General features: G+C 42.5%; 2 protein-coding genes across 2 annotated transcripts; both read right to left on the bottom strand.

Moving 5' to 3' along the window:
- Positions 1 to 8483: 8483 nt before the first annotated feature.
- Positions 8484 to 11429, bottom strand: LOC143187424 (uncharacterized). Its single transcript, XM_076391650.1, has 3 exons — positions 10935 to 11429; positions 9696 to 9815; positions 8484 to 8987 (listed from the first exon to the last, which is right to left on the bottom strand). The coding sequence occupies exons 1-3, from the start codon at positions 10993 to 10995 to the stop codon at positions 8863 to 8865; spliced, it is 306 nt and encodes a 101-aa protein (XP_076247765.1). The 5' UTR covers positions 10996 to 11429; the 3' UTR covers positions 8484 to 8862.
- Positions 11430 to 15472: 4043 nt separating this feature from the next.
- Positions 15473 to 118950, bottom strand: LOC143187410 (discoidin domain-containing receptor 2). Its single transcript, XM_076391648.1, has 17 exons — positions 118555 to 118950; positions 72343 to 72477; positions 42648 to 42750; positions 38534 to 38765; positions 35076 to 35223; positions 28897 to 29061; positions 27917 to 28050; positions 26182 to 26389; positions 24930 to 25025; positions 20477 to 20652; positions 19794 to 19965; positions 18947 to 19209; positions 18451 to 18588; positions 16901 to 17205; positions 16185 to 16419; positions 15931 to 16080; positions 15473 to 15622 (listed from the first exon to the last, which is right to left on the bottom strand). The coding sequence occupies exons 2-17, from the start codon at positions 72431 to 72433 to the stop codon at positions 15473 to 15475; spliced, it is 2766 nt and encodes a 921-aa protein (XP_076247763.1). The 5' UTR covers positions 72434 to 72477; positions 118555 to 118950.
- Positions 118951 to 119179: the final 229 nt, after the last annotated feature.

Genomic DNA, 119179 nt, shown 5'->3' with positions numbered 1-119179 from the left:
AGTGGATACAGTCGTCCATTATACGGACAGACGTCGTTATTCCTCTTCCACTTCTGAGTCTCTTCAATGCAGCCTATCTTCATAAAATTAACTAATGATAATTATTAGAAATCGAGAATCGTCTGTTTTGACCAAAACTAATTTAGTTCTTAATATAATAGGTACATTATTTATTGATTTATTATGATTATTTTTGGTCTGTCATGTAGAGTATGTTTCTACTCGTAATATATTCAATTAATACTTAGAACATTTTGTAACAAGGTAATTTTAGTACTTATGTTTATTGTAAGGGATTGTTATATTTTATGAAGATGACTGAAAAGGAAAAATTAATCTGTTATTATGGAAATTAAGTCATTCTTTATGTTATTAATCTAATAGTGTTTCTATTTAATCTAACATAATCTAGTTTTCCAACGAAGTGTCAATATTCTAAGTGGGTTCACGTTAATTCGATCAATATGATCTAATCAAGTTATCTACTTGATCGCATGAGTGGAATCGATGTTAACAAGTGCAGACGCGTGATTGGTGTTATCTTCTGTTTTGAGATCCTCGTCTTCTGATAAGCTGATCTTGTTCGCGATTATGGGAGTGTTGGTGGAAAGTGGAAGCAATTTGGCAGAGAAAGAGCAAAAGGGGGTTAATTCTGATGATGTAAGCGTAGAACGTTCTACCCTACTTTTAAATGTAAATTAATGGATGTTGGACATTTTTACTCGCAGGAGAATGCGCTTCGATAATTTTGTTCCATTCGAATCCGAAATTATCAAAAACAACTGGCATGGAAAATGCGATAATTTCACCGATGCTGGCGCAGTGAAATGCATAATGCGGATTGCGCATTCACGGGTGTCTTCACGCAAATTGCAAAAATGAATTGAAATTCAAACGAGGTGTGCTTGCACTCGAGTTTGTAGGTTCTTCTAAAACAGTCTACTTCTCAATTATTTAACATCATCCCTTAAGATTATCCCTGCCCTCTTAAACACAATATTTCTGAATCACTCACAGTTTATGATTACTCTTTAACCAGGAAAAACCTAGATTAATTTCACGAGTCCCACAAAATTCAATCCCAAAACCTCCCCTTCAACAACCATTCAAAAAATTCCCAAGATAATTCGAAATAAAATCCCAGGTTCGAAATTTCACCTTTTCGAAATTTCGAAATTTAGCCCCGTGACAGTGTCCCTTCTATCGCGATCAAGAGCACCGCGGAACGCAAAGGAGGAGAGATGAAGAAACGAAGGATGCAGGAGGCGGTGGAGAGGTTGCAGGATGGCGGTCGAGGAAGCGTTGCTGAAGCAGCCCGTTCCCTTTTCTTCCGTCCGTGAAGTCTGCTTATAGGCAGTCGAGACCTGGGGCGACTCGTGAAGATCGTGAAGATCGAGCGAGACGGTGATACACGATGGAGGCGCTGGCCCGTGTTGGCTCGCGGGGGCGTTCGAGCGCTTCGAAGCGGCTGCACACGTCGCGAGAGGGAACGATAGAGGGAAAGGGACGAAGGATCACGGTGGCCTGGGGATGGGACAGAGACGGAGACAAGGAGGAAGGTGAACGTGGAGTGGTGATCCACGAAGCTTCGCGGAGGAACGGAGAAAGAGCGTTCTGGGGCGCTCGGAGCGTTGCTCAGAAGAGCGGGTAGAATCTCCTCTCTTTCCTCTCCTCCTCTCCCCTTAACTCTCTCTTTCTCCGGGCGTCGTGACCACCCCCCTCTCTCCTTCCAGCTTCGTTTGCCTCTCACTGCAATTAGGGAATTGCCCCGGGTATCTCGCATTCATCGCAATGCAACCACGCTGACATGAACCGCCGTGGTAAAAGTGTGCAATGGGTTATTTTCATACATTGTTCGCGAAACCGCGGCCTCGCTGAATTAGCTCGATGCTCGCGTCGAGATCTCCTGGCTCGCCGTGTATCCTGGTTCGCGTGGGGCTTGGAGGAACGTTTCCAGGTGTTGAAGGTCTTGTACGCCCTCAGACTGGTCTTGTTTCCCTTCGGTGCCCAGGAGGAACTTCGGGGTTTCTCCTTGCGCTCATTTCTGGTAGCTAAGTAGTTCCTCTTAGGCTGTCATGGTGGTGCCTGTGTCCGCGGATTGGACTTGCCTGATGAGGAATGATTTTTTAAACTTCTGTTGTGGCTTTCGGGGGATACCTTGAGCTATCCTTTTTAGACGTCGTTGGTTGCGGTTTGTGGAGATAGGAAATGGTAGAGACTACTTTAGGTAGAAGAACTTGCTATGGAAAATTATATTTCTGTTGGTCTCACCTTACCCCAAATTAATTTTTCCTCTATATCAAAAAAATTATTTCTTTCATTTTGAACAAATTAGGTACTGAAAATGCATCTTGCTAGCCCTCACACAAATGTATCTATCCCTAATCCTAAATTTCAGCTACTTTTTCATATCAACAGCCCCATAACAATAGTCACAATGAACTACAAAAGATTCCTCAGTAGTCTCAGCATTGATATCAGAACGAAATAAAATTCAGTCTCTACTTTTCAATTCGACCTCAAACAATTCAGTGACACCAGCAACGTTGTATATCCTCTAGTTAACTTAATAAACCTTCTATCATGCTAGACCCTGGCTCCTTCGATCCCTCCTGTCTGTAGCAATTTGTTCAAAGGCGTGGCGAACAACGCCAGCAACGGTTTACCACCGACGGCGTCGAGCTGAAATTTTTCGTTCCGCTTAGAAAGCCAGTTGTCGATCGTTAATTACGAGCTAAACGCTTCGCGTGCAAAAACGTGACCGACGTGTTCGTGATTGACGTTCCGCCGCGCGACGACTCGGTAGGCGCTCGAATGATATATCGCGATCGATTAACCCTTTCACAAGCGATCCACGTTCTCCTTGACGAATCCATACCAGTTTCTATCTATACATCTCCGAGTAATTGCGGGAAGGATAAGAAACGATCGGAGGAAAAAGCGCTGTCTCCTCTACCCTCGAACAACGTTTGTCGATCAACGTCAGTTGTCATCCGCGCATGGCTACGATCCATCAATGGAAGGAATTTGTCCAAGAGTCTGCCTGAAACTTCTGTCACAGTTCTATTAGAATACTGTCAGATGAGTATTATACTACTTTCATTAATGTTGAGAGTTAAATTTGTTCTTATTTGAAATTTTTGTTACATAAATAGAAATTTCTCGGGAATCGAATTGAAAATGGAAGATGGAAAAAGGTTGCAGAAAGTAATAGCACTTGTTGTGAAGTAAATTAATCTCCAGCGACAGTATTTATAGGATACTCTAATATCAATGCTAAACGAGTAAGTTACACCTACTTTAAGACTACTTAAAACTGGCTCTCGTTTTTACTATTCTATGATCAGATTTAATACCTACTCACATCTTATCCTGAACCATTAAAACAAAGTAGTCGCCAACCGCCAGACTATGTAACAAGAAAACTGCATGACTGATAACTACCTTGTACCTTATCTCCGCTACAAGCTTCAAAAACGCGATTTGATCCCGTTAACTAAACAGCGCCAGTAGAAACCAGTTGAGCCTGATTTCCACCTACTTTTAACCACCGCATGAATTAATCACGCTATCACTATTAAGTAATCGACCAAGCCAAAGCAAACGTCATATTTATCTGCGACGAAAATCGCATCGTGGAAAGCGTTCATCTAACCAAGTCCTCACTCTCCGCCGATGGCGAGCAAAAATCCGTCCAGGTCATCAATTATTTTTATCTGAAACGAAACACTTTCGTCGGCGGTTTCGCCCACCTCCCCAACCCCCCTCGACCATTTTCTATTTCGCTGTCGACGATGATCCCCCCTCCCCCTCGTCTCTCCACCCCTTGAGCTCCACCGTCGACCCGGGCGACTTTTTCTTCGACACCCGAGGCGTCGGTGGTGAGACGCCCGCGAAAAATGGTCGCGCGCTCAGGTACTTCATTAATATTTCATTTCGTTGCTTATCGTTACCGCGGAGCCGCGCCGCGGAGGCGCGCCCCAGGGCATCGTTACTCCCTCCAAGCGAGCACACAAGGCGGACGAAAAGGTGGAGAGCGAGAAAGGGCGAGGGCCGTGGAAAAGAAGGGAGGACAAATATAGCGCGAGCGCCGCGCAACCAAGAGGAGCTACGACCGTGCCATAGTGCACTTTATTACATCGAAAGACGGAGAGAGAGCGAGAGAAGGGGCGAACGAGAAACAAGGGCAAACTTTCCGCGCTCGTAATCGGAATCCTTGTTACAGACTACCGCGAAATGACGAACTCGGCCCTTTAGCTGCTTTCTACATGCAAACACCGCCCTTTCCAACCCTCTCATAGATCTTTTGGAAGAAAACCGTGGCGAACACTGAGAGAACACTGCGCAGGATTTCCTGTTATTTTCTGAGGGATTTCGCGTTTAGATAGTCTCATTTCTCAGAGGATTCGTAAAGGGTTTTGAGAAGTGATGGGATGCTACGCAGGTGCAGCAGAGTATTCCAGAGCTTCAGATTTTTAACCCACGATTGCCTGGTATACTGGAATATCCGATCATTTCCAGTTCACTTTATTTCACCCTTGTGTACCGTTCAGGTCAATTTCACGCGAAACTTAACCCTAATCTTTAAAGAAGCTTTCCTAAAAATATTCGACCAAAACTCATCCACATCCTACTTTCTCTTAATAGACAAGTGACTTGATACTCACCTAGGGGGTTGAACAAATCTCCAAACCTTCCCAAACCTTTCCCTTCATCCCATCGCAATCACCGTCTCCAAGTCCCAAGGAGCTCCCACCCCGAGCGTCCAGAAGCAAGGGTGCAGACGGTGGTCGAGGAAAGGGCTGAACGTGTGATACGGGGGAGGGGGCCAGGGAGCCAGAAGGGACGAGGCGTAGAAGCTCCGCTCCGCTGCGAGGGAACAGCGAGGAGAGAAGCGAGCACGGTCCGTCGTGGAGTCGCCCGAGGGCTCACGGAGCGTATTGTCTCGCTGGATGTCCGCGGGGCACCGTGGCTCCCTCCCTCCGCCCCTCGTGCCCTTCGCCGTCTCTCGCGGTGAGCTCGAGGGAGGAGGTGGCGGGGGTTGCAGAGGACGCACGGAGCTCGCCGCTATCTCCTCTCGTTTCCGTGCCCGCAGCGGAACGACCGTTGCTCCGCCGCGCTCGGTGGTGGGGTGCACCTCCGCGTCTGCCCCCGGGGGCAACTTCCACACAACGACAGGGGCCAGGGGCGGCGGGGGAACGGGGTCTCCTTCTTCTTCTACGCTGCATGATTCCGCGCCTCCGCCCCCGGGGCTAACCGAAACGGCTCTTACGTGTGTATATGTAAGTACACGTACTGGCATCTGCCTGCAGCGCCCCGGGCAAGGTGTGCATCTTCTTCATCATCGTCCTCCTCTTCGTCGTCTTCTTCCTCGCTGTCGTGCTTCCCTTCCTCCTGATAATTCTACCCCCTCCCATCGTTTCCCTAGACTATTCTTCTACTTGCTGGTTCTGATCCACTTTGGACTGTCGCGTGGGAAGACGATGTTAGGTGCTTGATTGGGCTCGGTGCTCGAGACTGAGATACAAGCAGTTTTTATTCGTCATCTGTTGGAGAGAGTTATGAGTGGACTAGGGATTTTTATGAAATTCAACATTTTGATAAACTTTATTTTTCGTGTTTTATATATTTTTGAATATTTTACGCATTCTGTAGTATTGTTTGTATTTATAACTTTAATAAATATATAAAATCTGTGGTCTAGCCATGAGTATTGACGTGGGTCAGTGATTTCTAGTTTTCTTTCTTGTTGAAGGTGGCATCTCTTCTTTCTCTTTGAGGTCCGATAAGTAGAAAATGTCTGTTATGTTCAGCCATGGGTTCGACGGCGTATCTACGTTCAGTGTCGCGGATTTCTTCTGTACTGCCACAGGGAGAATGTATCTCTTTCTTATCTTTTCTTCTTGGTTGCTCGTTTTTCTTTTTCTCCGAGGTAATCTTTTTGTTTTCACAGTTTCGTCTTCTTCTACTTTTTCTCTGTGATTACCTTGCCCATTGCTTCATAATTTCGTTTTCTTTTTGTAATTCTTGTCTTGTATTTCACGATATTAAAATATCACCCTGTTCCAGCTCTTGTCTTCCATAATTCCGTCCCCTTTACGTCGTTACGTTATGATCCTCGTCCTGGCAGAGGAGCTGTCGATGGGTAGGTCTGACGATCTTCAATAGTGCTATTGAAACTTCACTCAGGAGTGAAGCGGTCTTCCTTCGCTTGGCCTGTACATGATAACATGAAGGTACATGAATGCTGCTTCGTATAGTCAGAGTATATAGATTGACAACGCACTAGGTATTACATCTACATAGTTCATAGTTACAGAAGTCATGTAGAAGGGACTGGAATATTGGCCCATAGTAGTGTCTACGATTGGGAACCTTCACACATTTACATAGCAAAGTAAACCTTTAATAGTATATATTGTTAGTACTGCAGTACTACTTATAGATCCATTAAAAGTAAACGAATTATACTTAACTATACTATAGTACCCCTAATAGGACCAATGTAGAATTCCATGCAAATGAGTTGAAGAAAAATGCATTGTAGCTATCACTAAGAAAAATGCTATGTAGCTATCACTAAGTATCTTAGTGAAAGAGTACTTTATAAATGACAGTTGTCTACGAGTGCCTCGCGGATTTTCATTTGCTCCCAGGCAAGTGACTGGATCTTTGGAATGTATTTACAGTATGATGAAGCATCGATGGGGATTCCAAGTTGCGAAATTATTTCGAAGACGTATAGTCTATGTACTCAGAGCTGTAGCTACTTTTTGAATTTTTATTGAAGTGTCGATTTTTGATAAATAAATAGTAATAGAAACTTTTGTTTAAAATCGAGCTTACACGAAGAACTGTGAATAAGAATGAATTCATTCTGGAATCTCAGACTTGTATTGTACATTTTTGATTCCAGTGAGTAAACAGTGCTTACTTCGTCGCTTTTCAGAGGCTAGTTAGTATCTATAGCTCTAGCGTGTTTCTATATTTAGTGTCACATGTTTCGCGTGTATCGCCGCGAGCAAGGTATCTCTTCTTCCTCGTTTCTTTATTTCTTCCTCGGTCACGGTTCAAGTAAGGAACGGTTTCAGCGTTTCAACCAGCACGAAATATTTGTCTCTGTTGCTCATTGTACACATCGATCGTTTATCATAGTAACTCCCATCGATAATAAATGCGCCACTGTCTTTCCGTTCCTTATCTTACGTTCGAATGGTCGACGATAGAAGACCCTGGGGCTGTTCCCTTCTACGCGCACACGATTCTGCGAGTGGCACCTCGAGGTCTAACTAACACTGTTCCAAACCCTAGAGTCCGTGTGTCTGTTTAAAACCGAGACATTTCTATGCGTAGTTAAGGGCAACTTTGTGCCCCTTCCATGTCTTTCAGATTTCTTTACATTATTTTTACTTTTTGGGAAGATTACATATTCCTCTTTCGAGTTCTCTCTATTTATTATTATATATATTATTATAATGTCCTTTTTTTTATTATATATTAAATTCCTATATAATACCTGAATGGGCAAGTACCTAAATGGGCAAGTGCCTGAATGGGCGAGTACCTGAATGGGCAAGTACCTAAATGGGAGAGTACCTAAATGGGCGAGTACCTGAATGGGCAAGTACCTAAATGGGAGAGTACCTGAATGGGCAAGTGCCTGAATGGGCAAGTACCTGAATGGGCAAGTACCTGAATGGGCAAGTACCTAAATAGGCGAGTACCTGAATGGGCGAGTACCTGAATGGGCAAGTACCTGAATGTGCGAGTATCTGAAAGGGAGAGTATCTGAAAGGGCAAGTACCTGAAAGGGGGAATATCTGAATGGGGGAGTACCTGAATGGGAGAGTACCTGAAAGGGTAGAGGGTACCTTAAAGAAAAGGGTTCCCGTAAATATGTATATCTGAGAGTAGGTATATCTGAAGCTAAAGTATCTGAGAGTAGGAGTACCGGTAAATGGAGTACCTGAAAGCTTGATTACAAAGGGTACAGTATTCAAAAGTATGGAAATCAAAAGAGAGGTAATTAGTAGAGGGGTACTTGAGAATAGGGAGTACGGTATAAGGAGTAGGGAGCCCTAGGGAGGGGTTTGGGGTGGGGTGAACATGGGGTCGCGATCAAATCCCTCGTGACCCCTACATGAACTTACCTGAATACCACCGGGAGAGGTCCGTCCGCGACGGAGGCCCGAGGGCAACTGAGGATCTCAAGATGCCTCGGGTCTATTTATACCTTTTGGTCATTACAGGGTAAACACAATCGATGATTGCTCAAAATTCTAATTTATCTGTCAACTTTCCAGTATGCTCTAATCTTCAATGTTAGTTCTAACTTGTCACAATCATATTTATCTTAATCATCAGAAAATACGCTCATTACCATAATAAGTTTTATTGTATCCTTCTAAAGTTGAGGTCAAGAACTTTTATTCTGAAATCGCGAAATTTACTCGATGGAAAAATGAATAAACTTCAAATTATGCATCAAACACACAATATTTTATTATAAATAAACGTTACACTAAATATATCATAGAAAACACTTTATGGAAACACGAAAGCATTCACATTTTGCGATATTTAAATGGCGATCCGTCCTAATTTGTAACAAGTCTTCGCAGTCTGACACTCACCTCAGAGTGAGTTGCAATTTTTCATTCACCATGTAACTTATCTCGCCAATCATGTACCGTTTCAATTTTGTAGAACCAATTACATCGCTTTTCCACACGCAACGTTCACAAACCTACATAGGCTACATGCCAGTGTCGTAATTAATCGCTTACATTAACGCTACCGTTCTCAAATCAGCTTTCTTTGCGCAGGCAAAGGCGAGAGGAATAAAAGAAGTCTTATTGGTCTTTAGACCAACGTGCAACAGACTTGGTCGGTTGGACAATCCACTACCGAATGCTGTAGACTCTGACCGCAGGTGCTCATGCATTCGCCACCAAAGTGACGACAGTGTGTTCTGTACTCTGACTTCACTGCAAACAGAAATTGAGTATTTTTAAAGCCTTAAGAATAGATCAATATACTAATAGTGTTAATGCATTAATCAACTGCTTAGTATTTATTATTATTATCCAAGTATTCATTGAGTGTTTCTAACTCAAGTTTGCTTAATTTATTGAGGTTTAAAAGGTCCTTTCTTAATTTTTTTAAGTAAATGAATTTCATTTGTAATCAGGTTGTGACGTTTTCGAGCAACTGTTCAATTATTAATTTTTACTGTACGCTGGAGGAACAGAATCGACGCGACGTGGGAGTGTAGCGACTCGTTCCGTGAAAGTGTAGACAGTGACGCATGAATTAGCTCGTCAGCGGTTCGTTCGAAATTCACCGCGCGCAAAAGTGAATCTCGAGAGTATTCGATTTGGCACAGTAGAAATTATGGTGTTGCGTGCGTGCCGTACCGCCGCGAAATTGCTATATCCAGCAGCGACGAACGGTTACGTTATCGTTGTTGCTTGATAATTACCATTGACGTTGTGCGTTTTGCAACGCGACATGAATAAACGAAGGCTACGACGCTTCGACGCAATTTCGTAGAGGTCAATAACAAACTGTACCGTTAATAAATTATAAATTTTAGAGCATTAATTAATTTTAGAGCAATCACATCATCTCACACTCAGTTATAGTGAATCGAATACTTTGAATATATGTTGTGTTTTAGTGTTGGCGAGACTCACCTACACTGCAGCACGTGTCACTTGATTGTGGACACGTTCCACCAACTATGAGGTCTTCACATTTTTCCCAAGAATCAAAGCAGTTCTCTTGTGGGCAGATATTATTCGCAGTCACGTACTCTAAGAACAAAATTTCATGTGAGCACTTTTTCAAAAAATTTGAACAATTTTTTATGAACATAAAATACTTATTAAGTTTCTCTTAAAAATCAACTACTCATTCAACATTACGATTTAATTAAATTTTGTCTGTATTTTAAATGTACAGTTTAAATGAAAATTTAAGCGTGATACAGATTGAAATCGTAACTTTCATCGCAGAGCTGAATTTTGCACGATTACTGCGGGGGTTTCTAAGGAACACAGGGCTACTGGAGCGAACCGAGTAACGCTGATGAAAAAAGGATCGAAGCAAATTCACTGGAGCGCATATTTCAATTTACCATATCGTTGCTGTGTCGTGTTGAAGAAAAGTCAGTCAATGTTCGAGCGATCAGAAGGGAACAGCTAGAGGTAATTATGCCTGTTTTTGCACAATCGAGGCTAAAGATCGAATAACAGAGATCGCGAGGGTAACACGAGAAGTTGCACTTTGTGAAATAGAAGCTTTGATAAAGTGGAGTTCGATTGTGTCTCATTACCTGCTGCGGGTAATGTGAGTGGATCTACATTTCCTCGTGATTTAACAGCTCTCTACTAGAGCTCAGATTCAAATTCAAAGAACTACATGCTTAATAAATACTTCAAGAAATAAACATATTTTATAAAAGTATACGATGTAACTAGTATTCAGTTTTGTAACTATTAAAATTTTGTAACTTGTCTAAAACTTATTCGAAAAATTCAATTAATGCTAGGCTAGATCTCTGTTTCAAGTTTTGCCCGTGATGGGACCACATGTTTTTAAAATAGCGGATTACGTAAATGAAGCTGATCATAACTTTCAGGGTCAGACTCTTGAACTCTTCTTCTACTTCAGATCTGAGATTCTCGAGTTTTTCATAGACACAATTATATCTTCAAACACGAGAGCATTGCCAATTTCTTAAAAGTTGCATTTAATAAATTCTTACCACATTTTTCTACTACTATATGCTTTGGTGTAATAATTTTTAGACAATTTTTTCCTCGAAAATACTACTTTCTCCAAGACAGAGTTTATTCTAATTCCACTATATAATAAGTACGCTCAAGTGAATGAAATTGATCCTCAGATCACTATCGCTTGCTACCACTTACCTGTCGAAGGCAGCAGGGTGGCCAAGAGGGCACCGAGAACAACAGGTAGGCAGAACTTCATGTTGTCGTTGACGTTCGAGGATCGCGTGTCTCTTTGACAGTCGACGATTCAATGGTCTCACTTTCCCGGCTCTGGCATTATATAAACGTAAGCGACCAACGTTATGCTACACTAACACGTGCTTGTTCATGTGTGCGCGCGCGTTCACCGTTTCGTCGTCATGCATTTCATTATCTCTGGGACCAACGTGCGAGTACATTGTTGGCTCTGGGTCTTTACGCGTTTCCACCGAACGGGCGGTGATTTCCGGAGTAAAGAACGTCTTCGTGCTTCCCCTCGAGAGTAAACAATTGACGTCTTTGTTAACACGTTAAATTCATTAAGAATTCTATCACCGTGACAGTGATTCTATCTTAAAAAGAAGTATTTTTCACTTGTTTTCATGTTTAGTCTATGGTGCACATTTTCATCTAGTAGTCACATATAATTCTTTATTAATATTATTCATAATTGTCTCTAAGTCAATGTCGTTCATGAGCATGTAAGAATTGTTACCTATATATGGGCACAGTAATCAGAGTGTTGATGGCTGGATTATTGTTTAATCTGCCTCACCTGAGTACCAATGTTATTCTAATATTTAATCTCGTTTTTTGTGAGGTATTAAGAGGGATTAAATAACCTTGTTCTTGAGATAAAAAAGATACATACAGTTTAGTTAATTCAATTTAATTTAGGTATTGTAGTATTAAATTTGTTGTAATAAGATTTTGGAGGTGAAGAAGGCAATCTAGACTCCTACGCTTTCCTAAATATAGATTTATAATTTTGTATCATTAGTTCGTGTTCGATAATCTGAGGGAACATTGATTTATTTAAATATTTTTAATCATAGTATTTTTCATTTTTGCTTATTCTGAAAAATCCACTGACGAGTCAGGATCACTTTATCATCGCGTAAATTCAAAAACCATGTACTACAACAATAACAAGCACACAATAACATGAAGTGATCCTAGTACTATCTCATTTATCAACCCACATAAATGGGCAATTACCTCAACATCCTCTCTCCCAATCTTTCCAGACAATCGAAATTCCCTCCCTCGGCCCTCTTTCATCGAAACTCTTAACGTGCTAAAATTCTCATTTAAAGTCTTCGAAGTTGCTCCAGAACAGAAGCCCTGGCGCTCACGCCCCCTCCCATATCATAAAATAGCCATCAATTTTCCAGCCGTGTCTCCATGATCGAACCGGATCCATGCACTTCGCTAGGAAAAGATTAATGTGCCCTCGTCTCGACGCGAAGCAATGTTATCCGAATTGTGCCGATAAAAGGTTTACCAGTGATTTATGAGCAGCCCACGGTTTAATGGAACCACCTCCAGGGAGAGTTGGTCATCGCCTGGCCTAAGGAACGATTGTTCTGCCAGCCTTTTAAGATATCGCGACCGTCGAGGTAGCACGAGACTTAGCTTCAAGCAGACCACTTTGCAGCGATTGAACGCCAAATGCTCGGGTATCGTTCGAATACCCAGTACGTTTAAGTGACTTCGGCCATTCGAGGTTGACACCTCAGGCTGATGGAAACGTTGCTTATCGAGGATCGTCGAACATCCTCCAGCTCCTGTTAATGGTACTCGGCAATAAGTATGGGTATGGAAATCCTCCTCACTTGAAATTCTATGAAGCAGATTTCTTGGGATCGTTTCTGTTATTTTTCGTATTTTTTTTTATTGAAGTTTGTAAAGCTTCTTCCTTTGAGATTTGTTAATGGTTTTTGGCAATAAGGTGAGATGCGTGGCTCGGGAGTTCCTCTTGCTGGTTCTACGAAACGGCTCACGTGGTTATCTTACTCTTTACTTAGTAGGTCAATATTTTTTCTGTGAGATAAACGGTCAATGTCTGTGATGGAGGAAAAGTTTAATATACGTAGCTTTATCTGAATCTTGTTCATGTTTAATCACAGAGAACTTTCTTAGAAGGACATTTTTTTTCTAATATGCAGCGTTTGGCAAATAAATCTCGATGTCTTCGAAGTGCAGTTTTTCCCTGGGTTCTAAGAAACTGTTGCATCAAAGTGTGATAATAAAACGCCTAAAAATATGCATCTGTTAATATTTTAAAATGACTGAAGATATTATATCTCTTTTCTTTAAGAGTTGTAAAATCGATGTTAATTCTAATTTGCGGCACATTTTTTTGACCAAAGGGTATATACGTATTTTAAACAGATAATAGATATCAAGACCATTCCAATTTTAGGTCAGCATTGAAAAAGTGCATGCACCCCAGTGAAATAACCAAAGGAAATGCATATCAAAGAGCAATTTGCCTAAATCGCTCAGGAAGTAACCAGTTCAACCTGTACTCATCAGCCGAACGATAACGATAAACCTTTCTATTAATATTATCGCCAGCGTTTAATAGTCGCTCAAAAGATTACCATTTCTTGAACAAAACTTGTACCAATTATCTAAAATTATTTCCACTGAACCGGTTCCCTCGGTGCAGCTCCACAAATACTGACGCAAGCTCACACACATCCGCATGTTCCCCAAGAAAAATGCAGCCAGAGTCAGAAAGGAATACTCAGTACTTTATTGTTAATCATTTCAACGTATACTTGAATTCATTTGGAGAATTACAGAAAGGTGCGTGCAGAGGGGAACGTTTGAACGCCTGACTCTGTTTGGCACTTTACCAACAGCGAACTGTTCTAAACACTTCTCCCTAACTTCCATGGACACCCCAGCCCTGTTTCGATTCGACGTTCGATTATCAGTCGAAGACACAATCGAAACCTGAGAGGAAAGAAAGATATAAAGAAAATATTTCTTTATTCCGACCTATTTCTTTCGAGGATAATTCGCGCAAGATCACTTCTATTAATTTATTAAACTTAAATTTGTACAGTACTGATATGTGTATCTATGAACACACTACTTCCATCGCTGCTAGTAATTAACTCTCTCAGTTCTTTTACAGATTTTCTTGTAGTTATCCATTGAAACAAGGCTGAACTTGTGAAGAAACCATCATATTGATCCTGCACAAATTGTCCTCAGAAGAAGTCGCAAATGTTCTCTCTATATCTTTCTTTTTTCTAAGATCGAAACTCATCCCCACTGCGTCCAATGATAATCATTGATCGCGTATCGCGTTCAAACGTTCGTTCGCGGTCTTGGAGGTCGAGTTACGCAGCCTAAAAACTTGCATCGATTCCTCTCGAAGCGTGACGGTTTATTTCGCTACATCTCCATGGATGATCCTCGCCTCTGTTCTCGACCCATGGATCATGGACAGAGGCGTGGATACGCGATCGACGGGCTCGTCCAGGGCTCTCCAGTTTTATTGCCCGTCGAAGATAGTGAGATCTCTTTCGAACGGAAAAGGGATGCAATGGAACGATATAAGTACTTTGCTACTGACGGGCACCGGAATGTACAAGATACTCCGAAGTTCCTTCGAGGTGCTGGAACTGTGGATCTAAGTCAGCTGAATCGAGGCGTTCATTCAAAATTAAATTGCAATTTGGTGAATCACGTTTGATCACTCATCGATTCAGCGAGGAGCCAAGTTGAGGAGTTATGCACACTTGGAGAATTGGGTTCCATAGAATAGGATTGATTTTTGAGCTCTTTCTAGGACTGCTCAGTTTGTTGAAAGAGTAATATAGTGAAGCTTTTTGGAATAGAATTTTTTGAGAGAATATTGAAAAATATAGAAGCTTTCTTCGATAACCCTTAGTACTATCCAAGTGACATAAAATTAAATATCATGTCTTTATATTTCAGTGTCTTAAGGTACAATGAAGTCTCTGTAGAATGACAGAAGTAGTAACTCAGTGCTTTCTAAACTTGTTAACTTTCTCGGAATTCTACGTCTCTAGATTACAAGAGTTTCAACAATCTCAAGCCTAAGAGCTCCTACAGAACATGTTAAAATGAATTCTTGCGTAGCTTTCAGGCATACCTAACTCCTCAACCATCCTCCAGCATCCTTGCAGCCTCAGCCACCGCGAGGGACTCCGTTCGCGTTTACCTAGCGTCGACGATCTAGATTTATATGTACAAGTGGATAGACTTATCAGTGCTTAGCATCGTCAGTGTTCGGAATACTGTACACGATAGCACTCGCGTAGGAATTGAAGGACCGAGCTGACTAGAAAATACCGAGACGGCGGTCTTTCGCCGTGCGTCCAGGCGGAGAGGCTTTAGATTCTGCTGGGCCGATAATTTTCTTATCTTGTTCTCGCCTGGACCCGACGAGTCGCAGATAGAGATCGAGAACGAAAGAGCTTGTCAAGGTTCCACCTTCTCTGGTTAGGAGCGAGCCACGCGAGACTTCCTCTCGATCCTCCTCGGCGATCGAGATACGCTCGTCGTGGTTCGGTTCTCCAGAACGCATGCACTAAACAGCTAACGATTGTACACCTCCATTAGAGTTCGACTAGTCGATCGATCGACTTCGTTCTGCCATTTCTTTCTCTCTGCTTATTTCTTCTTTTATCACAGTTAACTGGGATCGTGCGCGCTTATGCACCGGGCCGATAGTCCTTGATTATGTGCTTCAGGAACGTGTAAATGTCTTTGAACGTCGGCCTCGAGGTCTCGTCCCTTCGCCAGCATGAGCACATCATCCTGTAGACGTCGTTGGGGCACATCCTGGGGATTGGTAGGTACACCTGAAACAAGGAGACTTGTTAGTGGAAGGTGATCATTTATTGGTAACTTGGATGAGATTCTTTTTTCTTTATTCTGATACTTGAGAGTTATGAAGTGAATTATAGAACCTTTTTGCTTTTTATTTTCTGTGATTTTTTTTCTCTCTATTTTTTCTCATTTTTTCTTTAATATAGTCTATAATGCAGTCAGCACTATTCATAAAATAAAATGAGATCATTAGGATTTCTAATAAATCCAGGTTCTTCTGCTGCCCAAAGAAGGGCCAAACCTCAACAAACGATACCACCCCAATTTCCAATTCAAATACCTGCAACTCTGCTCCATAGTACATGTCCTCCGCGTTCTGTATCACTTGATTGTCGGTCAGATGCTGGAAAGGCTTCTCTCTGGCCAGGCTCATCACCTCCCAAAGCGTGACAGCGAAGGACCAAACGCTGCTCGAGCAAGTGTATCTATCCTGAAAATGAAAGAGCCAAATTTCCATTAATATATGATCGTGCGTACGATTAATTTGGAATGCTCGTTAAAGGGAAAATTCTAGAGAAAATCATTTAGCCTCACCAGCAGAATGCTTTCCCACGGCAGCCACCTGATCGGCGCCGGCGGTCTGCCGCCTATGTCACTGTAATCCTTCTTGTAAAGGTCACTGCACATCGCTATATCGGTCACTTTCACGGTGTAAGATCGGCCCAGTAGACAGTTCCTGGCTGCCAGGTCCTTATGCACCAGATTCTTCGACTCGAGGAACCTCATGCCCGATGCTATCTGCATCCCCATGTACAGCAGGCAGCTTTGACTGGCGGAACGCAACGTTATCTTTTAGCTTGTTGACATTCGTTAACTCTACCTGCTCAATTACCTCGTGATCGTTTCATTTCGATTTATATCGACACTGATCCCGGAACGTGTCTCTTTTATGATACATCAATCAGCAGAAATTGACAGTAGCAATAATCTCTAATCGAAATTCGGTGGTAGCTTTCACAATTGTACTCTTTAATTGTCTAAATTATTAATCCTTCATGATATCAATTATTCATTCTATAAAATGGGAACGGTAACATTACTAATTTATGTCGCTCCTGTAATCCCATTGGAAATCATTCATAATCCATGTAACTATATTCGATTAAATAATTGATAACTAGTGTGGAATCATTCACAAACGAATTGCTTCAAATTCTACTATTATCCAACGTTTTCGTTTTGTATTGCTCAAAGGTGTTCCCAGATGGCTGATCGTTTTAGGATCACTGACGTAAACAGCACTGCCTTACCTAAGGGTTTTCAAATTGCAGCTCGACCTAAGCGTTCCCGTAAGTGGCACACTGTATTGGAGGTAATGGGCGAGGTCACCCAGTTCCGTGTACTCGATGATGGTCCACGGGACTGGATCTACTGCGCACACTCCTAGGATCCGTGCCACGTTTGGGTCGGACAAACTGGACAGAAATCGGACTTCCCTCATCTGATCCGTATTACCGGCTCTAATGTCACCAGTGCAGGCTGGCACGCGAGCCACCACCAGTCTGGGAGCGTCAGGAACCACGTCTTCCAAGCCCACTGGTTCGCAAACTATCGCCTGTGAATGAGGGAAAAGGATTAGTGAGACGAAATAGGAAGTATGAGTGTGATTAAAGCTTCTATTTCTTGGTCATCAGAGGGAAATATTTTTTGTATATTCTGTTTTGGACTACTGCTTTTAAATTTTAGCAATTTTTTGATGAGATGTGTAGTACAAGTGCCGAACCATTTGTCTTTCGAGTAAAGTTGTAATGTTCTTATAGAGAAGAATGACACCTTTTTATTCCCTTCTATAAAGACACTTCTACTTTCTTTTACAGAGGGTAGAGGTGCCTCTTACTTTTAGGTATAATAGAAGAAGGTTATAAATTCTCAAGAATTATGAATATAGTAGTTTCCCGCACAATAAAGGATTTATCATATGCAGGTTGTTTGAAAATTGGGTCCATAAATTTACCCATTTAGGTGAAGCTCTGATAAAGAAGTAGCTATCTAATTTATTACTAGAGATCGATTCTTACTATTCCTGAGTTTCCCTACATAGTCTTCCTACGTTTATCTCGATCATGTTCCACGAATCAATTGAAATAACTTAGCACAACGATCCTTCGATTTTCCATTTCTTGGACCTAGTTCGCTTTCACGAAACAACGTTCTATGTCGTTCGACGAGCCATCGTTCCCAATGGCCATGTAAACCGACGAATCGGCCAGGTATATCGATACGGAAATCTGCGTCTGCACATCTCGTATGCACGTAATGTACACAGTAAGTGCATTATCGTCTCGAACCGCCGTTGTCGTTCCTCTTCGATGCTCTGCGAGCAAAGTTTCCGTGTAGTTTGCAGACGCTCGTATTATGGCGTATTGTCGAGTGGTAATAGCACCGTGTTACACAGCCACCGATATCGTCGGGTTCATCGATTACGCGATTGTGTCGTGAACTTTCCACCAACTACGACTAATCTCGTGTCAGCCTGTTGGTTACAACTACCTCCATTTGTAGAAAAACATATCTCGAATTTGATTATCCTTCATTTTCTATTCACCTACTATGTATTTTACTTGTCCTTTTTTGTGAATCTTTTCATAACAATAGGATTGTTTCTAAAGCTTCCAGGAGATATAGAAAAATTGTGGGATTGAGTAATCTGTGATTATTGATCACATAACGAGGGGGAATGTAGTAAACGAGAATCGAGTTTCGTCATCGATTGCGTTTTCGAATCAATCACACAGGAAGCGCATCTGCGTGCACCTGCACGTAGCAGAGTGCATTATTTCCCAATCGCTTTTATACGTACCTCACCGATGCTCCTCGAGCCAAGTTTCTCTGTTGTACGTAGGCACTGTCGTGGTATGTTGGTGGGCTCCAATTCCTTGCACTTGTACGGTTTGTTCATGCTGGGCGCGATGTTCCAGCTGACGACTGGCGCTGGTATCTGTGAACGTGACACAAGTCGTCAAGAGTCGACGATGAGTCGACTAACGAAAGTAACGAAATTGGGGAATATTCAATATTAATTATACCAGTTTCGCATTAATTATTTCAAAACATTTGATATTAATTATACAACATATTAGTTACACTCAAATTCCACTAACCAGCATCATTTGCAAATTATGAAGCCCCAAAATCAAGTAATTCTCTTTCAAATGAAAATCATGAATAACCAATCCCTTATGAACCGCTAACAGTTAGTAGTATCTACCTCAAGCATGTTACCAAAGGGACTTTTCTAATACCAAGTGATCAGCGCCTGAGCTGCTAGACGCAAACTGAGGCGGTCGTTAACTAACCTTGTGCTTCTCTTTGGGAGCTGTGTGCCAGCGCTTCGAGTGGATCTGGTCGAGGTCCCGTTGGTGATTAGACGCTGCCGCGATATTGAGTTTCGCAGTCGGACTGGTGTAACTTTGGAGGGTCCTGTAGTGCTGAGAAAGCCGTGCTGGGGAATTGGTCGGCGACGAAGAACAGCTAGGCGGGCCAATGGTGGATTCTGGTCTCGTATCCAGTCGAACGCTCTCTTCCGGGACGTTCACGTCCTTCAAGTCTTTCGGGGATTCTTCGGCGATATCGATTTTTATGAACTTTTGGTAACAGGATATATACAAGCGGGAGAACCAAAAAGTTACCAGATGAGGTTCGTTGCTTTTCAAATTCCCCTGTATTTATTGAAGGGCGGGGAGATCACTGCAGAATTCGAGATTCAATTTATCGGTGATCCCAATTTCCTATTTCTACCTCGCTTTATTTTGGGAACTTTTTGATTTATTGAAACATCGTTCTAACGAAGCTAGTGGCAGGATATAGTTTGAAGTCTTTATAGAGGTCTTGAGCAACAGTTAATATTATTTAATATTATAAAAGTAACTAGGACTACTAAATTATTTCCTCAAGTTCAATTGTCTACTTTGAACGCTGAATAAAAATTCGGAAATAAGTTTATATTTCCATTATTTTATTTTTACTTTAAGGTTACTTTCGCTTTAAAATTTCCTCAGGTTTTCAAGTTTTCTTAGATCGATTGCACACATTCCAGCCAGAAGGTTTATAGGGTTCTAAGGATTTATGGGTCCAAGGATTCTATATTCTTCTTCTGGCTTGCTTGTAATAAGAAACAGAGAGATTTCACGGTTAAAAACTCACCGGAAGTGGCCACTATCGCGTACGTGGATTTATACTGCGGGCTGACAAGGGGTGAATTGAATTGTTCCATTGTTAAAGATTCGTGCATGCTCCCGTCCTCGGGCATGTCCGGCGAAACGTGATTGGCAGTCTCTGTCAGCATCCCGCCCGGTGTTAAATTTAGTAGGAGCCCCTGTCGAGTGTAGAATCGTTCGTTTTAATTGAAAACGCATTGAAAAAATATCAACTCTATCCTGTATAATATTTTGATAATCCCTTAGTAATTGGAATTAAGAGTAATCTTGGAAGAAACTAAGAGAAGAGAGTTCGTCGAGTCTCTAAACTAGAAGGTCTTAAAAATATTTATGAGAAACAAAAAATAATTTTAAGATAAATGTATCGAAGTGAATAACAAAAAGGTGAATATTTTAATATAGGAAATGTACGATAGATGAACTCGAAGAATTTCTTGCAATTTTTTACGTAAAGGTTCACTGGTGAGTCTTTTCAGGATTAACGATTTCGTGACGACAGGAAGCAGAAGGAATCCTTAATGCATTCTCGAGGTTCGTTTTTCGCAGGACGTGTTCGCAGTCGATTCGTGTCATCCGTGAATGACGAAGTTCGCGGACTTTTAATGACGAATTAAGGTCCGTTCTGTCGGACCCAGAAAAGTTTCAGCATACTTATGAGCTGGCTCTTACCTTCATGTTTATGGCGAATCCAAATGGATTTTTCAGCACTGTCGGCGAGCTCTGGAGTTTTTGCCGTCGGTTCAGAAGCAGAATAATGACGAACACCAACAGAAGAAGTAGGATAATGGCAGTTAGAACACCTATTAGTACCTCTAAATATTCCTGACCCTCTCCGGCCGCTGCAACTATGCCAAACGGTTCACATTAATGCAAAACAGTTCCTAATCATACCGCACCCTTATTTCTGTTTGACGTGGGCAAATGGAAACTTAAGTCAAACGTAGGCGTAGTGAGTTCCTTTTTCTGTGAAACGAGGTTATGGAAAGGGGTGACAAGTAATTTAACTCGGAAATCGAAGTGTTCTTTACACGTTCTATATTTTAGAGTCTAGAGGGAAAATTCTTGGAGCCGATGCTATCTTATGAATTATTGATTACATATCATTTGTGAGTCAGAGAGGGCACGAGACAGTGCCAGTCCAAATTGATTAATGATTTAATAACTTTTTTATGGAACACATGGTTCAAGTTAAGCTAAGTTAAGTTAAGCGATCTAACATAAAGGCACTGAATTAATTTCCACACTTAATACTTAATAATTCCAATTCTTACTCTCCGAATTTCCTACAGATAGAGACTTGCAACACTGACGAAGCTACACACACCACAATCTTACCCATATTTTCTCCTCCTCTGCTCCATCGTAACCAAACAAATAATTCACGACTCAGGAGGCCCCCAAAAAACTAATTCAAAAAATGAACACACATATTCCTCCAACACAATTTACCCATTGACTCGGACATTCTCCTCCACTCTCCCACCCGCAGCACTCGAGCATCAATCATCTCAGGAAAACCGTCCTATCCTCGATTCGAATCATCCTTGGAAATCGATTCCCAGCTAGGACACCTTCCCCAGCTTTATCACATCGTAACCGACGCAACGACCTACGAATGCCTCAGTTAACCCCCTTCCCCTTTTCGCTTAGAAACACCGTAACGTTTTATCGCGACGGGTGAAAAGGCTAATCGGCCATTCTCTCTCGGGGCAGCGGCGAGAAGAAAAGGGGACGTCGGAGGAAGACGAAACGCGCGGAGCTCGATAAAGGCGACTTTACAATGCGCCGTTACATTCTTCCAATTTTTCATGTCGGCCCAGTCGGCTGGTTTATCGGCAGGGGGTTGGGACAGGGGAGGGGGGGCAGAGCAGAGCCGAAACGGAAGCGGCGTCACGACGCGGGTTTTACGAGTGAAATAAATAAGCTGGAGTGGCCTCGCGTGGCGATCAAGATCTCGAACGACCCAGAGACTCGGAGACCGATTTCCTTCGATCGAGCTCGGCGTTCGAGCGGAAAAGGAGGTGGTGAGGGGGGGATGGGGAGGGAGGGCGGGCCGACGCCGTCGCCCCGGGTGTCCTGGCAATTTCGCCTTTAATTCGCGCGGAGCTCCCCCAGGACGCGACGGGGCGCGAGTCGAACCGGAAAATCTGCCCTTTAAATCACGCTCTTTTCCATGGATCCGAAAAGAGGAAATGGACACGGGATACGCCGGAAGGCCTTTAATTCCTTCCGTCCCCGACATCCTGCGCCACTTTTTTTGTGCTCCTGTTACCTCGTCCCCGACGTTCCTTCCTCTGCTTCCTCCCTCTCCTGCTCAGTCCTTTCGTTCTGTTCCACTAGGAGAGCCACCCAACGATAATATCAACAGGCATAAACAGCACTCAGTTCGTATTGTTTCGCTACGAGCTGCCTTTCTGCTCCGCTGGCTTTTCTTTCTTGTTTCCTTGTTTTCTTGTTTTTCATCCCCCTCCTATCTGGCCTCTTACGTCGCCTTTTTCCCTCCACGCGCTCACCTGTTTTAGCTACTCCCGTGTGTAGCCACTGTATCGTTTCTAGCCCTCTTCGCTTCTTTTTTCGTATTTTTTGCTGTTGCACTCTGCGAGGCTGTATTCGTGCGTTCGATTTTCGGTTTATTCGCTGCGATTGCGGAGTGGGGGTGGAACGTGGGGGGAGAGGATTTGTAGGGCTGGTGCGTGGAAAGGGATGTTGATTACCAGAGAGGAGGTCGCCGTCTAATTAAGCTGTTTTGATCGCGCTTTAACCGAGCCTGTTGTGTTTTTTTTCTAATCTCGCACCCCTCGTACGATTAACTATTTATTCTGCGCTGCTGCTGGAGGTTCCTCTGGTTTTCTTGTTAATCCTGCTTTCTATCCAGCCGTTAAACAGCGCAGATTTTCTGTGGTTCGTTTTCTTTTTAGTTTTATGGGGAACACTGGGGGTGAATGTGGTTCTGAAGGAGAGTGTTCGTTGAGGAGTGTTTGAAATGAATCGCGGGAGTGAAGTGTAAGTGCAGTGTGTAGGTGATGGAATTTGTGTAGGAAGATGGTAAGTAATTTTAAGTATTTTTCCCCTTTTGATATTGTTTGATATTACTTCCTCCTTTTGGTCTTTTTGTTACAAGAAAAATCTTTGAAAAAATTGCTAAACAATTTTTATAATTAGCTTCTAAGTAATTTTTCTATTAATTTTAATAATTCAAGTATTCAATAGAAAAATAATTTAGTGAGCAGCTACTAATCACAAGTTTCTATTTATCTGGAGAGTAAGCTGTCGCAGAGTCCCTTGGTTAAACACACAATTACTTAACTAATTTCTCTAATAAAAAAGTTACAAAACAGCAGCTGTATTCAAAATTAAATTCTCTGCGCATATTCTGATAAATTTCCCCCAGAATACAACATACCAGGCAGAATTTTAAACTGCTCGAAAATGTATGCCAAAAAATTCTACTCTAATGGTAGCCATCTCGGCCATGATTGCACACATGCATTACAACCATCTAAATATACCTCAGTCCCACAAATTCTACCATAAAATATATTCAAAATTACAAGAACATACATTTCACTGAAATGTACCTCAGACTGTCATTCCCGCAAACCGCTAACTTTTTCCTCTTCCCTAGTTCCTCATCAAATTTTTGCACCCTCCTCGTTATAATTTCGTTGAATGCGCTTCGCGAAAAGCTAGATATATTTCTGCCTTTTCGCCAGCTCCGCGGTACCTTTCAGGTAATCGGGAACCGTGCACGCTAGCTGGAAACGCGCTTTCGAACTCGTCTAAACGCGGGAAGCGTGCATGCGTTTCCGGTTGTCCCTTTTTCTCCCCCTACCAGGTATCTTTCCGCTCGTTTGCTCCGTGAAACGCTCAAAACCGAGCTTTCATACGCACACATCCCTCGTTACAGCTCTGTCTAACGACGCAGTGCTTTATTTTCACGAGCGGATAATCGCGACCGAGGAACTGCTCGTTTATCCGTGACGCCTCGGAGGAAGCGTTTAGGGTCAAGTTTATGGACACAGGGAATAGGGGATGACGTGGTGTCATTGTTGCGCGATCGAATTGCAACGTGTAATTATGCCTGTGTTATTTGTAGCCTTTGTTCTCTTCCCCTTTGACCTTTCCTTTCTTTCATTCTTTATCGTGCTTACGTTAATCAGGGCTTTCTCGTTTTTTGGATATCTTGAGTTCTCGTGTTTCTTTGGGGAAAAATTGTGTGTTGAAAGTACTGCATTTATAGCTTATAAAGTTAATTATATATATATATTATTTCGTAATTCATAGTGTTGAACATAGTAGTTGTAGAAGGCTGCGTTTTTCTGCCACATTTTCTCTTTTTTTTAATAAGAGCATTGATTTTCAGTGTATGAATTGACTGACTTGAATTATTGATTTGTACTACTGGATTTAGTCAAAATCGATTCGAGCAGTGCAATAAGATCGACATGAATCCTGTCGACTTTCTCTTCTCGCTTCTTCCAGCGAGCAGCCTCTTAATCTGACTAACTGTTTACGTTACGACGAAGTTACTACGTGAATTATAAACTATCTCAAGTTGCTCTCATTGCTCGTCGCGTCTCCTAATCGTATCCCCGTCTTGGCAAAGAATGGCGGCCTGGTTTCGCTAATGAAGTTATTCCGTCGGACAAACCTTACGTACTACCCAAGTGGAAGAGGACGATGAAAACTCGGCCGCTTATTTCGTCGTATAATCGCCGCGAGAAAATTTGAGGAACATAATTTCGTGAGCAAATATCCTCGGGTCGAAAAAATTTGGATATTAAAATAGAGTTATCGAATATCGAATCGATATTCTTTTTTGATACTTCCTCGGTGTTTGTCAAGATGGGAATCTTTGTTAAAATTGATGAGAATAACGTGACAGTCACAGCGTCGAACTGTTTCGTACACGATACAGTTCTTCCTTGACCGAAAATAAATTGCTTCACGATCAAACAGCGAAATCGTTGGTCATGATTACTTAAGTTCAAGTTCCCCCACCCTCTGTGCCTCAGCGACCCGCTAAATAAGAAAGATAAGGAAAGTTTCGAGTGCTCCGGGTGTAATTAACTCGAGATTGATACGAATTAAATGCCGCCACCGACGGCATCGAGTCACTTACTTGTTTGCAAGTTAAGATCCACCTCAGGGTTTATTGGAATTTCTCGGTTGCTGAACTCGGACGCTGACTCTTCTGTGGTATTTTCATAGGGATTCGCTGAAATAAGGAAACGTATCTCAGTAACTGGATTACTGGATGCTTCACTTAACCTGTCTGATTACAAATTGCTTTCCTCAATTCACGCCAGAAATGCGTGTAACTTCTTTAAATAGTAATGAATATGATTACTGCAAAAAATTTATGGAATCTGTATGAGGCTTGAATTTTATGAATATCTTTCTAATCTTTGGAGTAATAGTGAACTAATTCAACTTTAAGAAAATTGTCAAGGAATGGTCAAATTCAATTCGAACTTATCTAATTATCAACAAAAAATTTAGTTCCTATTACGACATTGAAAAAAGTTAAAAAGAATGATGTTTTGTAATTAGAAAACTTTATTAAGTTTGCTGGCAGGAATCAAGTTTTTAATTGATACAATTTTCATTTCTTTTCTGAAGGAGTAGCTGTTTCCCTTTGGACAGCTCCCACGAATATGCAAGGGATAAGTCTAAGAAGCAGCAGATCGATAATCGCCTCGTTAATTTAAACCGTCATTAGGATCACGCGATGAAATTGGAAAGATAAAAGGGCAGATACCCCAGACAAAGACGTGATGGGTGTTAAAAGCTACGGGGTCGTCTTTGGACGTGTACAGAGGAAGATAATGCACCTGTCATTACAACTCTGTTCATTAACGTCTTAACAAGATCCCCGAGTCGTCACTATCTAGGGATGGTAATTAAGCAATCGATCAAAAGTCAGCGTAAGTTTTATAAACTGTGGCTCAACGTTTATATGAAGTTGTCTCTAATTATGTGAAGCCATGTTGGAAAAAGTTCACAGAGATGCGAACTTTGAAGGGTCAGTTAATGCATTGTCCGAATACACTTGATAACAGGTGTCAGAAATTTTAAAGAATGATCCTGCATGCCACAATAAGAGGAAAAGTAAGAAAAATAAAATTGTGTGACTTCGTTTCTGAGTTATTAATTGTAAAGAATAATAGTGTCTGACTTGGGACTTATTCTACTGTCAACGTACACTAGCCACGTCAGACGCTGCGATATCAGTAGAATGAGTTCTCTACTCAGACACATTTCACTTGGATTTTAGGTGCCTTTTAACAACTAATAACTTGGAAACGAAGCCTCAAAATATCTGACACCTGTTGTCGGGCACTCTACGAAGTGCAAAGACGATGAAGACTCACTTCCATCAAATGTCACCTCACTGATCATGATCCATCGACCAGCGAAGTAGAGATGTATCTTCACGAATTTTCCACGACGTTCGTGCAGACCTATAGAAACGTTCCTTGCGTTCTCAAGAACGATATCTGGTATGTAAGAATACGAGAGTGGTTCCTCCTCGTAGGTGATGCCATCGAGGCTGAACCAAACATCCGCCTTGGAGAACACCTAGTGCATAGAGTAATATATGTGAATGTTATGAAATTTTGATAATATTCAGGTGAGGCATAACTTGGGGAGTGAATTGGGAGCACGAAAGTCATAAATGATTCGTATAAACGTTTGTTCTACTTGACCCTGTTTCGGAGATAGACAATTCTGTACTCCAATAATTATTTAAAGTTAAAGGCCATGTTAAATTTTTTATTAGCTTCGTGTTGCACCCTGAATTTACGGCTGGCTCTTTTTTTCATTTTTAAGAGAATGTTTCTAGTAGGATACCTTTTCGTGGACTTTACTTTTACTCAATAACCAATTCTTTATTATCTAAGTACCTTATATTAACAATATTGTTAATCAATAGGCGATGGATTAGCAGCCTAAATCTCAGTCACTGAAAAGAATCCCCATGATGCCCCAATCGATTCCAATAACGCGATTACTCACAAGAGTGACTGTACCGTGTTCTAGACAACGATAATCGCTAATTAAACGGCGCATTAATTACCAGCAAGATAACACTTCTCGTAATTCAAGAACTTCGGTGACAACGTGCATGTGGATAGTAAGGAACACGAGGCTCTCTCCGCATCAGTAGTTCGGGGCCAGTTCAAATACCATTTGATTAAAGATGTTATTCATGTTAATCGCTGCGTAATAATATAACAATGCATTATTTCGTCCAGAGAAGCAATGTGTTTTTCGCTGGGGCAATAGAGAAGAAAGATGTATAAGGCTTAATAGGCGCTAGTTGATGGGACTACTCGCTCAGCTCACTGGTGTAACCAATAACCGGTACTTAAGGCCGACTCACTTTTAATAGCGCGGCCTTTCATTCAGATGAAAAGAGATACGAGCGATCCATCCGGTGTGTATCGCATTGACATATCATGCGTATGGACTGCTCTGCGTATCGAGCAGAGTTCAGGATTGGATTCCTGAATTTCTGCTTTGTCTCGGTTGATCTGAACTTTGAGTGTCTGATCGGCTGCTAGAAAATTTCTGATATCTATTTATTTGAGATATTCGAGGGTTTGTATATACTATATGAACATTTATATGGTAATTCTGGTGTTGCGGGTTTGCTGGTATTTCTCTAAGTAAATTCTTCTTTCTGAATACAGAATGGTTCTATTTAAGTAAAGCTACCTAAATATCTCTTCTCCTAATTACGATGACACATAAAATAATTATATCATCTCAATTGGATACTGAATTCACAATAAGATATTATTCAGCACCTGAGTACATATCTATACCTCAAACCAAAGAGATCAGACGTTCAATAGTCAAGATGACCGCAAGAGACAGCGGATCACGGTCGTTTTCCCCAGAATATTTTTAATCGCTATTAAAATCGTTTAATCAAAACGACCTCGTAATCTCACTCTGTTAGAAAATATCACGGCGTCTAAACGACGTAATGGGTCATTAAAAGTTTTATCTTCGGCGTCGAAGCGGTTTATGAGGTTTGTGGGAGACGTCGCGGGTGCAGGCTCGCCTGGAATGGTCACTGGAATGCATTGAAAAGATTACCTGAACGTCTCGGGAGAAATAATTATTGGTGTAAATGTGCACCGCCTCGAAGATCCAGGTTACCTCGAACTCGAACACCAGCTCCACGTAATCGTCCTCGAAACTGTCGCGCATCCAGGCGACCCAGCCAGTGCCTGTGAACAACGAAAAAGTATCGATTTCGCGGGGGATTGATTCGCAGCCCGTCGTGGACAACTTCGTTAGCGTGGATCGAAGAGCCAAAGCTCGAGGAACCGATTGATCTATTGTTTCACGCCGTTAATTGAATTGATTCCATCGCTGGGGTGGAGGAAATCCTTCTGGGTGCAAGAAGTTAGCTCTGTCGGTTCCTCCTATGTTTTGTAAAGTGTCGTGTAATCTATCGTTTCGTACACTTGCAGCTGCGAGACACTGATAACGACACCTCGTTGCCTATTTAAGAGCGTCTGTTGTACAGGGTCTGAGTTTCGGGGTCCTTATAATTTTAGAAATAAAATTGTGTCATAGAGCAAGACATACAGATGTTAAGGTTCCTAAGGTAATTTTGAGGGTAGGTTTTGTTGAACCAATGATTTATCTTTTGAATATTCAATTATTCGGAGGGGCATGATAGAATATTCATTTCCCTGGCGAAACTTCTTTGATAAGTAGGCGGATGTGTTGTAGGTGAGAACAATTTCAAAATTTGGGAACTTGAATACTGAAAAATTTCCACATTAAAGAATTCTAATATACATGGACTCCTATCTAAAAATTAGAGAATTTGACGTAAAAAAATTTCAGAATCTTCTCATCTAGTAGTGTTAGTCTAAAATGAGCACGTCCTAAAATAATAGTAACTACATCCCCATGCATTTGTCAAGTCAGAATCAAATGAGCCGTCTGTTCACTATTCTACACAGCGCTTGGGTGCACCCCAAGAGGTTCACCACATATCTTCCACCCTCTGTACCCTCGATTTCGGCACTCAGCACCCCACCGCGAACCCACCCACCGATTACCTCTTCCATCTCCCATGTCCAGCCTGTAATTATCCGCGCCGACCTCGCCATCGGTCAGCCGGCCAAGACCATCGGTCAACAAGTTGTCCTGCCTTTTGCCATCGTAGGAAACATCGCCCAGCTCCACCGTCGGCGAGTCTGGTATGGTGTAACTGGCGACACCACCTGAAAAACAGAGCAAAGTTTCGCCTAACAAGCATCCAGAATAATACTTCTCTTTTTAAAAGCGAACCCCTTCAGCTATGTCCGCAACTTTCGTGCTCGTTCCTTTTTTTTTTATTGTTGTTTCGCTCTGTGTCAAGGGAAAGCGGAAGAAAATTGGGAGAGATAGAATTATCGTGCGTCGTTTGGTATTGTTTCGTTGGGTAACTGGTTTACCTTCCCGAAACGACAACGCTTGCTTTGGAATATCAAAGCGCTCGCTGACTGACTGTGTAATCTTCTCTTCCTTTGACTTCCTTTGTTTCACGGTTTTACGTTTCTGGATTTGCACACGGTTTCGGTCATTTTTAATTGTGTCAGCCTTTGGGCTCGGGGTGGATGAATGAGTCAGGGTAGAACGTTTGATAGGATAAAAATAGGAGAACTTGGACGCAGTTGCGGATATCTCCGAGGTTGTAGGTAAGAGGGAATTAGACACTGGAAGTAATTGCAGAGTATACAGGTATTTGTAAGTGAAAATTGAGGTGGACTGTAGTGTTCAGTTATTCTACAAGTTAAATCTAGTCGTACATAAATCACAGATAAATCTTATACCTCCACGGGGTGCAATTCTACAAGAAAATTTCAGAGGAGTGAATTGGTAGAACTGTATCACTCTGAAAGGTTTCTGAACCCCTGAAAAGTATACAGAGTCTCTAAACACTGGTTTATTACATAAAATAGAATCTAGTTAGAGTGATTATACAAGAGATTTCAAAACACAGTACAACTTCCAGAGCATAAGACTAATAAAAAGATTTCTCACACATTTAGAATCGATAACGAATCCTGTCAATCTACTCGACACTCCCATATGAGGAGACCAGGCAGCTGATCGCAGTCGTTCATATCTAAAAGGTTAACGAGCCAACTTCGACAGCGACAGTATCAATCAGAGAAAATCTAAACCGTGGCTAACGCGAACGCTTGGAAAAGTAAAAATTCGAAGAATTATTGAGCTGCCCCGCGGTGGGGAATCGTCAAACGGGTCATGGATATTACTGTTTGCGTCGTATGTCCTGAGCGTGTCGAGGGGTCGAGCGCTCGCGGCGAGAAAATTAATAATGAACGGCAAAAACGTCGGCGCGGCCACTTCGTCGTGTCGTGCTCGGAATCGCCTAACTACTCTCGATATTTCACGGTGCATACGTCCGCGACCGGTCAACCGTGTCACGCGATGCAGTCGAGCGAGTTTCGGACAAGTCTACGTTGCCTGTCGAGCGTGGGGAACTTTGGGATCGTAACTTGCGCTGGAAAAAAGGCTACTGTCTAATTAAAAATAATCTTGGATATTTTGCATTGAAATTCTTGTTTTAGAAACTCCAAATACTGAAGGATTTCTTAGGGAAGAAGAGATTAGTCGCGTTTGAGAATTAATTTGGGTGGTTTGCTTTTTTATTGCACGTGTGACAGAGTGCAGTCAAATGTGCATATACGTTTAATATTTAATATTGATGTTTATCTGGTTTATTGGCCTGTAGGAGTGTCCAATTAGGTACAGCTGCAGACACTCTGCTGTTTAAATATATTTAAATTTTAAATATTTCACTCACTGGACATTCAAATATGTAGATGTTAACATTTCCAGATATTCAAGCATTCTAATATTTAAGTCTTCGAATATTCCCACACGTATGTTTAACTACGTAGATATTTAAATTACCTAATATTTGGATCGTCAAAATCTTTATAGTTATTCCAGTTTCCCTTTTATCACCGTACCACTTTTTATCTCAGGAATGACAATCTCCAAACTTAGATCTGACACTTTCCTCCAACTACTTTAGCGACAGTCAATCCTATTAACTTTTCTTCGCTATTTCCAAACCTGGAATTTCTTCTTATTCCTGAATTATCGAAATTTTGTTCACTCACATTTTCTTCAATCTCCATTAAAGCGATGCTGTGTATAAAAAGGTTATTTAAAGTATCCTATATTGACTGCACTCAACTTCTCTCATCAATTTCAGCATACACAGAGGACCCTCCATCGATACCCTATCAATTTTCGCAGCGCACGTATCGAACACAGTTCCTCAGGGGATGGGAAGTCCCATACGGCAACTTTACCACGACTTCACCCTGTAATCCAGCAATCCGCTAATCTAATCCACGCCACGGTTCCTCCGCCCTCGCTCCTCGCGCCCAAATTATTACGAAGTTCCATTGAGTGTCGTTACAACAATTTCCAGGGAAGCTGCTCTCAAAGGCGAAGAGTGCACTCGTAACAAGTTTCGAAATCAATCCACCCCTTCGCCTCGTCCGTGGCCTGGGTCATTTTCAAAAGCCACTTTTGCCTGTGCTGGACAGTAACAAGCACGAGCCTGGTCCCGTCGCCTCCCAGTTTCTTTCCACGCTCCACCTGCTCGCCTATGGGAATCAATGCAATCTTCGAGCGACAATTCGGCTGCTGAGCACTCTCGCGACTCCCCCACCCCTGGATCTAATCCTCTTCGATCCATTCCCTGGATTCTTTGCTCGATCTCAGCGTTTTTCGAGTCTGGTTTCTGTCAACGAGCTCGTCGATTATGGGTCGAACGAGTCGAGTCGTCGAAAATAGCGAAAATCAGAGCGCGTCGATGTCGACGAGGGTGCGAACTCGATTTCTGCGGCTAGGGGTGTGATCGTGCTAGCCTCGTTTCAGGGGTAATCGTTCGTGTTCACCGAGCTGGGGTGGCGTTGTTTTAACCAGATGTCGTGCACGGCCTCCATAAATCCGACATCCCCGCCCACTAGAGTCCAGATCTCACACTCGCTGAATGTTTCTTACAGAAACCCCTATCGTCGTTTGATTCCCACTTACCCCCTTCGCTGGGTTACTCGTCTTTTATTTGGCTCTCTTTAACTTCATCAGGGATCGTTCCATGAGGTTGGAAGTTTTGGAAAATCACTTATGCAAATTCTATTCACGGGGATAATGTTAATGTAATATCAACCCTTTACAAATTTTAAATTCATGTTTTAATAGTAGGTGTATTTTATTTCTAACGATTAGACTGATTTAAGTTCCTTAAATTTTTAATTTTTGTACATTCTGAGCTATAGTAACTGAATCATTATCGACAGATACAGTGTTTTATGCTACAGCTGTTGAATAAAAATGAGAAATCTGGTATATACTGAATAATGAATTATTCTCTTCTCAATTCACAAATCCATTTTCAAATTCCGCGATAAAAGGAAACCACACTTATCAATTTTTAAACATCCATTAGAACTTCCTCCGGAAACCCGTGTTTCCTCTGGAACCGTTTCTTAAAGCACATCAGCGAAGTAGACCTCGATCGTTCTACCCTTTGAGCCGGCAAGAAGCAAGTACGTGTCGGGAATACACATTAAAAGAGCTTCGCGTAGAATGGTCGAGATTTTTACGGTAGCCAGACAAAAATATAGGAACCTCAGCAAATTTGTTCTTCGAGTTTCCTGTGTATCTTCCAGCACGCTCTGTCCGTTGTTAAACTTCATGTCACGACAGGGCCAGTGTTCTTCGTCGTTTCGAACCCCTCTCTGTCGAATCGGAACAAAAAGTTTTTGGTAAAAGTTCCCCTTTTGCTGTGGCTGTTGGAGCCACGGTGGAGTCCAGTTACATTATAACAAAAACAATTAACGATCTCGCGATAGAAATTCCTCGGTTCTCCCACGGGCAGAGTCCCGATTAGATTATGATTATGATTATAGGGGTGTGGGAAAACGCGTGGGAAGGATACAAGAGAAAAAGTGGAGGGTTGAAAGCAGGAGCGTGGAAGGGTTTCATTTTGTTCAGCCTTTCACTTCGACAAATTACAAACGAAGAGGTCGGGAAATTAATTTAATTCTGAACGTCGCTGCGTAAAGGTACATGTAAATACATGTCGTCGCGCGCACCTGTTCATGCGAGCGAAATTATAGAACCACCGCAGCTCCGTGATTATCTTTTGTTAGATTGAAATGTCAGAAATAGCCTCCAGAAAAATTCCATCTAGCTTCGAGGTATGTTACGTTATAAATACACCCAGGTGGAATGTCATTCGAGGATCGTCTGAGGAAAAGCTCGAAGGGTTAATTTCGCGCGACGGGGATGATGGCGAACGCTCTGAAAACCCTTCTACTTTTGTTTCGAGAGCAGGCAAGTATTCGTCGCTGCAGTACTGAAGAGAAGTTATATCTGAAGGCGATGAATATTGATGCACATATATAATATATATGTATGTGTTTATTATAACTTTGGTCTGATTAATCTTCGATTCTCTGGGGGTTATTGTTTTAAATGCATTCTGCTGTAGTGCAGAGGATTCAATGTATATGCTTTTCAATATAATTTTGCAATTTTATAATATTTAATCTGGAAATCGTGAATCGCAATTGTTAAGTGATTGGATTTATGTGGGTTTATTTTCCTGAGCGCTTAATTCCCTCTTTTGGTCGATAGTTGGTGAAACATTGGAATGAAAGGCTCCAGTCACAATCAGCAAGGAGACTTTGTACATGTAGATACGCAATGGAGACTCACTCACAAGTTTATAACGAAGGATATGCTTCTTAGATCAACACATATATAGACCATTATAGCTAATATATGTAATTCATAGAACTCTTCAATTCTTCTAGGTAGTTTTAGTTTCACTAAAGACACAAACATGCCACCTATGAAACTGATCTATATCCACCACAAACTGTACCCAAATAATTCAATTTTTCCAGATGTCTGACTTAAACCACTTCCACAACTCCCAGCAGAAATGCTAGAAAATCTGTCCTTATACCTCGTTGCACCCTCTTCATCCTCCTCTCCAACTTAAAACTCATCCGCTAACCTACTCTAGCGTAGACCCCAGTTTCCCAACAGATCTCGATCCGGACGCTCGAAAGTTCCTCGAGTTGTCGACACGTTGTTGCTGCGTGGCACCAGGATATCCGAGGAGCTGCGTATCGGTGACAGAGGCGGTTGTGCTCCCGTACACGTTTCGCGGCGCGGAGCACAATGTTCCCTCGCGCATCGATTCCATTAGGCGCGTTCAAGTAGCAGAAGTAGGTCGAAAACAAATGTACAGGCTGGTTGCTGGCGAGCAACAGAGGGGGAAGGGGACAAGGGAAGATGGGGAGTAAGCCAATGAGCTAGGTCTCGTTGTAACGCTGTTACGAGCGTTAATGGGATCCAGCGTCGCAGTCGGACTCCACGGCGGCCTGGATTCTCTCTGGTCGCCGTCTCAGCGGCGGCTCGCCAAATTGAATGAAATTGCAATTTGGAAATTAATCGCCGCCTGTCCACCCAGCCATTCCCGACGTACGTTCCACCGTGGAATTGCGAATTTACGTGGCCGCGTTTCTTAGCCAGGAGCCACATATTTGGCAACGCTTGAACTTATGCTCTTTGAATTTCTGCTGGTTTGCATAGTTTCAGATTTTTCTTCTGAAGAGCGAGAACTGTGATGTTCATTTTTATGAGAAAAATTGGGGTGCTTTGGGGAAACTCCTGAATGTGATTTGGGATCTGAAAATTTGCAGATTGTATATAGGTACTGACTTTGGAGAGTTCTGTGGTTTGGTAAGTGTTCTGTTGAATGTGGAGTTTGAAGTGTTGTGATTGGTAAGTTAGGGTAACATTTTTATGTTCCTTGGTTTGGAAAGAGAATTATTGTACTTGTATTCACACCATAAAGGATTAGAATTTTACTCTCTGTGGGTATTGGACACTTCTCAAGCCAAACATTGCTGAGAGATAGCGAAAAGCATTTTCTTCTCTTTACGTGTCTTAATTGCATCGATCACAAATTCATCAATCACTTTCATACTTATACTTAGTTCATACTGTACCCTCCTGTACCTTGTTCAAATATTCTCATCCATTTAACAAATACCTAAATACGTCATGTGCACCTTCATATCTGTACCACAGAGCCAGAATCTACTAAATCCTTTTTATTTCTATATGACTCAATACCTACACTCTAGTGTCCAGACACAATGTTCCCCAAGTAAGAACCATCGTAAACACTCACCCACATCTTGGCAGCCCCTCAGCTCGATTCGAAGGCAAACGGTGCGCCTGTGCTCGGAGTGGGGCAGAATCCTGATCTGGCTGGCGAAGATCGGCGGGACCAATCGATGGGACACCACCGTCGAGGTGTCGCTGTTTCCAGTCAGTACCTGAAAAACGAGAGCGTATCAGTGGCCGTGATCCCACCACCGACAGGAGCAGAAGTATCGTTTAACCAGCGTTTAACATCGGTGGCTAATTAATAGCGGCTGGTTTCGGGGGCGAATCAAAGCGATCCATTAATCGCGAACGATTTCAACGAGATAAATGGCCGGGAAACCGATCCTTGCGATAAAATGTATTTAACCCGATGAATCGTAAGCAAATTTGTGGCGGGGACGCGTATCGTCGATGTATTGCTAGTAGCATATAATTATCGAGTTAATTGCGATAATTTAACTGATTCAATTACAGGTCGTCCGATTAATGGCCCTGCCTCGGGTACCGGCGACTCGAGTAACGGTTTCCGCAAGAGGCACCGTGTCGACTGTTTTATCATCGACGCGAATGATTCTGCTGTTTGGCGGTAATAGAGCTGTCCACTTGCTTGAAATATTCGAGCGGCTCGGATACGGGGCCAATAAAATTTAGCGGCTCTGATTCCTACCGAGCGGTTGATTATTTAAATATAGGTGGGCCTCGAATAACACAGGGAATTCCGTATTATTGCAAAGCCTGTCACATGAAGTTTAGAATTAATAGCTGTTGTCACTGTGCGTACCTACATACCTGCGAAATTTTAGTTGAGATATTCCGCGCGATGTGCAAGTGACGTCGAGGGTAAACAATAATACTCGACTCTGAATTATCTTGGAAAACAATTTTTAGAGACATTTTGTAATATGTGTAACCCTGTTTTTTTATGGTTACATACGCTACACAAATTATCCTTTGGAGTATGACATCTGCCACAGGTCTGTTTCAGACAATTTTTCTAAATATACTTGCAATTATTAGAAAATATGCTTATAATATTGAATCTAGAAAATCGAAGCTTCCTGATCACGAAATTTTCATCTCCAAAATATGTTCTATTTTTGAAGGATTAAAAATAATTCTATTCATCTTAATGATTTATGTAGGTGCTCGGAAAGCTAGAATTTATTTGCATTTATAAGCGTTTGTATTCAGACAAATGGGTCAATTTTCTGGAATTATTGGCAAGATAATCCGATTTGCTTTTTTTCATTTGTCTGGATACCTCTAATAGTAGTTGTCAAAGTGTTGGTGATCGCGAGCGCGTGATTCGCAAACGGCGAGCGTGATGCACGACCGGCACCCCGTCAAATCGACGTCAATATTAATCAACTTACCCTGAAATCTCGGTATATAGGCACACGCCGTTTAGACATAGATCATGATTGCGTCGGTTCGAAGGTAATGCCACGGTTAATGCACCGTCTACTCCGAAATGCGTAAATTATCACTCGGATAAACTACGAGGTCGCTCGTTGTGAGCGAGCTTGGTAATATATCGGGTCGATCATTTAATCAAATATGAACTAACCGTACAGGCTACTCTGTTTTAATCCTTTCATGTCATTATCTCCGAATACAGTGGTTGCTTTCGAAAATATTTTCTAAAATAGAATAGACTTAATTTGAAATATTTTAGAAAATACTGATAGAAGACTCTTGCATTGGTTATTAGAAAAATGTCCATTTGTAATTTCTTCTCTTTCTCTATTTTAAACTGAATAAAAGTGTCAGCATTTGTCCACAAATAACCACATCCTGGCAAAGAGCGAAAACGTGGAGCAGCAACGTTTAAATATTTATCAAATGTAAATTTTCGATGTTGCCTGGTAAAATAGAAAATATTAATATTTAATATCCTGCAGATTTAAAAAACTTCATTCTCGGTACACTCTCGTCCCCTGAAACGCGAATGCATTACTTGCCATGCTGGGAAGTCATAAATCAGAGTTCCTTGGAATGCGTGTCGCAGTCCAATCACAACAAGCTGAAATTACTTAATTGGACCATTCGTGAGAAACTGCACTCTGTTATTCGACATTACAAACAGTCGATGCGAAATTTACCCCCAATCTCGAAATGCAGGCGAGAAACATCGTGTTTGGAATTATACGATTAGGAAATTGATAACAGGCTATTGCGCGTGACAACAACAGAGATAGAGTGAGATTGTTACGAGTCTGGGGACGACTTTGTTCGAGATTACGCCTGCGACTGATAACGCGAACCGAACCCGCGAGACCTTCGCGGAAACTATGATTTCCTGGAGAGTGAGGGGGTTGAAAAGTTCCTCGAAGATTTTAACTCTTTATCAGGAGAACGCCATTTCCGGTATACATGTAGTTATAGATAGTTCCTTTTCTCTTTCGGCGGTGCAATCTCTGGAAACAGTTAAGAGTGGCTGGAAGTTGAAAGCAGGAGTTCGCGGCTACCGTGACTCGAATCGAGTCGGAATTCGTCGACACTGACGGAATCACAATAAGGAGATCGAAAGATTCGAGTTGGACGCTGAGGATTTTTCGAAATAATTTGCTTGTTTGCTTGCGTAATTGGGAGCATGTTTATCCTGCATCTAATGAGGATTATATTCAGCTTGATACATGGGAAAAAACTGTGAAGAATGGGAGGATATGAATTTCTGCGAAATTTAAACAGAAAAATTAGGAGGAAACTGTTTCGAGTAATTTCGTGATAAATATTCTCATTAAAAAATTTTCTTCGAAAGCAGTGCTTCTAAATATCCATGAGTGAGTCAATAGTTCACTAAAGGGAGAGGTTGCAAATGAAAAAGTTCCTGCTGTTATTTTTGTTTCTCAATATATTTTCCCTGAATTTCAATCCACCCGTAGTTATATCCAACAGTAAGCTTTTTTAAACGTCCCAAAAAATATAAATTTCATTTACATTTAATTCCCTCCTCTTTACGCCCCTTATTACGCAAACATATTGACCTACTTTCATATTCTGCAGCCTGAAATTAACATCCCTTGTACCTTCTTCCAAATCCAAATGAAATCCCTCGTCCAAGGTATCACTATTAAATTCTCCCAATGACGATATTCCTTTTACCTAACGCGATGGAATTTACACGTGACGAGTTAATTCGTCTTCCCTCTCTCAACAGGTTAATCCCTATCACCGCAGCGCCTCGCCATCGCCATCGAATTAAAATATTAACAGCTCTGCATAAACCCTATTTACTCCGAAAACTGGATAGCAATTTCAGGCTGATGGAAATTTCAGGAGAATCTTTTCGTCCCTCCCAGCACGGTCAATTTGCGCGAGCCTCTCTCCTGTATCGCGAACGAGCCGCCGACTAATTCGCGAGAGGAATATTAAGGGGGACGCTTGATTGTGGCCACGTTATTCAGGACCGTCCGACTTAACTTACTTCTCCCCCACTGTCAACACACATACACGGGCAGACGAAGCTTCTACACGTACCTCCTTGTTATCCCAGCGTTTGTATCGCCGCCACTCGGTGAACCCCGGACGTCGATACTCGAGGGTGTACTCTTCGACGTATTCCTGGCCACGACCATGATCGTAACGACCCTGACTCTGTACACCCGTGATCACGTGAGGCCCTGGCAGATCCACTTGCAGCCACTCGCGAATCCCTCGCTCTATCTGGCTCTTCGGGCACCAGGCACCGCCCGCGGTCTCCTTCCGCAGCCTGTTTTTGGCAGAAGTTCGTTAACGTTAGTCATCGATCGTTTCTGTTATGCTTCGTTTATAAGTTTCACTGTTTTCAGATGTTTCTATTCGTGTAGAGTTGTGTATAATGGGGGAGGTTTACAGTGATCGTAATTTAAATTGAAAACGTGAGCTAATAGTGAGTGAGGTATTTTTATTATTTCAAATTTAGGTATTTGATTTTCATTGATTACATCTGATGTTCGTTACGTTTTTTAATTTAGGAGCTGAGACAAGCGAAATTTGATAATTTGAAATTCTGAAATTTTTAATATTTGAAAATTTGAAGATTTGAATATTTAAATATTTGAAAATTTGAAAATTTGAAAATTTGAATATTTAAATATTTGAAGATTTGAAATTTTAATACAGGAAATCTTGGAGTTTTAAAAAGTTGAAAATTCGAAAATTATTTAATTGAAACCGTGAATTTCTGTAATTTAGATAACTGCATTTGGTCAAACAGAATTTTAATTAAAGTGAATTATGCAACAATTTCGCGGAAAAGCATATTCGAATTTTTATTTCGTCTCTCTTACGATCCCTACTAAATCGTTAACCACACGCCACAAACATTCCTTTTATATTTAATACTGTATGTGACCCAGAAAGCGTTTAACAAAATGTCCTGGAATATTCGTTCAATTAACATCAAAAATTAAAATTGCAGAAACCGTGGAGCCGCTCAAAAGGGAATACAAAATCAATTTCCATTTCCATCGAAAATTCACCGTGTCCAGGAGAACGGATGAAATCGCACTGAATAACAATCCCACCGAAAATGTACGGACGTCAAAATCGTTCGTGTTCAATTCACGGATCGTTTCACTGTATATTCCTGGTTACAATGAGCCGGATGGCAATTTTTCATTCGAAATGGACAGACATAATTAATTGATATTATATTTCCGTCTAGCAGCGTTCCGGGCGACGCGCCCTGTAAATGTTGAGAGAGCTCTAAGCGGGACGAACTGTTTTAAGTACTCAGCTCGAATAATGCTCATTTCGACTGGTTAATTAATTGGATCGCGACGTTCCTCAGCGAATGTTTGCCGTCTGGACGAGATATCTAACGAAAATATCGCGATTGGTCGTCGAAGCGAAATTCAACGCAGATGGTCAACTTTATCGACATCACAATTTTGTCCACACGATAAACAAAATTAAAATTATGCAATAAGAATAAACCATCTAGGGAGACAGCTAGAGAAGTGTTCAAACTGAGAGATCACGAGGGCTTTTAGTTACTAATTAAATCGTTGGTAACTTTCTCCATTTATTCACTAAAAAGCTGTACCAATATTATCATATTTTTTAACAGATCTTACCACTCTTCTTAAACGTCTCGAACAGTGCAAGATCAACGAGTGAACCGTAGGATTCAACTGAGCGCGAAGTTAATGTTTCAATGACTCCTCGGGCGAGTACCTTAGGCGCAATTATAGCCCTCCGGGCGTTATACAATCGTTCGAACAAAGAAGAACAATTCACAGGGCCATTCGACGGGCTTCAAGAACTTCCACGGCTCCGAGGGAGGTGTACTTAAACAGCGAATCTGGGATTCAGTTCTTCTTTCCGTGTCTCTCTTTTCTGTTTGCCTCTCGCTTCGCTGCCACTCCACTCCGCCGATGCTCCGCGTCCATTTTCGAATCAACTCGATGGAATTTCGCGGAACTTTCACCATCTGACGATTTAGCTGTTACTCGGGACTGATAACGAAGTTATTTCGACGGCTGATTAAAGGATCTCGCACGTTTCTGGGGAATACAGTGCGAGGACTACCAATTTCGCTTTGGGAGATCTAGTTGCTGTAATACTCGTACAATAGGTGAATGTCTGAAGAGAATCTATTACTGTAGTCTTCGTTTTTAGTATGAGCATTGTGATATTAAGAGGCAATAATATTTCCTCTTTGTATAATAGATAAATTAGAAGATGTATTATTAGCTTACAATTGAATAAATAATTTGGTAAATTGAGAATTTGCAGAAAATCGATGTGAAGCCAGAAAATTGAAAAAGTTAGAGATTCGAGAGAAGTGATGAAGGTAAATAATTTGTCAAGTTTTCTATTTTTCTACGTCTGGAAACTAGAGTTTCAAATTGTCTAGAAGTCGAGACAGGGTTACTGTACTTGCGCTACCTTCTCAACAATTCACCATTTACGGCATTTTGTACAGCGACATATGAAGAATATAAAAGAACTCAGGAAGGTAATCTCTTAAAGGCATTAAATGCGTTAGGCGTTTCTTTGAGGGTTTTCAGTATGGTAGATCTTTCTAAATGCGATTCTTTGAAAAGGGTGGAACGTTTCTGAGAACCTCCACGAAGGTTCTATTCTAGAAAAATGTCTGGCGTATCCCTCAGAGATGGCAATGCGAAGTGTTCAGACCGTCTGCACGATGCTCGTTTGTAAGGGTCTTTGATGTCTGACCAGTACCCGTTTACTACTACTGAACGCTGGCAGGAAAGATGTGCAAGTAAAAACAGTCTCTCACAAGTAGACCTCTAGAGTGAAGAAACAAGTAAGTAACGTTTTAAATTTTATCGTGTATCCTTTAGTTGCAGAATGGAAATAAACGAGGCGAATAAAAAATTTTTCATCGTCTTCGAAACGTAATAGACACTGTTTAAATTACCGTAACTAAAGAATTGGCTTTTGATTCTATCGTAGTTAAGCTTTATCCATTAATTCTTGAAATGCAATACATGTACAGTGGAATCTTATTATCATCTTATTCGTCGGATCGTCAGATCATCAGAAAACGCCAAAAATTCAGTGTAAGCACAGCCTTAATGATTTCAGCGCTACGCTTTTCCTTTTCGCTATTCAGTAGAATAACCGCGTGATGGTCAGACAGCGAGTAGATTCCAAACAATCTCAGTTCCTACTAAAAAAACAGCAGATCGTTACCAAGTCCTAGGTATCTAATTCAGGAGTGCTTATAAGAAATCTATTACCTCATTTTTCCATACAGAATCGTCTAATTGTCCCCCAAAAAATCATTAAAAAATTCATACCCAACTAGAAGCCTCTAAGTAACAATATCAATACCAGTTCTCGCAACGAAAATACATTAAATTACCCCTCAAAGTACTATACAAGAAACCTCCACCCAAAAAATCCCCTCGCTCCTACATCCCCCACCCCAAACCTACGTCCCCCATCACAGAAATTCTATTTCCCCCGAACAGGCCGCAAAAAGGCCACGCTCAGCTATCGAGGAGCAGCTCCTTGCCCCGTGCAGACGTCGAGCTCGATACTCGATCACGCGAATTGCTTTCGGCCGGCGCCTTCACCCAATAACAACGCAATTACTGCTGGATAATATTTTCCCCACGGAAACTGCCGATGCCGCGCGTAACTTCGCCGCGCCCCTGGCTGGCCCCTTCCTTCGGCCGCCGTATTTTCGCGGACGTCGCGAGAAAAACGAGCGCTATTGCGATCTGCCTCGATTAATTTCGTCGCGTCGACCAGGACGCTCTGCTCGGCCTGATTAAAAGTAGAGCTTCGCTCGCGAAAGTGCCGTGACGCTTTTGGGGGTAGGAAGGTCAGGGAGGAACAGGGGGGATGGTTAAATTACAGACAAGTCGAGGGGACGAGGTCGTGGGGGGTAGAATAGCAGAAACAGCAGAGGTTTGTGGAACAGGGGCGCGAGTCTGCGTTCGAGGCAGACGCTAATGCGCAAAGCATGTCTGTCGCGGGACGGTTTGATCTGTCCTCTTGGAGGCAGCATTAAAAAGGCAGCTGTGGTACCGTTTATCGCGATTGTGGACGCTGGACGAGGGGCGGTCGAGGGGAGGAGGGATTCTCTGTGCACGTGTCTGCCAGTGTGTGGGTGTGGTAAAAGTAATGCGCTCACCGGCCATTTCGTGGACCGACGTTCGTCACATACGACGAGGACGCCGTAATGGCTGAATCCGGTATGTCGCCGGACTCCATCCCCAAGGATTGGTTGCACGATCCTGAAACATGCCATTTAGCTTTATTACGCGAGCGTATACATGTCTCGCTATTAGCGTGTTGGGGATCTAGGAATTGGGAGTGTGTATTTACGTGGTTGCTTGGAGTACTCATTTATTTGCAAATAATTAAGAGGAGGACTGTTGGAATAAGGAGGTGGGAATATGGAAAAGGGAGAAGGGAAGTAAAGCTTAGGCTTAGGGGAAAGAAGTAATTCAGAAGAGTGTAGTGAAGAAAAATTAATTGAAAATTGACTCAAGATTAAAATTTGTTTTCCTATCTTAATTCTCTAAATTCATAAATCCTGGTTTAATTCTACTACACTCTTATTATTAGCACATTCATACATTGAATAATTGATCGTGTGAGTTAAAGGTCGAGTCTAATTAATCAAGGTTCTACTGTATCAAGTATCTATCAAAAGGTGAACAAAATTAGTAAAGGATTTCTAAAAGGAATTAAAAGTTAAAAAGTGTGAAAAGCAATGGTGAAACGTTTTGTAAATGATATTCTAAGAATAATCTGTGGTCAGTTTGAACAACCTCGAAATAAAGCGCGAGTCCAATCGTGCAACAATTTTCCCAGAAAATGACAATCGGCGTTTTATTGAATTCGTAATTTGTACAGCGTTCCCGAGGATTTGAATTGAGAATTTTCACCACAATAGTGCAACGAATCCTGTTCGTCGATTACATTTCACGTTTCCGGTGCACAAATGTTCGACGCGATCGCGGAAATGTGAATTGAAAGGTTAATAAGGCTCGCGGGATTAAAAGGGGGACTTTAATCTTCTGGCGATCGTTATTCTTTGCCAGTCGATGCTATTCACTCTCTGTAGTACTAGCACATGGCAATTATTGTGAATACCGCTGTGAGATATTCGTAATGTGGATTTAAAAATCCTGGGAGAATACTTTTGTTACTTTCTACAATACTGTAGTCATTTTAACGACTCCATTGCTTCGTGAAATATTTTGACATACTATTGCGTATCATTCCAGCGAATCTTTTCTCGAATCATTTTCTGTATTTCCTCCCAGCGATAAACTTCAACTTCAAATTGCTTGAATACGTCTTTGTATTGCGATATCGTGAAACTGTCTTATCGCAAGTTCTCCCGGAAATTGTTACGATAAACATGAGTTAGGGAATGCATTTAAAGTATTACTAGATATAACATTCTCCAGCTTGCAACAGACATGATTTCTTGTCCTTCCTTTTATCTGAAACCATTCGTTAAATTTTACGTTATAATCTAACAGAAATCGAGCAAAACATTTCGAAAGCGCAAAAGCGCTCCAAAGCGGAGCACATTAGAGAAAAACCTTCATTTACAATTTTTGCAGCACTGCCAACCACTGTGCATTTATTTTGTACTTTTACCATTATTCCGCATGCTTCCGTATTTAACGTATTTTAATTAATGTACGTGAAATAACCACCAAAACGTTCTCGTCTTTGTTGCAGTTCCCCGACATTACAGGACGAAAATATTAAATTTGAAAAAGCGCACGCTTCTTTGAATTCGGGCTCGTTTGAAAGGCGGCAAAGTGGAAATGGGTCGAAACGACGCCGATGCAAGAGGGCTCTTTCAGGAAAGGTGCAACGACTCAAGCGAGAATCACGAACGTAAACAGCAATTACGGGGAAGACGGGGAACCATCGTTGGTCAGGTCCCGATAAATGGCGAACTTCACCGAGAACCATCTAAGTCTTTGCGCGGTATTATCCGATCGCTATGCTTATTAGCTCAGATGGCTCCTTCCATTCACGTTTTAATTTGCCTCGAGTTTACTGCTGCGTTCCAGTGTAATCTTTCCATTAAAGTTTTCGTTGGACGTTAAAAATCCGTGCAAGTTCGATCGATCAGTCGAGATTCATGGAAAGGAGCGAGATTAATCGGTGAGAATAAATTTACATTATCGAGATGAGGAGGATGAATGTACGATTGCTTCTTTAGGAAGACGTATTCTGGGACTCTTATTGATTATGGAAAGGAAGAAAATACGGAATTTTTCTTCTTAATTAGTGCTAGTATTGAATGAAGTGTCTGTTCTTTATAAAATCCATGTTTTAAAGTATCGTTTTTTACTTTGAAGCTTCTTCGACTTTATTATTGCAGTTAAATATTCAAAGGCTCAATTTTGCATTTTATTAGAAGAAAATTATGACTGTCACTTGATAACAGAAAATGGTATTCGAAGTGGTAGTATCTAGGAAACATTTATATTGAGTTTCACTACTGGTCTGTCTGGTGACGGAGATGTTCTACTTAAAATTATGATTTTCTCATTCCTGAAGATTTTAAGACACAACATTACGTACCGATTATTTTCAGGGAACTATTTCAATATCTAAAACCGACTTCTATAACCTAGAAAAATTTATGTAGTTTTTATTACTCGATCTTAAATAATCTCGTATTTGCTCATTGAACACGGAACTGCGAAGACGGAAGAATATTTATGTACCAGGTTCTGTATTTGATAAAAAAATTCTCTATTTACTATCAAATACTTCTCTGGAAATCGAAGGGAGTGGATCTTGTACGTGCTGTTATTGGCTTCAGCAGTTATACGATCGTGAGCCTGCTTCCGCTGGATTAAACTTTTCCCCCCTCTGTTCCCTTTCATCAACCCTCTTAGGGAAATCCCTTCGAAGTAAACTGTGCTGGCCTGGGTTAAATCGAGCCAACGCTCCTCCTTTTCGCGGGAATGGAGCAAAGAATCCTGGCAATAAACATTGCGTTCATCGTCGTCCTGAAGAGGACCAATGAGAACGAGAATCCTCCAGCAGGAACAACCGTTTGAGAAACCGTAGGAAAATCTTTACGAAAGAATTGGAAGGATTCAGAAAGAAGGATTCAGTAGTTGACATTGCAAGCTTGGCCAGAAATCGAATGGTAAAATCAAAATAGGAGTACCATTATGAAAACCTCAGTTGAGGAACTCTGTATCGTACAACTGTTGCATAATCTGGTCAATTCTGAATGTCATTTCCTACAATTAAATTAGAATTGTAGAATAAATTAGGCTACTAAATTAAATCTCTGTTTCATGGTTAAAGTGTTCTAGCCTGTAGTAAAATGGAAAATAAAAAAAAGTAGAAATGTAGGTGATTCTTATTCCAATTCGCTTGCAAAATACCAGAAACGTAAAAAACAGGCGGAGGTAATGCCACATCGCGTAAAAAGTTGAACAACCCTCGACCAGAAATTTGAAAGGCTTCGGAAAATGCAGGAACACGGATGCAATTTGCTCTGAAACGACGTTTCTTTCGCTGTTTAAATGCCTGCGTCGGTTGCCAAACAAGTCCGCCCGTAATTCAGGGAAAATGTGCTCGCTTCGCCGAGAGCTAGAACGGTCCTCAATGAAATATTCAGGCCCGACTCCTCAATGGCATTCATGCGTTCGCGCGGGCCTATCGACGTCGCGCACCTTTGTGCGTGGGATATAAGTACCGATGTCAGAGCATGCTTCACGATCCGCGCTTCTTTCACTGTGCTCGATTTAAAGCGTCTAGGAGATCCTCCTGCATCACCAAGTATGATATTCAGGAATGCTGGAGCGGTTCGCGACAGTAGCGGAATCTCGTGCACGCGTTGATGGCCATATTTGCCAGGAGATGAATTCAATCTCCTTATTAAATTGCGTGCTATTTTTCTGGAGCACTAGACCTCCTGTATGTGTCTGGATGAGCTGGCTGGAAAACATGGGTCATCAGTTTGCAAGTGCGGTGAAGAGAGGACTGTTGATGTGGAAATGTTTGCTCATATACGTTCTTATTCTACTGGTTGGTACGTCTAATTATACACCACTTGATTCTATGTGGCTGCATGTCTGAACACATACGATCTTATCCTACTGATTGGCATGTCTGGTCGTAGACGACTTTATTCTACTGGTTCGTATGTCTGATCATATTCGACCTTACTCTACTGGTTAGTATGTCTGAGCATGGACGACCTTATTCTACTGATTTGTATCTCTGAGGCCTTTGATTGATATTAGAGATGTAAGGAGGGTACTATGTTTATTGGAGCTATTAATTCACTCTGCTTGTTATACTGATTTGGTTAAGCTCCTTTCGGTAATCTCTGTTATCAGGTTCGGGAAAAATGTTATTGTCTTCCAAGGAGTTATGGTTATTTACTTAGGATCAGTATTTTACTTCACGTATTTTTACGATATTTTCTTTACACACAGTTTATTATATTGATTACCAATATTGCTATGGTGATTGCACCGTAGAAACAATGTTATCAAATAAAGGGAAAACAGAAATAAATATCGTAGTCTACCAATAAGGAACCAAGACACAAGACTGACAACATATGAAGTCAATTCACCAATCCCCAGTAAATGACGCACAAATACTCTCCATACCAGAACCTAAAACGTAAGTCAATATAATTACCCTCGCATCACCCAAGGGATAAATAACCCTCAAAACAATTCCCCAAAATCCCTGACACAATAATCCCCCCATCGCCAACCCCCACACATAGTCGACCGTACAAAAGCACACATTCCATCCCCCCGGCAGCCCGAGCGGAACAGGTTGCACGTCGCCAGTCGTCGCGCCGAGGGAGGGGGCGCAAACTACCCCCACCGCCGTCTCGGGGACACATGCAAATCGCACAGGCGTTTGAACTTCCAAACGTATTCATAGAACAGCACTCTAACTCGCAAGTCGTCTCGCCCTGTGTTCGTTGCTTCTGCCCTCGTGTTTCGTTCGACGCCTGCCAGTCGATGGAAGCCAGGGGGACGGGGAGGGGCGAGCGAGGGCGCGCGAGTCACAAGCGACATGAAATAACGCGAGCCCCGGGGGACGTGGCCACGCTCCTGACGGGTTCGTTCGCGTCGATTCTCGCGTACGTGGCTCCGCGCCCTACGAGCAAAAAGCAAGACCGCCGCGGCTGGAGGGGGCTGAAAGAAGAGAAATGGGTGGATGGCACGAGCGCGCGACAATCGCGAGCGCTGCTGGCCTCCGTGCTTTAAAATCGCGCGCTTTTGTGTACTGGGGAAATTTCCTCCTACGTTCGGGCAAATTGCGCAAAAGTGAGCATGCTTTTTCCGTATCATTCCCCTTTCCCTCGATGTCCACTCCTGTGCCTTTTCTACTTTCTCTGTCTTTCTTCGCTTGCTGGCTTCTGGCGCCGCGTCATGCTACTGCTCCCTTCCTCGTTCTCACTCGATCTCTTTCTCTCTCCTCTGACGCGATTCTTGAGAGAGGGGATGACCGAGCACCTTTCGGCATTATATTTCTCGTAGTGAATTAGAGCGCTCTCAAAATGCCTTTCTCTAGTCGCCAGCGGAAGCGCGCTCGCCACGCGTGTCCGCGATTCCTTGCCTATTTACGGTGCATTATGCTCGTCGAGTAATTCGTTGGAATTATCCATTGTGCTGGCTTTGAAGAGCTTAGGCGCGGTGTCCAGTTTTAGAGGTAACACTTTAGAGTATTCTATCGTACATTATGTGTACTATATTTCAGACGTATGTAGAGTAAGTATATTGTATTTGTGACGCATGGCCTCTTAAATTTCTATAACAGAAAATGTCTCCTAGTCTACTAGAAGACTTTAAAGTCTCGTATAGGTAAATTCTGCTTTGAATGGCTGAGTATTCGTGAATAACAAATAGTTCTTTATTCCAACTTTGGCTTTAAAAATCAGACCCTCACTGTAAGCTCGTCAGCGAGTCATAAGTCTATAACGAAAACACTAGGTGGTAGAAGGCGTATCTGATTGGTGCCACTTTAATCGCCTTCGAACGACTTCTTCTCCTGTTTTTTGACGATGATTCCCTTTCCAAAATACGATTCCTCTTGTTCCAATGGTTAAGCTTCGTGAAAATGAGGACACGGTTAAGCACCTTCGAATGATTTACCTTCTTCTTTGGATTATAGCGTTCTTATGTTCTCGACGGGGTTTCACCTACATACGTCCCTTCGCTAGCACTTGTTTGTAAGAAATTTATGGGAAGAGTATTTGTCGTTGTTCGTTATCGATTCAGAGAAATTGGGGCGGCCAGCTACTGTGCTTTTTAACTTCAAATTTGCCCCTAACGTATGTACTCTTTATAAATATTTCAAGATAATTAGTCGCAAATAGCTTTAAAATTTTATTTTAGAAAGTTTTGCTGCAATTTAGATTATAAACTTTGTGGAACTGACAGTATTAATTTAAACACTCATTAATACATACTACATATCTATTTTTAACATAAAACTTCTTTTATTAAGCATCATTGTACATAGTGTTATATCAAGTTTCAGGATTCAGTAGAATAGGTCAGGTTATGGTCAGACCACAAGTGGATCTCAATAGATTCTCAGGAAATACCAAAAATGCAGCGAATATATTTCATTTTCCAAACAGTTAATTATCATTTACTAGGGAAATGTATATTCTGTCATCGTCTTCATTCAAAGTCATACCTGAATAACGACAGAAATTAAATTTTAGAATAATTATAATACTCGAATAAAATATCTCTTTGCGGAGCAAGTGAGCAGATTAAAATCCAAGGATTAAATTGACCTTTATTTCTACGAGCTCATTCTGACGCATGTTACTTTTCCCATTCCCAACTGCTGACTGCAAGGAGCCCAAATGAACTAATATAAACCCAGAGCTGACGTTCTTCGTCGAATATCCCCCCACCAAAGTTCCTGCCATTTTCTGTAATTCAGTTTGCGAGCGTTGGAATGCCACGTCTCTCGCACGTCTACCACGTTGCTCCTAAGTAACAGTTCTCGTGCTATTGTTGGAATAGAGGAGAATCCCAGTGCGTGGTTCGCGGTGTCTGAGAGACGCTTCGCGGATTCACCGCGACGCATTCCACGTCGAACTATTTGTCTTGCGAGGTGGCGTGCAATTTGGCTGCGTCGAGGATACGACAACCGGAAATCCGAATGCGTTGGTCACAGCTGGATCCACGTACGCATCTACTTTGCGTGTGAGAAAAGGAAAAAGGAGGAATACTGTTTTTATTCGATGCAGAATCATAATTTGATGAGGGTAAATCAAAATTATTTGTGAAGCTTTAAAGACAAGGTCTGTAGATATATCGTAATGAGTAATAGACTAATGAACTTATTTCGAGGGAATATTATATTATATTTACTGTAGGGAATAGAAAGATATTGGTACCTAGGTGGAAGATTTATGTATCACATCTTTTCTTTTATAATAACTTATCTTCAGATTACTTTCTTCTGTATTTCAACTTTATGGCAAAAGTCCTTGTAATACTAATGAAAGCTACTCCATCACGATTGGCTTAAGAAGCTTCAAAAGTTAAATGAAACTGGGTTGCATGGAATCGGAAGAGCAAACTAGAATTCCAAAGGGTCGAAAATCCTTACTCCCCAAACCCCTGACGAATACACCATTTCTTTTCTTATGAAAAATTTCAGGTCCACGGATGGAAACCCCAGGAATTAGCGAGCAGTTTAACCAGTGAATTGATGCAGAATAATATTCCCTTCCCATAATGAGTGCCCTAACGTGCATCACGAAAAATAGAGCGAATACTCTATTGAAAAAACAGACGGGGAGAATAGTCGACGGAAATTACGCGGTCGTTCGGATTTAAAGGAGGGCGAGAGCGAGGAGGGGGAACGAGTTTTTGCGACACGATGTTTAAAATCACAATTCCGCCCCGTCCTCTCGACGAGTTCTCCAAGAAGATTGCATTCGACGAATGCTTTCATTCTGTTCCAATGCGATTTCTCGTCCCTCCTCCCGCTGTTACTTTTCCCTCTAAAAGAAGTTTATCGAGGCGACTATTTCCCGCGCATCGGGTCCCCAGCGCGCGCGAGCGTTCGCGCTTAAGGTTGCATTTTCTTAAAACTTCTCTAATATTTCCGTTGGGCCTCCGCCGTGCACCTCGTTAAATTCCTTTTTCCATCGGCCCGACGCCGCGTTTCCTCCTCTCGTTTCGCATGTTGACGAAACACTTGGCCCCCAGGAACGCCATTAAAAGTTTTCATGTACGTCTATATTCGCCACGTACATACGTATGTACGATATACGAGGGGCTGGAGGGGGAATTGGAAAAGTGAGGAACTCGTTTCTGCGCTGGAGAGCTTCCTTTAAACATTTCCGATGAACGTTCGAAGCGCTTTGCCACTTGGAGATCGCGACGGTGTTATGACCCCTCTATTTTACCCTGATTCTTTTGACGTCTTTTGGTATTTAGGGAGGGAAATTGGATTGGAGATGGAAAAGATAATTAATTCCCACGAATTGGGTATTATAACTTGTTGTGGTTCTTTAGAATGTGATTACTAGGTGCTTCTTGGTAAATTTCATTATTGTATTTCCTATTGGTTATTGTTAGGTATACTGTATTTTTGTAGGTATCGTTAGTCCTGACTTTGAAATGCTTTTCAGAGCTAGTAGTAACTTTGAATTTACTTAATCAAATAAATATCAAAGTTCCTTCAAAGTTGACAGGAGTTTCTAACGTTGGTGTAGATCAAGATTTTCAACGAATTTCCTAGAGTTAGTGCTTGGATTTCAATTCAAAGAAGATCTGAGAAATGATCTCCTCGAAAGATGACTTCTGCGAACCAAGTGTTTTCGAGGGAAAACACTGTGCAAGAACAACTGACCAAAAGTTTGAAGAGATAGTTTCGAAACGTGTTGTGCAGGTCCACTTCGGTAAGCGTTACTAATGAATGAAAATCCGGATTGGAAACTTCCCTGTCACCCGTGCCACTCCCCAATAATCGGCTTTGTCCGTTTCTCAGGTACGAGGAGACGATGGACGCGGCGTCCTCGTTTTTGCTTCCATCGCCTCTCCATCCACTTTCCCCTTGATCAAAATAAAAGTGTCTGTCTTAGCGGGCACATGGATGTTCGCGCGAGCTGATATACAAGGTGTCTCGTCAAATACCTGACAAATTCATGGAATTACTCTGAATCAACCAAATACACAGCAAGTAATATCAAAACGCAACTTTTACATTCATTTTTCCCTTGAATATACCTCCATTTTATAATTACTCTGCTTCCTTTCTGCCAATGAATGCGGATCAATGACTGTGCTGAAATACCACTCACACACCTTTCCCACTAGTGAAATGTAATTTCTATTCGGTGATATTAAATGGATTGAATATTTTCAGCGCCAGAAGGGTATGTTTCTCTACATCCCTTTTGAAATCGATCTCCAATGTAAAATAAAGGGCGACTATTTCATATCAGTTGACACCCAACACGATTGCCTCGGCCAAAGAAAGAAATAAAATTATACGTTCATCTCTCAGAGAAACGAAAGGAGCCAAGAACTAGACACCATTTATCTCAAAGGGAAACGTTTGACCTTTCCGATTCAGAACGAGCTGGCACGTCGAAAAGGTTCTGTCGGTCAACCCCCTATATCTATATACTCGCCCCGTTTTACGGTAAGTTTTCGCCCCCCTCTGTTTCACTTTTCCACCTTTCCATTCCACGCCTCTTTATTTCGTTTGCTTATATCGGTTTCCCTCCCTTTGAAGCGATGGGAGCGCCGTCAGGTGTCCCGGCTATAATCCTGCGAACTGAACTCGAACGGGACTGCAGGGATGACCCAAGGGGTCGTGGCCAATGGCGTAGGAACGATTCCCCGAACCGCACTTGACTGGCTCTTTTATTTTCACGAATTCCCTGGATCTAACGATTCGCTAAACCGTGCACGACGGGATTGCCCGTACGGACAATGTGGAGGAAATTCTCTAGATTTTAGTTGCGTCGTTGCATCTGCCCATTCTACGCCCGTTCTCATCGTCGAATTATTCTGGGGTCGCCTAAATAAATCCCCTGGACTATCGGTGAGTTTCTGCAGAGGTGAACTGGAAAGTCGTTTATGGAAGTTTCAGAAAAATCGGGATGCTGCATTCGACTTCTGGGGAAGTTTTTTCGCTCTGTAGTAGCGTACCTATTTTGTATCTGTTTTGTATCTGTGGATACTTATGTCCACTTATGTCGTTTAGGTCGAAAAGTTACATACATGTAGGACTTACATATGTGGAATATATGTTCACATTTTTTACTTATTTTAGCGTGTAGATGCAGTTCCTGAAGTATTGACATGTGTTTCTGAAGCACCCTGTATTAATAGTACGCTTTGAGAAGACGTTGATATAGTAAGTTAGTTTTTCATTTCAGTCACACGATCTCGCGTGAAAGATTAATATTTAGTGTTACCCACGAACTCATCCAAAGTTGTGGTGTGCTCACTTCCGCAGTTCCGTGTTTGTCCTTGCCAAGTTCCAAAATGCTCTTTTCTATTCTGACTCGAGTTACTCTAGTGAATTGTTCTTTTACTAAGCGTCGGGAACTTCTGAATTATTCTGGGTTTAGTTTTTGGTGTAACTTCCAGGACAAACTGACATGCTTCTAAAGTGTCCTTCAAATGCTACAGACGTACAGGGAGGCATGTAGGAACTAATACAGGCTTGTGACAGTCTCTTTAATACTTTATGCTTAGAAAACTCTGGTTCATTAAGAACACAGATATCTTCGTACAGAAGGTAATCTAAAAAAATATATTTCCAACATTACATAATTCTTCTATCTGACTCTAACAAAATAAAAATTAAAAGATATTCTCAGTCAAATGAACTTAACTTCCAAGGTCCTCAACGTAACCCAGATTTTTGTCCATTTCACAGAATCTCTAAAATCCAACAAGGTGTAATATTTTTCAGACAGGAATAATATTCAAAGGAACTCTGTAAGTAGGCCACCATTTGAGCCAATTGAAGGCGTGCATTAAAGTGAACGTCTATGCTCATTTACTCTATTTCCTCGACACGTTGTGACAATGTTCGACGATGGCGCTGGGAAGCGCACGAAAGAAGTCGATGAGGATCGTTTAAAGACGGAACTGAGTCGCTCGGAGACGTTAACGCGAGCACGTTGACGAGGGATGACGAGGCGAACACGTTCGCTCTTCCTCGCTATGCCACGAGGGGTAATTCAACGAGAGACGGGGACAGGCACTGGGTAGCACAGGAACATTTTAAAGACGTCGAAGCGTTTACATATGGAAACACAGTGCATGCATATGTAGGGTACGTTCGCGCGACTTCGTGCAGCGTCGTCGCTGGGGAGCCATCATGCCAGTAATTTTCCCTCGTAAATGGGTGTATGCCTGTGCAGGAGTTCCTTCGTTGCCGTCGACTGTCGATATTCGCGTGGATATCGATGAATGGGCCACTGAATACGACGTCTATCCGCGTATCTATAGCTGCCAGAGATTTTTACTCTTCTTCTTTGCTACCTGCGTCCATGTTTATCGATTTTCCTTCGTATCTCTTTAAACGCTTTCTTCACGCGCCCACGCGTCTCGAAGAAGCATATTTCCGCGGAAATACCGTATGAAATCTATTCAGGCGGAACGTGGCGCACTGGCTACAAGGGTGAGAGTTGAATTTTCATGCTGGAGAAAGAGAAATGTAAAACTGAGCTGTTGATGAACGTGACATGCTGGGGAAATTGAATATCAAATATTGATGCTGAATACTAGGGAATTTCGGAGAAACTCATTTGGGAAGAAATGTAGGTAGTAAAGGAAACATTTTTCAGAGTCTTCAATTTGTAGTTGTTGAGTGGTTTTATTTTTTAGATTTTCTGTCTTCTGAATATTCTTGGATACCTTATGATTCATTTTTGATAATAATATCTACATAATTTTTTTAAGAAGTTCGTTATTACTTTTTCTCTTGAGAGATTTTTTCGTGTTAAGATAATATATAATAAAATTCCTTCTGTAAATGAAATTTGAAACATGTAGATACGAATTTAAATTCGATGTATCGTACAAAAGGAGTCCTGTAGCTATCAGATGTTCAAATGACAGGGGGAATAAGTGAATGAGCGTTGAATATTTCAGGACGCCAAATATCGTGTTATCGCGTCAAGTTAATCGAAGGAAACTCATCCAAGACCTATAAATTAATCAGTGATCGCTCGATCGGCCTAATTGCTGTTCCTGAGGACACTTCTGCATCCACTGCCGGAAATGAATCGATTTCAGGTCGCGCTAGCAAGACCTAATTAGCGATTCAACGACATGCAACAGGAACGTCGAAAGTTCGCGTTCCCTCGAAAAGCCTGAATCGATGACCCACCACTCTCATTATTATTTATGAGAAGGGGTTTGCTGTTAGACCGCAGCACCTTGAGGTTTCAAAGATGGACCCGAGATACTTGAGTTTGGATTGGGTATTATTGTAGGGAAATTTTGACGAGGGATTGATCTAAATTGACTCAATTGGGCGTTTGGAGCTACATAACACTGTAATATTATGTTTGTTAATTTATTTTTTTACACTTAAAACACTGGAGGAGAACTAGTTTTTTGTTTGAATGTAGGAAATAACTTGATTTGACGTTTTCAAGTGAGTTTTACAGATACACTATAATTCTATATTCCAGTACCTAATTAGTTCCTAATTTAGTAAATTAGAATTTTCTTTTTTCCACCTTATTCTCAATATGTCCAAAATATTCTCATTTCCAACTTAAAACCCTTATCAAACCTCTCACCACATCACAGAAACTCCAAGCCTCACAAACCCCCTCAGCCCTCCAAACTGTTTCATTTCTTGCAACACCAAGGCACCGAGTCACCCTGAGCCACCCTCTCATCCGAGTCTCCCACGCTCGCGTTCAAATATTTGCCGCCACAATCCTCGACCTCTCGAATTCGCGACTCGCCAGAGACATCTCCCCAGCGTCTCCTCGCGGAGGCTCCCTTAATAAGAGTTCGAGGCGGGCCGCGGTAATTGTTCCCAGCCACTTTGGCCGAATATTAAAACCGGTGTCGGTGACTTTTCGACCGTCCATCGCGACGGCGTGTTTATTGTAACGAGCGAGTCGGAAGGACGTCGTAAAGTTAAAGAGCAGAGGGCCAGCGCAGCTCGTGGGCGGCTGGATGGGCGGCTGGATGGGCGGCTGCTCTCTATTACACCAGGGAGAAGCTGGTACAATGGAATTCCAGCCGCGAAGCCTCGGCGAAGCAATTTCGAAGCAGTTTTCGTCGGGGCAGTTAAATTTAAACAGGCCGCGGGTCTATTTTACGTGGGGTTATTAACGTTATTCGCGGTTAATTCCGCGCTCTTTCATAGAGAACGAACACGCGCGCAGAGACGTCGCGACGGTAACCGGCTCAGTTGATGGAAAATCACGGACGAAGGAGCATCGGGGCTGAAATTTATTGTCGTTACGTTAACGAACGAGTTTCATCCCCGTGTCGAGGACACACCTCCTCACGCCCACTGTCTCTAATGACGAATGAATATTTAGCGTAGGTATATTTGAAGCGCAAGCTAGGCTCCCGTCCTTTGTCGCGGAAAGGTGCAGCTTGCAGAGCTGGAGCAGTCGTGGAAACGGGGTTTCAATGGGAACGCGCGCCGCGGGAAAAAAAAATCGCACACGGTCGGGGTGTTAAGTCTGTCGCGCGGCATTTCCCGCGGACGTTGAAATGTGCAAACGTGGAATATCTCTGACGCGAGATGCGAGTACCTCGGGTAATCCCCATTATGCAAGGCTCCTCTAAGTCGATCTATGCGTCGCGTTTATTACGGGGGTGAAGTAGAATCGTGGTTTTTCTGCGTGGTTTTTCTTCTACTCGCTGTTAGTGCTCCTTAGTTTTGAAGTCTACAAAGTTTTGTTGTATTATTCTTTACGTACCATGGGGGTGTGTATTTTGATTCCGTATTGTTCCTCTTAAAACTATTTTCTTCAATAATTTAGATTCCTTAATGGTGTAATGGATTCCCCAGGTAATGACAAAGAGGTAATAAGGAGGGAGGTTGGAAGTTTATCTAGGGAGGCTAGAATCGATAGTTCTCCAGGGATTGCGGAGTATCTGCCACCCCTGAGTTTTTCAAAGTCTGAATAATCTTAAAAGCAGGTAATTTTGAATATGTTATAGGCTTAAAGTAATGTAAAATAATGTACGCTGTTTTTAAAGAATTCATATTTCTATTTCTGAATCTTATTGTGAAACTAACCCTTTCGATTCTGGGTCTCATATCACCCTCTTTTTTCTTATCACTTAAACCAAGTAAATAATTTCCAGTAGATCCCTTTAGATCCTCTTAAAGTCCTCTATAATAGTCTTCTAAATAACTCAATTCTAGTTTCCCCTCTTAGCCCCCTTCCCAGCCATCCTTAGTAATCTTTTCAGTCACCCAACACAATTAATCCTCCTGACACAATGACTTCTCCGAAAATAGCCAAGACACTAAGAAGCCTAAAAGATCACAAAAAGGTTAGCTGACAAAGGTCACTAACATCTCCCCTCCCTTAACTCCCTCTCGAATGCCTTGGCATTTCCTCGAGTCCCGCAGTCTTCCGCTAATTCCAAAAATCCCGCGAGGAGGCCCGACAAAGAACGCGGGGCTAAGGTAAACAGGAGATTACAAGTCATAAAGCAAACAGCGTAAATTGAATTTCGCAAGGTTGCAGGTGGAATTGGGACACGGTCGGTGCAGGTCGGTAAACAGAAATCGTAGCTAGGGACGAGGGGGACCTTTTCGCTTGGCTGGCGCCGCGATCGATCATCGACGTCGTTAAAAAGGAAAAGAAGGTGGCGGAATAAAATGATCCGACTGCGACTAATATTTCCCCCGTCCCTGCGATCCATAATGCAATTTTCTGGCGTGGTTTGTTTGCGTGCACACTAGGTTGGGTTCGTCGAACATCTCCCAATCTCGCGGCATGTTTTCCCAGCGCGAATTTACACGGCTCGTAAATCGTGGACTCGCGAAACGGACGCGGCAGTTGGCCATGAGGGAAACTGGGGCGGACCAGTTTCGCGTCATTGTCGGGGACACGAATTTTTAAAAGCTTCCACTCTCGGCCGATCATCGGTCTGAATGCTGCCATTAAACCATTTTCGCGTGCGTCGACCGAAAAACGCGCAGGGAATTTTCTCTCTTTTTTGTTCCGCTTGCGAGGCCCTTCGCGGTTACTTTTTCCTGTTCTTTTGCATGTACTTTTCGGAGGTTGCGCGAGGCTCCTCCAAGCACGTCCGAGCGCAGTTCAGGAGCTAATGGATGCGACTACGAATCGTCGTGGATGAATCTAGTAACGTTCGGAAGGGACACTGTGGCTGTGTCAGCTCGGATGGAACGCGTTACTCGAAATCGGGGACGCATTTATTTCGGACGTGAATTTTTCACGTGAAACCGCTGCAACGATGAATGTTTTACGTGGCGATTATGGTATACTCTCCTGAGATTTTGTTGGGACTTTGCAGTTATTTTACGGATTTTTGGATATTTTTTTCCTTGTCGTATTTTGTAGCTTTTAGAAAGAGTAGGTCCTTTTTCGAAATAGTGGACGTTGCTTTTTTTATTTTTATGTCTTTTTTGATGCAGTGTGGACAGAATGGGAGGATTTACTTTGTGATTAATTTTTTACAGACTGAGAAATTTAATGGAATTTTTTAAGAGTACTCGTATCTAGTAATTTATCTATTAAAGCTTTGAATTCGTCCTTCGAAAGATTGGAATTTTTTATTATACTCTTAATATATCTTTTACTAATTTGTTTCTTTTATACTAAATTTTTCATTTCAAAATTTGTATTAAATCTAAATTAAATTGCCTTCGAATGTTCTACAAAATTTACTCACACGTGCCTACCTCCATTGCAATATCTCCTTCAATTTCACGCAATAAGGATGATTAATTACATCTTAAACAAGACAATTACTCTTCTTGCGCAACTTTGGTTCAAATATTCATATTTCACAAAGATTTAGTTAATTCCGCCCACTTAGCCTTCGTGGCGCTATTAATCATCAGGGTCGTCCCGGGACGATACTTATCGTGTTTAAGCAGCTACCGTTTCCAGCAAATTTTTATTCACAGCAAACTGGGGGTCAAGGTGTGCTGTAAATTAATTCTAAGCGATATCTTTTCAAATTCTCCCAGACACCCAGCAATTCAGCAGTGTATTATGCTTGAGCACGCACGCGACACGTATAAGCTTCCCCTACCCCACAATTTTTAGTGAAATATTCTCGAATACATCGTTCGAGGAGTAGCGAAAGGGAATTTTTTATCGACGAACATAGCCCCCCCCTCGAACGCTGACTAAATCTTGAGAAAATCCCCGCAATCTGTGCATCAGCAGTCCTATTAGACGTGGCGCATAAACCTACAGCAGGAACGGCCTAAACCACCCCCACGCTTGGTATCTGTGTCAGTGTGGATCGTAAAAAGATCGTTCTCCGTTTTATTTATAAGTGTGCTCGTTTTCGTTCTTTCCGTTTTTCCACTCAGATTACTGTCTCCTGTTTGTTATTACTTTTCCAGAGGAAATTCTATCACGTTTGTCAATTTTATTTTTCGGTATCACAGCTGAGGTGATGGAATATTTCGCTTCACACGAGTGGAAATTCGCTGTCTGAAGACCGATAATTAATCCGTGGATTTCTTGGCAGAGTACTCAATTATTACTCGAATATCTGAGGAGGTGTGCGAGCGGTTGAAGTCTAGGGGACATTTAAGTAGAATTAGCATGTCGAGTGGATATGTATCATTAACAGTCGTGAAATGTAAAGTACCAGGGCTCATTATCGTCTCATAAGGTGAATATTCCGCGGCTAATAATCTCTCGTCGCGCCAGGAACTGTTTTTAGTCTGTGCTCCTTTTTTCCAGCCCCAGACAGGTATCGTTTTCAATATTCGCCGACTGTCAAGCCGAAAGCTCGCTGCTACATTGAAAGCACTGCCATGGGGGGAGTGACAGACCTCAGACACTTTAATTAGAACCCCGTATTTGCAGGTGGAGTCAGTAGTCAGGATAATAATGGTCGGCGAGAGGACACATCCAGTCTGACGACTAATAGGCACCTCCGCGCGTTGATTACGAAGTTGGAAGGAGCAGATGAACAAAGTGACAGGAAACGACATGCAGGGAAGCCCAGTGAATGTAAAAGGTCGATCGATAATATCGGGTTCAAATTTTTTTCGGGGGGAGTCGCGTCGTAACGCTACGCGTCGCTGATTTCTACGTCTCTGGTGAATGAAAGGTGGGGACGATGAAAAATGGGGGTAACTTTGTGATTGAGACATGAAACAGCGTAGGGTGGTGTAAGGAGGTCCACAGGGAGTATATTTTTCTGATTAAAATAGGATTTTGGTGTACTGATGCGTTGAATAGGGGGAACTAATATTTACGGCTGAGGGTCGTTTATGATTGACCTGTTTCACTTGCAGTGAAATTCTTAGGAAGGCTCTATCTGCAAAGAGTTTTAGATATGATTAAGAGTTTTGCAAATAAATAACTTTACTTTAAGGGAACGACTATGGTTGACTTGTACTACTTACAGTAGTTTAATAGTCTGTATAGATATAATTTCGATTGTACGACAAAACGATGCAGATCACATGTATCTATTTTAGAGATATTAAATTTAATACCATTTTAAACTCTCTCTTTTTTAAAAGAAAAGTGCTTTTAATCTAATCTGTTCAGACATGAAATAAAATTGTTGAAATATTTGACTTATGTGGTTTTGTAGGCACGTATATTTCATAAAGATTCATAAACAGCAGTGAAGTTCCAGAGAGTGAAAATACTGAACAGCTAGATCCTGTACTTTAGAATGCGTTAGTCTTTATGGTTGACTCGTATCCCTTTCAGTACGCCACTCTCCTTAACGAAACTATTTTTCTTCAAGCATCATGCGCGTCAGCGATAGCGCAAAATGTGAGAAAATAAGGCACGAGACACTTTTCTCAGAACGAATATAACTACCCCTTCGCCGTGCAAGTAGAAGAATAATAATGGTGGTTGCCATGCAACAGAAGTCTCCCGTTACGTGAATCCTTCAAATTTACCTCATCTCTTTCCTCATATTTTTCAAACTTCCTTCTCCATATTTCCACTCTTTCCTCACCCTCTTCAACTGTGCATAAGCATGCACGCAAACGGTGATTAGCGTTATTCGTTACAAGTAAACGGTTCAAGACGTTCCCTAAGCATTTCCAAGCGAGGAGACTATTGAATCCTCGTTTTCGCGATGCCTTCCACCCACGCTCTGCGTATCTCCTCGTTGCTTTATTGTTTACACTATGACAGACAGGGTGTACCTAGATGACAGCGCGTATACGTGGCGCCGTATGCATCAGGGCTCGGTATACATAGGCGCCCGTTGAAGATGAATATTCTGTAGAAGCACGAGGGGGAAAGAAGAGGACGTGATATGACGAGGCTTGATGCGAGCGACGAGAGGCGAATTTGGCTCGTTCTCCAATAAGAAGAAACAAGCATTACTGAGCGGTGCATGATACTGTCGAGAATTTAAATTTTCTAGGCGTTCGACAAACACGGTTAGTTGATGATATTATTGAAAAGGGTTCGGAAAAATTCGTGAGTTTGGAAATATTTAGAAAATTCGTTGTTTTTCATTGTGGAAGATTTTACGTTTTTTGACAGTACTTAGACTACTAAAGTGGTTGAACTATTTTATACAATTATTTATTTGTATGTGTAACTCTAAAGTAAAACGATACAAGTTATATTTTCAAAAAATTAAGTTTATGATTTAGGTAAAGCCTACAGGGTATAGTATTGTTGTTTTCTACAGAAGAAGATTGAATTAAACAAGCTTTGTCTTCACAGAACGACATAACAATTAGACATAAGGTGCTTTACATCATTCAACGAATCCTTTCCTCTTCAAAACCAAGCGATAAGTCCCATCCCCCGATTCATCTCACGACAAATCACGCCATTCCTCTCTCTCCAGCACCTTTAAAGAACAATACCACCCCAGCACCCGCTTATGCCAATTAGTCAACGCCGATTCCCCTCCAACCCCCAAAGACGCCATTGTTTACAACACGTTTGCTCGCCTTTATACATAATATCACAGTTGTCTGGTCGCTTAAGACCAGTGAAAGAGGATCAAGTCGATGGACAAGCACAAGATAAAACACACAGAAAGTGAGGGCAGGGTCGAAGACGAGGCACGAGGACGGAACAGAATGCAATAAGACGAGACTTAGCGTGCACTACGCGTCGTAGAATTGACGTGCTCCTTATAAAGCTGAAGGGCGAGCTAGACAGGGGGTGGCAAAAGGGGACTAGGCGAGGGCGGGGAAGCAGAAGGCAGAGGGGAGGGAAGGTTGACGAGCGGGCCAGAGATAGCAGAGAGAAGGTAGAAAGGCACGTCGTGGCTCCTGCGCGCCGTGGAAACCCGATTGTTCTCTGCAACCGACTGTGTCTCATTACTTCGAATTGGCTGGCCGTAGACAATGCCAGCGGGTAATACGGTTATCCGGAAGATGGTTTTCAGCGGCCTCCTCTTCGTTTCAGCGCCCACCCCCTCCCTGCCCCTTCAACCGCCGCGACGCCCTTTTACGCTTTCCCCTCCCCTCACCTCGAGCTGCCACGCCGACGACGTATAAACCCTTTTCCCTCGGTCACGTTAAGAGGTTACCCGGCTCTGTCGCGCGTACCTGGCTCGGGTGACCGAGGAGAGGGGGGGCAGAGGTGGGGAGCCGAAAGAAAAATGCTGACCGAGAAGACAATGGAACATCGCGAGCTGGGACACGCTGGCTGCTCGGGCCAGCGCGGAGATAAGGATCGAAGATTAAACCGCGATACGAGAGCAGGAGAGTGGGATGACCTGGCTATGGTCGCCTGAGGGGGGCCAAGATGCTGGATAACTTGGCTGTTAATCGATGCTTTCGCTGGGTTATGTGACCGAGGCGGTAGTTCTTTTTTATTTTCTGGTACGAGGGGAGTGAATGAGGGACTGTCTGGGGTGTTTGGGTACGATGGATTCTGGTGACTGCGAGAGTGGTGGAGGATGTTGATAAGAGTTTGGAGAATTTCGGTGTTATGGACTTGTGAATGTTCTTATTTGTTTAATGTAGAGTGAATTCATTTTGGAGATTTTTAATGAATTTTATTAAGTTTAATGAAGGTAGGTATTCTGATTACTAACTTTTGAACTGTGTCAGATGCTGTACTTGTCCATTTTCTTTGAGAACTCTGAATTTTTTAAAATTATCTGGAAGTATCAGAATAAAATACAGTGGGAAACTTCTATAAATATTTAATACCTTTCGAGGATTCAAATATCTAATTAAATTATTCACAGAGTAAGTACACTAGACATATATTTTCAATAGAATTTAAAAACAAGCGGTTGAATAATTTTATTACTGATTATTCATATTACAAAGCAAAACTTCCACAGCTATATTAAATGGGACTCGTGATCTTGTGTTATATCGAGCACAGTTGTGCTTTGTTAACCACAACGAAGTTCTATGGGCTTTTGTCACGTCTGTTTCTGCCGTATCGGTTATAACAGAATCTTACCAAGTTCTACCACGTCTGTCGGCATCTACCAAATATCTACACGTACCTACCAGTATTCCTTATGCATGGATTACCCTACTTGCATCCAAGTTCCTCCGAGTTCGGCGCAAAGGTATCAGGCACTGAATTTAGTCATCTTAGTGATCTGAATTTGTGAAAAGCATCAAAATTCCTGGGACTCTAACTTTTATACTTGATCGGAATTTAATACATCAAATTCCTCTTCCTTACACCACGATATACAGGAACTTACAAATTTATTCGCAAAGGATATTCAAATTCTTAAAAGAAATTTAATTTACCTATTCAAATTAAGAAGCCTAGCTAAGCTAGAAATAAAGCAACTAAAAGAAAAAGAATAGACCACACTAGTTTTACAATTAGCTAATATTCTGAACATCTGTGAACGTGAATTTGTAAGTCCTTCTATATCAAAAGAAAGAAAAATGAGTCTCCTGTGCTCCATTCACTTTGCACGAATTCTAGTCCCTCCAAACCGCCTTTTATAACGACCTTTATTCCAAATCAATCGTGTGCTGAAAATAATGTACCAGGGGAGAGTTTAATAAGCGATAGAAAAAATTCGTTGGAGGAAGAGGAATCGAGCGTCCCAGCAGGAAGGAGTTCCTTTCATCCCGGAAGAAGATGGGAATCGAAGATTAACCGACGACACGACTTCGGATCGGACAAGACGACGATTCCAGGCTCTGGCCCGGGGTTTCCGAGCTGAGGGAAACTGCTCTGCATTTCAAATCCGCGAAAAGCCGGGAAGCTTTTCGTCACGGACGGTCGATTCTGTTGGCTGAGAAGAAACGGCTCGGGCAAGGGGAATGGGCTTGCTTGGACGGCCATGGAATCACGCTTCCCTGGGACTCTGCTGTACAGTAAGACAGAACTTAATTTTTCAGATGTAAATCCGTCGACTAATGCTTGGAATATTTAATCACGTTTTACTGGGAAAATAAAAATTCAAGGAATCGTTTATCCTAAGACTCTCTTTTGTTAAGACAAATTTTCTTTATCTCTAGAAATATTTCAGCAACTGTTCTTTCATGACGATTTTTGAACAATATATTTTCCTTTTTGTTCTTGTAATAGCGATCTTGGAATACTAATATTCATTCTTCAGACGATCCATCATTGTAACCATAGAGAATAATATAAAACTATCATAAGATACCAGAAGCAGAACTGCGAACTCGACATCCAGAAGTTCAACGTGGGAGTTGCTCACTGGAGAATAGAAAGAGGGTCGAGATCAACGAGGAATGGAAGGAAAAGAATTTTATTGAAGTCGTTAAGGCCATGGGTGGCTCGAAGACCGATTCCTCCATAGCTACTGATGACCATGTTGGTCGAAGAATCGAAGTTTAATCGAACTCGAACGCCAAATAGCGGAAAAAATATATCGAAACATTATCCTCCATTGTTTCTCGCTAACGTGAATACAATGCCTGTATAATTGCAGTACTGCTCGTCCCTTGTGCATATTCAATTTATTCTTGCACACTTGGCTCGGCTGTTCACCGATTATATTCCGTACACGGTTTCTATTATGAATTGGTTGACGTTAGAATAGGCGGTCGACGGGGCGTCGTGTATACCAATGGGTTCATTCAAAATGAAACGCCTTCGTGTCCAATATAACAACGATGCCATAGTTTTTGAACAACTTTGATAATAAATGGAGGATGTTTCATGTTATATACCTATTGACACGTTTCTGCCCATCCTACTTATTTATCAATCGAGTTTCCATTTATTCTTAGTCCAAGATCGTTCTTTTCTTTACTGGTACACGTCGAGATTAATTAGGGATTCGGTATTTTAAGTTCCCAGTTTGATAAAAAGACGTGTACGCCCGTGTTTTACTCGAGTGGGCAATTTGTTATCGGCCGAGATAGGAGGAGACGCGTAGAAATCTTTTCTCTCTGATTAATTTGCCCCAGTTACCAAACTTGGAACATTGTTAAACGTCCCGACGCGACTTACGAGAACTCGACCTGAACAGCGTGTATAGATCACCTCTGAACGGACCCCACGTATATGGAAATGGTCGCTGAGAATAATAAAAGACTTCCCTTCGAGTTCCTTCGAAGAAGGTTTATGCCATCCTCTTGCTGGTATATCGGCCGAATATTAAATCAGGAGTAGGGTGTGGAATAAAGAATTTTCACTAGATATTTACGTTCGGGTTTATGTGGGGTGTAGCATAATATGCGGTTCGATAGAAAAGAATACAATCCTTTATGCTAGAATGAATCGAGATTGTGGAGCAGACATCTTGCTCTGATCTTACTTTCTGAGGAAACTACGTTTCAAGGTTCAAATACTGAAGGGTAGAATATTGTGATGTGGGGGCTTTTTGAATCGTAGAGGGCTTGAGATAGATTGAAGAGTTCGAAGTGGTTCGAGGGTTATGAGAATTTTGGTATTTTGAGGATCTGAGGAAAGGTATCCAGATTGTACTGAGTATTTTCGAGTTTCTGAAAAATTTGGAGGGTTTTTAAGAGGCTGAGTATTCTTAAGTACTACTCAGTATTTCGAGTACTTCAAGTATTTCAAGAATATCGAATATTCTAAGTATTTGGAACATTTTGAGCATTTTAAACACTTTTGACATATTAAGTATCTTAAGTATCTGCAATATTTGAAGTGTATGAAGAGCCTCAAGAATTTTTCTTACATCTAGTACCTCCCTTGACTATTATGAGCTCCTACAAATACTATTTCCTTCACCTTAAACATAATGAATTCCCAAAGTACTCCGACGTAACGTAGTAGCTTCACTATTTGACTCCAGAACTCCACACAAAGGTAACAATCCACTAGCATTTGTACTTCAGTTCGCCTCGCCAAAGTCAAAGAGCCCCAAAAATCCCTGAGCCAGTTCGTCCGTTCTCCTCATCGAACTAACTCCATCCGAATATTTGCACGCTCTCCTATCTAACGATCATCCCGAGCCACGAGCTACAAGGCAACAAGCCGCTAGCCCGCCGCTGGCAGCAAGTTTAAGGATTAACGCGGGAACGATGGATCCTCGCGTCGATCCCCGACCACCCCCAGCACCCGCGTCCCTTCTATTCAGACACGCGAGCTCAAATATGATACATTAACCACCTATCTCTCCCCTTTGTCATTGAAATCGGTTAACTCGAGGGCACACGTCTGACTCTGTCCCAGACGACGTCCCTCGTATGGCCCCGCCGAGTGTGCACGAAGTAATCATTTTCCCTTGGAACAATGGCCGCCCTTATGCATGTTTCAGCAGTCACCGGGTGTGCCCAGTCGGACACCTTTCGGAAGATCAGCGCTGCGAGAGGTCCGCGGAAACGGCTGGCAGACAGACAAAGAGAAAGGCCAGAAACTCCTCGAAAGCGTCTCGAGATGGTAGCCGAGCGCGTCCCCCGTGCTTGCACTTATCTTCGCGCGACTGTTTGTCCAACCACCAAGACAGACCATTTACCATAACGAGGGAAACGGAAGCTTCGAGCAGAACTCCTTGGCGCCCGGCGAAAGCTCGCAACAATGGTTGTCCGCCGTGAACTCGCCCACCTCCGCTGTCGACCTTTTCCACCGTTCTTCCTCCTGTCCCTCCCCTTCCTCTGCTCCCCTTTCTTTTCTTGCTCCAGCCTCGACTCCGCACTTTGTTTTCCCTCTGTTTTCCGCGATCCCTTCGCTGCCCCACCCCGTTAGCTCGTCACCCTGCTAAGCTGTTGCAACGTGGAAGCCAGCGAGAGTAATTGTGCCAACGTTACGCGCGCCTCGAGAACGACGCTGACAGTCCCTGCACGTTTTCCAAGGGAGGACAAACTGTTTCCTCTGTCGAGTACACCGTGTTTAGCGAGAGGATAATCGGTTGGCTTGGAGATCGGACGCGCGCCAGTGGTCGTGTCCAAATCTCGGGGAATAATTTTCTCCCGGGCAAATCTTTGTTCTGTTGATTGTCTTTCGCGAACGTTTCGTGGCTTGTTGTTTAGGTAAACCGCGCCCTGGACTGCTGCTGATTGTTTCCCGGCTTCCGCTAGGGATATGCATTCCATTGAATTGGGATTCGCGTGCAGTTGTGTGTGGGCTTCTTGGTGCACGTTCGTGTCTTCGAGGAAGGTGGGTGGAAAGTAATTCTGAGGGTAGAAGGGTTAGTAGACGTGGGGAAATTTAATTTGTAGAAATAATGGGTTGAGAAATTATGGTAATTAAAGTGCAGCGAAATACAATAGTAGGTGTTGAAGGGATGATAGGGGCACTCGTATACTTGGCAGTAGATTCGTAAAATCACTGGTCAGACAAACCCTCATTTTTACTTTGTGGAGTTCTGAAGTGTCAAAATGTTTTTCTACACATTCAGTATCACAAAATTTGATTCTATATCTCTGACTTATTCAATGCTTGACTTATTCATGACTTTTTTCATTTTTTTACATTGGAAGATTTCTCTCAAAAATTTATCTCCCATTTACCAATAATTCTACACTTTCGCGATATGTCTTCCGACACTTCCCTACATATGTATAAATGAATAACAATATCTGTACAAAACTTCTAATTCTACCACCGCCAAGAACTCAAAAGCTGAGTCCACTGACGTCAGAGATTCGAGTATTCTACAATCCGTCCGATCGATTCTATTGGTTCCTGAAGAGTGCCTTCAGCATTCCTGCCGGTCGAAAATCAATAGGATCAGAATGGGCTTTATCGTGAGCAACGAGCTTCAAATCACGCGAAACGAAAGAAGCTATTACGAAGTCGAGGATTTTATCGTCAGTAGCGTTTCTTCAATGAAAACCATTCTCTCGAACTTCGCTGGGATCGATGTAACAAAGATACATGGATGAAAGGAACCGAAACTTCGATATTTCTTTCCCCCTGGAAAAGTTTAATACATTGATTCTTGCTATTTATTCCGTTTGCTTTCTTTAAAGCAACTTTCCTTCGTCGTCGTTTTGCGTTTCTCGCAATTAGGTCGGTCAAAGCGGAAGTCACGTTGCTGGTGGATGGAGAGCGGAACGCATTGTTACGCCAAACACGAGCGTCGTTTGAAAAACTTACCCCCACTGAAGGGGAGAATGCATTCTGCACCGAGGACGTGCGTTCTGCACAAAAGGAAATTTTTAAATGTTCCTTGAATCGCGTGGCCTTCTTCAATTTTCTTGCCTCTTGTTTCCTTTAACATTCCACGTTAAAAGACAGAAGGAATAATTGTACATATTTTATAAATAATTTTATCTGTTTCCTACGAGTCATTCCACGTGAATTGGATAATTTTTTACTTTGATTTTACATAAAATAAAAAAGACAAATAGCTTGAATATTTTCTAGAAATCTAGATTTTCGAAGGTGGCAATTTTTATGTATAAGAATGTTGCCTCGTATTATAAATGAATGACGTTGTAGGAGAAGAAAATTCTCCAGAGAAGTCTAGTCTTTACCATTAAAGGCAGAGACGAAGAAAATGCGTACGTTCCCAATTAAGAAGATATAGGTTCATTTCTAAATCCAGATTCCTCGAAAGTTGGTAGAAACAGTTAGCCTTAAGGGTCTGTACTTTCTTCTTCGCCAGCCACGTTTTCTTTCCCCTCAGCGCGAGGCCAGATTAAGAAGAAAATATTTCCTTCGAAAGCACTCCGATTTTCTCCTGCTCCCATTCCCCTTATCCCACAATCTGCCGCGTCAGTTTGCAAATTAAAATTAAAATCTTAATGCGGCATATTTGTTCAGAGAATGCACCATCTCGGGGCTTCTGTTTGGCCGAGCGTCAATCTCAGAAATTACGCCGTTCCCTGCAGCAACGTATTTGTCCTCGCGTTAATAAAAAATACACACAGGGGAGAAACGCGCGAGGCAGGTTCCAGGGGGAGGAAAGGTTGTAAAATTTTCAAATCACCATTCCAGAGGTATTCCTCGTTCCCCGTTTTCATTCGGTCGATCCACTTCCACCTCTGTTTTCCCTCGACCGCTAATTCTTTCCTTTTCAGCGCAACTCCTTTCCTCGACTCTTGCGTAATCGAGTCGATCCTCTGCTAAGGGAACAACTAGCCAGATTTTTCAGGGAGGTCAAACAGTGTCTCTTCCCCCTTTCCTTCTCCCTGCAGGAGGACGTTTGCCTTCGTGAGGCGAAAGTCGGAACGAGGCATTGTCGCGGCCGCGTCAGGGGTTTCGAGCACGTATAAGAAGTCTATTTTATCTGTGACGAGGTGGTGGGCGGCGCAGAAAAGTTTCGAAGGTTCCAGGGTGAGCACACGCGGAATTCCTACGATATTTATAGAGGAGAGACGGTATGCCAGGTATGCGACGAGAGGCGGAGACAGAGGAAGAGGCTTCGTTACCACGCCACCGAGGTAACATCGATAATCCTGAAAAGTTCTAAGTACTTTGGACGATTCATAGGGAACCCCGCTGCTTTTTAAACTGGTAATCGCCTGCCCGGGGAAAAAGGCTCCTTCCAGGTAATCTAAGGAGATTTCTTGCGAAAGAAGCGCCCTGGGATGGTAAAGGATAACGCTATGAGCGGTTGCCAGCGAAGATATTATTCGGGAGTCGGTGATCATTAATTTGTTTTCCTTAGAGGAACTTTCGTTGTGTCTTTTTAGCCTGAGTCACGGAGGAAAAGGGTTTTTAATAATTGGTAGGTATCTTAAACAAGAAAAGGTATTCTGTCATTTTCTAATCGATTTAAAGTATAGCCAAGGATGATATTCTCAGGAAAATTTCTGAGAATATCCTTATTGACCACAAAACTCGGAGCTACCAATTTCCATTCAACAACCACCCTACATTTAATACTCCAGAAGGCTTCTATCGCCCCACATTCCCAACACTACGTATCCCCACACCCCCACACACTCACTCGAATGAACTCCAAAAGAGGAGAAATAACAGAGCTCGTACAGGAGCCACAATATTACTCCGATAAATCAGCAATTCCCAGTGCCAGGGGCAAATTAAAGTCCGGTCGTAGGACAACGTCAGCGGGCTGGAACATTTAATATACATAGAACCTCGGGTGAGCAATCGATGGGAGACTTGCTTATTGGCAATTTGTCGATTGACGGGATGGTCCTGGTAACAAGGAGGTTGTTTTCCGAGGACAGGAGGTGCCTCACGGCGCCAAGTCGCCTCGTAGCTTGGCCATCGACTGCCAGCAAATACCGAGGAGAACGAAGCCGATGGGGGTGCGTGGGGGCGGCGCGAGGAGCCTTCCGTGGGACGCAATTTATCCTGTCGCATTAGATTCAAAATAATTGATCCCTCGGGCGGGCGCAGAATAGCGAGTCATTACTTTAGACCGATGGCGCTCCTATCGTCGAAGCTGGCCGAGGGAAAATAAAAACTCGAAGATCACCTGCTCCCGATGAAAAATTTGACGGCCACGGGGGATGGGGACACGCGGGCAAGAAGGGAAGACGGAAGAGGAGGACGTTCGAGCTGGCCTGTGCTTCGGCTGAGCAGAATGAGCTTTCCGCAGCTGTAACTTGGGGGTGGAATCTGCCGAACGAAGAACGCCGCGTTTCTTCAGCTCCTTGGCGATTTGGTCATTGGTTACGTGGCAGTCAATCTTTTTTGTGGGAAATTTAGGTGCTGGGGAAGCAGTTGGAGGTTCATCGTGCAAAGTGATAGGGGATGTTAATTTTGAACTTTTGGGGGATGGAACTTTCCTTTCCTTTATGTTGATTGGTTCAGGAGTTGGATAAGGCAGGGGTAGGGAATAATGGCGAGGGGTATGAAAGATGATTTTAAAAGTTTCAGAGTTCACTACTTTTTAGGGAGACAGTCTCTTATTTTATCTTTTCATTGAAAATCGTCTAATTTTTCATGGAAGTAGTATGTAGATAGATGGGCGTGAAGTAGCATTGAAATGGATACAGTTTTTCAATAATAAAAATATCTAGGCAGCTAATGAATTTTTCACACCTCTCTTCCATTAACATTAAAAATATCTTGAAAGAGAGTACTATATTTAGAGACACTATTCATATCAGTAGCTGCATCAGACTAGAGCTCATCCATACATAGGATACTAAATCTCAATGAAACTCTAACAGTTTTATACGTGTAATATATGAAACGTCCAGTTTTCTCAATTTTTAGTCCCACTTATCTTCGAAGTCACCCCCTAAACTCGATAACCCTGAATACCACCATAAACTTAGCGATCTCATTTCAAGCACACTTTGTATATCCTCCGTAGATTTTGACCTGGCTCCAGAGTTTGCTCACTCATTCTTTCTCACGTTCTTAAACCACCTTCCCGCGGCCTTAACCCAATAATTTATCTCCTTTAATATCAAATTACCTCAAGTTACGTTAAAAGTTCCTCCTGTACAATTAGATCGTATAACAGCAATTAATCGCGTAGTCTAACCATTCATCACCGTACGCGATACGATAAAGTCGGCCTTATCGGCGCCATTAACCATCGTGAGCCCAGTTTTCGGAACAGCGTTAAAAATCGCGCAATTACTCGATCAATCGGCACTGCTCCAGATCCCTCGTCGGCACGTCCGTCAATCACTCGTAAATTTCATCGAGCTGTTCCACGATTAATGAAATTCACGCGGGCAACGGGCTCGATACGGCCGCGCAAATCTGCCGTAATAATTGAATCTGGTGTCAAATATCGCCGCACTTAATGTATGTGTACGCCACCGAAGATAATACAGCGGGGGAGGATGGGCGAAATGAAATTATGTATCCGCTGGACAGCCGTTTTCATATTCATGCTCTGTTAAAATCCGCCGGCTATAGGTGCACCAGAACGATCGAAATCCAAATGGAACGCGGTAGGCCACGCGTGGGAGACGATCAATTATTAACAATGCGCTAGTAACCTGTATACGTATATTATATCGAAAACTCGGATGAATTTTCAAGGAGGAAGGAGAAGAATGAAAATCTTGAAATTTTCGTGTGACCCATCAGGTAATATTATGATATCTCTGTTACATGTGGATTAATTTGATTGAAATTTGTGTTATTCGAAGTGTTACAAGTGCTCAAATTTAGAGAATATTGCAAACCTATCTATCTATCAATCTATTGTTTCAGATAAGGTTGGAATGCTAGGTTTTCGGGAAAAAGGTACGCGATAGCGATCGACTCATATACTTGGCGTTAGAAAAATGCGTAGCAGGGAAGGTTCATGTACTTGGCGTCGAGATGCTACCGCGTCTTTGACCACGAGATCTACGATGTATTCGCAATAATGGTTGGAAAAAATGAGGTGGATAGGGGGTGAGACATTACTCACGTATATCGAGTGCTCGAACATCGCGTGGCGGCCCGAACAGCGTCAGCAGCGCCCAGAACTTGGCAATTATTGGCAGGCAATCAGTCTTCATGGTCGCCGAGGTGCGGTGTCTTCATGGAAGCGCGCGGCAATCGTCTGAAAGCACGTTACGAGAAGACATGTAACTCGAGATTCGTTTGCTGTTAGCTGTCGATCGAGAAGATTGCTTTTCTGACTTTTGAGCTATTTTCTGGGAGAGGAGGGTTCTCGTGAGAGGAGGAACACGTGCCGCATGGTATTATTGATAAGTTTAAGAGAAATTGCGTTGGAAGGTATTTGTCAACGATAGTGGTTCAAAAAGGTGTTAATAGATTAAAGGTGAGAGATGTTAGGATAATAAATTAAAAATGGACTACAAGAACTGTTCAGAGGCTGAAAATTGTTTTCAGATACATTACAGGAAGCTTAATTAGAAACTTAAGAAAATACATCCAGGATATTTACTACACTTCCATAATTAATACCAAATATTGACTTCGAAAATCCTTAATTACTTTCCCGTTAATACACCACCCAATTTACATTGTTGCTACCATCAGGATATGGAAGGTTTGTTATTTTTCCTTAACTATTTACATCGTAACAACGTTCATAATTTACATAAACTTATTACGCCTCTGCATATTTATGAACACTAAAACAAGATGAGTTTACACTAAGGTTTCATGCATTCCACCAACATTATTTAAAACCCAGAAAGAGACGAAGCACAACTCATTAAAAAATGACAATAGAGTAACGCCGGAAGGAAACTCAGGCATTTTCGCCTATAACCCTAGAGTAGCAGGGGTAAACGATAATCGAGCCACGATAAATCATACCATTAGAGCCCCAAGGCAGCTCGATCATCCCCAAATAAATAACCGAGCTAACTCAATATACATTACAATACAAAATAGCTACATTCATCTCGCGAGCGTCGATCGTAACAGTCATCAATCTCCCGAGATATCTCATCGGCCTCTCTCCTTTTTATTCCACGCGACACGCACATCCCATCCCCGCTCCACCCGTTATCACGCCCTTCCAGTTTCACCCCCGTTGTCCTTGGGGCCTCGAACAAAAGCATCGATCGTGTATTCGGTCACGTACGGAGGAGCCAGCCGAAAATTTTCGAACGCCCCACCCCTCGTCGACATATTTCGGCAGCGTGGGTGGCGGCCTCGGGACGTGGGTAACGTTCGAGCAAAAAGGGCTTAATCGACTTAAGGGTGAAACCACGGCTGGTCCCGACGTTCCTTTTGCCTTGGCGCGGGCCTGGCCAACTGGTCAGCCCTCCACGGTCTCTGTGGTACGTGTGTCGCCTGGAGAAACAGGGGGAGAGGGAGGGGCTGACTCGTAATCGAGTCTCCGCTCAATTAGCTCAACCTTGCACTTTTTCGCTTGTTCGTCGGCGGAGCGGGGAACCCAGAGGGGTGGGGTCGAGGGGAGGCCAGAGGGATCCTCGACGCTGGCTTTGCTCCATTTTTACCGCGGCCGGAAGCGGCTTTTACGGGTCACGCAAGTGCGATTCGCTCGGTCACTCTGCTCGTTCAGCGGCGAAATAAAGAAAGGAATTCCGCTCGAGTCGCTCCCTTGGAGACTAGACAAAGCTTAATTAATGACACGACGTGTAATTGATTGCTCTGGGAGGGATGGGATCGTTGTCGTCGATTCTTTGGCTCTTTGGACTCTTTGGCGACTGTGGCGGACGTGTTATCGGTGGTATTTGAATGTGGGGAAATATGAAACGATCGGGAGGGTTTGGGAACATGACACTGTCAGGTGCTTTGGGATGGAGATGTGGATAGTTGTCTTTTATGAGGTTGCAGATAGGTACTGTTGATGTGGGGAGTTAATAGTAAAACTTCTAGGACAGTGAAATGATGTATATTGTGTCTGTAGCTGAGAGTCAACGTGATCAAAGTCTATTATTCTAATAAAATGAAGGAAAAGCAATAAGATCCTGTAAAAAATTTATTTTGAAATAAAAGTCTTGAGTTAGTTTGGCTCTGAGGTACAGATTTATTGTTACAGAACTGTTCGATTAAAGGTATCATATTCATTTTCAGAGAATTTCATATTTTCTGTTAACCTTCAGTTTTTATTTTCTGATCTGATATTTCAGTATTTATTATTACATATTCACATATAGAAAACGAACTAAATTACCCAGAGAATAAGCAATTATCAAGTCAAAATATATTAATACAAGAAAAAGGGAAATCTAAACCAAGCAATGCATAGTTTATAATTACAATACTCCATATGGTATTAAATATCGTTAAAATAATATTATTCATGGAATTCAATATTGTGCGTGCATTGATTACTCACGCTAATTAACCTAGAGTTAATTAATTAATTTACTAATTACCTCGACATCTGCGGTACGTTGTGACATTTCAGCTGTAGCGCGTTACGTCTGACTAGACAATTACATCTATATTAGATGAACCTCGACGGGCTCCCTATTTACATTGGTGTGATTAGTTGCTCTTTCACGGAATCTACCAACAGCTGGCATACATCTCGTTTACATGGGCAACGTTTAAAGATGGCTACATTGCCGAGCAATATTGATCGTTCGATATGACGGCATACCTCGTTATCCTGTGTACATGCTCGCGATAGCCCGATAGTATCTACGTAATATAGTTCGTTGAAGACAGTTGGCTTCGTTACTGGCAACGCTTCGTTACAAAGTCATATCTAGACTCCTCGGTATGTGCATATTTACCACCCTCGTTTATTAAATTACTCTACAACGCTGTATTAATTTCAAAAGAGCATGTTAAACAAGTTACTACTCTAGTTCCATTCAAATTCCTCTCAATCCTAATTCTACAGAAATAAATAATTCACAATCGCCTTTCCCACCTATCGTATCGTGCTGCCTTTACTCAACTAGCCTTCATTAGAAATCATTTAAATACAGATCCAAGTAGCTACCGCCGCAGTTACGCGCACCAAAGTTTTAAACCGTTCAGGTTCCCAGAACGCGGGAAAAGAAACTGTCCTAAAAATAAGAGATCAAAGTAGGAAGGATCCAGGAGCAGAGACGATCCTGGTATCGCAAAGTTTCACCGTTAAGGGAAGTCGAGGACGATTCACGTGAAATTTTTTCGAGACCCTGGATGCAGTTTGCGAGGACTTCCCGTAATGACGAGGACCGCGAGGCACTCCTTTCTGCTGTCTTTGCAAAATACGTTCGAGATTTTACGGCCACTGTGGTGTAGTCAGTGAAACTTGCGGATTCCAGCAGCGGAATGTACAAAATCTGGAAGGACGTTTCCCAGACGATGTCTGTTTCGAGGAGAGAGGTTATATGTGGACAGATAAGGGAGGCGTGTTTCAAACTTTATCGTTGAACACGGAGAAGGCAGCCCTCCCCTCTTCACCTCTCTCCTACTCACCCTCGAAGCAAATGTGAATCTGTGAATCGCTTTCGCGAATTTTATGATCGTTATTTCGGTTAATGATAAGATAGTGTTTCAGAGAAATAGAGGATAGGGGTGGAAACTTGGCGAAAAATTGCACTGATTCATTGTTAGGCAGGGATATAACGAATCGCTTGTCTTGGGGCTAATACAAGTTGGGCGGGAAATTGTTACGGGGATATATTATTTAACCGCGGTCAGGCAGTGTTAACCTAAGGCCGCGAGTAATTCCCATAAGAACCCTATTTACACTTTCAACGCTCGTTTATTCTAATGCCGCGAGCCCTTCTGCTCGGAGGAACAACTTTAACCGTGTAGCCATGGTACTTGGGGATGTTGCCTTCGAAACTTCCCCACGCGAGAATTTGTTAATGAAAATCAACGGGAACGGATCGGGGTCAGCTGAAAAATAGCGATGCTCGGCGCTCGTTCGTGACCACCACGAAATTGGGTTCAGTGGAACGCGTCGCTCGCAGAGGCGAGCTGCATCCCCCTTCTGTAATTTCCAAACTAATTTCATTGCATCGTTGTGTTTTTGCGGCGCTGTTACTTTATCATGCACTGTGCTTTAGGTTCTGATGAATTAGTTTAGTGCCGTGCTTTGAACGGGCTTTACAGATGGAAAAATGTTTATAAATTTTTAATACCTTTTAAAGGGAAAAATTGAGTTTGGAATAGCTCTGTGATTATTATTTTACAGTGTCGTCATGTTTTAACGTGTACTGTAAAGAATAAAATTGTATTGAAGTTTGTGTGTGGCTAGAGAGAGTATATGGAATCCAGGGGGTTAAAAATTTTTACTTTTGCATTAATGCATGTGCTTTGCACTCGTATGTCTACTCCCAGCTGCTGAAAATGAAAATCCATTACATTCGTATATCTACTTTCAGTTGCCATGAACCGAAATCCCTCTTGAAATGCGTATACATGAGGGGACAAGTCGTGGAACATCTGGTGCAAAATTTGATCTTTTCCAGGGTAAATGTGGGGCCACTTTTGTTTTTATTATTCTGGTTTAAAAGTGATTTACTTGGAGGAAATTATTATTAGTAATAAATGTACCTTCCAAAAGTATTTTACGTCAGAAGGGGTTAAATTCTAGACGCCCTCGGGCTGCTTTAACAAATTACCCCTGGTGTAATATCCAATACGTTTCGTGAAGCGATATTGTTCTCGACAATTGTGAAATCGGAATCTCGACGTGGGAATATCTATACGCCCTCGGCTGCTTGGTCGTTCGCATATAAGACGTATTCCCAAGGGAGTTTTCATCCTGAATTGCTGGCAGAATACCGCCTATCCCGTGTGGACCTATCGCTGGCTATTATCGCGTACCCTGCGGTTTTAAGCTATCGCGGCACATAAGAGTGCCAGGAGAACTTTCACCCTCCCTGACGATCTTGCCCTACCATTTCACGCGTATCCACCTCTACTCGAAGCGTCGTACGAGGGTTGTATGTCCCCCGACCTCCTTGTGTATACCATCTTCCGTTCAGATAAAGCCAGCCTGCTTGTAGAAAACGTTAGGTTCCTCCACTTTTCCTTCAATGAATTCTCGTGGAGCGAGTAAGGGTTGCGCCAGATATATAAGGGTATCTTGACTGAGATAATTTGACGTGATCACGAATACATTCTTGAGGAACTTTTGCTTAAGAAAAGTCGAGTGATAGTGGATATAAGACATATAGTAGGTTATATCACTTACTTCTTGCGGTGGTTGTGTATTGAGTTGTACTACTTGCTGGACGATTTCACGAATGATAATATTGTGTAGTATAATAGTACACAAGGGGTTATTTTAGAAATTTGAGATACGGTTTATTCCGTGTTTCACTATATATGAAATTATACTACTTATCGACTGGCTGACCACGCGTGGTGTTATACTACTTAGAACTTTCAAGTATGATCTGTAGTACCTACATTATAGTACATATTGTACTGTTTAGTAGTAGATGAGCTATAAAGTTATACCACTCACAGGTAGTAAATGCCTGATCATATACGGTGTTATACTACTTAGCACGCATTTTTCTATGCCTCTAATCACTGATTCTTCTAGTATTTGCAATACAGGTATAACAAATATAATTGATTACTACTTTCTCCTCTCACATAAGTCAATTTTTTCTCGCCTTGTCGACAAAAAAATTCTAAAGCAATCCCGAATGTCACCGGTCCAGTAATCCGACTTCAATTACCATGCGACTCGAAAAATTAGCGTCCTCGCGACCCGTTCTCGTTCCAGTAAAGCTCGTTCCGCGAGATTAATAGAAGCCCACGGACCGTGGCTTCCGTTTCATCCATATTTCTCATCGATGCATCGGCCGCGTTTTTTTCCATCAACGCGCCCGCGTAGGCGAGTGTATTTTTTCACCGCCGCGTTACAGATCTGTCAGCATGGGTGCATTTCTGTGATTCCCCTGCCGCGCTTTTGAAGATTTGCATATCCCGCTTATGGATGGACGGCTCCTAGGCGAGCCTCAGTCCCGTCACACAGGGCTTCGAGCGTGGTCGTCCTCTATCGATCCACGATCCTCTCACGCGCTATCGTTAAACGATATCTCCGATAGTTCTGCGTGTGCCGCGTGTAGTCGCGCGCGACAGGATAAAGCCGCACTAGGGGGGATACGCGGAACTTTTTGTGTACGAATATTTTTGTTTCAGGCTCGTCCAGGCAGAATCTCTTTCCCTTTTTCATTTTTACTAGAGAGGAGGCAGGGGCAGCAATAGAAAAGAGGCTGCGATTCCTGGAATAAACGCGCTATTTTACCAGTGTTTAGCCCTGATAATGCAACGATAATAATCGGACGATGCTACTGCTTTCAAATATAAATCCCCTGACGGAAAGCTCGACAACGAGCTAATACGTTCCCTTTTTTGCTCGCCAGAGCCTCTCGGTTCTGCGATTCTTCGCGAGGAGCGCATTCAATGCTCAAGCGTTATTCTCTGGACGATTACGAGCAGCTGGAACGATGCGTTCGTTTCTCCACCCCTGTAGAAGCGTTCGTTGATGTTTAAGTATTATCTCGTCCACGTTGCATCGTCGCGTTCGTGGCATTAAAAAGTATCGATAAGCGATATTATTGGTATGTACTGCGCGTTTCCCTTCAACGACCTCGGAGCAATGTGCGTGCTTGATATTATCCGATCTACCAATGCATCCAGACGATTGAGTCTTTTTTGTAGAAATGCGACGAATTTGTGTTTCTGCTGGCACGTGAGTATGAAAGATTTTGTGATGAGCCATTGTTCGATGGTAATTATTTTAAGATTGTATCAAGTGTTTATTTCGTTACATTCTGTGAAGTGAAGGAAGGACGTTAATTCTTTTTTATCATTCAAATTCAAAATAGAAAATGTTAAAAAAATTCAAATATTCAAATATTCAAATATTCAAATATTCAAATATTCAAATATTCAAACATTCAGATATTCAAATATTCAAATATTCAAATATTCAAATATTCAATTATTCAAATATACAAATACTCAAATATTCAATTTTTTTAGTTTAAAAGCTTCTGAAAAGAGTGGAGGTACTGTAGCTTCTGTGCAACTGAACTATTAAAATATTTTTGTAAACTGTATTTAATAATATCAAATCACAGTTTCCACGTCACTTACCACGAAGAATAATAGAAGGACCAGCCAACCATTTATCAACCTGTATATTATAATGCACAACATAGATACAACGAAGAACTGTGTGTCCATTTTCCATCAGTTGTTCGCAATAACATCCGTGTTCAACTGGAGACACAACATGGGTATGAATATATAATCCATCGTTTTCAACGCGTGGTCCAGTGGTCTCCAGAGTTCCGTGGAAAATTTCACGGGCGTCATAAATGTCATTAAATATTTTATGCCGTACGTGACAACGTTCGATAGGATCCAGTCACGCGTGCCTGCGGCTTCGTCCTCCGTGACGTATTAAAACGCAAACCGGTCGAACGGTCGCGCGACGGGCTCGTTAAGCGATAGCCTGGATGTGTCACAATGTTTCCATCCCGGGCCTCGCAGAATGTAGCACGCGCGAGTTAACATTTAGTCAGCTGCTCGTCAGACAGCGACGCGGGATTTTGCACCTATGTCAGTCATTATCTCAGATAAGGTGTCGAGGAAATGCTCAATGGGCGTGCAATTCTCTCGTTTGCCACAACTGCCGATAATATTCGTATCACTTTCGAATTTGTTTCCTCCGAGTGAAGGCTTCTTGACAACTTGATGCGATCTGTCCGTATTCCCGTATCTCTTGGAGGAATCGCGATGACGTGCAATATTAACTTATCGATTCTTTCTACTGTTTTTTAAGAGTGACCTGTAGCATACTACTTTTCAGTCAATCGCATTGTGAATTTATTTAAATGATAAATGTCAAACTAATCAACTCCATAAATTATCAAACTGTAATAATACAGTGGAAAATTCCTGAACATGTCTTTGAAAATATATTAAACGTTATTTGACAGCCACACTCAATTTTATCATTTATGACAGCAGATATACAAAAAAGGAGTTAATCCATTTAGCTTTAAGCAGCCTTGTTATGTTACCTATAATTTAAATCACACGTCGACTTATGCCAACGACGCAACAATCTCCACTTCATCAAAGCGTTCTCACAGAACCACCGAATTAAAGATCGAACCATCAGCATCGAGCAATGCGTCGGCCGCTGCTCGTTAGGCGGTTCAACGCGTCGTTGGCACGCAATAGGTAGCAAGGCATAGTTGCGCAGCAAGCGACTAATGAAATCGCTGGCAGCATGCGTTTCACGCTCTCGCCACTGTCGACGACGTGCAAGGGGGGAATAGAAACAGAGACTCGTTACGTTGTTCGGTTAACCCGCCGCCGTTTTGCGTGCACGTGTATAATTTTCCTAGCCCCTCCCCAGAATGAGCTCTATCACTGCGATAAGGGCGTGTAATGCGTTCTACGCGCTTGGGCCAAGCGCCTTGACCTACGTTTTTCCCAGCACAGGACACACGCGATCTTCTACATGATCTGCGTAGCTCGTTCCACGTTCTCTCATGAGATCCTACTTTCTCGACGTTCTTTGGCCTGGAAGGTGTATAATAAATTCACGTCGGAGACGAGAGCTTCTCGTTAAACGCGAAAGCTTCTTTCGTGGATTCCTTCGTCTAGAATTGCGACGAGAACTTGACCCCCACGAAGGAGGCGCTCAAATTATTTTTCCTCGGGGCTTTGTCTCGCTGGAGGCAAATTCCTGCGCTCTGGAGATAGGAATGCATGTTTGGCTTAGGGCGAGAATAGTTCACTGAAATTTCTCAGGATTTTTCTGACGACTGACTTGATTGCTGTGAGGTAAGCTTGATTTTAGTGGGGAAAATTACGTAGATGGGGCTGTGTGAGGTTGGAAGGTTCTACTGTGAGAGTAGAAGATGGAGAGTGTTGAGTTTCGATGTCACATTGCTGCTCAATTGTAGAAAGCTGAAAACGAGAATTTTACAGGACACGTTAAGTCGATATTATTGACTTGTACTACTGAAAAGTGGCAAGATTCTTTCATCTGTACTTAGCTCTAAACTTTCTCAGTATTTCTCTTAATAACTATCACCTACTCTATCATTATCACTGATTCTCTACCTCAGAGCCAGAGTAAACCCTAGACTTTTTCGCAGCAAATTGCAGTGTCGATGTAAAATCAGCGTCTTTTGAAAATACCTAAACACTCATCTACAGCAGGCCTAACCCAACCCCCTTTCACCCTCATTTCTCCTCGCCTCGGTTAGCAAAACGCCAGGCGAAATCGTCGAGCACGAACAGTCCCGTACATATTCTCGCGACCGGCTCGATTTTATCGCTCCGTTTCCATTTCAATGACACCGTGCGCGGTCGAACAACGAAGAAATCCGGTGCACGTCCCCGAGCGCGGGCTGCCCTCTGCAACGTCGAGAGCGTTCAGCCGCGCGAGTCCCTTATCAGCGGCGCCGATACGTCCGAGCGGATCGTATCCCCGCGTCGCGTCGCACGATAGTCGGAAGCGGCGTGCATACGTTACCGTTCGACCGTGCCTCAACGACGCCTCGAACCGCCAGATCTGAACTTATGATAACGCGTGAGAAACGCGTGCGACATGTTTCACCGTCGCGTTTTGTTCGCCCCTCTGGCCACCACCCCTGCCTGCACCCCTGTCGGACGTCGACCGCGTGTTTTATCGTTGCCGGCCGCGACGCCGACGCTTGACCCCCCCCCGACGCCCTGTTTCACGCTCGATCGTTAATGGACAACGTCTGTGAATTCTGCTTGTAGATCGTGATGGAAGCGTTCCAGGGGCTGTGATATGTATTTTCAGAGAGATTATTATGTGGCGATAATTGGAGTTGCGTATCGGGGGCAGGGGTGGATCAGGGGGTTGGAGGGGCTGAGGGAGAGATGAGGGAAGGATAGCGTGAGGAAAGCGTGGGTGTTTTTGAAGGGTGTGTTTGTAACCTAGAAAGGATAATATTGTAAACCTGTAGTTATGTGTGTAGAATTATAGGGGGACGAATGAAGTTCGTTGTATTTGCATATGTAAGTCTAGTGATTTCTGTATTTTATAAAAATGTAGATTTCAAGATATATGAAACGATAAAAATTTTTGTTTGAAATTCTACCATAATATAGAACTATAACTATATGTGTAAATCAAACGGAAAACTCTTTAAAAATGTTCGCCTCCCACAGACTCTCTCTCGAGGTAACACAATCTCCTACCTTTCACGTCTACTGTATCCATCAAATTCCCAATTATGTAACCATCAATCAATCTTTAACCAAAGCATCGACCATTAACCCCACCAGCCGAAAATCAAACAAAACATTCCTTACAAAAACTCACCCTTGCTTCTCTAACATCCCCTCACACATTAAATGATATTCCACAGGAACACACACAGACGAACGCGCTAATGATAGCATATTACCATAATAATCGGCAATTAGTGGTCAAAGGGATGGCCCCGTAACAGTTTTGAGAGCGATAATCAGACGCAAATACGATTATAAAGCGGGGGTGTTCACGGCGCTCGAAGGGGTGGTTCAGCACGATTTTTCGACGCGTGTCGGCGAAGCAGCGTTTCGTGCGTTACGTTACGTGTCGCCTCGCTGTTAAAGGGGCCTGGTTGCCGGAAGCGACGTGTAATTTACTGGAATTACATTTAATCATTAATGCCGTGTCCACGTTCAAGATGTACCGCGCTGATAACACGCCGCTGGTAATGACCGATGAATATTTTTATCGGTGGATACATTATTCCCCTATCTGGCCGAGCGTTGTCGTTCGGTGAATCTCTTCGGCACCGAGGGACATTTTCAGCGATACCGCTTATGAATTCTGTTAATTTTCAATGGGGCTTAATGGCCGCCGCGTTGCCAGCGGAATTGTTCGATTCGACGCTCGGCGAGATCCAATTTGTTGCCAGCGCGAAGCGTTTTTCCATCGCGATGGTGGTGGAACGCCGCCCGTATCGACGCAGCCACCGTGTCATTATCGTTCCTCCACGCGGCGCAAGTAGTATGCATAAGTTACCATTCAGTACAAGTAGTCGAGGCAACGCGGCCGCGTCATCTCGAAGAGGCGAATTTCCCTCGCCCAGCTACGACCGCGGCGATAAGATGCGAGAAATATGCTCGGCACATTTTGCCACCATTGTTGCCGACCTCCACTGCTGCACGTTGGCCGTGTCGAAACGATCCCTTCCCCATACGCAGCGTAAAGATACCGCTTTGCACGCCCTCCTTTCCCTAGATCTTTCTTGTTTGCAGAATGCCACCGTCTCGATATCTCGAATTCGCGTGGGGCAATTTGTGGGGTAGATAGGGTGGAAGGAATGTTTGTAGAAAATCCGTGGAAAAAGAACCGCCTCGAATCGCGATCGGTGATGGAAGGTTAGTTGAGAGTGAAAGTTAATGCACTGTGCACACTCGCGTGGAACGATTAAGATTTCTCTGGGTAGATACTTGTATGATTAATAGAACCTTCGAAAGTAATTGTTATTTGGAGGAGATTCCTTGTACGATACTTGGGACTGTATGATGATTGATAATTCTAACTCTGGCTGTATTTTTGAGTAATTATTCGCAAGCTGCGTACTGCTTCTTTAGAATTTGCTTCTGAGAAAGTAGATACAGGGTGATTCAAACTTTAGGGAAGCTTTTACTAGAATAAAGTAATAAAGAGATGAAGAATAAATTAACAAATGATGAAGTCACTCTTTCCATCGCCCCAAAATCAGCCGCCACAAGTACTCCCATTCCCCCAAAGAGACTACAGGGAAAACCTAGAAATGTCCCATCACACAGCGCTCCCAGAACAGTCTCAACAGCGTCGTAAAGCGTCCAAAAAGTTTCGTAAAATCTCCACAGCAATATCGGCGCTGTTACACGCCCAGGCTCGAAGCAGGGGGTGGCTCTTAATTTTATTTAATACGCCTCTCGCAATTCGCCCCCTTAATTTGACTGTCGTCAGCTCGTTTAACGGATAACGTTATGGGTGCAAACTAGACGCTGCATCGCGATAAGATCGCTTGGCTCGAACAGCCAGCTGATTGGATATAGGAGCTAGTCAGGGGGTAAGGAGGAAGATTACCGTTAAGGTGGATGCGGAGGTTCGGGCGATATTAATTGAAGCATAGGGAGAGGATGTTACGGCGGTCGGGGAGAGGGGAGGTAAGGGTTGCCTAAGCGAAACGCTTGATACTCGAGCTCTCCTGCAGATGAAGCGTGCACAGCCTCCCGTGCCACCGCTGATGACGCTCGATGTTACTAATTTCGAGGCGCCACTAACACGAGCCTCAAGAATTCAGTTTGCGCGCGTTCAGGAGTGGAGAAAACGGATTCCCTCCTGTGCAGACACTTGTTTCTGGCGCGGCAGAGCGAAGGAACAGAGAGACGGGGACGTTAACGCGTGCACGGGACTCACACAGTCGTGCAGCCTTAAACGATCCGACTAATTCCAACAGCTCGACCTGGAGAGATAACTGAAGCGGCTTTTCTTAGGTAGGTATTGAATTAGAATTAATTGGACACCGTCAGAGGCTGACAGTTTCGGGAAATTGAGAAATATTTTGGTCGACGAGGGATTTACTTTTAACACGAAATCGGTTCTATTAAGGGCGAGGATTTAAGGTCATAAAATTGCAATTGTGGATATTATTGAAGCTTGACTCACGAAATGGGATTAAGTTCGAATTTTCCATATTTAATGGATTTATTACTGCTAGAGTACTCTATTTACGATAAATTTGATTATAATTAGAATGCATTGAGAGACTACTGTGATATAAGTGATGTACAAGTATGTGTCGTCGTCAGATGACAGTTCTTCGACTTCCGTGAAATCGTCACGTCGAGTGGTCTTCTCTAAGAACGTCAAGCGACTAGATACCGTCGCCTGTCTCCCTTTCATTCGAGCAAAGGGCAGGTGAGAGAAGGGCAAGAAGCATCAAATCTCAGGGGACGCTTGGAGTGCGCTTACTTCAAAGTGAATAAACTCGGTGCTACGTTGGGCAAGAAAGCGTTCCTCGAGAATGTTATACCATTCCTTTTAATTGCTTACAGACTCGTCAATTAACATTTAATTCCTTTCCATTTGACGGGCATGTTACACGTAATTTGGAGCTTCGTCAACCCTTTCCTTTACAGTCCACCGCAGAGGACCAAGTCTGTTTTTCCTTTCTCCGTGTTGCCGTGTGTTCAGCACTTCAAAATGTGATGGAAATGAAATTGCTCTGAGGTTGAAGTTTATACTCCTGACAAAGTCACAGCATCAGTCACTTTTTAATATAAGTATCTAAAGATAACTAAGAATCCTTAATTTCTAAGTTATGCAAGTATTTACCTTCTCCAGGTTTAATTAATAAGTAACATTTCCACTTTAAAAGCTCTCGAAAATAATAAAGAAAATTTTTAACTGTGTTCATGAAAATATGAAATCGCATAAAAATCCACAGTTTCGTAGCAACTAATAAAACACTCCTAAGATATGTCTATGAAATCTAATGGATAGATGTCTACTGACAATAAGAAGCTCTCTGATTTCTCTGCAACAACGATACCTCCACGTCAGCCATTTTGGTACACACTCCCGATAGAGCTGAGTCGCGCTTTATATTCAACCTGGTCGGTGACAAAAAGAAGAGAGGGCCAGTCGATTTAGGCCGCGGAACGTTACACGAGGGAAGGAATGTTACTAGAAGAGGGGGAGGGAAAAAAAGGCGTGGTCGGGGGATAAAGAAACGAGAACACGGTTTCCCGCAATGCGTTTCAGTTGGGAGCGGCTTTTGAAATTCTAACGCTTCGTCAGTTCTCTTTGGATGCATTCGCCGAGTGGCATTATCGTCGCTGCAGTTACGAGTGTGCATCGCGCACGCTTTTCCCGGAGTTTCGGGTTTCTGACGTTTCATCGCGGCAAGTGGCCATCGCGCGGCGCACACAGTCCTGCCTCTTTTTAAGGACCACTCGCCGCAAAAAAGTCCATCGTTTCCCTTTCTCTCGGACCCCCACCCCGTCGTCCACCCCCTACCTCGGCAAGAATTCCAACCCCTTTCCTAGGGGGAGAGCGCGAAACCGCATGCACGCACTTACCAGCGCTTTTTGCATAATACTTTATAGCCGATAGTTCTGAACGCCTTTCGAACCTAAACGGTCGCTTTCAGCGGAAAGAACGAGTGTGGCGCGACGTCTGCGAGGGAAATAAAGGAAGTATGGAAAACGGTAGACTGGCTTGAGAGTTTCGTGAAAACAGTCGCTCCGAGCGCGGAAATGTGGGATAAAATTCTGCTGTTCAGCCCAAAGAGCCTGGAATCCGTTGAAATGGAAAAGTTTTTTAGAGAAATACTGGGTGGAAGTTGATGAAATTCTTGCCTCGAGCTAAAGTTAAGAATACTTTAATCAGCTCCTTTTTTTTTTTTTTTACATTTTTTAGGCTCCAGTAGTAAAAGTATTTTCAACGCAAAGGAAAGTACGAGTAATTACAATTGCATTTAATATAATCAAATATTCAAAGTTTGAAATTTTAAATTTCAAATTTTTTAAATATTCAAAAGTGCAAATGCTTCAAGTAGGTCAGTAGCTTCATATTTCATTAATTTTCTAAGTTCTAATGGGACACCAGTTCCCACGAATTTCCCTCAATATTTTCGTTCTTCGTGACACCATTGCAATTTTAAAACTCAGTATAGTCCTCTCTGAATTTCTCTTAAATCTTTCAGCGTTTCCACGGGGGAAGCATAAAATTCTTTTGCGCCAGAAAATTCTTTTAATAAACGATAAAACTAAGTATCTTTTTGCGAGCGATTCTTCAGCGTCCCTTGTTTCACGCGAGAGTCACACTAAGTAAATAAAGTAGCGTCGTCGACGTGTTTTCCGTCGTTCGACGGCAACAAGTCCGACGAGGAGCACGCGACAACGAGCAGAGTTACCGCGCCGATCGGACATTATTTACATTCGATCGAGCATACTCGTCGTTGTCACTCGTTTCTCGCCTCCACGCACATCGCGGGACGCGTAAACGCGCGTGTGTTCGCGCTCACACCTCTCCCTTCGTCGACGTTGCATTAACCGCCTTTGTTGAAGAATATGAATAAAAGAAGGGAAGAAAGGTCGCTGGCTCGGTCAACGTTCTTAAACGCGGCGTAAAAATATTCGAGCCATCGTTCGCCTTTGCCAACGATCTAATAAACCTCTCTTCCGAGCCGCGAATTAGATAATCGATTACCTGTTGCCCGTTGAGGTTCGCTGGAATACATATTAAAAGCATATTTACAGAAATTCCTCGGGGGAATTAAAAATCGCATGAACGTGTGAGCAATTGTGAAACGATCCACGCTTTATGTAGATAATAGGAGTATAAAAGGTAATCTACAAAAATTCATGAGCTGAGATATTACAGATTTTTGACTTGTTAAGTTATTTTTAGGATGGGATTATTCTAAAGCTACTATAGTAGGTTCATTATAATATTAACCACCTCGACGGAGGACTAAGGTACAGTATCCAGTCGCGCATAAATTTGAACTTACAAATTAGCGATTAATTACATTAGTATATACCCTCGGAATTACGAGCAGTATCATCTACATCATGGTCAGATTACACGAAAACGGTTATTCTACCAAATACAACCCCCGCGTATCTCATCCACAGCATCAAAGCGTGCTTAATTAATTATAAATTTGCGGCACGGATATCGTCAAAGACTGCAACGCCGCGCATATCCTGACCCAGATCCATCTAAACCCCTCCTTAGCTTCCATTCGGTCCAATTGCCCCATAAACGAGCGCGCCGATATGAAAAGTTATTGCAACCAGGATATACACCTTCGACCTCGCGATAATCGTTGCCATCGGACCAACGTTGCCTCCGACCTCTCCGAGCCGCGAGTAATGCAATTCATCACGGCACGATAATTAGTCGCGAGGTATCTCGTAATGCGTTTAGTTGTATTTATACCGTTTACGATGGAACCATGGCTACAACCTGACTGAACGAACAGGGGAACTGCGAAACACCGCTCTCTATTAATTCCATATCTCGTGGAGCGGGGAGTAACGCAGCTGCGGCTTCGATAGTCCATAACGCCATCCATTCCGCGGCCAACCAGCGGGATGAAATGTTTACGTACGATCGAACTGCCATTTGTTACGCGGCGAAGTATCAGGCCACGCTGTAACCCCGAGGAAACTTCGAGCGATACGTTCCAAGTATCGTGCTTCGATTTCGCTTGGAGATCCAGGCATCGATACTATCATCCCCCTTCCACCAGTTTTTCAACTTTCGAGCGGGTAGATTTTCAGGGGAGATGAAGTGACTTTAGACTTTGGTAAAAAGGAGGAGGAGTTTGGAGCTCTTGGGATGGTTGAGTACAGGGAAGAAAAATAGTTTGGGGAGCTTGAGGTTGAGTGGGAAATTTTCTTGGATTCGATGATGAAAGGTTGATTTATTGTTGGGGATATTGTTGAGCTGTTCTACTGTCGTTTGTAATGTTTGGCTTTTCGAGGCTTTTCTTTTTAGCGGTTTTAGGTGTTCGCAGTCTGGTTGAGTGTAGTGGTTGGATGTTAATGGGTACACTACTGGGTTCTTTTCTTGTTTCTTGATAACAGGCAAAGGCAGCTGTTCTATTTGTAGATAAGAGAAATTTGTAGCTTCAGTTAAATGTCATTCCATTTGAAGAAATAAGACGTGCATGTTCGAGCATCGTTACAATAAAGTTGAAGTTCTTTGAATATTTTCTTGTGCTTGTGTTCTTATTTCGTGATCTGTATTATTACCTTATAGAGTTTAAGATAATGATCTTTTGAATTCTTACATTGTATAGGGCATGTAAGAATACCTTTTTTTCTTCTTTCAATTTGTATTTAAACTATTAGATTCACTTCCAGAATTTTAATTATTTATAAAAAACTATTAAAAACACAATTTTTTAGCGTTAAACACCTCTTTATGTTTTACTTTAAAAAGAAAGCTTGAGAAAGTCAGGAATATCGACTTCCATAAAAATGCATCCTATTTTCAGTGAAAATCAGCGACTTCTCCGCGATAAGGAATAACTGTCGGACGGAGCAAACGAACGCAATTACTTCCCTCTCGGTTACCTTCGTTCGTGCCACCCCCGCGTGTTAAAATACGAACAGCAAAGTTCGAACTCGAGACTTTTGCAAATTACCAAGTGGAAGTTTTCAATTTCATGGAAATACCGTGTAATTCTGTTTACGTACGAGTCGATTCCGAAGTAGATATCTTCCGAGTGAAGAAAGCCCAAAGAGAATCTTTAAGGGGAGTTACGCCTAGCAATTCATTTACGCGTGATACACGCCGCGACCAATGTGTTCGTGGCGATAGAGCCTCGAACTTTAATGCTGTTCGCCACTTTTTTACAGCATAATGCTGCGGTGTTTCGGACGATTAGCCTTATCGTCGACGTTGTACGATATTTATTTTCAGCCGCGGCACCTCAAAACGAGGGCCTTCAACCCCCTAACTATCGAACGATAAATCCAAGACGGGAATTTATAATTAATTTCGTTTGTTGCTAGAGAAAAAAGCAAAAATACGTCGCCGATCTGGTATGGAAATTTCGTGGTACCTTTGGTTCGGTTCCATATGGAGGATGATTATAGTTAAAAAATCTACAGAGTAGTTTGACTTTATTAAAACATGGTAACATTCGAAAATATATATTTTCGATAATATGGTGTTCCTGAGCATTTAGAGTTTTCGCTGCAGCCTTAATTATTCAATAGAAACTAAATAAAATCGTTTGGAGTACAAGCAGGAATTTTAAGCTATCATTAAATCATCCGAAAACATATTGCAGCTAGTAGTACTTATAAATTAGCAACACGAGTAAAATAGCACTAAACTATAGGTTAATATAAATCCCAGTGAAGCTTATCTCGCCAGACGCAATTTCAATTATCACAAATTGTTTTAAAATAGATTCCTCCTTTTTCGAGTTCTCCACAATATTATTTCCTCCCCTCAAACCTAGAATAACCAAAACCCCAAAAGCCTCCTCACTCGCTATCATTCATTATTACTACACACATGACTCTTTAAAGGACTCCCCTCGTGTCAGGAAGCTTTTAAGAAAAACCACGAAGAACTGGCGCGAGAGATCAGTCAGGAGCAACGCGTCGAAGCGTAGTGGTGAATGATTAGAAGCGTTCAACTGAGGATTAGGGTGTCTGCCAGCCGAGGGAGGGGCCTTTTTCCAGTGGCCCAGTTTTTACAACGATACAAACACGCGGAGGTCGGAGTTCGTGGGAGATCGCAGGATCAAAGGGTCCTTCGGCACCCTCGTTCCCCTGCAACCACGAGGCTCGGCGGTTAACTCGAGGGTAGAGGGGTGGTGGTGGTTCACCGCTGCCGACAGTGGCATAACCACCACCATCGCCCGACCACCAGTAAATTATGTAGCATAATGGCGGGAGCGAGAGCGACGTATTCGAACCGAGGGAAAGAACCGACGATAAAGGGGGACAAGGGAAGTAAACGGGGCTCGGTCGAGCGACGAGGAGATACAGAGGGGGTAAGGAATACCTTCCTCTGCTTCATTCGTCAATGTCGCGATGTATCTGCTCTTCCTATCCGAAGCACCGCCTAGCTGGTTTAATCGACCTCACTAATTTGCTTCTATTTATTTTTGCGCGACTCTTGTTTCTGTTAATGTTGCGTGAATTGAAACGCTGATGCGATGCAGCTGCAGGAGAACTCTCTCTGATTTAGTGGATCCCTCCATAGGAGGGCTGAGCTGTTCTTTTTCGAGAGAATATTGCGATGCAGTGAATAAATGTAGGGAGCATTCTATAGAATAGAAATTAAAGTGGTGTTTAAATTTAGATAAATACATTCCTTTGAATATATTTTGCTTTGAATAAAAATTGCAAATAGGATGAATTATTGATGAGTGAGGAAAAATCTTTTATTTGCTTCTGTATATTCATGCCCTGACGAATTTGCAGTTTTTATTCAAGTTTCAGCAAACTTCAGATTTTTCCAGTTACATATGGAACTTCTAGTTACACTTCGATGATGGGACGACGAAGTGTGATTTCTCTTTCAAGCGTGAAAGTCGATAAATATTATATGGCGCCATCGCCACGCTAGTAGTTAATTTCGTAGTGGCGAAAATGGGGTTGGAGAGGAAAAGAGACGAAAGGAGAAAGAATGTGAGAGAGTTACAAAAGGGCGACAGGGATACCTCTTCCTGCTTCATTCGTCAACGTCAAGACCTTCGTCGTGGCTCCAAAAAGCTTGCCTTAGTGGCCCATGCGAAGGTTCGCTAATACGAGAGCCTGTTTACTTTTATCCACACGTTTTTACGCTCGACTTTCTACCCCTGATAGGTCGACAGTCTTACCCTCTTCCTACCCTACGCGATTAATTTCTTCTCTTCTTCAGCGACGGAAGGGCACACGAATCCCCGCGATATCGATTCGTCCTGCTCCATTTAAAGCAAATTTCGCGGCGAGCCGATGTCTGTTATTTTTCCTCCCGACCTTCCGCGTGATTTATGTCCCCGAGTTACGCTTTGCATGGAATCGTGCATGAGCGCCGACCTTTGCTTCGTAATCGGATCTGAAATCTTTTAATATCGCGGGTCCTTCAAGCTCTGGATGAGAGGCCTCGTTGTTTCGCTCGTAATTTAAAAGGCTTTTTATTGGAGGCCTCAGTTGGAGAAGTCACGAAATTGTAGTTCTGGTGATATCTGGGTGGTTGTGGTAAAGTTTAGGCTTTGTAATTCGAAGGCGATGTTGGCAGCACTTTGAGAGTGCATTAAGAAATAAAGGATAAATTTCTGCCTTTAAGGGTGTGGCTTAATTCGAGGTGATAGGGGGATGGATTCTAGGGTGGAGGTCTAATTCATCTACAGTTACTCGTAGATAGTTACTCAAATTCATATCTCTATGATATGAATTCTTTAGTGTTGCTGAAGTCTGAATGAAGATTTGTTTCACACTATAAATATCATAATCTGTATTTTACTCTGGATATTTTTTATATTTTTGCAGGTATGTTATGTACACTTCGTATTTTTCTCTTATTTTTCATTAATACTTAAATTCTAATTTTTATGAAAAAAGGCAAACTCGGGTCATTAAAAAACGAAGGTGTTAAAAAAACAGAAGGCAGGTTCCATAGCTGCATCTAACATTCACGCGAACCAATTTCCCCAGAAAATCATTATTTACGAGATGATCGAAGTAGCCCTACCCACGTGTCTCACACCATCATTGCATTCACGCTATGGAATAGCCTTCAATCTTCTCTCCATATATAATACAATTCAAGGACTGTACTACACATAACTTTTATATTATATATCGCAGAGAAAATACCACTCCCCTTGGTTTCCTATTCAACCCGAAATCAGGGGCCATTTTCACGCAGGGGCCCGAATAAATTCCCACGTATACGTTATTAAGCGCGAACGTTCCCTTGACATTTTATAGTCGCGCGAGCTTCGAATATTTCCCAGCGAATCGCGCATTATTCCAGCCAGCGTGGCCTGTGTCGGTTTTATCTGCTCATACCGATCAAATTGGGGGAATGGGACACGAATTCCCCGTGTTCGAGGACGAATTTCGGCCGCGATCGTAATCGGTCGTGGTTGGCGAACGTGGATCTATGTCCCCAGTGAACACACGTCCCGTGAACCAAGAGGAATGATCGCTGCACCGAGGTCACCATTGCGTATGAGTGCAAGTAGACCCTCTCTATTTAGTCAATGTCATGAGACAGAATCGTTTCGTCCTAAGGACCTTCCTTGTTTTCCCTTTCCTTTTTTCGACCCCACGAGCACCTTCGTAGCGCATAAATATTTAATATCTTTTATTGCACGCTGATCCTTCGTGGTGTTTTAAATATTCAAGAAGAAATTGTATTCTCGACGATGCACAGTGATGCGAGAGGTCGAATGATATTCTTCGAGGAACTCGAACTCTGACTGGTTCGTTGCTGCGGGAAAGTTTCTTCGCGAAGCTGCAGAGGCAACAGGCGTTTTATTCTTAGAGACGTGGCTCTAGGGAATATCAGTTTCGTTTCGCGGTGAATACATTTCCTTTTGCTGGCTATTTGTTGTGCAAGTGGTCGAGGTACCTGAGGGGTCAGACCGGGGCGAGATTACTAGGAGCGTTGCTAGAGGTCCATCGTTGGCTGGGTTCCTAGAGACGTAAGACCTGGGTTTTAGTTTGGGTTGAGTGGTTTAGACCTGCACTAGATTTTAGTTACATTTAGAGCAACTGTTTCGTAACCAAAAATTGAATTTTATCGAGCGATGTAGCTTTTGTACCATTGCGAAACAATTTATTGTGAAGTACATGTAGTACATAAATGTTATCACTATGCTGAGGAGAATTGAATTCTTTTGTATCGTCCTGTAACAATTGTTACATAAACCCAGTATAGAAATTGTAACATCATGCATGAAAGGTTGCATTCAGATTTGTTCTGCAATAATCAAGCTGTTAAAAGTGCAATTTCATTTTTCTATCGTGTGATCCGAACAATATGTCTTTCAATAAACCAATATCGAGGTTCATTGATGATTATTGTACATATGAGGTTTCTAGATAGTACTTACATTAGATTACAGTTAGTTTGGCTTCATTCATGACCCTGAAAACCAGGTACTAATGTCACAGCAGGTAGCCCTTACAGTAGGTACTGTTTGAGGTACCCCAAGGTTCAAAGTCTCTCAATAGAGGAATGTTCTGGTTGTGCATTACTGATTGGAGTGCCCTAAGGCTCAATGGTTGGATTAGATCTGGTTTGCGCTTCGATGGCCAAGTTCTCCCAAGGCATTGACCACCTAGTCGCCCATTCCAGTTTGTGATACCTCAAGATTAAAGTCCCCTATGCATTGCTGTCTACAGTAATCAATCATCTAAATTGCACAGCGTTAGCGCTGGGTAGATTTTTACTTTGCCCACGTATCCACGAGGAACAGTTAAACAGTCACCCTTTGGACCCTGAATTTGCATTTGTAATTGCATGTTCAAGGATAAGAAATTATTGCTTAGAAAAATTCAATGGTAGCAGTTTATGCGTTTAGGCGTGAGATAAACTATCCCTTCTGCAAGCTCCCAAACATAAGTGACTCGCATAAATCGCTGGCGTGTATCATACGCACGTGCATATATCTACAAGTACAGGTGTACACGTAGTACAACCTGTATGGTGCATGCAGATTTCTCGTCGGACGAATTAATTACGACTCTCGGGTTGAAATACGTCTGCTCCTATTCGAAATTTCGAGGTAACTAGAAACGAGACTGAATGAAAATTCTAATCTGCTACACTGTTAATTAGCATTGCCGCAGGCGAGAGACCATTGAAGTTCGTAGCGAAATACTAAGAGATTTTGGAAAAAATAGATTATTATGAGGTACCTTTAGCCAAAATAAAAAGAGAAAGGGGAAATTCGTTAATTTAACTCGAATCGGTTTAATTGAAGCAATTTTTTCTTACTATGAACTTAAAACTAATGAAAATCAGATTTTCATTGAGAAAAGATTCTTAGGTACTTTGGGTAATAGAACGTTTGAATATTTGGGTAACTGCATGGCTGTTCTGATACGGGAAATTCTACTGTATCTAATAACAAAAATTTGAAAGATTTAACTTACAGGAAATTTGTATTAAAATTTCCAAAAACTTAGACTTGAATAAGAACAATTAGTTCCTCTACAATTTGTGGAAGAATATGTTCATTTTTGAAGATTACTAAACAAAAAAGTTAAGGCTATCTCAAATTCTCTCTGAAAAAGAAAGCACTTAAAAAGAGATACCTAAGTATCTAAGTGGAATTATTACAACCCTTCATTATAAAATAATCTTCCCATGAATTGAACTCAGGTCCAGCAATCCACAGACACCAATATCAAGAATTACCCTGACCTCTCGCGATTTCATTCATTTTCCCACTCACGCTCGTTCTTTTCTCACCCGCCACACTTCTCTCCCCCCTGCAGCCACTTCCTCCTTTTTCTCGCGCAATTAATTAGGAGAGTAATATCGGTAAGTATAAGCCACGGTTTGTTTGCGCAGCTTACGCAAACGCAATCAGCAGCGATCCATGTGGGTCGAGTGAAACGGCGAATATCTTTCGCAACGAGAGACTACTCCCGAGCGCGACAGGTATAGTATGCGTGTGGGTGGTGATGGTATAAACAAACAAGGAGAAATCGCTGCGGTCAGAGAAAGCGGAATAAATTTTCAAATATTGTTTCCGCGTTTTTTCGAATTACCTGGATTTCCACTCTGCCCTTTCCTTTTTCGTTCCTCCTGCCCGACCGCTTTTCCGTTTCCAGTTGCGGCCGAGGGAAATCGTGCTCGCCATTAAAAACGCGTGGAAGCGACGGCTCCACCCTCTCGGGAATGTATTTCTTGGGATTTTTAACGCACGATTTGGCAAATCGTTTCCCCCCTGCCTCGTTCTTGTTGCTAGACTGACCTATAAGTTTAACGGTGAACGCCGCCGATTATACCGTTACGAGCTCATTAATTTTTCCTTCTTGCTCCGCTGCGTCACTCCCCAACCGCCCCCGCTGCGCCTTCCCTTCTTCGTATAATTAATTTCGGGAATTACGTCGTCTAATCCCTGGGTATGAACCGCAATCGCGCGTGTCAGCCGCACGGACGCAATCAAGGAAAATATTTGTACCGGGATGAAGGCTCTGCCCTTGTGGCTGCAGGACCTCCAACGCAAACATTTAATAATTGAGACAATGATCAACGATGGGGTTCGAGAACTATTCTAGCAAATACATCAGGGGTGTGCTTTTTCGTGGTTCATTAGCCATCGATATCATTAGTCTGTGTCAGGACACGTGTGAAGTATTTAGCTAGGACTATTAACTTGCCCTTCCAAGTTACTTACTTAGATGCATCCCTTAAGCTGGTTGAATTCCAGTGATTTGTCTAATCTGAACAAGGCTTTAGGTTCGATGCACCCGAGCGATATTTTATTCTTCTTTGTTTTCCTAATTACAAATAATGCAGACAGACATGCATATGTTCACAACGAGATCCTGCGTCAAAATTTCGCTCCTGCACATTGGCTCTTAATTTTTTCTTCTTCGTCTCATACACTCTAGCACCTTTAGTTTTAACAGAGGGAAAATAGTTCTTCAAGAGAGGAGAAAAATTTCGAGACGAAATGGAACTGCCTCGTTGTCGTTGGTGACTCTGTTATTCTATTTCCCAAATTAGTTTACCCGCTGCGACGAGTATTTTAAGGGTGGACGCAGCGTGGATGGGGGAAGTTCGTACGCAAGCGTGAGGCATTGAGGGGGAGTCCAGGAACGAATTCTACGACGACTGGCGGGGACGAATCGAGTTTAAAGTTTCGACGAGTCCTCCCACGGATGTTAAGCGCGTCTAACTGGCGTTTAACTCCCGGAAGGCGCGATGGCTCTTCCTTCCGTCAGATTAGAGCCGCCGCGAAGCATCGAATTAGCGGCACGTCAGTTTCCGCGTCATGTGTCCCGCTGCCTGATAAATATCACCGGCCGTGTCTCGTTGTCGCGAGCTACCCGCCACGACAAATTCCATGATGTACGAGTAGGCGGCCCTTTTAATTGAGCCGACACCCCGCCGCGAAAGTTCTGGTTACACCGCCGTAAACTCGCCTCGTCTACGTCGTCACCCTCGTTACGCACGCCACAGACGCCCTGGGCGTCGAGTTACAGTAGTTTCTTGCTTCTGGATAGCGCGACTGTAAGCTTTAATGGGACTCGAGGTTATTAAGTAATTGAAGTCACTGATCTCGAGACGAGAATTAAGCTGGACTTCTGAGATTCGGATTTTTAGTAGTAGTGTGACTCTTGAGGACTTCTAGTCTTCTAGTTTTCTAGTCTTCTAGTATTCTACTATTCTAGTATTCTAGTCTTCTAGTCTTCTAGCCTTCGAGTCTTCTAGTCTTCTAGTTTTCTAGCCTTCTAGCCTTCTAGTCTTCTAGTCTTCTATCCTTCTAGCCTCCTAGTCTTTTAGTCTTCTAGCCTTCTAGCCTTCTAGCCTTCTAGTCTTCTAGTCTTCTAGCCTTCTTGCCTTCCAGTCTTCCAGTCTTCTAGTCTTCCAGTCTTCTAATCTTCTAATCTTCTAGCCTTCTAGTCTTCTAGTCTTCTAGCCTTCTGGTCTTCTAGCCTTCTAGTCTTCTAGTCTTCCAGTCTTCTAATCCTCTGGTTTGAGGAAGTGGACTGCAGGATTCAAGGGTGAGTTATATAATCCACTTCACCACTTGAGCAGCTGAGTATGGGTACTTCTGAAAACTGTTGAGTGTTTCATGTGTGGATGGTTAACAATTATAATTGCTAATAATTTGCATTATACGATGTGTGAAATTTTCGGTAACAGAGTTGCAGCATGAAATTCTGAGACTTTTGAGAGTTGTCGGACGCTGTTTCATTAGTCAAGGGCCATAGATGAATAGCAAGTTTAAAGTTCTAATAGATCGCCTTCCGGGGAGGTCTAAGTTTGCCTCGACAGCGCTTAATTTGACGTCGTTTTCGCGGACTTGACGCCCCTCGTCGTCCAGTCAGTCTAGTTTTTCAGCGGCATGAAGCATTGGATCAAGTCCAATTATCGACTTTTTCCTTGCGCCTTAAAATAACAATTACTCGTCGTCTCGTGTGCCAACGGCAGCAAAAATTCTTTCAAGCTGCTATTCAAGAGATCGATGCAAAATTTATGATTGATACATCTCGGATCTATCAAATTTACAAGTGAAGCTGGTACATGGATGTTTCGCTAACGGGATGCTGGCTAAAATAATTTAACAGCGACACTGTCTGAGACGTTGGGAACATGAATTTCTGAGACAACAAACTTTTACCGACTTTATACCACGATCTCATTTCTTGGAGAACATTTTCCCTCTTTAAGTGCGTTTCGCGTAAACAAATTTGCCACGAGGCTTCTAAATTGAATTTACATCGACAAAGTGGATCCTCGGAGAACCATTCCTCTGGTAAATATTTCCTGCACGCGAATAAATTTTGTCAAAAGTGCTTCAATTTCGTTTTAAATCTCCCTAATTTATTTAACAGTGGACTATCTCAGACACACAATGAAATTAGTCTCAAAATTAAAATAAAATTATTTTTTAGCATAATTTTAATCGAGAAACTTTCACTTTTCTTTAAAATTAAAGAATCATATCTATACTCTTTTTTCTAACACTGAATTTCCTGCCAATTAATTGTTTTTCGTACTATTCAATTGGTCATAGATCTCGATGCACGTTTAAACACCGCATACGCGTTTGTTCACACACACATAGAAATATCTTTTCCCAATCGTCCCTCGCTGTTTTTCGTAAATAATTTATCGAAAGCCGTGTGCCATGAAATGAATCGTCGTTCTAGAAAATCGCTATTACGGTGTATTTGATCGAACGATTTTGTTTATACGGGCATCACGAAATCTGTTTGATCGAAAAACATGTTTCGCCACACAATATCGAGCGGTTTGACACGAACGAAAAAGCTCGTCGAGGAAACTAAACGAATTTCAACCATGAAACAGCGGAAAAAAATTCAAATCACCTAGAGACTCCGATTTCACGTTACATTGAGAATCGAGCACTAGGTCGAACTTTCCAAACAGATTGTGTACACGTATTTATTATGACTGCAAGCTTTGGAAAGAATGGAGATCATCGAGCACTAAATTTTCAGAATATGGAACATGAGAAAGTAGTCCCTTAAAAGGGTAGGTAGTTAGGAGGAGTAGAGGATGGCAGCCATTTTAGGTACCTGGCTCAGGAAGAAAGAACTCGGCGGTGGCCTAGATAGTTTAATTGGTCAGAGCGATTGTCCAGCAAACAGAGGATTCGGATACGAATCCAGCAATCCGATCAGTCGGAAAGCTAAATCTCGGGAAGAGGAATTTGGCGATCTGGATGAACTACTTGAGAATATAGGGTTCAGATAGTGGAAGGTTTAAGTTCGCAACTGGGCTTGCAAAGAAATCTTTTTTCCTTTTGCAAACTGACGATAACGAATTCAGTTCTTGTATGCCATTGTATAAAGTATACTCTTCAGATCTCTAGTGGAATATTTATCCTATTATTTTCCAGTACAATTTTTCACCTCTCACATATTTTTGCAATTCGTTTTTCAAAAAATGTCATCTATTTAGAGCCAAAATGCGAAATGAAGAACGATGAGATGATCTACTAGTTTCTGAACATTTTCGTCCCCTTGTTAATCCATTCTTCCCATGGAATCTTGAGTTTCCTTTAGGTCCTAGATTCGTACCATGATTTTCCATAAATGACTGATGCTACCAGCTTTCATTTCCCCTGTTCCTAATGGCCAGCTGTTACGAGGTTCACTGTGAAAAGGCTTCCTGAAGGATTACGCACGTTTCTCGTGTTTCTCTCACGTATTACAGGCGTGTATTGAAAAGGATCCATCTTACCTGACTCATCGTCCGGTTGTTTGTCTTCCAAATCCCTGGATCGCCGAGCGAAACCGCATATTTTCCCTGTCATCGCGTAGTAACACCCATTCTGCCCGTCACCCTTTTTTCGCCTGATTCATTTGCACCGATAGCTTCTCTTTAATCCGATGAAGCCAACAGACTGCGATTCGCGATACAGCCGAAATAAACGCCAGCAGTTTGGACAGGGAGCTTGATTTTACGAGCAATCGTTTAAATGTACACGGTTAAAACGTAAAACCGATTAACTGCGACGTCCCTGAATCCGTGTACTCCGATCGACGTTTGGGTTTAGCGTCGAACCAGCTCTCTGGACCCTTTGACCGACCCTCTTCTTATGACCGACGAATGATGGAGTTATCTACTGTAGAAATTTTTAGGTGAAACCTGGGGACAGAGATCCTCAGCGTGACAAAATGAAAGGAGATCTCTTAAAATGTATCTTCGAGAATGAGGAGAGTGTTAACCTTTGGGAATAAAACTGGAGGAATACTAAATTTTAAGAGCGTAATGCGTTTGGAAAGTATTCATAGTGAAATGAGCCAGAAGATGATAAAAATATATATAGTCAGCTTTCTATACAAATTCCTACTAATTTTTAGAATAAAGAAACATATAATTCCTTGGATCCTATTTTGTCAGTGTTGGTACGCTAATGAAGGGAAGAAGTACCTACTTTCTTTTTAGAATACTCTTAAAAATAGAGTTCCATAGAATTCATTTTATATTTCTTTCAAATTATCCTTTGACCCCTGCATGAAATTCCTTCTATCCTTATGTAATAATAGAATGCGCCAAACCTTCAATAACTTCACTCACCACCCTTTGCCTACTGATCGTGCTCGGTGAATCTCTCGACGAAATCACTGGGCGTGATTTGGAGCACGAGAAGAGGAACCGCGACAATGACACGGAGGTAATAATTGTCCCTGGGTTCGTCGCACAAGGGCTCTTAATGAACAAAAACTGGGAAATCAATGAAGCAGCGGGCGGAACATTGTTCGGTGCGAGGGTGGGAAAAACACGAAGAGTTCCTATATGAACGTGGTCATCGAAATACATCCGGTGAGTTCTCGTTCGAAGTCCGCCTCAGATTCAGCCTTTTACCAGCTCTTATCGGTTTATTTCCGACAGCAGTGGCCTGCGAATCGATCGCGACCGGACGATTGTGATTCTTTCGTGGCCCGAGTTAGATATCAGAGCCGATAAAACAGCTGCCGACTTCGTGCCGCGTCGTGATTGCGCCGTGAAGATATCGGATCTATCTTCTCTCCGCGGCGAACAGGAAAGAGCAAACGCTCCCTTGGCGAAGGAGGACGCTCCACCTCCGGTGTTTCTCTGTCTGCGGTTCATTTCGATGTTGTTTGTTCGAGCTTTCATTTACGCGGCGTCTTACGCAACCCTTTCGCCCCTGTCGGCGATGGGATGAACGAGGGTGAAATAGAGTCCCGAGGAGTGAATGGAAAATATTTAGAGAAGCTTTCATAGTCTTCTTTAAAGGGATACTGGAGGTTTTAAAAGGGGACGTTTAAGAATTTACGACGATATAGATAGTATAGGTTTAAGTGGATCGTGAAATCGAGCTTTTGAGCTTGAGAGCTTTGCTTGAATAGACTGTGAGCTTTTTAATGTGATCTGGGAAGTGAAGAATTGTTACTGGGAAGGATTCGATAGGTACTGAAATAAGAAATGGTAGTTATTGTAGGGAATTGCTGCACAGTGGATTTCAAAATTGGCTGATGCTCTGAAGATAGAACATGCCAGAGTTTCATTTAATGTCCAAGTTTATTAATATAGTTTCTATTTTAGGGAATGATGTATTCTTGTCTCGTATTCTTCTCAATTTTATTTGTTTTCGTCTGTTTCCAAATAGAAAATTTCCAGCCGATCAAGACAAATGCTGAATCCAATTCCAGACATCGGGGTCTGATTAATGGAAAATGATCCCTAATGCATTTACCCATCCGTCAACCTTTTAAAATTTGCATTTAAATGGTTCATCCGAGGACGGATAAACGCGGCGTTCAATGCGAGCGCACAAAATACATAGGAATCTGAATTCTTCAAACAGTCTCTTCAAAGGGGGTCGGTCAAAAAGGATGGAGAGCTCTTTTCACGGAGCAGAGTAATCCACTAACGGCTGATACCGTTTCAAGAGCCGCAGACCGCCACGTATAGCCCTGAGCGTACTCTATTAAATGCACTAACTCGCAAGACACCCTTCGTCGGGAAGAGCCTCTTTTTTAGAAATTCAAAAAGGATGTCCAGCAAGCTTGTCTTCAATGTTTTGTCCTGTTAAACATTGTTGTCGTTTCAGTCCTATTTTTCCAACCATTGGCAAACTTCACATAATTTTTCTTTAGTTAATTTGTGGAAATTTAATTCTACTCACAGAGAAATCTCTATAGATTTTAGATGATTTTTTTATGAACTAGGGTGGTAAAGACTTATCTTCAGGTTTTTGGAGTAAGGATACATAGGATGGTTTTCCTAGAATCAATTTTGGAGAGTTGCAAGGCTCTTTAAATTCTCATTTTTTCTATCTACATGTATGTTTTACAAATTTTTAATTAATATTTAATATGTATCATTTTCTTAAAGTACAAATGATCATACATCTTTCCTTTTAATAATTCCTCTGATAAGAAAACACATAACGATTCATGATATCGATAAAAATAATAATTCTCGAATTTTTACAGCATAAATACCGTCAGAAAAATCTAACTTTTATTCGCTATTAAAAATAATGAACGGTAAACAAAAGTTTTGCCTTTATATTTTATTTCATTCTGCTCTACAGTTCTTCTTCAGCTCCGTCGAACAAGTATTTGCAGAACGAGTACTAAATCCTCTGTAGCTTTCGCTATTCCTGCTCATTTGAACGCGACTCTCCTTTATTTTTGTTTCGCGGAATTACAACGTGAATTTCGACTGCAAAGAAAAGTTAGGAAAAAGTTACATTCTGCATTTTATCCTCTATATTTTTCGACTTCGCGTTCATCGATCCAAACGAAATTGCTTCAAAAGATTCATGCTCTCGTTTGCCCGAATAATAATCGCAGAAATACCTCAACCATTTATTTATCGATACCTGTAACAGTTGACAGTGGCCACCGATTACGAAGATAGACCGTTCTCCCAACCGCCCATCGATTACCGCCATCGTGGCAAATTTTAGATCGCTAACGAAATTAAGCCGCGGCGCAGCCAATAGTTTCGCGTCATCCGTGAAATTTATTTCTCTGCACTCGATAGGCCCCCGCTTGGGATGGAATGGAAGAAAAGAGAGAGGCAGAGCAGAGAGAAAAAAGGCGAGACATTAGCGCCGAGCGCGATTCCACCGACACGATTTCAGCATTTTTCAACGCTCGATGGAGATCGAGCTAAATTTAATGCAATTTCACGTTACATTATTCCGATAATCTTATCGCGCGTCATTGCCTGTCAGATTCATGGAAGGGCTTTTATCTTCGCCCGCGCTTCCTATGGCAGCCCAGTTATCGCATTATTTCGCGCCTGATAGTTATTAATCGAATACCGATACCCTTCGAATAAATAGAAACTCTACATTTTGAATTGTACAAGCTTTCTTAAACTCGTTACAAGCCTCCATTCCATTTATACAGTGGTCCCCTTGCAGACGTAGCCTGTGACACAGATAGAGAGAAGGGGTTGATGGAACTACATCGTTGAGAAGAGGAAGCAACCCTTGTCTACCATGCAGGGGTATTTTGTTAAGACTTTACCCCATCAAATTTCATGTAGGTAATTTCTGACAATCACCAAGCCTCTGTCTTCTCTGTTAAGGGTACCAGACATGAACTCCTAAGTGAGTGAGAAGAGGATCTAAGAAATACTAAGGAAGACTATACTGTTTCGACTATTTTACTGTAAGAATCACTACATTCCAAGATATGCATTTTTGTACATAAATTCTATCAGAATTTCAGCTTGAATAGGTTAAGCGAAATCGGGGTGAAACCCTTTCTCAGCCAATGCGCAGAATATTTGTCCTCTTCCATCGTTGTCTTTTACGTTCCACTCGCTGGAAGCGCGTTTTTGGAGGATTGCTCTTGCTCTTTCATTATTGTCGCGATCGTATTCCGCTGGAATTGGATAATAAAATTACTTTTTATTCCGCGACGTATGGTCCTCCTTAGTTGAATACAATCCCCTCCCTCTCTCGGCCTAGCTGGGCATTCAACCTCCGTCCCAGAAAAACTTTCTGCTCGCGAAACGAGAAATCCTGCCGCGGCTGATATCGCCTCGGTGCTTTCGTTGAATTTCACGCGACACGTCCTCAACAATCCTCGCCCTCGTACGGCTCACCGTTGTAAGGTAGTAATAACCTCTTCGCTGGAGCCCCCATCGTCTCCCTCACCCTACTCCCGACTCGTCGCTTATTTTCCATTATTTCCAATAAAGCTGCAGACGTCGGTCGCAATTTCGCCGTTACTACGTCAACTTAAGCCCCTATCCTCGAGGATTCTTGCATACCTCCGTGCAACGGGACTGAATGTTTTAAATTACCATCGCTTTATGAAATTGCATGCTCGTTCGCGATAGCGTGTAACTGTAACGAACGCTCGCTCCACTGACACGCGTCGAAAAGCACTGCTGGATGAACAGGGGCGAAGTTGATTAAGGATCAAGTGGAGGCGCTGAGTTGCTGGTGTCCTTCTTGGGTTACGAGGGAATGGCTGAATCGAGAGTGTTGGAGGAGTTGTTTTTTTGAAACCTTGAAATTTGAGGGTGGTTTTGTGGAGATTTTAGGGGTGGATTGGTAGGAAAGTTATGTGTGATTTTAGTGGTGAAGAAGCTTTTTTTGTATTTTTATATTCTGGGAAATGATATTTTTATTAAGGCTAGATTATGGTTCAGCTGTAAGTTACGATGAGATGTAAGTATTTTGTTCTTTTTATGAGAATCATCTGTACTCAAATTTTATACGACAAGCTCCACAATAAAATTGCGACATAGGAAGAGTAAGGGAAAAATGAGGAATGTGAGAAAAAGCTTTTCTAAATGCATTAGTCAAGAAACAATATTCAGTGAATTTAGTAGTCAGTTGGACTACTAATCAGGCTTTAATAGGATACATTCCACACAAGTAATTACACATAAACTATACCCATGAATAATGTCCATGTCCTCTTATTTTCTCTGACCCTTCATTTTCATCCTTTCAATCCAACAATAATTGCTCTGTACCTTCTACCCCAAGGTACACAGACTATTCCATAACACGCAAGCATAACTTAAGGACTAAACTTCCTCAGAAAACCTGAAAGTTTAGTCTAGCTCCCGAGCTACAGGAATTCCTGTATACCTCCAATTACTCTAAACTAGTCTCAGCCTCCCTACAGTAGTCTCCTACCAACCAAGTGTCCAAAGAAACTCTGAAACTTACACCTCGAAACATCTTCCCTCCCAACGCCACTAATCTATCACCAACAAACATTCCAAAAGCATCATTTACCTCTCACTATGAAACCCTCAGCGCAGAAAAAGGAACACCGAGCTGCCTCAAACCCCGAACTCACGAACCACCATCCCACCAGGGAGACCCCTAGAGAAGCTCATCGCGCAGAGGCAAGCCGAGTCGACCAATTCCAGCGCAGGTTGCTGGTGCCTCGAAAATGAAACACGCGTCCCATTCGGGCGAGTGCTGTCAGAGCTCGGTGACAGGGCAGGTTTGAAGCGACACCGAGTTGGCGCTGTTCGGCCGAGGATGACGAAAGTCCTTTTCCAGCAGCTCCGTTTAATCACAATGCCTGGTATCCGTATCGACGCCGCGGCTCGCATCAGCCCCGACACAGGATCGCCAGCGGGCTCACGTTGCACGGGCGAAAAGTGCTCGGGGCAGGTTGGCCCAGGGCCAGATCACGCTGACGAGCGCACATCGCGCGTGCACGTCTCCGCCGAGCGATCCTTTATGTCTTCTCTGGGCGGTGTCGCTCGGCTGCAAACAGTCAGGTGGAGGCGAATAATCCCGAAAGCAATTTGGCGGCCGCGGCGTTCAATCTGCTCCCGTCCGTTACCTTTCCAAGTAGCGACGACGACCAGCCGAGAGAGGCTGCTGGCCGTCTAGCGGCGGACCAGGCGATCTAACGAGGCAGACGCGCCAGCAAGGAGGGAACTTCGACGTTCTCGAGTGGACTCGAGAAGTCGGTTTTAAGCCGTTATTAACGGATGCGTATCAACGGGGCTCTGCTGGACTTCGAGAGCTTGGCCACTTGACGGCGGGGGCCTGGCGTCCTTCCTCGGCTCGCGAGGATCCCACGGGGATGGTAGGAATATTCGCTGGAGAGCAGGAACTTTAGCTTCAGCCGCGTTGAACGCCTTTTGTTGGGGCTGGGTAAATGCTCGAGACTGGAAACGGGGTACTGTTCGCGTGTAAGCTGGGAGGAGGGTGAATGTGAATTTTTCATGAGGGTAATTCTTTGAGCTTTTTTTGTTAGTGCAAGGAAATCAAAGGATGGGTAATGAAATATTCAAATATTCTCAAGATTCCCAATATTCTCAATGTTCCTAATATTCCTGATATTTATAATATTTCTGATACTCATACTATTCATAATATTCATAATATTTATAATGTTCATAATATTTCAAATATTCCTAATGTTCCAACTCCTATAACTATGTTTTAACACCTGCATATTTAAATAATTCTAATATTCCTAATATTCAAACATTTAAATATTCAAATTCTTATACATATATTTGAATACTTGCGTGTTCAAATATTGCTAATATTCAGATATTTAAATATTCATTTTTTTTACATATTTTAAATATTCACATATTCTAGTATTTAAATTTCTAAATATTAATAGTCGATTTAAACATTCCTGTCGTTCTGCTGGAATATACTTTCGTATCCCTTTTAACAAAAGGAAAGCAGTCACTAATGGAACCATTTTCCATCCCTTCTTATCTCTTACCTAAAGGATTTGCTCCTCCAGTCCTTGATTGGCTAGTCCACGAACAATTTGTAAACTGACCGTTCTCTCAAGCAAGATAATTGCCACAGCTGTCTCGCCAAGCGTTCGATCGCGACACGATAATGTTGATCGAGTATGTTTGCTTGATGGATTTATGCTCGGTCCAGTTGCCTTCGATTGCCCCTGTCCCTCGACTTGGCTTTCTGGGTAAGGTACTGACCATCAGTTATCAGAACCATCGAAGAATTCACTGCAAGTATTTTCATTCACTACATACTACTAACTCTGTTCCCTATTTCAAAATGAAACCTTCTACATTTTCTCGCTCAAGCGCCCCTATTTGTTAACGATTTACAAAATCTTGTAATAGGGGAGTCCAGACACAGATTTCGATCCTCTCCTCTTGAACGACGAAACAAAGCTCGGCTCAATTGAACGATCACATGTGTTGCATGATATGTGACCGAGTTCCATGGCGAATCCTTTTCGAGTTGCGTTCCCAGGTAATTGTACGAAGTACTGAATCGTTAGCCCGTTTTCATGTGCGTGGTATTAATTGCGCTCCATCGAACAATTGCGACGGCATGCACGAGCAATCGCGGCCCGTATTGTAGTTATAATGTCCCTGCTACACTCGGCCTAAGTGGATCTTAACGTATCATTGAACGATCTTAACGAGGCAGACGAGCTCGGTCCCCGTCTATTCCCTCTCGGCAGGGAGGAAACTTCGCTATCCTCGAGTGTACTCCAAGTCCATCTTAAGCAGTCATTAACGGATGCGCTGTGTAATGATACGTGTTTCAAAGGCCCTGATCCCCTGAATGACGTCTGCACGTTAGCTACGTATGCCTCAATAACAATTAACAAGTTGAAGAGATGGGGTGTATCGTATGCAGGTAAGGATTTTAGAAAAAATGTTCTTCCTAGGACGATGGAGAGATGAATAGTGGGGAAAGGCGATGGGATTCTGAAGACTAACTTTTTTGTTTGTGCTTCCTTGCTCCGTGTACTTCTTATGGATTAAGAGGATTAGAGTACAAAGAAGTGTAAGGAGTGTTTTAATCTTTGATTGTCGGTACGTGTAATGCTCGTAGCACTGTAATACTCTTAGGTATTACGAACTTAAGGCTGTGATCTTTGCTTTTTGATGTTGAGTTTGATACGTTGACGCCTTCAATCTTTCGTATCTAACTTTTTTCAGTGTAATGTACTTTGTTCTGTATTTTAGAGGCTTTTAGTTACTGTTCCAGCGTAGATGCACTGACAGAGGTGCGAAGAAAATTTCAGATTACTTTTTTTCTGAGCTTTTCTGTGAAGAAAGTATTATACATGTAACAGTCCTATCATGAAAGATTCCTTCAATATTTTACTTAAGATTACTATATTAAAATAATGGAGCATGAAGCAGTTTCAACAAGCCAATCAAGCACGGTCAGAAACTTTAGAATTTCGAGCGATTTCAAAAGACTGCGTCCTCTTGAAGGCTTTATTATCGTAGTATTAAACCTTAAAGCCGGATTTCTAAAATCTTCGGTTCAGTAGTCGCACTTGAGCAAAGTACTTCGAATTTACAAACTATTTTAAAATCAGAATCTCCGCGCGGGAAAGTCAGGAGATTTTAAAATTCACGTCTGTAATCTTCGTGATATCCGACTTTAATTTACCACCAGTCCTTGATGCACTTGTGCATCATCAAGGATATTGGTTTCTGGGCCCTCTCACGTGAGCAGCGTGCAATATCCTGCGTTATCTGCTTCTCTGGTATGTACATATATATGTGTGTAGATTGTATTCAACTATTCAAATATTAGACGTGTGTCTTCATGTAAGCTGAATACTTTGCGAAAGTTTCCTATTTGTATGAACACGAATATAGAACAAACCCTACGTCCGTATTTTAATATTCCTGAATTCCACCAGAAAAATCTTGCAACTTTAATTTCAATTTTGAAAAAAAATTTAATCTAGTTCCTCATGTGCCGTGGAATACCATTCAAAATAAAATTCTCCTTCTGCATGAAACAGCAGCTCTGAAAAAAAAACCACTTAAATTCAACAAAACCATCAGCGATTAATTATACTCGAAAACTGAATCCATCGCGAAAAATGCAGAAATAGACCAGGAATATTTCAACTCTCATCAATCCTTCAATATCCATTCACGAATTAACAGGAAGCTGCGCGAACACTATATACGAAACGACCGCCAGCTCCAATCGAGAGCCCCCGAAAACGAACGAAGATACGCTATAATCCAAACGAGCCAAAGGAACATTGAGCACCGAATCTTGCAGCGGTATCTCCTTACCCGCGGAAACTACGTCTGATTTGGAATAAAGTTCGTGCCCATTAAAGTCGGCTAAGAGTTTCCCGCGGCGCTGTGTTCCGAGTTACACGACGACGCCTCTGGTTTCGGGGGTGGCGTTCCAAGGGGGAGCGTAATTGAACGGGGCAGAAGTAATCCGAGGCAAGTGTTACTCTACACTCCGCTAATCCTTTCATATTCAATTCCATATTAGGCGGAAACCGTGGAAGGCAAAGGGGTTCGATATTCCGAACAACGGCATCAACATCGTTGGGGATCGTATCGTGGAGCGACAGACGAGACGCTGGATTATTCTCTGTACATCGTGCGTGAAACTCCAGGTCAGAGGAGAACGAGTCACTTCGTGAACCGGCTCTGAATACCACTGGCTCGATTCTACAGTCATCCTCGTTGGTGGCCGCGTTCCCCTCAATATTCCTGCGAATAACACCGTTTTAGATCGAGTTAAACCCTCTTAATCAGCCGAACCATTCATTTCTGAAGTGACAAAGGTCATTCGATACTCTGATCGAGAGCTTCTTTGTGGATTCGATGGATTCTAAATGGAGGATCTTAAGAGATATGCGCTATGGTCTCAGTTTCAGATAACTTTTTGATACAAGTGATGGTGAAATATTGGTATTATATAGGTAGTCAGCAGGTTTTATTTTTCTATTTTTTAAATTTGTCTGAAATTAGTATAATGAAAAAGTGAAATCTGTATTTAAGAATATTCGAGGAATTTTTAATAAAGCAATTTCTTGGGAATATGTACTATTCTAATTCCTTTTGAGAAAATTTATGCCTGAAGAATATACTACACAATAGGGAGAGTGCACCTTTATATGCTTCCTCGTATTCCAAAAAATATACATAATCCATTTCATGAGACGTCACTCTTTCCTTCCACGGAGAATTTACATTGTCACGCGGCAGTATTGGGTTATTGCATTCGAAGACGAGGCTGTCTTTCACAATGTAGGCCATTAGAGTTGTGTGAAAGTTCGCATGAATTTATCTCCACGGGCACAGTGTACGCGCGAAGCTTAATGAATTTGAAATTTAAATATCTGCACAGCTGCATTCCAGCGTACAATTAACGTCAAATTTATTAATAATTCTAGAACACGCTATTTGGCCGAATTAGAACCCTTAGCACGCTCTGAAGTATCAACATCTACCGCAAAGACATTCCTGATAACAGTAATAAATGCAGCTCGTCAACTTACTTCCTTTTAATCGTCATTTGTCCCAACTTTCCTCACAGAGGGAGAGAGAGAGAAAGAGAGGGAGAGTGTAACTGGGGAAATGAAAACTCGACCAAGTACCACAGCTACGTGTCGCGAGTAACGAAAAAAGCTTCGTCGACTTATTGCCTCGGGGGCGTTCTAATGACTTGGGCGTCGAACTAATCATCGTCGCCTCGTTGATCGATGGTCTGTTCACGAAGGGCCAGAAAACAAATTTAGAGTGAACGGGGCTAATTAACGCCACGCTCCCAGGACTCACGCCCCTTATGACACCGTTCCTCCTCCACTTGCCTCACACGCTATCCTCTCGGCTTGCAGGCAATCGTGACGGGGACGCTTAAAAATGTCTCGCAGCGAAATGTTCACCAGCAGCTCAGCGATAACGAATGAGTAATATTAAGATCGTTTGTTCATTTCTGACGTTTCTATTGCTGACAATAAAAGTAGAACACGAAATGATACGTCGACCCAGAGAGTGCTTGTGGAGATACGCAGTAGTTAAGGTTAGCTTTAGTCAGACACACGAGAATTTCATGTTTTCGCGAATAACCATGGGATTAAAGCGTTTTTTAAGCTTAAATCCTCACAATGCTGCACAAGACTACTCAGATTAACAAATCTAAACGTTTTGAATATTAAAATTCAGTTTTTTAAAATCTTGCTGCGATATGAAAAACTAAAAGATAAGATATTAATTCACGAAAACCGCAAATTTCTCATCTTCTCTACGTATGCAATACTGATTCTGACTCTATTTCTTTTCCAGAGGGAAAATAATCGGAAAAGACTGGGTCGATGGGTTCGACGTCGAATTGATAGATACCACAAATTCGTCGAGCATCATTCCAAGTGCATCGATTGCAGCTGGCGCAGAGGAACACTATTCCAGCCGTCTTGCCAACGATGAATTTTATTTACGGGAGCGATAAATTCGCTGTCAATAATGATCCCAGCCCATTGTGAATCGATGGACGCAACAGATGGTGTATTTCGACGAGGAACGCGCGCTCACGTCACTGAAAGTGCGTAGATGCACGCATCTGTGCAACTAGCAGGTAACAGCCTCGTGCTGCTTCGATCTGGTAATCAAATAACGCTTCGACGATAAACTATCGTCTCGCCTCGTAAACCCTCCGATCGATCGACGCAAATTACTTAGTGGTATCGCTCGCTGGGATGAAGATGAAGGATACAGTCCTAAGATTTACAAGGTTCGCTTCAGTCTAGCAATAAAAGGATGCAATACGATTACCCAATCGAAACGAATACACCATAGAACTGTGTCTCTGTTTCTAAAGACTTCATTCAATTTCTAATCTTTCCAAATTTCGAAAATCTGGCGCTTTGTTCCCAAGTGAAATCTATCACAGAAATTTACTGCCTGTACCCGTTCCAAGATCCTTATTAAATTCAAGCACCACATAACCCAGTACTTTTATTTTCCCCATATTTATGAACACGACTACAGTCATAAAACACAAGTGGCTCCGTGCGGTCACATCTGGCCCCGTTCGAAGATGAGAAATAATTGCTGGCGGACTTGGGGGGACGCATTGTTGCATTCGCAATAAAAGCCCGATGCCACGGGGACATAAATTCCAGGAAATCCTCCACTAACCCTTTTAAATTTTCACTTAGAAGGGCGCACTTATAATTCATCCCTTTAAATCGTCCCGCGGCGCGGTCGAATCGTGGGTAAAAATCGCGACCACGGACCTGTGTAACCGCGAGCAACAAAATCACGCTCGAGAACGCTCCCGCGTAGGCCCAGCGCTAGCGTGCAGTGTGCACAATCGTTGCGGTGCAGCAATACAAATAGGGATTGCTTCCTGTCGCGACGCCTGCACGATACTGGTTCACGCATCGTTTACTCATTGCAGAGCGTCCGCTGGAGGTTTCTGCCGCTTTTCGAAGCCGCGAAATTTACTTTGGCCACGGTCGCGACTTTGAAGCAACGTGGAGCGATGGCTGGCGATAGTCTGCTTCCGTGTGGAGGAACGTGTGCTCCTGCCTCGTTCTGCGACTGCTACACGCGTGCAAATTCATCGTAACGACATTGTCGCGTGATGGAACGAGCCAGGATTTCGGAAACGATTCGCGCGGAGCGTAATGTGCTTCGTTTGGGCCGAAAATGAGATGCGATGGGGGCTTTGATGAAGCTTGGGATAGAGAGTGATCGATAGAAGTGTTTAACTCTGTTCTTTGGGCTGATATGTTAATTTGATATGGGTATAATGATTTGGTACTGTGTTCCCGCGATGGAAGATCGTGCACGGCTGCTTTCCATGATCATCGATCTAGGGAACGTGGTATTATGCTGCTGCTGTGGGATTATCGGTCTGTGATTAGGTATATTATATTGTACTGTGATTATAGTATTGCTGGGGTTCAAGCATAATTGTGATGGATGTAATTTGTACCTTTTGTTACGTAAATAAGACAGGGTGGTAGTTGATGATCGTGGTGCAGCGATCATTAATTTCTTGGAAACCACCGCATGTCGGGGTAATTTTCTGTGTTAGTATTTTCTGACATTATTGCTTATGGTTATGATTCTTGTAATTTCATGTCAATTTTGATATTAGTCACTGTGGAGCTTGTTAATTGTGAATTTATTAAGAAAGGATGATTAAATTTCTCTATTCGAAATTTAGAAAGGTTTCTCATAACTAGGGTATCAAGAATATCAACAATATTTCTATTAATTTCTATGTGTTTGATTATAATTTATTCTACTGATATCTATGTGTCTGGCTTAGGACTGATTCTACTAATTCCTCTATGTCTGACTAGGGACTTATTCTCCTGACTTCGCTGTGTATGACCTAGCTCGCAGTACCTGGACGTCAGCAGTAGAATAAGTCCCAAGTCAGACACATTTCGCAATCATGGTACATACTCAACCACTCCACCCCTATTCTCCACCACCCCAGCACTCCCCAAATCAAAACTAAGTACTCGAATTTTGGAAAACAGATTGAGCGCGCAAGAATAAGTTTTGAGTAATTGTTTTCACCTATCCCGTCAAAGTTTCGCGTCTCGGCGGAATTCCGCTCGCTTCTTCAACTTCGAATCCAATTTCCTAGGGAAACTAGGGGAATCTAGCGCGTACGCTCCGTGCTTTTTCGCGGTCCCGATTGAAACAGAAAATTATCAGTAACACGACGAATTTGGCGGAATCTATCGGGCGTCCAGCGCCCCTCCTTCCTTCGAAATCCGTTTGCTCGCGAATGATGCTCGCGTTTTCAATAGAGAGCACGGGTGAACAATTGATACATAAATCACCGGGGTCATCGGGGATGATTTATCGAGCGTTGCTGTTTCGCCGAACTAAAACGAGCTGGCCAACCGTCGAAAAACTCTCCCCCTCTCTTCCTTCCTCTCTCTGTTCGGCGCGATGTTACAATTAATCATATTTATCTACGCGTGACTAGCCGAGGTCAATATTACGCGGCGGAACGCGAAAGTTTTCCAGCCAATTTCCAGCAGAATATGTCGCGGCGAAGAATATTGTAAAAACCAAGCGCGAAAATATTTTTTTTTTCCACTTTTTTCTTCATTCACAATTTTTTGTTTTCCTTCTCTTTTGCTCTGTGTACCCATCTCTTCTATTTTATTTTTTTTTTGTATTTTAGAGTACTAAATGTACACGATCAATCATAGTTTTTTACCGCCTGGTGTTCGCTTCGTGCGACAGCAGTGAACCACTGGAACTTTTCCTGGCGTTATACGAGGGAGATGTGTGCGTTTCTGTTCACAAGTATTCAGTTCAGTGGAGCTGGGAATCGCGTGGTAATTAATACCCGAACTCATACGTAATTAGTCATTGAAAAACAACATTCAAGGGTACAATGACAGCCACGCGTTCGTACGTTGCCCATAATCCGCTTTAATTAAAATTTATTGCTTAACGCGCATTAAACAGCCGTTTGGTGAAATAATGCCGCGTATCGCAGGACAGCGTTGTCATTTATTGGAGAGCTTTCGAGAACTTTTGAGAACTTTTTCAAGGAAAATGGCAGCTTTCTTTGTTCGAGGAATCGCTAAAGCGTAGAAGAGTAATTAAATTTGGAACGGCAACGCGAGGCTGAATGAGAAAGTATAAAAGCAAAATAGGATTACAAGTTTATGTTGAACGACGTTGTTATGAATAGTATTAAATGAATGGTATATTGAACTGACCGAACCTTATGTATACGCTTTATTATCCCTTATTCTTCGCGATATAATGGAACTTGAATATTAAATATTTTCATATTTTTTATTATTTATCATTCTTAATACTTAATATTTTATACACTCTGTTTATATTGCTTCCATGCATTATCTTTCTAATTAAACTTATAACAACGCTATTGAATGTCTCCAAAAAAAGTGTGCCAACATGAAAATATCGATCGATTCGCCATACATACTTTGCAAACGATTGCTACGAAATCCTCGACGACATAGCAGCGCTCAAAGTGCGCTACCGAACGAGCAATCGTTTACGCGACGCATTCAATCGTACATGTAACAGCCTCGCGAGTGCACGCGCGTTAACGCTAGCAGCTTCGTCCTACGTTATTGCTTCTGTCGCGATATAACCGCACGATTTATACGCAGCTTCCTACATGCAAATGGATGGCATGACGTCCGAAGCTTCGAGAGCTTTTAATCGTAAATGCCAGCTTAAACGGTCGGCGAGTCCGTCGACGCATCCGACATTGAAACGGTTTCCATGTAACGGCCGAAAATCGTCCTCCTGTGTTCGGCCTGTTCATACTCCAGTGATCATTTTCGAATAGTAATCTGACCACTTCTTCCTCTCCCTTTCGTTCCCCTCTTCGTCTTTTATCTTTCATTTGAAATATTGCACCTCGTACCATGGATACTATCTCTGCTTTGCCACTGAGCAATTTTCGAGAAAATTGTGGCGGACGGGATTGTTAAATTTAATAAAATTCTGGGTTTAGTTATATCTTTACTTCGTACCATGAATTAGTTTATCAGGTTATACAAGGTTATTTTGAATTGAAATATTTCTTTTTTTATTATTGTGTTTCCATTTTTTGACAATATTTAGTACATAAGATTTTGAATTTCCAGGTGTCAATGTTTCCAGTGATCGATACGCAGTAGACTACTTTGCCTTTGGTTGTTTCCTAGTCGATTCAAGCTCAATGATCCGGAATATTATACACGTGGATTCGCTGCTCGGGTATAAATGTTTATACAGGAACTTGGGGGAAGTAAACTTATCGCAAAACGACGAGAAGGTCTCAGGGAACTTGTTGCAAGAGGGGTAACTTATTCAGGCGGAAAGAAAAGTTCTCGGCACGTCAAAACAATGCACATGGAGCTTAACGTGAATTCTTACGTGATTTCAGCACACTGGAGCTTGTGAGTATGTACACATTTTAATGAATTTGTAATATTTTTTGAAGTTCATCAAGATTGCCATTTCTCATGAAGCAACGTTAATTGAAATATATACTTTAATTAGGTTACTGAAAAAAAGGGATTCAGTATAGAGTTTTATAAATTTCGAATAAGTATTTTTGAAGCTTCTTCGCGGAATAGAATAATCTCTCTGGGAAAATAAGAAGCGTTGTGTTGTTTTAATGAATTGAGTTATTCAAACTGTTGAGAAAGCTATTCTCCTTGAGAGTTTTATATTTCGAATGACGTTTTACAATTCGTTCAGACTAAGGAGGTATAGTACAGCAGAACTTTTGAAAAGTGGACTAGCAAATGGAATAAATGATTCTAAAGTAGAATGATATTCTGTAGACAAGCTCCACTTCTGTAGCCCTCAGCTGTACAATCCAACTCTATGTTCTCAATGAGAAATGGCTTTAGAAAAAGAAAAACAATTTTACGAGTTTTTAAGGAGCAATTTCGTCATATTTACCACAATCACAGTATTTAATAACAATAACCACAATAATAATAACAACAATAATAATATTCAATACGTAAATACATACTAATACTAATAACGTGTGAAGATAATAGATATTAAATTTATGAATGCATAATTAATTTGCCGAGGCGTGATCCAGCAATTCAGCTGCTCCAAAGTCTAATCTTTTTTTTCGTACCATTCCATAATCTATTCAATCAATTATTAAACTAACAAGCAAATCAATAATTAAACAACCATCCGCTCTCATCAAATAGACACTAAACAAACGAACACTCAGCTTCCAAGTAACATCAATCCATTTATCGAAAACTCTATAAAGTGTCTTTTCCATATACTCCAGCTCCCTTAATTTTCAAACTAAAACGCGAGCACATAATCGAGAGGCAGCGACGCAAATCCTGACGTCGTTCCAGCGAAGAACGAAACCCAACGAGTTTCTGCCCCGCGGCTGGGCAACTTTCACGCTTCTAAACGTTCGCCACGCGAAGTCTCGGAAGGCTCTCCCCCGTCACCCCCTCGCAACGCTAGTAGAATCCTTACGTGCAAAATCGGCGACGGCGATCAATGGGGCGGCGAGTAGATCGGGGCTGATGGGCAGAACAGACGGCGAAGCTTGGCCACGGCATTCAACGGGGCTAACTCTATCCCAGCAAATTACATTTCCATCCCCGTACGTGATAGGTGCAGCAAACATGCCCGTCAACGTCCCACCGAGTTTCTATCTGATTAGTTACACTCGACGTGGATTATATTTCCAAAGCGATTAATTAACAAACTTTCCACCTGGGTCACGTATGACCGTCGCGAACTGTGTCACGTTATCAAGGGACGCTCAAGACGTACGCGTGTACAGCGAGGGGTGAGGACGAAGAGAGAGGAGAGAAAATGAAATTCCTGGCGAGTAAAATCTTGATGGTACAGATCGCGGTGTAGAAGACTTCGAGGCGCGCCTTAATGGGGAACTGTCCACGGAAATGTCCGCGATAAAGTTACCCTGTCTGACCAGTCGTATGTTCCTCCACTTCCCTGCGCCGCTTACGCTAGTAGTTAAGTCTCTGGTTACTTTCAGCTATTCATTCTGCGGTTATTACCGAGGTTTCGCTCTATGCCTTCGAGTACGGAGAACAGAAATTGTTTTGCCCGAGAAGGAATTAAAATTGCGTGGGTGCGCGAGACGCGCGAAGCTTTCCCGCGTTTCTCTGCCCTTAACGTTGCCTCGCTAAGCTTCACGGGAGCGGAAGCTGCGAAGTTCCCAGTTGAGACTCGCGACGTGAATTAGGGGCATTTGCATACAATGTTTATGTAATTTACATGTAACGTTTACGTAACAAATAGTGGGAAGCGGTACAGTTAACTTTAGATCGACTGACGGTTTTAACTTTTCGTCTGGCACGAGCGCTCTTTGGTTTTCATTCGCCTCGTATATAAGGGTCTCGGAATTGTTTGATTAAATTTGATTTGTGTACTGGTGAAAGGTGTCATAGGAGTGCAAATCCACTGGCTCCCTTTGGAAGTCGAAAGTAGTTAAAGTTTCGGCATTTGAATGAACTGTCAAGCATGTGAATTTTAATCAAGAAGTTTGGGAACAGCTTCTGTATTAATAACAGGGCTAATAGAATTTTGAGTGAATCGAAATCGTGAGGTATGAAGGTTGAGCCATTTTTCGTGTTATTTTTAAATTTGTAGAAATGTGTAAATCGTATACTTGTCTTGTAGTTTACACAGAAAATAGGGATTGTTTTAATCAAGAATTTTATTTTTCTATAGAAATTCTTAGACGCATGAATTCTAGGGCGCAATTGAATAAATGGAAGAACGAATGTCCTCCATGATAAACTTTCTCGGGCTGACCAGCGGTAAACTTCTCCACTCGTTTCGAGCGTATGTATGAGCTGTCAAGTCGTGTTACGTTTTTCCATCAATGGTTCGCCTCTCGAAATATTTCACGATAACCTAGATCGAGGAAACTGAATATCGTTTAATTTCTGTGCAACCCCAGGCAAACATTTTGTTCCGTTCGTTACGTGTTAATTACGAGCCTGTCAGGCCAATTCCGACGTACTATTCCCCTTTGTTTGTAAGTGACGATCTATTCCCTTTGCTCATAACTGATGTACAGTTTGCGCCAAATAATTCATTTTACGATTGAATTCCACACAGTAAGACATCACATATCACAACTACGCTCGAATGTGCCTACAGCACACGTCCTACGCCATTCCAAACACACTTAACATTAATTACAATATTGCATACCTGAGCTACCTTCCATTCCCACGTAACAACCAAACGACTTAAAATCTATTCGAATATCCCTCTCTAATACGAACCCACAATAAATATCGATACTAAGGAGAATTAAAAACAATTCCTTCGAACTCCACTCACCCAATCGTGTCCTTCCTCCGCACAGGGACAGCCTGGGTCAGCCTCGTTATTATCCTCGACGGTAGCGCCTCGTAACACATCCGATCGCCTCAGGATCGTTTCCCCAGGTTGGATCCAAGAACCGTCACGCAGATCACCTGGTCCATCCCGAGGACAGTCCTCATACCGTACAGTTGCCTCCAAATTCCTCCCAATCAGTCCCTTCCAGAACCTTCTTCTCGCGTGACGTCACACGTGACCGCGGATCTCCGTACTCGATCCCGACGCACCAAGCGTAACTCTCGCGACGAGCCTCCTGGCGGGCCAGAGACCCTTTCCCCCTTGTTATTGTCGAGGGAGGTCGCGCGGTCGCTCCGCGGCGGAAAAACAAAGCGAAGGAGAGAGAGCGATGTTGCACACGCGGTGGCCAGTCGCAGACTGAACTCGCGATCCGCGAGTAGCATCGATTTCGATGGAGGGGGAAGGGACTACGGGCCGTGAGGCAGGTGGAGAGGGGGACGAGGGCGCGGTGGGAGGGCGAGGCGTCGAGGGCGGAAGGGTCGAGGAGCGGATGAGGCGCGACGAGAGCAGCCAGTCGGCCTACGAGCGCGTCTAGCGGCCGCGCTGGACGAGAGCTTATTTTCCT

Source organism: Calliopsis andreniformis, chromosome 2, assembly GCF_051401765.1.
Source record: "Calliopsis andreniformis isolate RMS-2024a chromosome 2, iyCalAndr_principal, whole genome shotgun sequence".
Lineage (NCBI taxonomy): Eukaryota > Metazoa > Arthropoda > Insecta > Hymenoptera > Andrenidae > Calliopsis > Calliopsis andreniformis.
Note: the sequence above shows the minus strand (reverse complement) of the source record. Positions and strands in the feature narration are given on the sequence as shown.

Excerpts from the sequence above, each read along its gene's own strand:
- LOC143187424 (XM_076391650.1), bottom strand. The coding sequence starts at position 10,995 with ATGAAGTTCTGCCTACCTGTTGTTCTCGGTGCCCTCTTGGCCACCCTG. Across the intron at positions 9,816-10,934 it reads CACCCTGCTGCCTTCGACAG|AGTACGTGACTGCGAATAAT; the intron begins GTAAGTGGTAGC and ends TTTTGTTCTTAG. Across the intron at positions 8,988-9,695 it reads TGACACGTGCTGCAGTGTAG|TGAAGTCAGAGTACAGAACA; the intron begins GTGAGTCTCGCC and ends TTCTGTTTGCAG.
- LOC143187410 (XM_076391648.1), bottom strand. The coding sequence starts at position 72,433 with ATGAAGACTGATTGCCTGCCAATAATTGCCAAGTTCTGGGCGCTGCTG. Across the intron at positions 42,751-72,342 it reads TGTTCGAGCACTCGATATAC|GATCGTGCAACCAATCCTTG; the intron begins GTGAGTAATGTC and ends GGCATGTTTCAG. Across the intron at positions 19,966-20,476 it reads GATTCGCCATAAACATGAAG|GGGCTCCTACTAAATTTAAC; the intron begins GTAAGAGCCAGC and ends TACACTCGACAG.